Source organism: Anabrus simplex, chromosome X (genome assembly GCF_040414725.1).
Source record: "Anabrus simplex isolate iqAnaSimp1 chromosome X, ASM4041472v1, whole genome shotgun sequence".
Classification (NCBI taxonomy): Eukaryota; Metazoa; Arthropoda; class Insecta; order Orthoptera; family Tettigoniidae; genus Anabrus; species Anabrus simplex.
The window spans coordinates 218,145,447-218,277,836 of record NC_090279.1 but is presented as its reverse complement, the minus strand read 5'-3'; the positions used below and the strand labels follow the sequence as shown (position 1 = coordinate 218,277,836).

Sequence of the window (132,390 nt, the reverse complement as noted above, 5' to 3'; positions counted from 1 at the left end):
TCCATTCCTCCTCACGATTTGCTTTACGTCGCGCCGACACAGATAGGTCTTACCGTGACGATGGTATAGGAGTAGGAAGGAAGTGACCTTGGCCTTAAGTAAGGTACAGTCCCAGCATTCGCCTGGTGTGAAAGTGGGAAACCACGGGAAACCATCTTCAGGGCTGCCGACAGTGGAGTCGAACCCACTATCTCCCGAATGTACAGAATGGTCCACCGGCCCGTATAATTCCCCTATATGGAGGAATGTAATAATTATTGCGCGTTTCTGTGGTGGTTGGCAGTGTGGTGTGTTGTCTGAATATGGAGAGGAAAGTATTGGGACAAACACAAACACCCAGTCCCCGAGCCAAGAGAATTAATCTGGCGTGATTAAAATCCCCGACCCGGCCGGAAATCGAATTCGGGACCGTTAGAACCGAAAGCCTCAACGCTGACCATTCAGCCAAGGAGTCGGACACTTAATATTATGTGCTTAACTTAATTACATTTAAGCCAAGCTAATCTAATATAATTACATTCTCTTTTTACAATTTGCTTTACGTCGCACCGACAGCTATACGTCTTATGGGGACGATGAGATAGGAAAGGCCTAGGAGTAGGAAGGAAATGGCCATTGCCTTAATTTAGATATAGCACCTGCCTGGTGTGAAAATGGGAAACCACGGAACAGGGCTGCCGACAGTGGGGTTCGAACCCACTGTTAATGCTAGCCGTGAATTCTTTTAAAATGCTGTCATGTTTGTATTGAAATTAAGAGCATTATTTTTTCGAGCTTCACTGTTATAGAAATCTGCATAGTCTGGAAGGTGTTGAATTTTGATGAGCAGATGTTCTAACGTTTTTATTTGCAAATGTTAAGTAAAATCTTAAATTTGTGCGTGGCACATGGAAATTCAGGAGGGAAAGGAACGCAGGATTATCAATTTGCTAACTTATTATTTTATAAATGAACTTTACCGCATCTTTCTGCCTTCGATCCTCTAAACTGTCCATTTCTAAATTTAACAAAAGCTCGGTGTACGAAACCATATGTGGATATTGAGATGTTCTTTTAAAATGTAAATATTCTTCTCCTTGGACTAACCCACATTAGAAGAGTGGGTTGTCTTCTAGGTAGGTTCATGATTTCCAGGTAGCGAAGGAGCCTCCCTGAAGTTTGCAAGAAGTGCAATCTGGCTTTCCTCGGGCAACGTTGGCGAGCAGACTCAGCGGCTGATTCTTTAGACGCCAGAATCACGACAAACTACTGCACTAATGTACACTCGCGATGTATTCCAGAGACGAGTACGTTCATATGTACTCATCCCTGGAGAAACAAGACAGAGACAGAAGACAACCGACAACCAATACGTTCCGAATCCATATCGACACACGCCGGGTGAGTTGGCTGTGCGGTTAGGACCGTGCATCTGTGAGCTTGCATCTGAGAGACAATGGGTTCGAACACCACAATCAGCAGCCCTGAAGAAGGTTTTCCGTGGTTTCCCATTTTCACACCAGGCAAATGCTACGGCTATACCTTACTTAAGGCCGTGGCCGCTTCCTTCTGACTCCTAGGCCTTTCCTACCACACCGTCGCCATGAGACCTATTTGTGCCGGTGTGGACGTTACACATTGATAATAATAGGTTGTAACAAAAGATGTAAGTGATCGAGATCCGAACCTGTCTTTGCTCCGACGGGTTACGCAGCCCTGGTGGTGTGTGCTTTCGCTACCCTAGCATTTGTAAGGAGGTTTGCAGTCTTGGCAATATTGTTCATAGTCTTAATGTACTAGCGTAAGATTTACTCGCACCGTTTTTCGTATTCTGCCATTGAAATCCAAATATATCGCTGTACTAATTGTACTAATCTTGTAAAAGAACAAAAACCGATATCTACTACAGGTTGCATAAAATTAAATTATAAAGGGCTGATGGACGGTATTATTTTTAAAGCATATTCACTGTCTTAGAAAGTGAAGCCTTCTATCGCACGCAACAGGTTTCCGTTATTTCTTGCTATTTGTGAAGCCGTCCTCGACGGCCCGGGTCGATTCCCGGTACGGCCAGAAATGTAAGATTGTATGTGGTACTGGAAGTCTGTAGTCCTCCTCGGGATGAGGACACGAGATTACGATTTTGACCGGGAGAAAAGTACTGCGCCGGTCTACTGAAACTTGAATTTATAAATATATTTCTATAAAAATAATCCTCATTTAAAATATAAATTTAGATTATTTCTTTTCCTAATCGCTTTCATGGGAAATGTAAGCTAAAACGTCGAGGTCTGAGCGATTCCTTGTAAGATGAGATACTTTGGTGATATTACCTCGCTCTAGTCAATCCCTCTCCTTCCTGCGCCGCTGAAGCATCCGGCGCCGGTTCTGCCATTTATTAATAATAACCAGCCTGTGTGCTAATATTCTTAAAACTGGTGAAATGATTATAGATTAGTTGCATATTCACAGTATTCATTCATCTTAGACTTTCAGATGTTTACGAATGCACTCATGTCTTCATGGAAGAAATAGTTATGGATCATCTGTCGAAGCATGGTCGAAAGATAGGTTGGCCATGTGATATATTACTGTCAGTTATTTTTTCACAATAAACAATGCTTCTTTTCATATTGATCATAAGTCTGCCATGTTTGAAGTATTATGCTACAACTAGGTGGAGCTTAATTGAGTGGTCTAGCCAGCGAATCTCAATAAACATGAAATCGGAGATAAATGATATAACTATGAAAATCGATTCAAGTATAAGAATACGATTTGACAGAAGTTCATAAACAGTTACCACATTTGGATTAATGAAATAAGTTTGGTGATCCTATCTGAAGTAATTTACTATTTTCTAACCTACAATTTGTGGCATCTCTACCTTACTACATTACTTCCGTTGGGAATTGAAGTGCACACATGTGCATAATATACTGTAGATTATCATAGAAAATTAAATCGTTCAAACTGAGAAAGGACGATGCCAATTTTATATCTGGTTTCAATGTATTTAAAGTTGCGAAGTGTAGGAAGTTTCTTCGGCATAACTGAACGGAACACAAACTTTAATGAGGTACTTACTTACTTACTTACTTACTTACTTACTAAGTTGGCCACACAAACCGTACTCGGTTTTTGGCCTCGCCAATTAGCCTTCTCCACCTTTTTCGATCCGTGCATTCTTCTTAGGTTAGTCCCATTCTGCTCATATCCTCTCTGACCCCATCTATCCATCTCAATCGTGGTCTTCCCTTTGGTCCTTTGCCTCTGATGTTCTTCCACCACCTGCCTGGTTATCTGACCTTCTCGTTAATGAAGTAGCCTACTATATAATTTTATTATTATTATTATTATTATTATTATTATTATTATTATTATTACACATAGGACAATAACATCATTGATATATTTATATTGTTTTTGTTTCCTGTCAACTACCGGTAGTTCTCATACCACGTTTCTTGAAATGTTCGGGTATATTTTCTGTCTATCTGAGAAGTATTCATCCAGGGAAGGCCTAGTCTTGCTTTTAAATCAACTCCTTGTTCGACAGAATTATTGAAAAGTCAACCGAATGGAATAGTTTGTTGATGTGTGCACTACCGTCCATCGCTTGCGTTTTTGTTGAAGAAATGTTTTAATCTTAATCATGTTTAGTTTTACAGTTTTGGTAAATTATATAAAATGCAAGACACTTGTCTGAAGCTTTGAAAAAGCCGTAAGAAACACCATTTTTCACTTTAAAATGCGCGTGTCGGCTCGACACTTCAAGTGATCGCCGACGAGAAAAGGCTCGCTGTGTGCACCTTATATTCAATTCTGGTAAGATATTTACTTCAATGTCTTCAAAACATTTTTTCAGAAGCTCAGCTTACTCAGTTTACTGCCGTTATTATACTGTATAATGAAACGCACACAATCAGTGCAAATGTGTGGGTGGTTTTAAACTTTGCTGTACTGAATTATGGGTATTTTTTTTGAACGGGATAAAATGGTGAATTTCATAGAAAAGGCCCCAAAATTCATTTTACCTGAGGAATAACACGCAAAAGACAATCAAAGCTTGATGCAGCCCTTTCAGCTTTTAATTTTCCTCGGCGTTTGCTGAAGGTAGGTCCATTTTTAGTAAATATAACGAGCTTGCATTGACACATTTTCCGACACAGCAGAAAGTGCAGATTAAGGTAATTTCTATCACTACTTCTTTTCCTGAAACGAAAGAAAATAGTGATAATACATTGTGTTAATTTTTATCTCAAGGTGTAGATCACACCATTCAGAAACATCAAGCTCTTCTCATACTACAGACGTCGTCCATTCTGGAGTCCTGAGTTCAGAATGATTTTCACTTGATAATTCCCACAGATTCCCTGTTTCACCATCAAAGGAAATATAAAATAGATGCTGTTTCCAGTCTGGTAGGGAATATGGAAAAAAGCAAGTCCATACCTTAGAAGAAAAGTAGAAACGCAAAAACATCGAAGTTAACTCACTGCAGGTGGAAGGGCTTATGACATATGACTCAGGTGGATAATGATATAATCTCAAACAATTTCCCAGACATTCTTGTTCCTCTCATGTCAAAATAAGGGGCAAAAATATTTTTCTCTGCCTAGGAAAATAGCTAAATTCGCCCTTGCCTGTATTTATGCTTTTTGGGCTTTCTTCTTTACTGGCCAGAAGCATCGCAAGTATACTGTAGTCTCCTAGAACATTTACATGTAGGAATTTTAAACCACATCAATACTCACACAGTTTTAAAGGTCCTCTACTTACATTGATGAGTACAGCGTGGAGACGTTTCTGTCGCACACATGCGACTGTAACATCCACCGCCTCCGCAGACGGTGACGCCGCTACTACCTCCAGTGTAATTAGTTATCCGTGTAGCCAGGTGACAAGCCAGATAGTTTTTCTTCTTGTACCATATCGGCTGTCATCGGGGCGATCTGGTTCTTGTTCTTAGCAAGTCGGAAAAGCTGTGGGGGTACTGAGTCTATACCATTCTCGTAGATCCCGTAGCCAAGTTATTCTCCTTCCTTCAGTTTCACCTTGTAGGATAAGCTGAGACTGTACTTGTCATTTCGAAGGATATGGCGAAAGTACACTGTTTTGCTCTTTTTGATGTTGTGCATGACCTTAGTTCACGTGTTGTTACGTATTCTATCAACATATGATATTCTGAGCAGGCGCCCGAAGCACTACACTTCGAAAAAGTTTTTTGGTGGTGTTCTCTGTCAGCGCCATTCAGTAAGACAGAGAATACATAACACCGATTTTTTTTCATTCTCTTGAATTCAGTCCTTGCCTACTCAAACTGGGAACTAATTTCAACAACGATTTTGATCATAGCTGAGATACTTAAAGCGCTGGACCTGTTCCAATCAAGTGTCAAGCTTCTGTCAAGTTAACAGGTTGAATGACATGTTTACTTACGCCTGCAAAAGTAAAAGTAAGGAAAGGAAAGTGTTTATGCACTCAGAAATAAAACCACAACACATGCCTTTTGTTATAACTCTTTAATAGGACTAGATTCTATCATAAAACTTAACAATCACTCGTCAATCGGAAACAGTGAAACATCATCAAGTCAGATGCAGTATCTACAAGCATTATGGTCCACACCAGAATTACATTCAGTCAGATTAGGAAAGGTTTGGATTTTTTCCAGTTTTAAAAGTTGAACGAGAATAATGAACTTTGTGAAGATGTTAAAACATGAAATAAAAACCGCGCCCAGTGCAGTGGACTTGTGTACACGCATGCACAGGAATGGTGTCCCGACATAAACAATCAACACTCCCTCACTCCAGTACTGGAAAGAAGGGGAGTGAGTGTAAGGGTTGTGTTGAAGGCACTGTGTGTGTACTTCTACACGTCCACCACTGTGCCCATTTCAGTAACAACAGTCTTGTAGTGGACTGTCCGCCTGCAGCATTGCGACGAGGTGCTTTGTTTATATCATGACATCATTTCTGTGCTTGCCTGTACACACACGAGTTAACGTGTCCGCCGAAAATATTCAAGGTCACGACGAGGAATTAACACACTTCTCGAGGGTGTGTTAACCGATTTAAGAATATAGTGAACAATATCAGACCCGTCTGCAGACTTACAGCGTGGTTACACTATAACGACTGTGAGGGGAAATTACAAAAATTAGTGCAAAAATGTCGAGGCGTATGGAGGAGTTTCAGGACACGACAATTATTAGACTGGAGGAAATGACAGGTCGTCGTGTTACTAGCGCCGAACAGAACAGACTCTGCAGCGAGACAAAGAAACGTAAGTGAAACTGATTAAAACTCCTATTTTATGTGAATTATGCCCATTGTCTCGAAATATACACGTTAAGAAACAATCTAACCCATATTCTTTGCAATAAACATTGTTAAGGGAAACCTAAATGTAAAATTTACAATATTTGCTATCAGTTGTGAGGCTGTATACTCAGTAATTCTTTTTTTATAACTTAATATGAATTTTCTTTCAGATTCATTGTATTATAATTTTGTAAACGCCTTCTGAAATTTTTTTCACATTTTCGATATTCTACTACATCATCTGTAATGCTTATTTAAACAAAATTGTACTCTTTAGAAATGTCAAGCATGGATATAAACACTCTGTCACTGAATTAATTTAAATCTGTGTGTACCATAGAAAGTCCAACAAATGCACAGAAAGAACACTGAAATAAATATAGAACATCTTAGTTCTATTTGCACAAGTGTGTCACAACTCAAAGCAAACTATTTGGAAATAAATATTGTGTTGAACATTTTGAAGCTACGATATTTTTCACTCTCAAGACGGTGAAGTTTGTATTAATGCTGTAAAGAAGAGAGAAAAATTGCAGGCATGGAATACAGGTTATCTCAATATGCTTGGTCGCCGAGTTATAAGTTACAACTAAAGGAGTGTCTTCATATTTTGCACATTATAAAACATGTAGCAAACACATGTTTTGGACGTACACTGCTCCTACTTGCAAGCCATACCCTGAAGTTTTGCCCACTTTTAACATAGATATGTTTTTGGACTGTGGTAAGGATGTAAGTGCCTCCGTAGCTCAGGCGAGTCAGCCTCTCACCGCTGGATACCGTGGTTCAAATCCCGGTGACTCCATGTGAGATTTGTGCTGGACAAAGCGGAGGCGGGACAGGTTTTTCTCCGGGTACTCCGGTTTTCCCTGTCATCTTTCATTCTAGCAACACTCTCCATTCTCATTTCATAGCATCTATCAGTCATTAATAAATCACTTTGGGAGTGGCGACCCCATCGTACTAATAACCTATATCTGCTTCATTCATTCCATCCCTGACTCGGTCAATGACTGGAAAACAGGTTGTAGGTTTTCATTTTCAGTAAGGATATAAAGGAGAGAGCATATTTGTCTCTGGTGAGACCGCAACTAGAGTGCGGTTCCAGTGTACGGGACCCTCACCAGGATTACTTGATTCAGGAACTGGAAAAAAAATCCAAAGAAAAGCAGCTCGATTTTTTCTGGGCGATTTCCGACAAAAGAGTAGCGTTACAAAAATGTTGCAAAGTTTGGGCTGGGAAGACTTGGGAGAAAGGAGACGAGCTGCTCGACTAAGTGGTATGTTTTGAGCTGTCAGTGGATAGATGGCGTGGGAGGACAGCAGTAGACGAATAAGTTTGAGTGATGTCTTTAAAAGTAGGAAAGATCACAATATGAAGATAAAGTTGGAATTCAAGAGGACAAATTGGGGGCAAATATTCGTTTATAGGAAGGGGAGTTAGGGATTGGAATAACTTACCAAGGGAGATGTTCAATAAATTTCTAATTTTTTTGCAATCATTTAAGAAAAGGCTAAGAAAACAACAGATAGGGAATCTGCCACCTGGGCGACTGCCCTAAATGCAGATCAGTAGTGAATGAAAAAAATTGAATTGTCTATCTGCAATAGTGTAAGCAATTTTACGATACAAATTTACTTCCGCTTGAAAGAAGTGGCTGACTTAGCGAAGTTTCACTGTCTCGCAACATTCATTTTGGATATTTACACAATAAATCCCTGCTCTCATATTTAAGGGGCTAAGATTTTGAACTAAAAGTGGCCAGAAAACCAAAACAGATATTTTCCTACTAGAAAACACTCCACCAAACCTTACTGCACATGCTGAGTCCTTTTGACTGCAAGTGCGGAAATATTTAAAGATTCTGTGGAGAACGTCTGTGCGTTCCTTTAATTGGGCTTGAACACTTTACTTGTTCTAGAATTCAAAATGCTCCAGATAAACCAGCTTTAACACGACAAGGTTCAATCGTGTTCATAAATGTCTTTCATAATTTGTAGTTCTTTTAAATTATTAGACAAATTAAGGAATGCCTTCAGTCAATGCATGCAAAAATGAACTGTTTTTAACACGTAATAATAATAATAATAACCGATGGAAGAGTAAACCGGATCTCTATTGGGTGATCCTTTGGCTGAGTTTCAATTTGATGTCACCAGAGGTCCTCTACATGCCGGGGTCGTACGACGTGGAGTGACGAAAGGACTTTTTCCCCCTTCAAAAATCGGCTTTGAACCCGTGATTTTGGGACCCTGAAGCCGACGCTATACCACCGTGCCACAGAGACATCTTAAAAGAGATTATGTCACTTATTAAAAAAATTGTTGTTGAAAATCTTAAGCTTTTAGTAAATAAGAAATATAATGTCAAATTATTTATTTGACCTTGCAAGTTTCAAACCAGAAAACAAAAGAAAAAGCTGGTGCATCTTGAGCTTTTTGATAAAAACGACCACAATTTTCTAAAATATGCCACAATTCCGAAACTAATTGTTCAGTTCTAACCAATTTTAGAAGTTTTCTTTGTTTAAACTATATCTATTGTCTCACGAAAGTAGGTGTAAGTTATACTAAAATTGAGAAGGAAAGAAGTACTTATATCGAACAATACTGTATAATCAACCTGTCATTACATTCAGTTTACATCGCACACTCAGTGGTAGATGTTTCCCTATTAATCGAAAAGGGATCATCATCCTTCCCTGATGATTAGTCACCAACCATCATTAGATTTTAGGTACAGGAGTCAGAATTGTTAATTGAAACCTTTCGTCTAACAAATGTGATATCCAGGCTCTATCTCTAGATAATGGATGACGTCACGGACGGCGCGCGTACCTGTCAGTATTTCCTTGTGTCTTCTAATGACAAAAACACATTCCGCTTCAGCGTCGGAACGTATAGTCAACTTGCCCCACGGCACACATAGCTCTGGCAATGTCGTTTGTAATAATACGTAAAAAAAAAAGAAGAAGGATCTGGACGATATTCAACTCAGTTGAAATTAAACCACACAACAATATGCAGACAAGTATTCAGACGGTCAGAGTTTCAAACTCGTGAATCCAGCTTGGCACGTATGATCCGTGTTAACATGTTTATGTCTGGTGGTCATCGATACAAACACAATGCTACCTAGCAACTGTTGAGGGATGGCCATGACCCAGAGACAAATTTATGTTCATTGAATTTTACACTATTTTTAACTTCTACACCAGTATGTATATTCTTTACTGTTGCTTCTTCAGTATACTGATTTCCAAACTGAATATTTGCTTTGTTATGTCTGAGGTCACATTATGCTAGTTTCTTGTTGGCATTAGTTACATTTGTACAATAGCCAGTAGATCTGAGGTTTTGCCTCAATAATTATGACTGTTAAAATCATAAAACATGTGTCATCTTCTAATATTTAACTGTGATTTAAAATACTGCCGGGCAAGAATGTGAAAAATGAAAAACAATGTTTTACTTCAGAGATTTCATTTCAGTTTTTCACTGCATATAAATTTCGTAGCCCAGGAATCTTATTTATACAAGGCCTGTTCAAAAATTACGATAACCTTGAAAATACTTGGCAAATTCGAAGTCTTGGTGGTTTCTGCTAAGCGATATCCACTGTAAGAAACCAGACATTTTCCACGCATTTCTTAAAGAATTAGTCATGTGTGCGATTGTAGAGATCTGTAGATATTACGAGCACCTTAAAACTGGGGAAAAGATTGGTGAATTTTTAGCGAAGTCAGTTTTTTCTTCTCATCCTCCTTACTCACCTGGCTTACCGCCGACAGATTATTTCATATTCCCCAAACTGAAATTCTCCCTGGAAGGAAGAAGATTTAAGTCAATTGAAGAATTCAGTCTCAAATCTCAGGTGGAACTGTGCGATCCTCCCATTGTTATAAGTGTAAACGACGTTGGGAGAGGAAGAGACACAGATAACGTGGCTGCAGGTCAGCTTCCTAAGGTGTTATTTTCGAATTATTTTATTCCTGACATGATAACGTCTTGTAAGGTTTGTTCCAATAAACAGTTCGGAACCAGTTAAGAATTTTCTTCATGAGGATGTGCGACTGAGAATGATTCCAGAACTGATCCTTGGTAATTTAGTTATTCTTACGGGTTGATCCGTGTTATTGTTTTCTGTACATTCCGTAATCGGTCTTCCAGGCAGCCAACCCGGAGAACTGACAGAACCGCTTCGGAAATGATTTTGAACTTAGTTGGAGCAGTTTGAATTCAGAACTCACAGTTCAGAAGCAGTTCTGGTTTTCTATTGGAACAGCATCTATGCTACTGGGCATGAGCAGGCAGTTCGGTACCATGGTGGACCAAACGTATAAACTGATCTGGTGGCAGGCTAAAAATGCTAGCGTACAAAATTTGGCAGGAGCTTGAAACCTGTGTAGGATAGGAAGCTGTTAATTTAGGTATCAATCTGTGTAACATATTCCCTACTACAGGTCTGGGAGTGCGGGTGGGGTTGGGGGCGGATAGCTATAGTGCACAGACCCCTTGAAGACGCTTGATTAGAAACTCAATTGCAAACAACATTCTTTTGCTAAATAAACCCATTTTCTCGGACGAATAGTGATCATAACTTTCTCTCTGGTTGTTGTGAGCTTGTAAACAAATTTTAGTGTAAAATTGAGCTCATGTCGTGTTACGATGGCCGGTTCACCCGAGTCAGAACTGAGGGAACGTGCTCAGACCGACAGAACGGATCAAGAAACGCAGGGAGAGTGCAGCCGGTGGATCGATGGAAGCTGCCTGTTGTTTGATTTATCATGCCAAGAATCAGCGTTATTTTGAACAGACCTCGTAAGTAGTAGAAGAAAGTTCTTTGCACTATTACACCACTTGCTCTATCCACTCGTGGAAGTACCACGTCACGGTGCTTCAAGACTTCTCGTCTCAACTTTGGCACAGGCTGTCACTGTCTTCAGCGCGGCCGACTAATATTGCACTTGCGGTTTGTCCGGACCTGAATCTCACAGTCGACTGCTCTCCAGCGACGTTCCGTTGGTCATGTTGCCGTTCGCTATCTGCTCTAACGTGAAGCCTCCGTTCTCGTGGCCGACATCCTTGGGGTCCTTCTTCGGAGCAACTGGTCCGTCCATCAGGAACATGGTAAACAGGAACATGACTGAACCTGCAAGAACAGAAACAGCGTATATTCAAAGCAAGGAAAGAGAAAAGGAAGAACTCCTAATAAAATAAATAACTAACTAAACCGCAAACACTACCAGACAGTGATCCACCCGGAGGCTTTATATGCAGCTGAAAGTTGGAACCTGATAAAAGAGGATTGGTCAAGAAGTTGGAACTAATGGAGAGAAAGATTCTAAGGAAGATCCTGGGTCCCCAAAGAACAGAAAGAAAGGAAACCAAGAATTATATCTCAAGATGGAAAAGATCTCAGATACCGTCCAGAAGAGGAGGCCCATGTTCTTCGTACATATCTACAGAATGAAGCCGGGAAAACTGACCAATCAGATAACAAGATTTCTTGAGACCAGGAAAACTACAGTGCGCTGGCATCAGGAGGTGAAGAGGGACCTGGAAGACATGGGAATACAAGGAACGGAAATCAGCAATAGGGAGGGTTACAAGTGGAGGATCAAGGGCACGAAGGGCTTTCAAGAAGAATACCCAAGCGATGTGGACAGAGATTGCAGAGTGAAAGGATGAAGAAGTAGTCGACGAGGAACAGATGAAGCTGAATTCGAATTAACGTGGTAGAAAATCGGAAAAAAGGAAAGAAGAACAAGAAATAAAGCAATCTCAGTTCCGTCGCTCTTCACAGTGGTGTTTGGAAGGCTGAAACTGGCTCCATTTATGTAGTTTACATGAACAATACACTGTTGGCCATCTTATTTGAACTGTTTAGTGGAAACAGAACAATGACATATTACAGGCAAATACTTAAATAATTATTAATGTTATTTGCTTCACGTCCCACTAACTACTTTTACGGTTTTCGGAGACGCTGAGGTGCCGGAATTGTGTTTTGCAGGAGTTCTTTTACGTGCCAAGAAATTCTAGACACGGGACTGATGTATTTGAGCACCTTCGAATACCACAGGACTGAACCAGGATCGAACCTGCCAGAAAGTCAGCGGCTTATCCGTCTGAGTCATCAGTCCGGCATGAACTTCAAACATTGTGTACCAAATTCGCATGGGCCGACCTAAGAACGCTTATATCATAGGCAATTTGTGAGGAGGCTGCCGGTAATTTGAACACGAATACGTTTTCGGGCTGGGGGTGTATCTGGAATTAGTGTTAGCACTACTCATTTACAAACTTAGGAATAGTATGATCTTCTTAAATACAGAAATTAACCTACGGGGATTAACACACTAAATCAGTAGATCACATATCCACCGGTCATGCCTCAGCGTTGTACAACAAACTGGCTAATGAGTTAAGGATGGCTGAAGAAGTCTGTTTTTAGATGTTTCTTACAAAAATGTATAGAAATGTATCAAATATTATTACAGCATTTAAATATAACTTATTGTTAATTATCTCCAGTGTAGTACCAGTATTGCTGTGACTAACATATTTCATTGTAACTATAACATGAATATTAATGATTTTACCATTGGTTGTAAACCCGTCACTGTAAAGGTCAGTTCGTCTCTCGAGCTAATAGCTCATTGGGACAATATAAGGTTCTTTCCAACACGCAGTTTCCTGTCAGTACATGGACGCATCCATATACCGCTCTATACGCATGCGCTGACTTCGTATCGGTTCCGGGATTGATACACGATTGGGTTGTGTTGGAATGGATTCTCGTTCATGAACTCCAAGGAATAAGAGTAACGGCAATTACTGTACTAACCTGGTGTAGTGCCGATATTTTCCCATATTGCCCGTCATATCTTTTATGATGCTCACATCTTTCATATCGATTTGTAATATCTAGAGAACAACTCCTCGGCTAATGCGGAAATGCTCGAAAAACTCATTTTCATTATGCTGAGGAAAAGCTTCTTCCGAAAAATACATCGTATTTCAATTATATTTTGTTTCACCTGGTAGCTTTTGTGCCTTCATAAACTATAGGCCTAACGTAACACAATACATAAATAACTAAAGAAAGATGTTTAATTACCGCCACCTAAATAATTGTCATTTCTTTTTCTTCTTGCGAAAAATAGTACCTCCTCTTCTTCACTGGATGAAGAGTGTAAAAAGTCGTCGTCACTATCCATCCTAACCTCAGTAACCAAACAGCTGATTAATTTATTAATGGGAGAAGAGCGTGCAATGTGCATAAAAACAGCTGATTAAGGAACTCCAAAGAAATCAGCGTACAGCAGGAGGCAACGATACAGTGTTTCTGCGCATGTCACAGAAATGTACGGCTCGGTACATGCTTTAGACTGCGGACTAGTTCCGACCGCCGGGAATCGATGCGGAGAGTTAGTTGGAACGCCTGACTCCAGTACACGGACGAATACATGAACGCAATTTTGACTGTGTTGGGAAGGATTTTTCGTATTGCGCATGCGCAAGGAGACCATGTACTGGTACAGGGACTGTGTTGGAAAGAACCTATAATTTCCAGACACTATTGTTACTATGGCAACCGGCGTTCCTCATCTTTGTATACTAGGCCAGAAGCGTCATCTGTACGTTGCTTAGTTACATGTAGCACGGCCGACTTGATGTGTTGCTCTAGCTAGAGCGCAGAGAAGGATCCAGTCGGCCGTGGATGTTATAACTCTGTGTCTCGTATTCTGAGCCCAAGACTCTATGCCTTCCTGTGTATACGCGAGTTGGCAATCCTAGTAGTCTAATAGAGTACTTACTGAGAAGATAAGCCCCCACGTAGAAGATGTAGAGCGACTCTCTGTAGCCGATCGCTTTGGAGACAGGCTCTACCAGGATGGGAAGGTTACCTCCAATGTTGTTCATCACGAACAAGAAGATTCCTACAGTCGTCGATCGCACAGAGAGGGGCACGATCTCCACCAGGATGGCAAACACAATACCGAACCACATCTCAGCTGAAAAAAAAGAGAGGACACAATGTCAAACACAGTGTCTCCAGGCAACTCGTTGCTAGGAGTTGAAAGAAACATATCGCCGGGGAAAATAGCCAATGTAGTGTGAATGTCTTTCTATAGATAAATACTCTGTGTGAAAATAATGCACAATATCGTGATGACTTCATATTAGTCTGTTGATTGAACATTCTTATTACTGATGAGCGCTCTATTTTTGTCTTCCAAAATACCATAGATTCAATAGAGTTGTACTATTTCATTCGACACTGACCAAATCGCCAAATTAGGTTATATACGTAATCAATCAATCAATCAATCAATCAATCAATCAATCAATCAATCAATCAATCAATCAATCAATCAATCAATCAATCAATAATATACATTTAAGGTTGTCGCCCTGGTGGCATATTCTTTATCAGTTGTTTACCGCGTTTTTTCTTAAACATTTCCAAAGTACTTGGGAATTTATCGAACATTTCCCTTGATAATTTATTCGAAGCCCTTACTCCTCGTATTGTAAATAAGTATTTGTCCTCTTGAATTCCAGCTTTATCTTCATACAGTGGACTCAAACTCATTCGTCAACTTATTTAATTCCACGGCAACTCTCCACTGACAGATGGGAACATACCACTTAGTCGAGCATCTCGTCTCCTTACTCCCAAGTCTTCCCAGCCCAAAGTTTGCAACATTTTCGTACCACTACTCCTTTGCCGGATATCACCCAAAATTCCTTTGATTTTTTCCATTTCCCGTATCAAGTATTCGAGTTACCCCTTCGATTACAATATATTAACTAGTTAATGTGAGGAACGATTTTCTGTCCGGTTGTTCACATGTGTCAGGTCATCACATTGCCCGGCTCCGTGGTCTAACCTTCATCAGTTACTTCAACTCTACAGTATCGATTCACGATGTATTGATCTACGTTGTACTCCATAGACTGGCTGGAAGTGCTCGTACAGCGCTCTTAGCTGAGCAAAGTTCCAACACGTCCGCCATGTTTCCTGGTGGCACTCGTCAGCTGTCAACAAGGGAAGATGCCTAAGTCGTGTTCTGCAATTAATTGCACGAATAGAGGGAATACAAGAAGAAACATGTCGTTTTATATGCGAGTATTTGTTTCCTTCTGCCACCAGAGAACATGGCGGAGCAGCTTCCAACTTTCTTCAAAGATGGCAGGTCTTCCGCCAGTGTATGTACTATCCGCGAAACACTTCACTTTACGGGGTGAGGGGCAAGGAGGAGCTGTCAACCAAGACCGACTCCAATCCTCAGACCGTAATATAAGAAAAACATGGCGGCCGAAGTAGCCGAATTACTGGTATTGGCTAACACGAAAATATCACGTGCATTTCATATAAACGACGGTAATTTAATATGATAAATGTAACATCGTAAGGAAAATCACTTTTACACGTATGAAAACGCTTCGCCAACAAGTACGCACCACATATAATCAACTAGAATCACATATATTCTACTAGAAAAGAGACCAACAAGCTGATTATTTAGACATTTCAACTCGTCAAATAACGTTTTCTTTTAGATTTCACTTCGCTGGATAGATGAACATACGTGATAAAACTGTTAAAATGATATTTCTAGCATCATTTTGAATATTTCAAAATAAATTGAGGTGCAAAATTCCTCGATTTATTCTCTCTCATGAGAACTGTGAAACACAAACATAACTTGTTGTCTTAGTTTTGAAGTGGTAGATAATTTCTTAAATTCACCACCCAATGAATGGGAAGTACACCCGAAATCATAATGTTATTCGTTTTACGTCCTACTAACTACATATTTTACGGGTTTCAGAAACGTCGAAATGCCGAAATTTAGTCCTGCTATAGTTCCTTTACGTGCCAGTAAATCTACCGACACGAGGCTGACGTATTTGAGCACCATCAAATACCGCCGGACTGAGTCAGGATCGAATCCAGCAACTTGGGATCAGAAGGCCAGCGCCTTAACCGTCTGAGTTACTCAGATTATTGCTAGTTTTTTGCTAATTGCTTTACGTCGCACCGACATAGATAGGTCTTATGGCGACGATGGGGCAGGAAAGGTCTAGGAGTGGGAAGGAAGCGGCCGTGGCCTTAATTAAGGTACAACCCCAGCATTTGCCTGGTGTGAAAATCGGAAACCACGGAAAGCCATGTTCAGGGCTGCCGACAGTGGGGTTCGAACCTACTATCTCCTGAATACTGGACACTGGCGCACTTAAGCGACTGCAGCTTTCGAGCTCGGTGTCACTCAGATCAAGTACACCCGAAATGATTATGTTAACATGATGTTAATATAATGTTGACATATGGCATAACAGCACTTCACGCAGTGATAGTAACCTTAATAATGAAACTTTCAGACACTAAAGATATAGCCTAATAGGTTTTTACCCATTAAATAACATAAGTGGAAAAACTCTATTGACTAAACATTGATATTTAACCACATGCACGAGCTTCAGTTCGGCACAGTCTGCTTGATAACTGATAGTCACAGCATGAATTGGAAGGTGTTGGTAGTGTAAAACCCTACGTTACAAACCCAGCTAATCCCTCTAAGACACTATTTCTTTTGTGTAACAGTATGCAGATTGCTCCATCCGTCACACTTATAAGTTTTGTTATACTCCAAGATCCAGCCAAACATTTCCGCAGGCAAAGCATAGATTATTGTAAAATACACTTGCATCTAAATCACTAGACACTCTGAAGCACATAGACACTGACGGAATAACACAATATCCATTATATTCTATCTAAGTTAATATTTTTCGAGGAACACGAATAGTTTGGAAGTAGAGAACTAGATTTCCTAACCTCATACTTATTCTCAAAATGATGTATGCACGCTACGGTTTTGCCATGGACTTCAAAATAATCACGATGTATATTCCTAATCGATTTCTCTTCAAATGTTCTATTTCGTAGGAAACTTAAGAATAGTTGTATGAGAGGCATTGCCATAGTTAGACTAAAAACTGGTCCACCCAGTGCACTCATGTTTTTTAATGAGTAAAAATACGATCAAAACAAGCACATTCTCACATTACTGCGTATAATTACACATCCTATGTACCTACCGACTCATATAAATACACTCGCACACTTATATTCTACAAAGAAACTAACATTTGTCGTCAAATTTAATAAAATTACACTGACTACATACGATAACAACAAACCAAAACAAACCCACATTTCCAGCAATTTCGGCTACTCGATTCGCCATCTTTGAACGATCGAGAGTAGCATTAAGGTCTGAGAATTGAAGTCGGTCTTGTGTCAACTGAATTGAACTGAAATCAGAATTGAATCGATAATATGATCGATATGAATTTTCTAGTTTATTATCTAAAGCCCACCATTGCGTCACACACACACACACACACACACACACACACACACACACACACACACACACACACACACACACACACGTACATGTCTCATTGTGACATTTTTATTTAGCATCCCTAATTATATCAATGTAAATAACATAGACTGGCCTACCAGTTCCTATCACGCGTGCATGGAGATTCGCAAGGGTGAAAAGCAGAAAATATTTTAATCCTCTTAATCGTGAAAATAAATTTTTCCGTATATGCGGTGGCTCATTCAGTCAACTTACTCAGTGGGAAGAGCAGGAGCTGTTTTATTTATTTTCCTACAGTATATCACAAGAATCTGCTACTTTCAACTCTAATTTTTTCTGCCCTTACTGTGTACAACCCGTGATGTTAGTTTCCGATTAGGAGTTCTAAAGTCTTCATGTGATATATTTGGATTTTCCTCCGCCATTGCAGTAGTTTGCAAAAGTTTTTAGATTTCAGTTATATTTCTTTGCTTTTCTGTATAAATAGCATTACTCGAAGTTTTGCGATTACACAACCTCACGGCGAAGCATAATAAATTCTTTTTTGGTGCCAGTCCGTATCTCGATGATAACCAAAGTCTACGGATTCAGCATTACGGAGCCGAAGTATCACTAATAGTTTCGCGGATAGTGGTATAATATAGGTCCCAGTTTGTTGTTCCAAAGCACACAAGAAACAAACTGCTTGTAACCCATTCTGACGTAGTTACTTGAAAAGAGAAGTTACTCACCAAAAAAGTAGGAGATACCCAGCGTGATCATGGCCCCCACAGGATTGCAGTACACACTGCCGAACGCGAAGGGCGTTGAGATGAGCTGCAAACAAACAAATACTGCATTACTTGAGTTGAAGCTGACACCAGCTAAGGCACTGCGATAAGCACGTCCCCTATGTCATTGCTCATAATATGGAAACAGCTAGGGAAAAGTGGGGGTAAACATTTGCCGAGGCAATACTTCACGGAATGTTGGAGGTAGCGACGTAATACTGGCATGACATGGGGTTTCATTGACACGAAAATAAAGTACACAAAACTATCAACAGATGGCGCTTCATACGACACACAAGCAATAATTAGCAAAGACGATGCTCTTTATAACAGCTGCTCAGCATGTCGGCCGTCATTCATCAACAATACCTGTTGACGAGAGACGATGTTGTGAACAGCACTGTACAACATATCCCGCAGGTGTGGTGAGAAATTGCCGTCGAATGTTGTCTTTTAGCATCCCTAATAAGGTCGGACGATCGCGGTAGACTTGCGACTTCAGGTAACTCCACAACCAATAATCACACGGATTGAGGTTGGGGAGGCCAAGCATGACATGCCGCGATTGCAGGCGCATCTGACGCCCTCTCTCATGACAGCTCCTTTTATACCGTACACGAGTCTCATGCTGTATCACTGACGTGTTGCTGTCTAGCGCCACCTGTTAGCCTGTTTGTGCACTCGTTGTTGGTGTTGGTAAAACTCCAGGTCATGCCAAGCATGTGTACCAATATTCCGCGAAGTATTGCCTCGTCAAATGTTAATGGACCTTTGAGTCATCCTGTAGAATTGATTGCAAGTTGCTGAACATTAATTATTATTATAATAATGGTCCTTTCGCGAATGATTCGGGGTCCAGTACATGAAGTTGCCTCTGTGCCAGGAATGTCTCGACAGATGGCCAGATTTCATCTGAAGGAAACTTCGAAGTAAATTAAATATATTGACAAGTAGTATGTAGATATTATATCTAAATCATCAGAGAAACGTTATAAATAACGGTACGATTCACTGTTACACCATTATAAATTACTGTGTTATGCTATACGTCCAACAACATGGCTGCTGTCTGCAGCGAGTGGGATGAAGTCATTGATCTGGGGCTTGTTTCTCAGAACTACTAGTTCGTTACATCACCAGTTACCACTAGTTCTACTAAATGTTTATATTACTAATGTAGTAACTTTTGATAGTTTCACTGCTCCGCTGACATCAATCACTATGCTCATTTCTTTACACTGTAACTGATGTTTACCAAAATGCTAGCCCATAGAACACAAACTGGCTGTTCCTATAAGAATCAAGGGAGATGTATGTTTAAAATGCTTCATAAAACAGGGGCTTCGGCAAAAGTTTTCGAGCTATGTCAAGTAATGGATTTAATCATAAAAGAAACGTTTCCGTTTGCGGAAAGGTAATGGTCATGAATATTTCTTTCAACAAATTAAACTCAGTGTTATATCAAGGATAACTTCAACTACGTCAAATGAACTTAAATGGTAGCCGCACCATCTTTGGCCACCAAGGCCTACGGTAACGACTAATCTGACGTCACTAACGGTACACTTTCTACTTCAACACACACTATTTATACAAATCTACAGCCGCAGCATCTTTGGCTCCGATAACAACTAATGTGACGTCACTTCCGTTACACATTTTGTCGGCTAAACACCGAATGTGTCCCCAGAGATCTTTTACATGCCGACATCGTACGACATGGAGTGTTGAATGGACCGACTACCTCTGCGGGATTTGAACCCGCTATATTATGATCCGTAGCTCGACTGATCTACAGAGAGAGCTAAGTAATGGATTGAAAACTATAAACAGTGATTATGCATGTGAGATACACTTCCAAATTTTTTAGTACTTTACATTGAAACAAACAAAACCCACGGTGCCATCACTGTTCAGATTACGAGGCGCTTAAAACATGCATTATATTGATATAATCATGGCCGCGCTGAGTGGCTCAGACGGTTAAGGCGCTGGCCTTCTAACCCTAGCTTGGCAGGTTCGATCCTCGCTCAGTCCGGTGGTATTTGAAGGTGCTCAAATACGACAGCCCCGTGTGGGCAGATTTACTGGCACGTAAAAGAACTCCTGCGGGACTAAATTCCGGCACCTCGGCGTCTCCGAAGACCGTAAAAGTAGTTAGTGGGACGTAAAGCAAAAAACATTATGATATAATCATGAGTGCATATACCTTGGCTCTTCTTACAACAACTTTGTTCCATTGAAATGCCACATAATAAAATTATTTATCTTCACTACGATACTGACGGTACAGAAACCACAGTAGTCACCAGAGCCTTCTAAAATGCTGGTCTAATTCACTAGAATGCTATTTCGATAACGAGATTCTCTGATGTCCGCCTTTGTGTTGTAGTGGTTAGTGTAGTTGGCTGCCATCCCCAGAGACTCAGGTTCGATTTCCGGTTAATGTGGCACGGTGACTGGAACGGGGTCCACTCATCCTCGGGAGGTCAACTGAGTAGAGGGGGTTCTATTCCAATCTCGAAGTGGTTGTGCGTGGTTTCTCACTTCTCCTCCAGACAAATGCCAGGATGGTACCTAGCTTAAGGCCACGGCCGCTTCCTTCCCTCTTCCTTGTCTATCCCTTCCAATCTTCCCATCCCCCACAAGTCCGCTGTTCAGTATAGCAGGTGAGGCCACCTGGGCGAGGTACTGGTCCTTCTCCCCTACCCTAAGTCTCACGCTCCGGGACAATGCCCTTGAGGCGGTAGAGGTGGGATCCCTCCCTGAGTCCGAGGGAAAAACCAACGGTGGAGGGTAAAGAGATTAAGAAAGAAAGAAAGAAAGAAAGAAATATTCTCTGATGATCTTATGAAAGTGACTGCTATTGCTAGTTTGTACGCCAGTAACAAGTAAAGCAAACTCAAGTTATTCAATTTGCTTTCCATTGCACCGACACAGACAGGACATGGCAACGATAGGATGGAAAAAGGCTAGGAGTGCGAATGAAGCGGTCTTGGCCTGAATTAAGGTGTAAAAATGGGAAACTACAAGAAACCACTTTCAGGACTGCCAACAGTGAAGCTCTAACCCACAAGCCAACTAAAGTTACTAGTGAAGAGAGTAGTGTTAGTTTTGAGAAGCCGGCTTCTGGACACACCAAAGTGTTGAGTTACCTGACTGATGGACAAGACGGCCACTCGAGATCTGATGCCCATCTTGGCCACGAACTTGTCGGACACGACTCCTCCTACCACCACTCCGATACTGCCGACGACGATGGTGACAGCGAACAACCACCAGCCCAGATCATAGTCGGGGAAGTACTGCTGGTAGTAGAGGTCGCAGTTGTAGGCCACACACATACCGCCTGGAACAAGTGAATAGAACAATGGAATTTAAGAAGTAACAAGAAAATATACCAGAACGTAGAACATACGTATAATAGAAACAATAAGAAAATGAAGATTGCTATTTTTTGGACTATCTATAGAATGGATTGAGAAAACAGATTCTCAAGTACGTGTTGGAGAAAAAGTCAACAAGAAGCTGGGTACAAGATGTCAGGAAAGGTTTAGAAAGAAATAAAATAAGACAAGGGGAAAGAAGGAATGTTGAACCGAAATTGACATCTTTTGAAGTTTCCGTTTCCCCCTCATAACTGTTATAATGCATCGATTTTGTGTAATAAATTAAATCAATCAAATGTATTTTGTAATTATTTGAAAAAATCCACAGTTTTAATCCTTTGCACAAGCAACTGAACACTGAAAATGTCACACACATGACAGAATTCATTGAGATTGATCGAGAAGAAATTGTTATCCATGTACTGTTTATACGATGTAATTCTCGTTTTGCTTCTTCACTTTGATATCGTTTGAAGTATTTCAAGGTCGATTATCTTAATAAGTTGTCTTTGTTGATCGCTCTAGCATCACGACAACTTCACCCGAACGACGTTTGTGTGTTGGCGCCATGATGACGTACGACACACTCACGTGATTGATTGTTAAATAACATAACCTCAAACCGGAAACTCATCGGTTGACTAACTCTGCCACTAGTAACGCTATTGTCACATCATACATAACCCACTTCAAACCGAACTGGACGCCTTATTTTTGCGAAATTAAAAAATCTGGCACACACATTTTTAACAAAGGATCAATGTATTTATTGAAATATTTAAAATGAACATCGGATAATATTGTGGAACAAGTTCATTTTTAAAAATTGCCTTTTTTACGATTTTTTGTGAATAACGTTTGTACCTTCAATACTTTAGGCACAAGTGTGCTCACCTGTGTGTCTGATGGAGGCTGCCAGGCACAGCAGGATGACTCGAGGCTGCAGCATAACTCTCCAGGGACGTTCTCCGCCACCGTTTGTGGTGTTCTCCTCCCCTATGGCCTGTCTGGCGGGCTCCCTCAACGTGAAGGCAGTCAGCAGGGCGATGATGATGCCCACAATACCAGCGCCGTAGTAGCACACCCTCCAGCCCTGTAACATGGTCGGAAGAAAACTAAATGTGAAGGCCTACAAAAACTGATCAGCAATAACATTACATTGACCATTGTTTGCTGCGATGTGATTTGTCTCTTCTGCTGCCACTCATCTCACATAGATGCGATTACGGCTGCGTCCCGAGTAAAACAGCCTGCTAGAATATTGGCGGAAAATAACTGGGGAGTGAGAAAACTTTGCACATGAACGACGGGTAATACAGTTCGTTTGAACATAAAGTTGGAATTCAAGAAGACGAATTGAGGAAAATATTATTTTATAGGGAAATGAATAAGGATTGCAATAATTTACCAGGGAGAATGTTTGATAAATTACCAACTTACTTGAAATGAATTAAGAAATGTCTAGGTAAAGAACTGATAACAAACTGCTAAATGCAGATGAGTGGTAACTGATAGAGAAGACTCCAGTGCGGTGGTTATCATCTTGATGTCTTAGACAGGGCGGACAACAACCTGCCACACATGAGGACACTATCTGGGAAAAGAGGCTGATCGAGCGAGGTACGAAGCCTAAAAGAAAAGAGTCTATTCATCCATCCGTATATCTGTATAAAATTTGCCTATGGGAATATCAGATGATCGTAAATATATATTACAATCAAATGTGGGAGGCGATGTTGCCTAGCAACCACACAGGCTGTGATGGGTGGCCATGACATACATATCCATGACCTGTGCAGCTCTCAAGGTACTGTTGCTAGGTTACACCTCCGTCACACATTTTATTATATGAATCTATTTCCTTACACAACTTTTCGGATGCCTTTCAAAGAAATATTTATGTCAAAAATCAGAGCAATAAAACTAAATTCTTAGATGCCTATGTGCAGCGTTCCGCCCAGTGCGTGCCATATGGGAGGGCTGCTTAGCAGTTGCAGACGTGTCAGACAGTCCGATACTGCGAAGCAGCGTCTTGGAAAGGCACGCTCCGGACGCAGACACGGCCTATTGCTGTGGTATTCTGAACTAGGAGATAAGGAGACTCCTTTTCGTAAACTGCCAAAGTCTGTAAAATTATGAAACTTTCTCTTTCCTTGCGTTACTCTTGCATAATAGCAGGGTTTGTCATTTCTTGCGATCAAATGCGTCTTCAGCTTTCTTCATGTCTTCCATAACTACCGTTTCCTGGGTCTTCCACGCGGCCGTCTTCCGACACGGTCCAGCCTGAAAGCCGTGTTAACGACTGCATCCACGGCACTTCGAACAATGTGCCCATACAATCCGCAGCCAGATCCATTCGCAGACATGATCCACATTTCCATCACATGAGACTTGGACTCTACCAGCAGGAAGAAATTTTTGCTTTAGGTCGCACCAACACAGAAAGTTCTTGGCGATCATGGGACAGGAAAGGGAACCAACCGTGATCTTAACGAAAGGTACAACTCCACCACTTGCTTGGTATGGAATTGGGGAACCATGGAAAACCATATGAAGTGCGGTTGGAAGCCAGTGTCTCCCGAATGCAAGCTCACAGCTACGCGCCCACATGCCCAGTTATGCGAGGCTCGAGGCTCGGTGATCAGTCTCCTGACTTCTTAGCACTCCCTGTCAAGGATAGAAAAGGAAAGATCATAGTCACTGTAAAACTTGTTGTTCTTGTAGAATCTGGTGGCGATTTCTTTTTTAATTTTCTTGCATTTGTGCCTTATTCAAAGTGTTATTGCTGCCCTTGAACAGTGCCGGATCAGATGGTACATTCTCGCATTGAGATGACTAGAAGGGGAATCCCCATGGAAGCCCATGGCAGAGTGTGACTTATACAAGAGAAGATAACAAAAGCTACTCACCAGGTCCCAGGCGTTGATCTGCGGCACGTATCTGCCCACGGGGAAGGCGATGCCGTAACCTCCATAGATACCCCAGTTGAAGATGGACATGACGAGACCTCTCTTGTCCTCGGGGAAGATGTCTGACAGGATGCCGGTCGCCAGGGGATTACAGCCTGACTCTCTGCAACACGCGTTACTTTATAGTCGCTTGGAACTGACTGAATGCATTTCAGTTTGAACAGAAAGGAAATATCATAGCTGTACAAGTGATGGGTACAATTAATCAATCAATCAATCAATCAATCAATCAATGATCTGTATTTAAGTCTCTGGCTCAGGTGGCACATTTCCTATCCATTGGTTACCCAGCCTTTTTTCTTAAACATTTTCAGGCTACAATAAGTGGAAGGCATGTTAGCAGTAATAAAATAATCAAACCTTCTGATATTAAGCAAGAATCACATCATATATGCACATTTTGTCTTTCTTTCTTAATCCGTTTTTCCCTCGGAGTTAACGAGAGATCCCACCTCTACCGCCTCAAGGGCACCGTCCTGGAGCGTGACACTTTGGGTAGGAGGAGGACCAGTGTCTCGCCCAGGTGGCGTCACAGCGGCCTTGTAGGGGGACGGGAAGACAAGGAAGAGGAAGGAAGTGGCCGCCCCCTTAAGTTAGGTACCATCCCGTCATTTGCCTGGAGGAGAAGTGGGAATGCACGGAAAAGCACTTCGAGGATGGCTGAGGTGGGACTCAAAACCCATCTACTCAGCTGACCTCCCGAGGCTGAGCGGACTCCGTTCCAGCCCTCGTAACACTTTTCAAATTTCGTGGCAGAGCCGGAAATCGAACCCGGGCCTCCACGAGTGGCAGCTAATCATACTAAGCACTACTCGACATATTTTGTCTGATTTGGAAAATATTTCTTTCGCAGAGTTAGGTGAGACAGGCTCTATTACAAAAAATAATAAAACATGTTGGAACAATTACTGCCGTGGTGTTGACTTCTCAATTAAATGTAATATTTCTGTCCATAGTAATATAATTTATTCTGAGGTAATCAAAGAGCTTTACTCACCCTGCGGCTAGAACCATCCTGAGCAGCACGAGTTGCCAGTACTCCCTGACAGAACCAGTGAGGACCATGGCTATGGCGAACACCAGAGTGCACACCGCCAGACACCGCACCCTGAAAAACAAGTATACAGTGTGTTTTCAAGACATTATTGTAACAAAAGGATCGGGTACGCTCTCTGTAATAATATCACATCGCCGGTGAAGAAACAGAACTTCGTATCCTTCCTGTCCATTATTCTCGTTGAGACTTGTCTCGTCTCCCGGCCAGGTTGAACCGTGTTTTTGTTTTCTGTACATTACGTAGTGTGATTGCTGCCTGGGAGACTGACTACCTCGGATCGAGCAAAGGTATTTCAGTCGCCTTGACAAAGAATACTGCAATGTATTTGAAACGTTGGAAAACTGTACGCAATGTACAGAAACAGGGCTCAACCCGGAAAATAAACTAAATAATTCTACACACCGTGGAAGCTTCACCTCTAAGGTAATTTTCGTTGTGTTCATCTTCCTATGCGAAGGTCTACCGTACTCTAGGGATATGTGATGGAAGATCGAGTCAAAAGTTAAGCACAGTTCTACCTGCTCAAGTATCTCAAACTGCTCCATTTACAGCAAATGTTCGAAATGCCGTCCCCCCGCATGACATCGTCGCACGAAGTTCTGTTCTACCGGTTCGAATATCCGCGGTGTCATTTGAATAGCGAGAATTCTTGCCAAGAGATCCTTTTTAGTCTCGACAGGTGTCTCATATACAAGGCTTTTCGCATGGCCCCACAAGAAGAAATCGTTGAGGTGAGATCAGGTGAACGAGTGGGCCACGAAACAGGACGTCTTTTTCCTATCCACTTTGCAGGCAATGTCTGATTCAGGTGTTCACGAACCCTCAGTCCAAAGTGCCATCATGTTCCGGTAGTACTCTGTACACTGCTGACTCGAGCGTTTCCCTTGTCTCAAATTGATCCTCCACAATCCCTGACAGTTTGTATCATCCTCACAGTACACCCAGTATGTTTGCGTGACGTGTTTAGGCACTGCATATCGATATGCGGCTGCGAGGAGAGACAAGTCTTAAGGGAAATAATGGATAGCTAGAGCATTGTAACATACGAGGTTTTCTTTCCTCAAATACGAAACTCATTGCTTGGGAACACATCGACTGCTAGTTAGTTTTCGACAAAAAAACTTTTTCCTTAAGACATAAAATAAATAAAGGGATTGCGAGTATTGAAAGGATATGATTGGCAAATTCATTGTGTACGAAAAGGCTTACGCTTAGAGTCTGTATTTCAAAGAACAAGTCAAAATGCAAAATTATACTAAGAGTACCAGGAGGCGTCTAGCTGACCATACAGTGACGAAATGAGGCAATGCACACATTTGAGCCGTTGTAAGAGGCCTTGCAAATCGTATTACAGAACTGTAGTTCAGGCTGAGAGAGACTCGCTACTTGTTTAAATAAGTTTGCATCGTAACTTGATGAAAAATTAAAAATCCACAGCGTATTTCCAGTCATTCAAGCAGGCCAGGAATGCAATAAATGAACCCTCACCTAGCGGCGAGGATAGGAATTGTGCCGGCTGCCGAAGCTTGTCGCACTCCTCTGGAGCAGTGACTAATGACTCACAGATGCAATGGAATAATATTGGAAAGTGTTGCTGAAATGAAAGGTGACAGGGAAAACCGGAGTAGCCGGTGAAAAACCTGACCCCCCCCCCCTCCGTTTTGTCCAGCACAAATCTCGCGTAGAGTGACCAGGATTTGAACCACAGAACCATGTTGTGAGAGGCCGGCGCGCTGCCGTCTGAGCCACGGAGGCTTCATCGTACTTAGGATACTAGACATAGAACAGGAATTTAGGAAAGAAACAGTAAATATGACAGAAACGATGTATTTAAACGTTGAAGTACTTATAGTACAGTACTGGACAGCGTGGAATGAAGCTGAGTAAGACAGATAAGCTTATAGAAGTAAAAGAATAAGAACAATACTACTGCAGTTGAGAAGAAGTTGATGTAGAAAATATGGATATTAGGTAATGTTGAGAGAACAGGATGACTGGATCTTGAATTTTAACCAGTTGCATAATTTTTTTTTACATCACTGCGGCAAATTTGCCACTTGTAAACTTTTCTCGTACTCTGTAAATATTTACCTGTTGAACCTGTCGGCCACAAATCCCAGGATCACCCCCACGATGGTGAAGACGGCGATGAAGCAAGGACCAGCAAGCACCTGGTAGTCCAGCCCCAGTCCGTTGTAGTTCCACTCGCAGTACGGAGTGCCGTTTATGTTGAGACTCATGCAGCTGAAACAGGGAAGATGCTGTTACATTTAAACAATAATTAGCCCGATAAAGTAACCTAATCCATTGTACTACAGCATATTGGACTTACAAACCCCCAATCATTCTTGGAAAGTGAACATTACAAACTTTACTGGGATAGAACTATCATCACTGATAAGAATACTACCTGCAATAGACCAGATATAAGTTTTGTAGATAAAAACAAGAAAATCTGCTTCATGATTGGCATACCCTGCCGTAATCCTCACAACCTTCAAACGACACATACAGACAAGACTTCCAGGCATACACAGATCTGGCTATGGAAATAAAAAAAACTATGTGGAAGCTCAACAATGTTATAAAGATTTCTGTAGTGACACATTGAAGCACTCAAGCTCCACCCTCTCACTTACAGAGAATTACAAAAAGCAGCGATCCTCGCCATTTGCCACATAGTTGGCATGAACCATCCACCATATACAGAGGAGTAATGAAAATCGTCTGCTAATAATTTTGACTGTTTATGTAGAGTAAATATTCTGCAAATATCAGTCAAATGCATTTTTCAACATTGTATGTAAGTATACATGTATGGAGCATATGTACGTATGTAGTAAATAGTATTTCTTTCCTGTACATTGTACCGAACAAAGGACATAAACCCAAATGTAAGATTGTGATTATGAATAATAATAATAATAATAATAATAATAATAATAATAATAATAATAATAGTTGTCATAGCAAATTAATTACCTGCACTCCAACGCAAGATAGACAGATTAGTACAGCGCAGTGAAGAGTTTGGCCTGTTTGTCAAAGCTTCCAAAACCAAAGTTGTCGTCTTCCCAAAAAGAAAAATCCAAGCAATCCTGTCAATAAAAGGCAGTAAGATTGAACAAGTATCCTCCTTCAAATAATTGGGCACTGTGCTAGATGAGGAATATGATTCCAAGAGAGAGATAAAATCTAGAATAGAACAGGCCAGGAGACGATTTTTAAGTATGAAACAGCTATTTACAAGATCGGATCTAAGTCTGCAATTGAGAATGCGAATGATTCGGTGCTATGTGTTCCCCATTTTTCTTTTTGGATGTGAAAGCTGGACCCTTGACCAAAATCTAGAAAAAAGAATTGGTGCTTTTGAAATGTATCTATATCGCCGCCTACTCCGAATACCTTGGGTGCTGAAAATTTCAAATGACGAAGTCCTTCATCGCAAGGAGAAACAAGAAGAACTATTACGAGTACTTAATGTAAAAAAAGGAAAACCCAATATCTAGGGCACATTATGAGAGGCGAGAAGTACCAGCTATTACAACTCATCATTGAAGGTAAGATACAGGGGAAAAGGTCTGTAGGCAGGAGGAGGAATTCATGGCTGAAGAACATCCGAAGATGGCACAACTGCACTTCTGAACATGCTTTCTATGCTGCAATATCATGTTCGGAGCGGGCTATGTGGACCGCCAACCTCCGCTAGGAGAAGGCGTCTCAATAATAATAATAATAATAATAATAATAATAATAATAATAATAATAATAATAATAATAATAATAATAATACATCTACAAGTACACAAAACGGAGATCTTACAACACAGTCATCATTATAAAAAAAGAATATATTTTGTGGATCACAAACGCTACTTTCGAACAGGGAAGCAGACATTAAAAGGAGCGTAAAATCATAAGAAAACTTCTAGGGCAAAGCTCGCTGACGGACAACACCAACTCAGAGGCAGACGGGAAATCAAATAATACACAAATATTCACGGTGACATTAGAAAACGCAGGCTGAGATTCTATGGACATATTCCAATATTTCGACCCACACGAAACTAATAGTCGAATTCTATGAAAACGGACACAATGGAATAGATTGGCGAAATCAAAACCGGTCTGAAACAGGCAGGAATTACACGAGGAGATATCCAGAATTCACAGATGGCAAGTTGACCAAGAGGAAAGACCAAACAATAAGACTGAAACAACCCGGTCTGAAGACAGAAAGGAAGCCCACAGTAAAAGTGACGAAATAAATATAGGCACGAAGGAAGGCAAAGACACGGCTTTGAATACTTTGCGTAGTCCTAATGGGCTCATCGCATTTTTGCACCGAGAAAGTTGGTCCCGGCGCTTGCATTTCGCAGATAGTGGGTCCGAATCCCACCAACGACAGCCCTCAAAAATGATTTTCCATTGTTTCCCATTTTCGCACGAGTCAAAGGGTGGTGCTATTTGTAGCTTTGTTAAGCCTATGGAACTTATTTCCCAGTGCTAACCTTGTCCTATCTCATGATCGCGGAAACTATATCTGAGTTGAATCACGAACTCCTTGGTGGCCCTTTGTCTGGTTGAACGCCTGCAAAGTTACATGTAGACTACATGTATACGCTCCTGTGTATGATGGTAAACATAACCGACAGGCGCTACCGACCATGACGGGGACCGACTGTTGCGTAACTTGAGCACAGATTACTACTGTGCGAAAACTATGAACGGAGTGCAAATATCAGGCGCATTATTCAGTGTTCCTTCACTCTCTGCCAGTATCTTTTCATCCTCGTTCTGTATAGGACCTCCCTTTCCCCAGTCTCCTGGAAACCATGGAACTTTCTGACGAGTTGTATAAGTTTATTTCTGTCCATGACGTAATCGTCCGGAACTCCCATCGTCGTCAAGACCAACCTCACTTCTCGAAGCCATTTCAGTTCTGTCTTCCTAGAATTATATCAAAGAACAGAAGGAGTGGTTGGATTGACGAGGAAGAATTCTATGGACACTTGTTGAGGGTGAACAGTAACAGACTAACGAAAAGAATCTTTGAATTCTTCAGATGTCTCTTTTGAAATAAATACATTTAAAAATATGTTATTTTTGGTCGGTATCAATGTCAAGGATGTGGAGTACTTACTAGTCCGAGCTGTTGGCTTCCCCGCACTGTACAGGCAGTTCTGCCAGACTCAGCTCCGTGCTGTTCAACTGACACGCGATATCTCCGTAGTGCATGTCGATGGCCATCACCTTGCTGGTCACCCCTATGAGGTAGTGCCCCAGCTCCCCCACCACGTACCCTATAGACACCACCGCGAGCACGTAGGTGGGGTACAGGAACCGCAACTTCTCTAGCACTGGCAGCATCTGGAACAGAGAGCATTCAGGTTACAGCGGGACGCACTCACGAAACTGTCGACAGAGGGAGGTGAAAAAAAAAAAATGAAATGGCGCATGGCTTTTAGTGGAGGGAGTGTCCGAGGACAAGTCTTTTGATTTGACCTGCGTGTCATGATGAGGATGAAATGATGATGAAGACGACACATATACCCAGCCCCCGTGCCAGCGGAATTAACCAATTAAGGTTAAAATTCCCGACCCTGCCGGGAATCGAACCCGGGACCCCTGTGACCAAAGGCCAGCACGTTAACCTTTTAGCCATGGAGCCGGAGAGAGGGCGGTGAATCACAGCACAACGATCCTTGAGGCCAATTAGTGGGGTAGGCCGTGGATAGTACCGTCATGACTTCCACGTTTCTTTGAATTTCTTTGCTCACTCTCGGAAGCAGAACTTAACATGCCCCGATGAAGGCCAATGCAATTTGGCTGAAACCTGGCCTTCATTAAATAAATATAGTGGCTTTAATCCAGTTTTCGTTTGTTTCTTTACGTTAACACAATGAGCGACGAAAACCTACGTTCATTAACAGAGAACATTCATTATTTACAGTGTGTCACACACCTCACTTGTGCTCAGTGATTACCGTGTCCTCTGTCGACATGTGCAGAACTAGGCACGTAAGGCTATACACTAAATGGCACCCTTTCTTTTAATGGCTAATCACTGCTGCCAACTTGACCACTTACATACTGAAATCAAGAGACATAACAACCAACAAATTAACCTCAATGTAAGTATCAACAATGGTGAATCAAGATATTGGTAATTAAGGCGGTTTTCAAGTTCAATTCATCATCATCATCTGTTTACCCTCCAGGTTCGGTTTTTCCCTCGGACTGAGCGAGGGATCCCACCTCTACCTCCTCAAGGGCAGTGTCCTGGAGCTTCAGACTCTTGGTCGGGGGATACAACTGGGGAGTATGACCAGTACCTCGCCCAGGCGGCCTCACCTGCTATGCTCAACAGGGGCCTTGCGGAGGGATGGGAAGATTGGAAGGCATAGGCAGGGAAGAGGGAAGGAAGGGGCCGTGGCCTTAAGTTAGGTACCATCCCGGCATTCGCCTGGAGGAGAAGTGGGAAATCACGGAAAACCACTTCCAGGATGGCTGAGGTGGGAATCGAACCCACCTCTACTCAGTTGACCTCCCGAGGCTGAGTGGACCCCGTTCCAGCCCTCGTACCACTTTTCAAATTTCGTGGCAGAGCCGGGAATCGAACCCGGGCCTCCGGGGGTGGCAGCTAATCATGCTAACCACTACACCACAGAGGCGGTTCAAGTTCAATTAAGGAAAGAAATACTCTCACTGACCCTCACTCAATTTAATGTTATATATTTCTGTATTTTTTATTTTGATATAGGCTACTATAACTATGTCTTTGGGGTTTACCTGATGTAAATAATTCAGCTCCCTTCTTGAATTTTATAATTACTTGTCGGACTAAAGAGAAACCACGCTGTAATAATACACATAAGCCAATATATTACATGCACATCTGCCGTAAGTCAATAAGAATACACAAAGGCTAAGTCTGCACACCGTACCAAAGTGGAGAGAAGACAAGATTAGGTTAAGTTAGGTAGATAATGACATTTCATTCCATTTCACTTGAACTGATCTTTATAGAGATCTTTCCTTTCGGAAGAGTTCCTGCAGGTATTTCTTGCGCTTCTTATACATCCTAATTTATTCTGTACACACGAATTGGACGAAATATGACCGTATTGATAAAATGCTACGTTTGTCATTTCACACGAACTACGTTATTTAATGCATTTTCAAGCATGCCACAGTTCTACTTACGTAGTATTACGGACATAAGTTTACAATCCGACAGAAAAAAGAAATATGCTTTAATTATACCCGCCAATGTAAATGTAGTGATTTTCACCATACGACAGTGGCAATACGTATAATCTCTCAAGACAGGAAAAAACCCATGACTATGTAGTGCCAACCTGACAGATTAACAGTGACTTAATGACGTCGTATCGGCGAGTAGGGTCCCGAAACTGTGTGGTTAGCGACACTCGATCGAACCCAATAGTCAGAAAATAACTATAAATCACTATCCTCAGTATTAACAGGGGAGAAACAGTAAGGTTGTGAGGCAGTGATATATCTTGGTTGGCCGGTTTTCCTTTCGACTCTACCGACGGTTGGGTTCGAGCTCACCGTCCCCCGAATGCAAGCTCAGAGCCACGTGTCAAGTTCTGTCTCGATTTTTTCCTTTGTGTTGGTAGCGATCTGTTGCCGTTTCAGTGTGGGTGAACTTGGGTGGTGGATGTCTTTCTCACACGATCCTTGTTGCAATTTGTCGCCTTCTGTCAGACCCGCCACGCTCCGCCGCCCAAGAGGGCCATGCTTGCATTCTTGGCAACGAATGACTGGTTTCGAGATAAGATCTAGCTAGCATATTCTTTACTGTTTAATTTATAACGTAAAATTACATGGTGAAAGAACATTTGTGTGGCCTTCGCTGTAGAACTCACAAAAATAACAGGAATGAAAGGTTATAGCTGATTGAAAAAATCTATGAAGGTTATAACTGGCTTTAGAACAATGTTCGAGAACGCATCCATCAGTTCTATGCATTAAATTTAATGGCATAAACTTTAAGGTCAAAAGCTTGCAAGGAAGAGGATAAGTGAACACTCTGTTGTCCCGTGTACTGGATGTTTTCGCCTTATATTGCTTAAATATTGAGGATGAATGTAGGAGCGCTGTCTGTATTTCGGATGACGTCTAGTTACATTTGGACAGGTCAACACACACGTTAAGTGAAAATAACTTGCAGATAATATTACACAAATTATCATCATCATCATCATCATTTTCATTTCCCCTTGTCGAGCTCCTGTCAGGTTGGGGTGTTGCCTCTCCTTCCACCACTCCTCTTCAGTAGTTGCATTCCAGTAGAATCTTCTTTTTTTAATACTATTCTGGACAGACTCCCTTTTGCCTCTTTCCTTCTATCTTAACCTCCAACACTTGTTTACGTATCCTTCCCTCCTATATCCTTATAACGTGTCCAAACCATCTCAATTTATTCTTCTCCATCCGATCACTCAGTTTTTCTACCCCTAACTCTTTTATGACCTCAACATTTCTTACTCTGTCTCTCCTTGTCTTCCCTACCGTACTCCTCAGGAACTTCATCTCACTGGCCTGAATTTTACTCTCAGTCCAAGTCTCTGATCCATATGTTAATATATGGGCATATAGAAGGTCTCTGGTGACGAGTTTGAAGACCGCTGGCGGCGCTGTTGTCAACTCGAGCACGTCAAAACGGGGAGTGATGGTTCACGTCAGCGTGTGACGTTCGCTGCACTACGGGAGCTTACCTTACAACTACATTCACTGTGGAACACAGGAACACATTACAGAAAGAAATATATATATAAGTTCATTTGGCTAGGATTTGAATCAAAAATTAAACGAGTAAAGAAACAAGCAATTTTCGAAATTTGTGTTTTTAGTTTGATAGAGCCATTTAAAACCGTTCCGGGCCCTTTGCGCCATCAACTTTTGCCACAGTTGAGGTAGATGGGCACCCCTACTTTGTCTGCTAAGGCATGTTTTCAACTTTAAAACCTGCCGTTTCCGCTTTGTCGAGCACAAATCTCACGTTCAGTGATCGGAATTTGAACCACGGAACCCAGCAGTGAGAGGACGGTTGAGCCTCGGAGGCTCACAATGTTACATTTCTCATATTAAATTACTACCATTGGTGTAACTGTTAGCCAATACCAGCGGTCGGACTTTAGGGCCGCCATGTTTTTTCTATGGTGCGGTCAGAGGATTGGAGTTGGTCTTGCTGCAGCCCAAAGAAACAACTTCTCTTCATTTGTTCCTGTCCTTCATGTGACGTAATACTGGGCAAAAAACCGAGAAGGAACTTCGAAGCTCACTTTCAATTGAATGGCGCTTGTTCCGTCGTTGGCAGCTTCTAACTTGTCTTCTCTCAGACGGCCTTGTTCCTTGACGATGAAAAACGGGCCTCTCACTTCGTCACTTCCAGCGGATATCGGCCGAGGCCATTACATTTCTGATAAAGATCTTATTGTCAATGCTTGTATGGAACAGGAAATCAAAGTCTGTGATATTAGTATTTTATTTATGCCTTTATTGACATGGCATGACTCAGGCAATGGAGTCTGCTATTCTTCAAGACCATGTTTTATAATGTACATATAGTTAAACAATATATTACACATGCACTATAATTCTACAGTAATAGTTATAAAAACACATTAAAGGAAAGAAAAAGAAACGTATATAAAAGAGTCCAGCAATAAATAAGAATTGCTCTAATGCATCAATAAAACAAATTCAGTAAAACCTAGCGACACACGGAATTAAATAACAAAACACGAAAACAGAATTCGTGTATTACATTCAACTTGATCCGCAAGTATCGTTGCCAAATTTGTTTTTAAATACCGATTGAGATAGGGCGTCCCTTAGGTCACTGGGTAACGAATTCCGTGTTCGAATTGCACTGACAAAAATAATTATTTTAGAGGGTGGAGCTGATATTCGGTATTTTGAGGGTTAGTGTAGCTGCAGCTCTGGTCGGGATGTTATGAAGGGTTAGGAGCAACTGGAAAGAATCTGTTAGATAAGAGACTGTGTGCTCTTATATTAGTTTGTGGACTGGAAGCACAACTGATAACTACGGCGCTGGTTTAGTTTAAGCCAATTTAGCTCATGGAATGCAGTTTGTAAAAAGATCTGGAGAAATTGGTAAATGACATGGACACAATCTTGGAGATGGAGTACAAGACAGCAAACGTAAAGGAGTGCAGTGGAAGTCAGAAGGAGACGCACAGGTTGATAAATTGGCTAATGAAGCAGCGAGAATATCAATTAGCGATACCACATTCGTCCGCCTCTGTGGCGTAGTAGTTAGTGTGATAAGGCCTGGGTTCGATTCCCGGCCGTGCCACGGAATTTGGAAAGAGGTACGAGGACTGGAATGGGGTCCAGTCAGCCGCGGAAGTAGAGAGGGATTCGATTCCGACCTCAGCTATTATTTTCCGTGGTTTCCCACTTCTCGTCGAGTGAGATGCCGGGATGGTACCAAACTTAAGGCCAGGGCCGCTTCCTTTCCTCTTCCTTGTCTGTTCCTTGGAATCTTGCCAACCCCCTACAAGGCCCCTGTTCATCTTAGCAGGTGAGGCCGCCTGGGCCTCCTCCGACACAAAGTCTCACGCTCCAGGACACTGCCCTTGAGGTAGAGGTGGGATCCCTCGCTGAGTCCGAGGGAAAAATCGACCCTGGAGGGTAAACAGATTAAGAAAGGAACAAAAAAGACAAGTCAGTTTCAGTCACGAAGGGCGGTAAAGGCGTGCTCAGTTCAGTCGAAAGGACGTGGCTTCAATTCCCGCCAGGAAGTCGTACAATTTAAGAAACGAGATTTCCAATTTCGGAGGTGCATATGGTCCTGAGGTTAACTCAGTCTACAGCCAAGGCGGCGGGGCGTGCAGCTGACCACTCTACCCCATCAAGTCCCGAGGTTATGGACAGAGTGGAAGGCTTTATCTTCCACCCCTCCAAGGAGCTTCATGGCCTTTTTTGTTTCATTCACGGTCCAAAGCAGATACTTTATTCATTTTTTGAAATAAACAAAATCCAGCTACTCTTTTATTTAAAAAATCTGTTTCATGTAACGCAGAATGGTACGACAACACTTGGTGAATCGGTGATTTCGTAGTTTCGAATCGAAAACATGATTCCCCTGAGAAAATTAATTTCTTGACTTATCTTGAAATTCTCTGACAAGTGAGATGAACTAGAATCCGCGTGTTTTGGTTATGTAACCCGCTGTTCTGTCATGTAACAAGAGTAACATAACTTCTAGGTCTCCCCCCTAATGTACAACTGTGCATCAGTAAGTCATTTATGTGTCTGTAATCATTAATTTATGTAAGGTTGTTCTTATGAGTACCATACAAACACACGTTTACACTTCCTGCTAAAACTTTCTGTAAATACGATAGTGCTGCTTGATTTCTTCTTGGCCTGTACCGGAGCTACAAGAAATGTAATTATATTCGTACTGGGAAATTTGAACCTCTGTCACGCTGTATTTGTAATCGATTCTTGCGTATTCCCAGTACGAACGTGAAAACCACCTTCACCTTGTTACGGCTTGTTGAAGAGTCATCAATGTTTCATCGCGAATAACGAGATACCGGTTTACATGTAACAGCACCCCCCTCCCCCACTTTCTGGACAAAGCATTATATTTTTATTCTATTTCAGTCGGCTGAAGCTAGGAATTATTAAAAACATAAAGCAATTTATATAAGTATTGTTGTCTTATCAGCGAATTCTTTCCTTATTTTCTTTCATTACTAACAAAATTATTCGTGGGAATACGCACAAAATGTTGTTCATTGCAGCTAGCTGATTTGTACAGCGCCAAATTAAGTAGTGGAGACTTTGCAGGTGCTGTGAGGAAGGGTAGCAGGGGTATATGTATTTTTGCCAACGTCATGGACTCTGAGGTATGATTTACCCGGTTGGCGCGCGTATTCCTCAGTCTGGCAGTCTGTTCAGTGTCTGTTACTTTCTTAGTGCGTCGTCAAACACTAAATGGTTTTTAATAGTAATACTTGTGTAATATTGTTCCTTTGGTGAGAGTTTTATTCTTTGGTATTGAATAAAATCTCAAAAACTAAGCTCACCGGACAAAAAGTCCTCTGCTCAACCGCACGCGTACTGCCTCTACATTCTTACATCTACCCATGTTTCAAGCGGACAGTGTGCGTCAACATGGGTAGATGTAAGAATGTGACAGAGTGTCAAAAATGAGCGATCGTGTTTGGCTGTGCCCATGGCCATACGGTGTGTGAAGTTGCTGGATTTGTTGGTGTTTGCCAGCGGACTGCTCAACGTGTCTACAAGCAGTAGTGTACTACGCATGGCAACGAAACACGACGTCAGAATTGTGCTCGGAAAACAATATGACTGAGAGATGCGTTTCACTGCTTGTGAATCAAAATCGCTTCCAAGCCCGACAGGAATTGCTGCAGACATTGAACACTTGGGGGTGGTCACCTCGCAACAGGTCACTGCTCGCACAGGCACACAAAGCTGCGCAAATTCAATGGACTAGAAATCATCGAACGTGCACAGTAGCTGACTGTGGTCTGAAGAATCACGTTTTTCTCTGTATTCCAATGACGCACGACGAAGAAGTGCACCAAAGGCCAAATGAAGCATTTCATCCTTGATGTGTACAATGTCAGGTTCTGTGATGTTTTGGAGCTGCTTTTCGGATCATGGATTGGGGCCACTTACGGAGGTGACCACTAACATGAACCAGCAAGTTTATTTAAACGTTCTGGATGATCAGGTGTTGCCTTTCATCTGCATGATCAGTATGCTGTTGATACCAGATGTTTCAAGTTGACAACAGCAACGTTCATTGGGATGGACGCATGTGTGACTGGTTTTAGGAACACTCCTTCACCCTGCTACACGTAGATTGGCCTGCAAAGTCACCTGACTTGAACCCCATTGAATATCAATGGGAGGTGTTGGAACAGCGGGTAAAAACCTGACATCAGCATCCCCGCAATTTGGTGCAATTGCGCGATCAAATTCTCATCGAATGGCTTAACCTGGATGTGACGTTCCAAGCGAGTTATCAACTCCAGAGGCGGATTTACAGTATTAAGTGATGCCTTCTCGAAGGGTGATTAATTTTTTGTCTGGTGAGCTTATTATTACCGCACTCATGTTGGAAAACAGTCAGCCTTTACCTCTTTGTCGAAATTCGCTCAGAAACCATCAAATAACTTACCAGGCTCCAAGTTCTTTGAACTGATTTAAGAAAGGACGAGGTAAACAACTCATAGCGAAGCTGCCACTTAGGCGACAGCAGTTTTGATTGACTGATTCGTTAATACATGTTCTCTTTGTTCACCGTGGATTGCAGGAAGTAATCAGTTAATGACAAACAATTTATTCAAATATTTTTATCTAAACCAAAGTTCGTCTGAATGTCAAACTCATTACTTCCTTGCATAATTGTGTGAGCACATGCGCTTTAGCTCAAGGTGAGTCTTGTTGAGACTAACAAAAAATACTTACGTTTACGAGTAGCATAGCGGGTTACCTTGATGTGTGCAAAACAGTAAAAAGAAATTAATGAAACTGCGATGTATGATTAACATTATATCCTTGAGGAGGTGCCACCAAGAAACCGACAGATGTGGGGTACCCGCATGTTGCTGGCTTGACTCAGAGATATTGCAGAGTAAGTACAGGATAGCGGCTAGCGGGACTGACCTGACTCTGCCGCTCTAAGGCGAATGCCGGGAGAGTTCCTGTACTCCACCTAAATGCATTGCTATCGTAGCCATTATGCACTCCGTTCCGGTAACATATGAGGACTTTAACGGTCCCTAAACAAATATATTTAAAATAACTGTTTCAGAGTAAGTAGTTTGCAAGTGTAAAATCAATTAAAGGTGCAAAATTCCTCAATTTTTTCACTCTCGTGAGGACTGTGGAATATAACGTGTTGCCTTAGTTTCGAAATGGTGGACAATTTCTAATGTTCAGCACCCAATTAAAGAGAAGTACACTCGAAGTGATAATGCTAACCCAATAAACTTTCCTGCTGATGCTAAGCTTTCCTTTCTGGAAACTCTTAAAACGTATGCTGACATATGCACAGCAGCACCTCACACAATGACGGTAAACTTAGTAATAAAACGTTCAGAGTCTAAACATATTTACCCATTGAAGAACATAAGTGCAAAGACTCTATTGATTCTAAACATTGATGTCTTTAACCCACATGGACAAGCTTCAATTTGGTGTAGTTTCCTTGCCAACAGATAACCGCAGCATGAATACAGTGTACAGATTGCTCCACCTCTCACACTTCTAAGATAGACCAAACTTTTCCGCAGGCAAAGACAGATTCTTGTAAAATATACTTGATCTAAATCACTCGACACTCTGACGCACATAAACACTGAAGGAACATCACCATATCAATTATCATCTATCTAAATGAATAGTTTTTTCGAGGGATACGACTAGGTTCACCATTTGGAATTAGAAAACCTCAGACTTATTTTGAAAATGACGTATGCACACTACTGTTTTGTCATCGACTCGGAAATAATTACGATATATACTCCTAATCCACTTCTGTCTTTAATGGTGTACTGTTTTCTTTAGAATACTTAATAATACGAGAGGTATTTCCGTAGTTCGACTTTAACTCGGCTCACAACACGATCAAAACAAGCATATTCTCACATTACTGCATATAATTACAAATTCTAAGTGTCCACTGACTCATATAAATGCACTCACACACTTATAGTTTACAAATAAACGAATATTTATTGTCATCTTTCATGAAATTACACCGACTGCATACGAAAACAACAAACCCACGTTTCCAACATATCCGGCTACACGATTCGACATCGAGAATAGCATTGCGGTTTGAGAATTGGAGTCGGTCTTGATTTCATCAAGCTGGTTGCGCCTCCTGTGCGTATTTTCCAGACTTTCCCATTAAAAGCAACCACGACCACCAGTGTAACGTTATATTGAAGGTTGTCTAAACTGATATCCACAACACTTTTAACATTGTGCACACGAATTGAAGTTTGTTTTTCTGTACCGAGAAAGGCATGAGTCACTGTTACCAACGGGACTCCGCCCAGTCTGTTGCAGATAGTATCAACTCCGATAACGTTAAGAACTACCAATTTAATAAACACATCAAGAGAACTGCATCTATTATCTTCTTATATAAACCTGAACCACTTTTTTGTTGTGTCTGTAAGGCTTTGGAATTCACTGCCACACAGATCCTTTCACGTAACCAAAGTCAAGATCTCCTATGAATAGTGCATTAGTACAATTGGGATGGCCGCTGCTGTAGAAAAAGAAGAAGAATGCAGCGTTGCCACTAAATGTTTTACTGCACGCCAGAGGGGATTCATGAGCGATGCCAGAGAAGACGTGGCCATTGTTGTTTGTTATCGGGTTTACAGCTTGTAGTTTCCAGTCAGGAATAAGAAGTATTTTAGACGAAGGAACCGATATGACCTTCTGATCATATCATTCACAAAGAGAATACATTTAAATGTGCCCAACTGTGTGATCTTCTCGCTCAGTAATTGTTTATAGAGGTCCGTCGTTTGGTGTGAGGAAAACCTTTTTGGTAAGAAGTCTCACAAACCATCCAGTCAATTGTGATCTGACAACGTCTCTGTTCAGGATCATGTAAAAAGTTTTGAATATTACCGATGAAGTGGTATAATAATAATAATAATAATTCAACTACCCAAAATCCGATTTAATTCCTCAAAGAAATTGCGGAAAAATTCCGCCTTCAGATATCTTTTGAAAAGACAGAAAACATGACCTGCAACAAACAATAAGAATATCTCGATTTAAATACACTGACTGTCAGAGCAAATGCAACAACTTTATGCCAATTGCAGGGTAGACTGACGTCACTGAGGTATGCTCATGATGTGAAATGCGCCGCTGTGCTGCGCACGTAGCGAACGATAAATGGGACACGGCGTTGGCGAATGGCCCACTTCGTACCGTGATTTCTCAGCCGACAGTCATTGTAGAACGTGTTGTCGTGTGCCACAGGACACGTGTATAGCTAAGAATGCCAGGCCGCCGTCAACGGAGGCATTTCCAGCAGACAGACGACTTTACGAGGGGTATGGTGATCGGGCTGAGAAGAGCAGGTTGGTCGCTTCGTCAAATCGCAGCCGATACCCATAGGGATGTGTCCACGGTGCAGCGCCTGTGGCGAAGATGGTTGGCGCAGGGACATGTGGCACGTGCGAGGGGTCCAGGCGCAGCCCGAGTGACGTCAGCACGCGAGGATCGGCGCATCCGCCGCCAAGCGGTGGCAGCCCCGCACGCCACGTCAACCGCCATTCTTCAGCATGTGCAAGACACCCTGGCTGTTCCAATATCGACCAGAACAATTTCCCGTCGATTGGTTGAAGGAGGCCTGCACTCCCGGCGTCCGCTCAGAAGACTACCATTGACTCCATAGCATAGACGTGCACGCCTGGCATGGTGCCGGGCTAGAGCGACTTGGATGAGGGAATGGCGGAACGTCGTGTTCTCCGATGAGTCACGCTTCTGTTCTGTCAGTGATAGTCACCGCAGACGAGTGTGGCGTCGGCGTGGAGAAAGGTCAAATCCGGCAGTAACTGTGGAGCGCCCTACCGCTAGACAACGCGGTATCATGGTTTGGGGCGCTATTGCGTATGATTCCACGTCACCTCTAGTGCGTATTCAAGGCACGTTAAATGCCCACCGCTACGTGCAGCATGTGCTGCGGCCGGTGGCACTCCCGTACCTTCAGGGGCTGCCCAATGCTCTGTTTCAGCAGGATAATACCCGCCCACACACTGCTCGCATCTCCCAACAGGCTCTACGAGGTGTACAGATGCTTCCGTGGCCAGCGTACTCTCCGGATCTCTCACCAATCGAACACGTGTGGGATCTCATTGGACGCTGTTGGCAAACTCTGCCCCAGCCTCGTACGGACGACCAACTGTGGCAAATGGTTGACAGAGAATGGAGAACCATCCCTCAGGACACCATCCGCACTCTTATTGACTCTGTACCTCGACGTGTTTCTGCGTGCATCGCCGCTCGCGGTGGTCCTACATCCTACTGAGTCGATGCCGTGCGCATTGTGTAACCTGCATATCGGTTTGAAATAAACATCAATTATTCGTCCGTGCCGTCTCTGTTTTTTCCCCAACTTTCACCCCTTTCGAACCACTCCTTCTTGGTGTTGCATTTGCTCTGTCAGTCAGTGTATATTGGTGAAACAATTCAAGAAAATGCGTTCGACACAAAAGCCAATGAAATTAGATGCCAAAAGATGAGAAACTGCATACCGATCTAGCCGAAATGTCTACAATAAAATAATGTATCTCCAAGCACACAAAAGTAAGGCATTACCATAGAGCCGTTAAACCAGAATGCCTTAGTGGTTCAGAGACACTAATAACAGGAAATGAGACATTTAAAACACTGAGAAAAACGAACGCAAAATCATAAGAAAACCTCTAGGCCTAGAACTCGCCGTCGGACAACACCGTCGTAGAGGCAGACAGGAAATCAGATAATACAGAAATATTCACAGTGATATTAGAAAACGCAGGCTAAGATTCTATGATCATATTAAAAGAATGCATCCAGAAAGACTTAGAAAACAAATACAGGAATTCTATGAAAACAGGAGTGAAGCTAACAGAGACACAATGAAACGGATTGTCGAAATGAAAACCGATTTGAAACAGACAGGAATTACACCAGCGGATGTTCAAAATACGGTAATCTCCAGATCCAAAATTCAGAGATGACAAGTTGACCAAGAGGAAAGACCAAAGAAGAAGACTGGAACAGAATACAGAAAGGAAGCCCACAGTAAAAGAATGAAAGAAGTAAGGGGACAGAGGAAGGCATATGCACGCCTCTAGGTACTGTGCGAAGTCTTATTCGCAAATAATGAAAATAACGGAGCTGGCTAAGACGAGGAGACACAATGGACAGGGATCTATTTACGCAACTAGTCAGGTTTCTAGGAGACGGAGGAGGAGCCACTCCGAAGAACAGAACGAGAGAAAGAAATTCACTGGTAGAGACGATGAAAACTAATGCAAAGACTGACAAGCGTGGTCCATGCATGGCGAAAAAGAAAAAAATCCCATTCTTTTACGTCTCACTAACCACCTGTACGGTTTTCGAAGATGCCGAGGTCGCGGGTTCCATTCTATCTCAAGCTGTTGAAATACCCTCACCTTTGTCGGCAGAGTGTTTTTTACTGATTATCGTTTTAAAAGTACAAATGGACTCGCATCTTTCTTCAACCTGATAAAAAAATAATTTCAGGGCGAAATTCCAGCACTTTAGCGTCTCCCAACACAGTAATGGGACGTAAAACTATTATTATTGCGTGGAGGCTCATAACCTGCTTTCAGTCACGGTGACGGAACCGAGTCTGGCATCATTCTAGACTTTCATCTTTCCTATCCCTTTTCTCGCTTTTCAAGACCCCCATGTATTTCTAGCCAGTACTCTTAATACCTCAATCAGAAGTATAGACCAAATAACGCTATCTGACTGGTCCGTTATACACGATGCTCGATAATGAATGACGTGGGTTCAGGCTGGCAGGTTTTTCCGTTCTGTGTTCCGTTGCCAAGGAGACGCGTACTTTGTGGAACACTCCGCCTGGTTAGCAGGCTAGCGCCACTGCCGTGCTGTCGTACCAGCTTGCATACCCCGGAGGCGACGTCCGTGTTTCCCGAACTTTTCACACCTTGTGTCAGGCTCTATGGCTGAACTCCTTGGCCTTTGGTCCTCTAGGCTCCGGGTTCGATTCTCGGACTTTTTCATCATCAACAGTTAATTTATTGTCTCGGGGACCGGGTTTTTGCTCTACCCAGCACTCCTGCTACTCATACACGAGACAGAACAGTTTCCTACACACGGCAGGCGGGTTCACCCTTACCGGAGGGTCTGCATAATAATAATAATAATAATAATAATAATAATAATAATAATAATAATTTCTCTTTTTCTTAATCCGTTAACCGTCCAGGGTTGGTTTTTCCCTCGGACTCAGCGAGGGAACCCACCTCTACCACCTCAAGGGCAGTGTCCTGGAGCGTGAGACATTCTGTTGGGGATACAACTGGGAAGGAGGACCAGTACCTCGTCCAGGCTGCCTCACCTGCTATGCTAAACAGGGGCCTTGTAGTGGGATTGAAAGATCGGAAGGGTAGACAAGGAAGAGGGAAGGAAGAGACTGTGTCCTTAAGTTAGGTACCATCCCAGCATTTGCGTGGTCGACAAGTTGGTTGACCGTTCCGAGAAATGTTTACAGTCTGTTGGGGACTATGAGGAAAAGTGAACTTACATTGTCTGTTGTCATAGCCGCGTTGCTTCTGTGCAGGTGGTTTCAAAAATGGCCATAAGTTGGAAGTGTAACTTACTTTTTGATCCTCCCTCGTAATAATAATAATAATAATAATAATAATAATAATAATAATAATAGTTGCGCCCTCTCATTGATATTGCTGAGAAGACGGTACTAAGCCGTATGGTCAGCGTATTTCGAACCGCTGCTATCAAGAATTCTACGCACCGGTGTTTTCAACACTGAACCTGCCTTCGCAGTGCTTAGTGTGGAATTTCTTTAGCAAGAACACGAGCCCACGTGTGAGCAGAAGTGAGAAGTATTGAGCAATTACTCGACGAGATCCAGCGCTAAAACGATTGGCTCAGCCGTTAAATTATGGATCCAGTACGATTTGGTAATAGAAGCCAGGGTCGGAACAGTATGGCGTCCTTGTTGGAGGAGACGTCTTAATAACCTGTTTTGATTCTCTAATCTGCTGTGTTAATGGAACGAAAGTGACAGGAGATCCTTAAAAAAACAGTCACCATTGAGCAACTCAATTGAGGTTTGAACCTGGAAGAAGTTGTATTGCAGGTTTTACTCATGGCCGCTTCTGTTGGCGTCATTGATCTTGTCGATTATTATGACCACGACGAACACGTGCCAATTAGGTCAGCTCAACCAAGAAATGTGCGTGAATTAATGATTTCGTAGATATCATTGACCTTTCCGATGACGGTTATGGATCTGATCAAACTGAAATCATGTACCCCAAATTACTTGTAGTGGAAATGTAAAAATTGTGTTGTTCCAGGATGTATGAACATCATCATCATCATCATCATCGCGTCATCATCATCATCATAATCTTATTCTTCTTAAAGAACTTGTTTAGCTGATGTTGATTTTTTCTTCTCTCAAAATCTCTTCATCTGAACACTTCGTCCTTCAGTCCTTGATTTATTGGTCCTGGTATTCAATTTCTCAGCAACATGATGGTTATTGATTGATTTTTCTGAACTGGAGGCGATTTTGAACAATTTCCTGTGGGATGCCAATTTCCTGACTGTCTATTTCTATTCTAGTAAGCCAGTTGTTCTTGACTTTTATTGAGAGAGCAAGGTTGAGGATCCTGCCATTTTCCATTCTGAGAATGTGGCCATAGAACTTTAATCACCTTTTTCTGGCGGTGTTGGTGATCTTTTCAGAATGCTGATAAAGCTTCAGAGATTTCCGTTTCCTCCAGAATACCTCTGAGTAAACTGCACCAAAATGTTTCCTCAATATTTTCTTCACCTGTTTCTCTATGTCTTTAATAAGTGGTCTTCCTCCAACGATCAAGTTTTCCGAGGCGTATAGTAATTCAGATTTGATGACTGAGTTGTAATGACTTAATTTTGCGTTCCGTGATATTGATTTCGTGTTATATCTGTTCCAGATCAGTCTATAGGCCTTTTGCAATTGTTATATTATTATTATTATTATTATTATTATTATTATTATTATTATTATTATTATTATTATTATTATTATTATTATTATCAATTTTAACCAACAATCACACATTACTGGAAGTCGTTTTTGCAGCCCAAAATCTTTCCATTTTCTCTCTCGCAGCCTGTCCTTTTTCCTCTGTCCATCCCCTATTCAATTTCTGTTCGCCATGGAAGCCTCTGAAGTTCTAGATCACTGAACTATATCTCGTTCGGTTTAGGGTCTCTTCCCGATTTAATCCAGACTGTTGAAGATCCTTTCTTACCTCCCTGAACCATTTATCGTAAACTTTAGGTCCACTGTCAAGTGTTTTAAAAATCTGTTTTGTCAGCCTTTTCTCGTCCATTCTAAACAGATGTCCATAAACTTTGAGTCTTCTTTTCTTCAATGACTCAATCAATCTTTCACTTTATTGGTATATTTCTCCCCTTCCTGGTAACCTAGACTAGCCATCCACGGTTTCTGGACGCTTTACCTTGCAGAGGATCTTTCACTCAGATTTCTCGGCTTCTCTTACTTCTGACATTCCTGTCACCAAGAGGCATTCACTAGCATACAGACACACTGTGTTGGGATGGCTTTCCTCTTGTACAGAGCATTTGTCCTACGAAAAGCAGCGGCCATCTTCTCTCTGGCGAGTTTTCAGCTGTACCATTTCTGCGAGCAACTTGAAGCTGTCAACTCTTGCTCTGCCTTCAAGTGATGTTGGTCATATACTTATTTTTTTCAAAGGAAATTTGGAGTTCTGCTTTAGTGTATCTGCTCTGTAGCTGTGTCAGTGTTTCTAGACAGGATCGCGAGGTCATCTACGAATGCAAGGCAGTTGACCTTGATGCCATATTTTGATTCTCCAATATATATATGGTTCATATTTCTCACAACACACAGGACCTCAATCGAAAGGAAGAATTTGCTGAAAATCAGTCTAGCCAACCCCTGTATGTCGTGACAGGAGATCCCTATAAAAAGAGTCACCACTGTGTAGTTCAACCGAGGTAGATAGTCGCAGAAAACATGCGTTTCGGGTGGAAGAGATCTGGTGAGGAAATACGAGAGAAAGTCACTTGGCTTTATCAGTAGCAGTCACCTTGACGTCACGTGACTTGGCGCGTTGTCGTTCTCCACTTGTCTGTTTCCAAACTCTCCCGGTTGTCATGCTAATGTGTGGTCCAGTTACATCTGTCATGGCCTGCTGAAGGGTTTTAAAATGTCTCACGGCGATGAAGCAAGGAATAATTAATTATTTTAAAAGGTATTAATGGATGACACGACCTAGAAAAGGAATGTTCATGCTGACGACGAACAATTATTGCATATATCCAGGCAAAGCAACAACAGACTTTACCATAGCAGTAAGATTCAGCCCCACGACAAAAGCTGTGACAACCGCGTCTGTAATCCTGTAGATTGGAAATGAATATGGTTGTGGGCCATCGAGACAAAATGCGTCACGGTAGTGACGTCACATTAGTCGTTACCGTAGGCCTTGGTCACCAAAGATGCTGCGACTACAAGTTGAGTTCCTTTGACGCAGAGTTGCTGTTCTTCTCGATATAACATTATCAGGTGTAGATGATAGTCTCGTATAATCTCTGTCAAATGATGGAAATAAATCGTTCATTATTAATATTTGAGTTTTATTTATTAAGACATATTCATGAACATTAGCTTTTAGCAAAGTGAAATGTTTATTTTTTTAATATTTATTATCGTTACTGTCATTCAACTGTATAGTAGTAGTAGTATTCAGCTGTGGTTCTGTAACGATATACCCTGATCCGTACCCCAAGTCATATTTAGTAATATTTTCTGCCTACTGTTACAATATTTAACTTTAAATGATAGGTAAGAGAATCAATCAATCAATCAATCAATCAATCAATCAATCAATCAATCAATCAATCAATCAATCAATCCTGATCTGCATTTAGGGCAGTCGCCCAGTTGGTAGATTTCCTTTCTGTTGTTTCGTAAATGATTTTAAATAATTTGGGTAAATTATTTCAATCCCTGACTCCCCTTCCTATAAACGAATATTTGACCCAATGTGTTGTCTTGAATTCCAGCTTTATCTTCATGTTGTGATCTTTCCTACTTTTAAAGACACCACTCAAACTTCTGCGTCTACTGATGTCATCTCTCCACTGACAACTGGGAACATACCACTTAGTCGAGCAGCTCGTCTCCTTACTCACAAGTATTCTCAGCCCAAAGTTTGCGATATTATGTATCGAACCCTACTCCTTTCTCGGAAATGTCCCAGAGCAAATTGAGCTGCTTTTCTTTACGTACGTTATTGTAGGTTATAATCCTTATCTACCTTCAAATTACCTTAGTTTCTTCACGACGATAGGATAGTGAGAGGGAAGCAGCCGTGGCCTTAATTAAAATACAGCCTTGTGTGAAAATGGGAAACCACGGAAAAGCATCTTCAAGGCTGTCGATGCAAGCTTACATATCACTCCATCACCCGTTGTAATTTGCCGTATTTATGTCTTTCGAAAATAAATATAAGCCACCGTTTTCTTGGTTTGACAATTCTATCGCATTATCATTCTTAGTAGAATATTTATAGCTTTTACTCGTCAACTTCTCTTGTCCAGTAATAATATTATTATTTATACGTCGGATACGCAGAGATACCAGAAGATTGTCCCTCAGAATTACTAACACTTGGATGACGTATTTGAACACCTTCAAATACCACCGGACTGAGCCAGGATCGAACATGCCAAGTTAGGGTCAGAAGGCCAGCGCCTCAACCGTCTGAGCCACTCAGCCGGGCCTTTCCTTGTCTTAAAGTGGACACACATTATATTATTTCTCTCTAAACTAAAAAAAAAAATCGTAGAAAATATATTTTATATTTAACTGGAAAAGTCAACAGTTCCTTGAATGTGTTCCGATAGAGAGGCTCAGCTTTAAGGCAAACGATAAAATAAGCCTAGTCGATGAATGTAAATTAAGGGAGATATATCGATAATAAGATGAGCCTCCGTGGCTCAGGCGGCAGCGCGCCGGCCTGTCACCGCTGGGAGGCGGGACAGGTTCTTCTCCCGGTACTCCGGTTTGGCCTGTCATGTTTAATTCCAGCAACACTTTCCCATATCATTTCATTCCATCTGTCATTCATTAATCACCGCCCCAGAGGAGTGCGACAGGCCTATTCTCGCCGCTAGATGGGGCTTCATTCATTCCATTCCTGACACGGTCGAATGACTGGAAACAGGCTGTGGATTTTCATTTCGATAACAAGCACCCAGCAGCGAGATGTGCTCCCTGAGCGCTGAGAGAACAGAATAGTGCTCTGGAGTTTGATCCAATATGGCGAAATGAGCATAGTCTCAAGAATTAAAGCAAAAACAAATACGCACATGCGGTTTGGGTAAAACCAAACCACACGTGCAGTTACAGTATTTAGTTATTTTTTATTTTTGATCTGTGCAGTTACACAAATAACTTCTCTCTGCCAAAAATAAAAATAATAAAATATATTTGAACAGTGTCACATTCAATAGCTGATATCCAGTTGCTACTTTGCGTTTTTGTTTCTTCCTATAAGTCTGGATCTGAGGGACATGTTTGGTTTTGCCTGGACACTCCTAAAATGTAATTTCTGGCGTGTGTGGTGCGTTGAAGGATTTCATGGAAGTAAAAGAATGCTTATGCGAGCCAGGCGCTGGCATGGACTTCAGGATCAGGCAGAGTCTTTCAGCATATTCTTTTGGTCGACAGAAAGCAACAAATTAACAGCTGGTGTAGCTGCTTTTATCGCACGTTGTTAATTATGAGTACCACCTCATTCCGGAAGCGGAAATGAACGTCTCCCGCATAAGATGTGCCGTTGTCCTGGAGAGCAGCCGCAGTCTTGGGCTCATCGAGTTGACAATCTCGCCGCTAGACGACGCTAACTGAGATGTTGTTCGGCAAATTTAGAACATTAGTATACTCACTGCAATGTAAGCTATATACTAAGGGTACAACGTTACTCTTTCTCCCCTGTTAATACTGAAGGTAGTGTACTGTAGTTATATTCCAACTGTTGGATTCGATTCAGTGCCGCTAACCACACAGTTCATGGACCCTACTTGCCGATAAGACGTCTTACTGTTACTGTTAATCCTGCAGGTTGGCACTATGTTGTCATGACTTTTTTCGTGACATTCCAGATTATACCTACGATACGTACTGGCACTGCCGTATTGCGAAACTCTCTAGTGTTACATTTGCGGCAGTAAAGTAAAGCATATTTTCTTCTTCTGGTTAAATGACTAATGCAGCATTTTATTAATACGGTCTTATTTTGTCCAGTACTTTCATATAGAATTCAATTAGGATGTATATGAAGCAAGAAAAATCTGCAAGAACTCCTTCGAAACGGAAAGAAACGGTTCCTCCTCTATAAAGATCAGTTCAATTGAAATGGAAGAAAATTTCGTTATCAAGCTAACCTAACTTTGTCTTGTCACAACTATTAAATCTAAAGCCTACCCGGCGTTCTGCAGGTTTATTATTAAATACCGCACCTCACAACCTTTTAATTTTAAGACTTCAATGTAACTTTTATTTCATGTCTGTGAGATTGCAAAACAATGAAGCATTAGCTATAGTAGAGTTGAGATGTCAAGGAATATGTATAGGTCTACTTAGATGGCAGAGCCCTCTTCAGTAATCCTACAACAACTATCGTACGGTCTACATAGTTAGCCTTTGTGTATTCTTATCGACTTAATGTAATATATACAGCGTGGTTTCTCTTTAGCCCGACAAGTAACAGGAAATTTCAAGAAGAGAGCTGAATTATTATTTACACCAGACAGACGTGGAAAGAATATGGTTTAGTAATGCATATATAAAAATAAAGGCATAAATATATAACATTAAATTGAGTGAGGATGAGAGAGAGTGTTTATTTCCTTAATTCCTCATTGTGTTTGAAAAGCAACTTAATTATAAATTTTTTGGTTGATCATTTACTGGGACAAGGGAACCTCCATTATTGATACTTATTTGAGGTTAATTTGTTGATGATTATGTCTCGTGATTTCAGTATGTAACTAGTCAAGTTGGCAGCAGTGATGAGCCATTAAAGAAGAGAATACGGCGGTGATGTTTGCTTTCGAGTGCACAGCCTTACATGACCAGTACTATGTTCTTGTCAGTGGTGCCAAGTGAGCAGAAACCAGCTATAATACATCCAATGTGCAAAGACAGACAGTATTCACCAAAGAGGATGCTATGCTAACTTCTCCGAAGGGTCCATTTCTGCTACTTTTTTCTCACGGAAACTTCTCGCGCCTGTGGATGAGTGGTGGTGAAAACTCGATAATCAACCGCAAGACATTACAGGTGAATGCAACAGAATGAATAAGTTCCAAACGAAACGTCTCAACCGCAAGCTACGATATATAAATTTTGAAGAAGTCATACTGCAAGCATTACCATCGAAGAAGAAAGAAAACGTTAGTAGGCTTACTAATAATTTTATTATTTTCCCGATAATGCAACTTCCACTAAGTTTCAGTATTGTTCACTTTTTGCTGGGCCGATGACCTTCCATGTTAGGCCCCTTAAAACAACAAGAATTATCATCATCATCATCATTTTCTGCAATAAAATATACCTAAATACTTCTTCCCTTACGTGTAAATATCATAGAATTGTTGACTTTCACAATGTAAACAATCCACAGCTCTTCAGGCAAGCAACTCAATGTGAAATCATCCCAGGGATATTAGCTACGAATTTTACGCAAATAAAATGTTATAAAGTATGAGAATATGTTCTTTATGTATTCTTGAAAATTACAATCATTTCCTTAATCATAGTTATCCGGTCGATTACATTAGCAGTTAGGCTTTTTTCTATCATTACGAGCGCTAACGTGAGTCAATGCAGAGTTTCATGTAAGACCTTATTAACTACATTCCGTGTGGACATTTCTTTAAAAAAAGCTTGAGGGTATTGAACCAAGGAACACATTATAGAAATAACTAGCTGATGTACCCGTGCTTCGCTACGGAATTCTACATTGTGTACATAATTCTAGGTTAGGTAGTGTACATGTTGTGAGCAAGATTGTCTTAAATTGTATAGCTCTTAACGTTACCCTAGAAACGCGACGGGAGGACACCAAACATCTTTTCTCATATGAAGACTGAGGGAATTTTCACTGTAATGGCAGACCCAATTTCATACCATCAGTCACAATCAGGTTCGGATGTTTTCATTATAATGCCTTTTTACATCCTCAAAAAGACTGTGCTAGTGGTTTTCCCAACTGAAATGAACATGCAATGGCGCAATTAAAAGCAATGCTTTCATATTACGAAATACTCGTTCAAATGAAAAACCACACATTTTCTCACTTTTAACGAACAGGACTACGCTGCCTATCTAACAGTCCAAAGTTCCAGACCTGGAATGACCAAACCACAGACAGCCGTGATCTGTGAACACTCTTCGGCTTTCTTCGGCGGGGAGAGGGTCGAATAGTGGAGACTCCCAGGGCAAAAACTATGCCCAATTACTATTCTGTTTCCTAGGAGTACCCGATGAGTCGGAAAATATCAATTCACTACACTGGCGGCGGAAAAATCTATCTGACTTGAAGGCAAATTTTTCCTCCAAGCCAGAAGAGAAACCCCCTCTTCACTGCTAGTTTGGAATAAACTGAATGTAGAAGTTAATTAAAAGTGAAGAGAAAGAAGCTTTTCTCAAGAAATGGCTCTTTTCAGAGTTGAATTTTGAGTTATTTAGTGAATATTGTGGTGTTATAATTCGGAAAATGCCTAAATTGTTATTCTAGACCAGGCCCTACAACTACTACTACTACTACTACTACTACTACTAAGTTAGGCTCTGCCTTAAGTATGCACACTGCTCAAAGAAACAGCGCGTCAGAGTAGCGATCGAATATCTGAAATACTATGATGAACCAGTGTGTTACGTACCAGCTGTATCAGAAAATGTATGGACCAGAGGAATGGCATGCTAAAGAAGAAAGTTTTCTAACTCCTCTCGGCTATTTCCCGCCAATATTCAGTCAGGCTGTTATACTTGGAGTTGAGAGGCAGGATAAGAGACAATGGTCAATGTAATGTTATTGTTGATCAATGTTATGCACTTTCGATATTATACGCCTTCACATTTCGTTTTCTTCCGACTCTGAAACACCACTCTTATCATAGTCGGTACGGTAAAACTGAATAAAAGATAAATGATAGGAAATTTTATTCTCTATAACTTTTTTATATAGTACTTTTCGATAGGACCAATAATATTTGTAATTAAAAATTACACTTTAGGCACCTTCTCCTAAACTACAATTTCATCCAGGATGAATAAAATTGTTTAGAGCTTAGACTGTAGTTTCTTATTCCCCGACTCTATATACCGACTTTCATTAAATTCTGTTAACCCATTTTCTCATGGCTCGGCGTTGATATGGACTTAGCAATTGAATAACAAATTCATGAATATCTTTGTTATCATAGCCGGTACGGTAAAAATGTATAAGACATAAATGGTCGGAACTTTAATTCTCTATAAATTTGGTTATGTAGTATTTATCGATACGATAACTAATAATATAAATATTTGAGAATTACCTTTAGGCCTTCCCCTAAACTACCATTTCACTCAGCGTGAATAAAATTATTCATAAGCTATACTGTAGTGACGTATTCTTCGACTTTGCATACCAATTTTATGAAGATAGGACTACTAAAAACATAAATATTTGAAAATTAAATTTTACGCCTTCCCCTAAACTACCATTTCTATCAGCGTGGATAAAATTATTTATGGCCTAGATTGTAGCGACTTATTCCCCGATATTGCATACCGATTTTCATTAAATTCTCTTTGGCCGTTTGCTAGTGATGCGTGTACAGACAGACAGACAGACAGACAGACAGACAGACAGACAGACAGACAGACAGACAGACAGACAGACAGACAGACAGACAGACAGACATTACGGAGAAGTAAAAAGTGCATTTTCTGGTTACTGCGGACATGACCGATACAGAAATACCATTCTTTTCAAATTCTGAGCAATGTACAGACAAAACGTTATTTTATATATATATAGATTATGTAAATAAGTTAATTTGGCTAGGATAAGAATCAGAAAGAAAACCAGTAAAGAAACAAGTGATTTTACGCAGTTTTTCCGGAACTGCATTTAGGGCGGGAGTGATTTTCGAAATTTGATTTTTTAGTTTGATGGAGCTATCCAAGATTCAAAATTTGAAACCTTTCCGAGCCCTTTAGCCCTTCAACTTCCGGCATAACTGAGGAAATTGCTTAATTTCACGTTTTTCTTAGTATGGGGACCCTATTTTGTCTGCTAAGTAATGTGTTCAACATTAATATATTGTTTACAAGTAATGAAACAAATTACGAGCTGATTCTTGCATATCTCAGGAAAGAGTGCTCTGGCGCGCTTTGTCCCTTCTTTGAAACGTGTTCCTGTTATCAATGACTGTGCGGACGGCGGCCATGCTTACCGCTCTTTACTCTTGGTCAAGGCCTATTTAGTTTTGTTAAACAAGGCTGATAGCAGCCAGCGCCACGTGCGCTGCACGCCACCTATCGTAATCTCAGCTGCGCGATTTTCTTCTGTTCCATCGCAGACGTGACTTTCCATTATCGCGCTCTGCGTGAAGCGCAACTCTTCCACAACAGGTGTGGAGCTTAGAGCTATTGTCATTATTTCTGTAGACGTCTTTTTCGCAGGCCAGTATCGTCGTATTCTCTGTCTCCTTTCTGCTGTTCTTCTTCTGGTCTCTGTACTTGGTTCTGTTAACATTGTCTTCACGATTTAGTCCTTCCTCACCTCCCTGAACCACTGATCACATGTGTTAGGTCTACTATCGAGTATGGTGAAAGTGTTCTTAGTCAGCTGCTTGTCGTCCATTCCAGATATGAGGCCATAGAACTCGAGTCGTCGCTTCTTGATCGATTCTATCAGCCGTTCGTTTTTCTCATATAATTCCTCTCGTCCTTGTAACCTTTATGGTTTAGCCACGGTCTTGGGGCCCATTATCTTTCGAAGGATCGTCCTCTTAAACTCCTCATCTGGGGATCTGGAATTCTTGTTTGAGTCATAAGTCCATAGACTGGTTTGATGTAGCTCTCCACGACACCCTATCATGTGCTCACCTTTTCATTTCTACATAACTGCTGCATCCTACATCTGCTCTAATCTGCTTGTCATATTCATACCTTGGTGTACCCCTACCGTTCTTACCCCCTGCACTTCCCTCAAAAACCAACTGCACAGGTCCTGGGAAGATGTGTCTTATCATTATTCCCTTCTTCTCGTCAAATTTAGCTACAACGATCTCCTCTCACCAATCCGATTCAGTATCTCTTCATTCGTAATTCGATCTATCCATCTCACCTTCGGCATTCTTCTGTAACACCACATTTCAAAAGCTTCTATTCTCTTTCTTTCTGAGCGAATTATCGTCCATGTTTCATTACCACGCAATGCCACGCTCCAGACGAAAGTAAGCAATTTCGCGTGGACAAAAATCGGACATCGTAACCAGGCAACAGTGTACGCCATATGGATAGAAGAACGACGCCATTTTGGTGGACGGAAAGACGTGTTTATGTTCGACGTATTATACCTGTAAACAAAGCAATGGCGAATAATTTTAACGGGAAAATATTAATTAAAATTATCATCGTCCGCTCTGTGGTGTAGTGGTTAGTGTGATTAGCTGCCACCCCCTGAGGCCCGGGTTCGATTCCCGGCTCTGCCACGAAATTTGAAAAGTGGTATGAGGGCTGGAACGGGATCCACTCAGCCTCGCGAGGTCAACTGAGTTGAGGTGGATTCGATTCCCACCTCAGCCATCCTGGAAGTGGTTTTCCGTGGTTTCTCACTTCTCCTCTAGGCAAATGCCGGGATGGTACTTAACTTAAGGCCACGGCCGCTTCCTTCCCTCTTCCTTGTCTATCCCTTCCAATCTTCCCATCCCCGACCAAGGCCGCTTTTCAGCATAGCAGGTGAGGCCACCTGGGCGAGGTACTGGTCATCCTCCCCAGTTGTATACCCCGACCCAATGTCTCACGCTCCAGGATACTGCCCTTGAGGCGGTAGAGGTGGGATCCCTAGCTGAGTCCGAGGGAAAAGCCAACCCTGGAGGGTAAACAGATTAAGAAAGAAAGAAAGAAAGAAAGAAAGAAAGAAAGAAAGAAAGAAAGAAAGAAAGAAAAATTCTGATCACTGGGGAAGTAAGAGAAAAGTATTTCCTTCGATTTATCGGAACTCTTTATCTCCCCTGTGGGTGGAGTGAACGGTTTCATTCATTATCTGTCCCCCTGCATGTCGTAAGAGACTACTAAGACGAGAACAACCAAGGAATCTGTATTCGCTCTCGTCTTGCAGTTCCCAAAACATATCCATGATTCTATGTTTTTCCTTATGGAGAAACTTACATATTATTATTATTATTATTATTATTATTATTATTATTATTATTATTATTATTATTATTATTATTATTATTATTATTATCATCGTCATCACCATAACACTCAATATCTGGTACTGTTATGCTTTAGAAGATGTGAGGTATTGTCCTGGCAGTAGTTCGGAGTGAGGCTGGGAATCACAGCTCCGCACACTAGCATGAACTCTTCAACTCCTGATATGCAAATCCGTTGCGACAGAATACGGAGAGACAGAAGAAAGACGGAAAGTTCGATTGTTTTTGTAACAGAGAATTTTATCACTTTCCTGTGCTGACATAAATTCTAAGTGCCTACTCTGAGTAATGGTTGTTGGAGAAACTCTTTGATGATAAGTGACGTCAGCAGGGAATCAGCTGTTCCGCAGTACGCACGCATTTTTACTCTGTGCTTGGCATCACGACAATTGACGTTCTCATTATTACTTGGCCTTCTTGCTGCAATTCCTCAATAGCCGAGACCCGCCTGTCCCCATTCCATTGTCTTAAAGAACATTTTAATTGCGTGTTTGATGGACATCTTCCCAGATCTGACCTCGACATATTCGTCATGCCTCACGATAGCCGAAGATTATAGACATCGTACGATGATCAACATCACATTTCCTAGCGCCACTCAGATTACGAATGTTTAAACGCATAACATTAGTTTCACGTGTTAAATTCGTACCTTACGCCGGTATTCATGGTCGTATTAAGCAATTACCTACTTATGTCCAAGTCGAACTTGAATATCGACTTCATTCCAGATTCCGGCGCTATAATTCGTGTAAGTCTAACTGAACTTGCAGTTCGTAGTTTTTTAAGTGTTTATTATCCAATGAAATATGTAGAACTGTATCAAATTCATAGAACCCTTCAAATAATTCAGGTTTGACCACGTCTTAACTTATAAAATGGAGGACAATTTTGAGAAAACGGCAGAAGAAATTTGCGTTCCAGTGACGCATTTTCGAAATATTATGGATCACTTTCAATTCTATAATGAAAATGAATTCAAAATGAGGCTTCGATTTCATGAAAACACCGGTTTGGAGGTAATTCTTCTGAGAACTGGAACCAGTTGTAGCAAAACAAAACCAAGGAGGATCGCCTCTTCCTCCAGTAACGTAGCTTATTGCCTGCCTGTCACAGGAAACTGCCAGGTAAGTTCCATGGCAGTTCAGTGTAACATACTGATGTATGGACGACATGCACCACACACCGAGTGTGTTCGCTACGCGGTTTGAGGGAGATAGTGGGTTTGAATCCTACTGTGACAAGCCCTGCAGATGGTTTTCCGTGGTTTTACATTTTCTCACGAGGCAAAGGCTGGGGATTGTAAATTAATTATAACTGTGGTCACTTCCCAGTCCTATCCCATCGTAACCGTAAGACCTGTGTAAGTCGATGGAAGTAAGAGAAATATGTATCGCAAATATACATTTCTCAGTCATTTAATTGACATTAGCTATCAATTTAAAATTAATAGAAAATGGAAACTGTTTATTTAGTGTCTGGCTCTTAATGCTGCGAGTGATCAGGACAACTTCGGCTTATTTCGTACGGGTCTTTCTATTTGATGCCCATGGGCAACCTGCGCGGCTCGGTGTGAGATAAGGATGATGGCAGTGAGGTAGGGAGAGCGTGAAATCCTGTATCGTCACATAACATAATAGTGATCTGCTCAAGGCTTAACGTCTCCATCCAACGGACGAATCACCATCAACAGCGCCATATGAGCACTGCGGAGAGATTTGGAACTGAGTCCAGGCTTTTGGCACGCAATCTAGTGACTAGAAATGGTCTACCACCTCGCCTACATTCCGATGGTGAAATTGTTTCAACCAACCACGCCTTAAGCATCGCGGCCACCAGGTGGGCAATATTCTCTTGTTGGTGTTGATCAAAATATCAACAGACTTCCTTTTTGTCAAGAAAATACCGTATTCTTCTTGTCTTTGATTTTGGAATTCCCTGCAAGTGTCTTTTAAAAACCTCCCTTTCAGCAGTAGTGAGATGTGTAGTTTTTTCAGCTCCATTTCAGCAAACCATCAAGTTTAAAGCACAGAAATATTTAAACGCATAAACACCAGGAATACAAGATGGAAGAAAGACTTCCATATGAAACTGTGGTGACAATGGTTTTTCAGTTCCTCTAGTTCAGAACTGCAAGTCTGACTTAACAAAGAGAACATGCGAGACGTGTAAGTCGACTTTACGGATCAAGTCACCTTTCTTAAGGCGTTCTTATTAGACAAATAAGTAGCCGCCTGTGAATACTGGCCTGAGTGGGGTTCATTTCCAGGTTCTCCCGTATTTTAGCCTTATTTTCTCAGGCCTCACATGATTCATGGCTATTTTCTTCTAGCAAGTTTTCCCAACGCACACACTCCCAAAAGTACTTTTCCCCCAGGCCGTTTTTCCTTACAACCATCTGATCCAAGTTTCCCCTCAATACACACTTTCCCTGCAGCCCCGTCATCCAATAACAATCAGTTACGCTATTTTAAGTGAAAATGATTGCCAAATATAAAATGTTTTAACATGTAGCATAGATATCTTTCATAGTGTGGAATGATACCCACCCTTAAATATTATAAAATCGTTTACGCCACTTTATAAGTAGAGTAAGAGAGAACTGTGGAACATGCTCTTATACTCTTAGGCGTGGAGGGGGTTGGTACGTGCCAGTAAATCTACCGACACGAGGCTGACATCGGACTGAGCCAAGTTGGGGTCAGAAGGCCAGCGCCACCTCCGTCCGAGCCACTCAGCCCGGTTGTGTTAGAGCTAGAAGTACGATGTGTCCTGAGAACTGTTCGAAACCTGTTACGTCACACTTCACAAACATTACTGATCCAATGTTGACTCGGCGGGAAATTTGACACTTATTTCCTTTTCCTCGCGCTGATAAGAAATCTCGCTTAACTTAATTTCTCATACAATTGCTGAATGACGTTAGATGCACGGGCCGTACGTTATTACTGTATGAAGGCCCTCTGCTCACTGTCCTTATCCTTGACGTGTTTAATTAATTAAGTACAGAAATTCTTTGGTGGCCGGGATATTATTTTCAAGGTGTTGTCAAGGTTCAGGAATTGACACAGGGAGGAACGAAGGGCTTCCAACACCGGAAGGGAAGAGGAATATCAACTACTTGAAATTGGTGCCGTAGCGAAATGAATCCGCGGCGTGAAGAAGCGAAATTATACAGCGCTGTGACGTCAAGGAAAGGTCTACCGTATCACATCGCGATGCAACTGCAATGGCGAAATATCAGCTGCTGAGGAGGCCTTGGTATTTGTATATGAAGATGGCAGGCGATAACCTCTTTACATTATAATAATACACTAGAATGTATTTATGGATCAGAAACTAATAAGAAACATTGAGAAAATGAACTCAAAATCATTAGGAAAATTCAAGGCCTAAAACTCACAAGGCAACAATAGGCCTACATAGACATTCCCAGTGACAGCAGGAACGCACATTAACATTCCACGGACACATCAAAAGAATTATGTTATCAAAACAAATAACTTAGTCGAGTTCTATGAAAACAGGAGCAAAACAAAAAAAACCAACACTACGAAATGAGTCGACGAAATCCAAAACGACTTTAAAGTGGCAGGAATCGCAGAGAAAGACATTCAAAGTAGGCAGATGTTTAATTCCAACATTCCCGAGTGGATAGCCTCCGTGGCTCAGACGCCAGCGCGTCGGCCTCTCACCGCTGGACACCGTGGTTCAAATCCCGGTCACTCCATGTGAGATTTGTGCCGGACAAAGCGAAGGCGGGGCAGGTTTTTCTCCAGGTACTCCGGTTTTCCCTACCATCTTTCATTCCAGCAACACTCTCCATTCTCATTTCATAGCACTAATCAGTCATTAATATCATCTTGGGACTGGCGACCCCATTGTAATAATAGTCTATTGACATCAGAAAAGTTGGATGGCGCAGCCACGCGGTAGAATGTTGAAGCTGCAACATAGTGACTGGTGAGGTTTATTTTCATGGCGAAGCATTGACGTCGTGATGGAAACAGAAAGAAAGTTGTCAAATTTGAGGAGGTACTGCTCTGTATGAGGTTGAAAATCGCATAAAACAGGTGCGAAATCTCTTTACTACTTTCCTGTACAAAAAATTCAGAGAGAAAGATGGGCTTCCGCGCTGTCAATTGGAAAACGCGTTACGCGATACATGACAGTGTGCAGTCTGCATTCTCGTGAAGACGACTTCTTTCCACAGCGTAGGTACCGGTACTGTTTATTGTGCTCATTGATAGTTATTGTCTCTAATTTATATACACAAAGATTTAGCTACATCAAAAATACTGATAAACTTGTAGCCTAATACTTCTGTGCCGCACATAGAATGTAATCCGCTCTTTGTAAACGTCTTCATATATATAACAGCAGACAGTAAATTAACCATCTACATGTGAGTAATTAACTGGTAGTAATTAAGCACTGCATTTAAATTGCTTATAAAATACTTCTATCAATGAAAGAAAATATGTAGTATTTTGACATCACAAATTAGCTTTTATTGCTATTTGTTTTACGTCGCAACGACATAGATAGGTCTTATGACGACGATGGGACAGGAACGGTCTAGGAATGGGAAGGAATCGGCCGTGGCCTTAATTAAGGTACAGCCAGAGCATTTTCCTGGTGTGAAAATGGGAAACATCGGAAAACCATCTTCATGGCTGCCGACAGCGGGGTTCGAACCCACTATCTCCCGGATGCGAGCTCACAGCTGCACGCTCCTAACCGCACGGCCAACTCGCCCGGTCATCATAAATTAGAAGCCATAACCTAATTAGTTGGTAGAACTGGACAAACCAAGTATTCTTCAACCCCAAACAGCTGTGACTGTAGAGGTCATAGTACTCTTAAATTATAATTTTCAAACTTTGCTCTGCATATTCTGTAGGTAGTTATAATTTTTATACTTACTATTGTCGGTTCTTAAGTTCTAACTTTTGTGCTGATGGTAAAAATGGAAGAACATTAAGATTATGTGGGCTGATCCAACACAAGCCTGTATAAAACCTAGGATTTATTTGCTTTATAACATTTACTTAGTAGAATTATAATTTTATTTCTTCCCCAAGATTACAGTTTACAAAACAGGTAACTCCCCCGTCACCTGACTAAGGCATTGGCATGGACCAAATCAACAAGAAATTACTCCATAACCTCTAATAGTGGAAAATTACAGTAGCTTAACTGTTAAGGTGAATTAGCGTGTCAACGGTGATATTTCTCTGACAAACCCGCTTTACATGTAGAGTTGCACTTCACATTTTCACCCCCTTTGTTCAAGACAACATTAACTTTGTGGGGTTTTGAATCGATGTAGGATGATTGTAAACACAACGCTGCAACACCAGTTTCATTTTCTGTTTCAAACTTTTTACCTACACATATCAAGTAATTACGCTTGAATATTTCTTCCCCTTCCACTAATGGACGCGTGAGATCTCCGACAACTCTGAACAGTTGCGAATACGACAACAAAGACATTCTGAACACTTAATAAATCCTACAAACGCACACTCGATCACTGTCGTGTTTACTTCCCGTCACTATCTCGCCGCCATATTGGAAACAGCTGACCGTAAGCTCCTCTCCCGTTTCGGACGTCAATATGGTTCATTTATTACATCCCTGACCCGGTCAAAGAATGGAAAACAGGTTGTAGGTTTTCATTTTCATTCCCAAGTGGCGAGCTATCCAGGAGAACAACCGCAACAACTTAGCTTCCAGCGAAGTTCCGATCTCTTTTATGGTTGTGACAGTATGGAAGCTGCTGACTACGGCTGGTGCGTCTGCCATACTGTAATAACACAGTCAGCAAAGTTATGGCAAACTACTTAACTTAAGATTGCCAAATTTCTCCACACTTGTGGCATAGTTTTCCCCTTTTAGATCAAAGACAAATATTTCCCGGCTTTTTTTCCTTTACGAGGACAAAGTGCATAAATTGACACAGAATACATAGAGCAGTTGGGAGTTTTAATTTGTCACAACATAATTATGGCTACTTCGTTGGAACACTCTATTCTACGTCATAACTTCCTAGACTAGTTGAGTGGCTTGCACGCTAACATCTGTGAGATGGCCGCCAAGCTTTCCCATTCTTATTATTTGTTAAATAGTAGCGTACTCTGTGTGTGCACTCTAACCAACATCAAAATGTACATTACTCCTGTCGAAAAGTACGAAGGTGTCCGCTCAAGGTTCCCCTATGGATGGGAGCGGTAGAATAACACCCACGGTATCCCCTGCCTGTCGTAAAGGCGACTGAAATGGGTCCAGGACTCTAAACTTGGGAGCGTTGGTTGGCGACCACGGGGCTCTTGCTTCCAATTACTTCCATGTTCTTTGTTTTCATCTATCCTATTTGACCTCCCTTGGTCAGTTCTTGTTCTTTTCCGACACTGACGCTATTAGAGTATTCGGGGACTAGGGAGTCTTTCATTTTCACGCCCTTCGTGGGCCTTGTCTTTCTTTGGCCGATACCTTAATTTTTCGTTTTTTCACAGTGTCGGATCCCTTCCATGTTTTCTCTCTGATTAGTGTTTGTAGAGGATGGTTGGCCAGTAGTACTACCTCTTAAAACAATAATCACCACCACCACTAACAAGGAAACTTTTCCGTCTGTAAATCTCTGATCTGTTTGAGATTTGGTAGGACGACTTCAGTAGGAAGTGCCATATCAACATTTGATGCCCAGCCGTATATTTAGCACTTGCCCTTACTCCATATGAACATAACCGAAAGGTTTCCAAGTCAGTCTTTGTACCATAACCTCTCCTACCCTGCCGGCGAAAGTTCTGTTGGGACGCCACCAGGCGGTCTACACTTATCGTTCTTGCGGGCACTTCAATGGAACACGCCTTCTAAAGAGACTTGTCGCGGTAATGATGGCCAGTAAGGAAGGCGGTGGACGTGACTGTGACCTTGATCAGTTGCTATCGGTTCAATTAATGGCTGTGAGAGCAATAATTAATGGAAATAGCTGAAGTTCGCAGTCAGATCATGACACAACACTTCACTCACTTAGCCTTGACGCGGTGACACTTTTAACGAAGTCATTACTGACGTTTGCCCTTCACATTCTTGGAATTATTCGAGACTCTGGGAATCAACTAAAACTAATAATAATACTAATGCTATTTGCTTTACGTCCCACTAACTACTTTTACGGTCTTCGGAGACGTCGAGGTGCCGGAATTTAGTCCGGCAGGAGTTCTTTTACGTGCCGGTAAAATCTACTAAAACTGAAGAAGACTCACTTTGACATAGTTTCGAAATCGCAATAAAAACATGGAAGTTTCTAGTGTTCAGTATCTTAAAAATTATATAGGAACAAGAATCGGATGAGGTTATGCAATAGTGCCGCCGTTCCGCGGGTGAAGCTCCGGACTCCGGTAGAGTGACGCCATTTCATTTGTGTCAACTAGATAGAAGTGCGGCGCAAAGAAGTACCAACAATTTCTTTCTTTCTTTCTTTCGCTATAGGTCGCGATATATGAACAGTAAATGCCTCCATAATTAATGAAAAAGCGTTCAAAACGACAATAATAATAATAATAATTGTACCGGGCGGTACACCTCCACGCCGCTAAGTTAAAATTTGCGCCAGTTGAAACTCCTCTGCTGGAGGAAGTCCGAACTTTATCGACGGTATTAATTTTCAAGTTTCTCAGAAGATGTCACTACTTGGAAATTTTGGAGTTTTTGAACTGTGTCACTTTTGATGTATTTTTGTTTTACCGGTAGTAAGAAGTGTGAACTTTCTCTTCTAGAGGACACTACTGAAAAACTACTATGGTGCACCCTAGTGCCATGTGAAAGAACTGCTTTTTGGAGAAATTTTTATTTCAAAAGTTTGTTTCTTGTTAAATTTCTGCCTGTTATTGTTTAAGTTGGCTGTATACCCCTCTCTTTCCCCTTGTTTTGTATTTAGCCAATCCCGAATTTCTTTAATTAATTTCTGACCAATCTGATGTATCTTCCCCCAACTTGAATATGCTGCTTATCCCTAACCAATAAAGTGATTGTGGGCGGGTGTTTTCTTCCCTGAAACGCCTCGAACTTTCCGCGAGAGTATATAAACTGCTGATTTTAGGGTCTCAATGCCACTTCTGTTCCAACTTTTAGTGTGTAAAGTACATAGCAGGGGGCGGGAAGCGCCTCTTTCTTCGGGCAGCAGCTCAATAACCAGGTAATGGCCTTTTAATATCTTCTTTTCTTGCTAGCTCAGCAGTTTAACTCTCGGGGCGGGTCGGAAGAATTTCGACCATGTAACCTTTCCTAAAATGTAAGTACTCTTAGCGTTTATTCTCTTTTAAAGCTACATATTGGGATAGAGAGTGCTTAACCCTCTCGAGCTCCCACTCATATTGCTTTGAGGTGAACTTATTTCTCACAACCGATTCTTCCTTAATGTAATGTAAATTGTTCTTTTCTAAAGTCACCTCTGTAGTATGGGATTAGCCCTTGCATCAGTGGCCTAGAGCCAAATTAGGTTTTGAAACAAATACATTAGGAGTGCAGATCGCCTCCTCTCAAATTGTTATTTTAGAGGTCATGTAATTAACCTTTTTCATTTAATAGATCTCAGTAGGTTGGGTATGTTACCCCTGTGTCTATGTCCTGAGAGGACAACTTGAAGGTGGAGTTTGGTGTGGCCTTTGAGAGGCTTAAAGTTTGAGAGCGTGTGGCTCTTTCTTGAAAATTGAGTGTTGTATGCCTCGAGGAGGCTTTTCTGTGTAATTTGGAGCAAGTGCTCCTGAACATGAATGGGGTTTTCTGCCCCTCTGGTAAACTTATTTTGGAGTAAGGTCGGGCTAATTGCCCCAGAAGTGTGAATTCGGGGCTCGAAGCCCAAATACTGTAATTACTGTAACTGCACCTTTTGTTGGTTTGCTACTCTGTACCTGCCGTACTTGTTATTTCTTAATTTTGAAAAGAAAATATAACCTTGTTAAATTTTACATTAACTTTGATTCCGTAGTTTGAGACCCGTTCAAGCCCGCACCTTCTTTCACCTCTACCTACCGCAAAACACGGTAACAACAACAATAATAATAATAATAATAATAATAATAATAACTAGAGGACCCTGCAGTACCGCAGCATTCGTTATAAATAGGTCAGATAACTCGTCTTGATATGACTGTCGTAGTCATATTGTTTTGCTGCCCTTTCCAATGGTTTTATGAACATTTAACAAGAAGTGCTTTATGATATGCCGCACTTCGTAGTCACAATTGATGTATTCTGACGTCATCATGCCGTCTGTTTGGTAAAAATCTATTCATATATTCGCAGTACTTGGTGTAAAGCTTGGAATTGTGTGGAAGAAGGCAATGGTATTTTTAAGCGTACCTCTTCTATATAGAATGGTCGTCTTATGAGCTCATAGGTTAGTCTCGAAGGAGCGTTTTTGCCAGTCAGAGAACTTTTTAAAGATGCATGGCCTTGACTCTTTCTAGTGCAGCCAGGTTATTCTTCGATAAGTGTTCCCAGGCGTATGTCATGATAGGTTCTGTTTTTACGTTTTCTGTTTTTTGTTAGCACCATGTAAGTTATCAGGAACGCTGATCTGTTCAATACATTTAGAAGGCGCGAAAGGTTAGAGAATCTAAGAGTATTTAGCAGGGAATAGTATTCTTCCATCATCAAGGGAAGTGTAAACCCTCTGGCTTGACAGGTAGTAATCAAACATGGCTTCATGCAATGACGTTACTAAGGATGAAAATCACATATATCAAAATATTAATGAAAGTGTTAGTCACTTAGAATGTATTGCGGGTTAGGGTAAGCCTTCCCCTGCAATTATTGAAGTGATCATTTAATGACTTGATCTTATGATTACTCGAAGTTGGCTGAACTCATAGACCTATCAATGTCTCATGATTCACCAGCAGATAATTTCGGAGAGAATAAAACAAAAATGAAGCAGATCGGTCCTGTGGAACAGACGGACGGATTTTCCAAAGCTGTTTTAGTAAACTATTTTAATATGTAGATAATAATAATAATAATAATAATAATAATAATAATAATAATAATAATAATAATAATAATAATAATAATAATAATAATCAGCATCAAATGAGCAGCGTGGCATAAGAAATTCGAAGCAATTCCAGACTGAGATAGGCGCCTTATGGTCACCAGCGCTCTCGGTGCAATAGGCAGGGTATACTGTGAGTTTTTAATCCAGAGAGAGACGGATTTTTGATGCTTATAAAAGAGATTCATGACGTGCAAAGAAACCAACGTAAACATGTAACTCTTCACTGAATAGTGACAACAGAGGTTTCAGCGATGACTTCCCTGGTAAGAAACTCAAAAGCTAGTCCTTTACGGAGCTGAGATCGTTGCGCTATTCTAATTTCTTCGCTTACGTCAGTGTTTATATACTTCTCAACTTCAGTAAATATTCTAACTGTATTCTTTTTTACATCATGCAAGGTCATCTGAATTGCACTGACATTTGTCATAATAAAGATTGACAATAGTCTGAGAAGCAGATAACGGATTTTCCACCATTATGAATGCTGCATTCTTCGAACAAAAGCAACACCTGACTTGTTAGCGTGTCGAAGCGTGGTAATTGTATGCAGCGCTTGAAAAGTGATAGTGTGTTTGTACAATTACAATGTCGCACAGACCACGATCACTAAAATAAGGCGTTGGCTATCAATGTCAATGCAGCAACCTTTCTCTCAGATAATGGCTTGCATGGAATGTAATAACGTATTGTGTTATACCCGATATGAAATGCCTCCTGTTAACAGGTTCAGAAGGCTGTGGAGAAGGTAACAAATGAATCATTACATCCGTCTCCTTCACCGGAAATAAAGCGTGGCCACCTTGCCCTAATAAAATGAGATTCAAAGATTAATAACAATTAGGTACCCGAGGCTTCACCCTTTTGTTAATTCAACAGTTTGGTGTTTTAAACCATGTATTTAAAAGCAAAATTAAAACATTATTTATTAACACACATCGTTCTTACATACATTGCATGAATAATATTATTTTCATCGCTTAAGACACCGGATTGTTAACTGCAGCAATAAAACGATTAATTTAAGAATACAGCTTTGTTAACAATTTCGGATCTGTGCTTGCCATAGATTAGGCTGCCCATCGCAAACGATGAAAATAATAAAATAATTAATGAAGGAAGATTCATATAAGAATACAGACAGCTCTGTTAACAATTTCATATGTCTGCTTGCCATAGATTTGGCTGGGCATCGCACACATACACACATACCAACAATTTCGGATATTACGGACTGGATATGGCTCCTCGTGCCAGGGACCGAAAATGGCTTCCTATGCCATGGACTCAAAATGGCTCCTCGACTTGTATTGTCTATCTTATGTACGTTGCCTAGCGACAGTGAATCTATGTAGCCTATTTAATCCTGGTGACAGCACGTTGGATTGTCATATCCCAACACACGTTTTCCACCGGTTTTTCGTTCATAGCTCACGAACAAAAGCGAAAATTAAAAATCTGGCTTCGAGGTGCATTTGGATCCCGTTCCATCTATTTATGTTTAAAATTTCAGATCTCTGCGTGGTGTAGATTTGGCTGGGCATCGCGCACAGACAGACACTTCTTTTTATTATTAGTATTATTATTATAGATTTTTGTTTTCATCCGTGCCAGGGAGGGGGGATGGTTAGCTCAGTGGCTTAGCTGCTGGATTCCTACCCGGAAGACTAGGGTTCGAAACTAGGTCGATTCTGGGTTGAGATTTCATCTCAAAAATATCGTGGCGTCAGGAAGGGGAATCCCCGGCCAAAATCGAAATGAGACTGGATGGCTCCAGTGAGCCTATAGCTGGGATAAGCAGAAGACATTTCGTCAAACTGTGGATTAGTAGCAGTGTGTCCGGTTCCGAATCCTTAACACAGGAAAGGTAACCGGATTTTTGTCACTTCTTGGCATGTAAAAGATCTGTGGTGTTTACCTGACAAAAATAATTAAAAGTCAGCCGTAGGTCTGTTCCTCTGTCATATCGGCGAGACAAACGGAACGCAACTCACAGATTCCTCTGCTTGTGGTAATAGGGGACTAAAAGGGGCTCTCAACTTGGGGGGGGTCTCCTAGTTGAGTCTGACTCCTTACTTTCATATCTAGGAAGTTTTTCACTTTCACGCCCTTCGTGATTCTTTCTTTCTTTCTTTCTTTAGCCGATATCTTCATTTTTCGAACGGTCGGAACTCTAACTAGTGTTAGTTGTAGTTTCTCTTAAAACAGCGATCACCATATCGTATTCACAAAGACGCTATCAATTGTGTGGACTGTTTATTACACACACATTAATGAACCGCCATCTTGAACTCGATTGCCACACAACATAACCACTTGAGCAAGATGAGTTCATATACTTAGCTCGACTAACGACTCAACTGCCAAGACTGTCCTTTATATACCTTGCCTCGCCAGGCTTCCAGAAAAGCTTGACACAACATGCTTTCTCGTATCTTCTCGAGTCTCCAGTAACTTATATGCAAATGAATAGAACATTCTGTAAAACTCGAGTGACAAAAGTGCGTTGTTCTAGACTATTTTCCTGTGTTGGACAACATTAGCCCACATCGGATATATACATCATATTTACAGGTATTAATAAATGATACATTATTAGTTACGTGTTCTTACATTAAATAAAGTCGTATTAATAAACATACAGCAGAAGTATCGTGACATAACCTAACATGTTCTGTTGCACAAGGCAGATCATACAACACACAAATAATAAATAATACGATCGCAATTTTTACCAAATAAAGTCCGTGCATAACTACGTAGATAATAATAATAATAATAATAATAATAATAATAATAATAATAATAATAATAATAATAATAATAATAATAATAATAATAACACCTACTGATCTAGCTCGATATTTTCTCTATTTATCCAGGGTTTTAGAGAATCGTTTCCAAGTTATACTAGTCCAATACACACTACCAGGCACACATCAAGTGTATCACATTTCTTGGTACTGGTGACGCTCTTTGACCTTGGATATTGGATGCAGCCTGGTCATGTTACTTGTTCCGCGCGCGGAACAGTCACCTACTGTATGTTTTTCTCGGAGTACCACGTGCTGTTCCAGGCAGTTCCGCTTTCAGTGAGCTCACTTACATTCTCTTGTCCAAGGCTGTCCACACCTCATAGGTTACTACCGTCAGGAAACGAGACAAGCTTACATTACCTTCTGGTTTCGGTAGTAATAATAATGATAATAATATGAGAGAACATTGTTGAGTTTGTTTTGGAAGCCACTCAAGTTAATTTAGGAACTCTTTCAGCATTAAAATGCGTATTAGTTCTGCATTAATCCAAACCTCTTCATCCTACCCTCAGCATCAAGAAATGGACAATAACATCATATCTCAATGACTCATAGTAATATACGACCAGATTCAGAATCATTTCAGGATGTCATGCAATCAGAACCACCTAAATCTTGCATTGTACACCTCTTTATTCTTAGATGTATTTATAGATCGATATTTCTTATATATCATTTCGCATGCAATGAAAAACAATGGAAGAAAAGGAAAATAAAAAAGAAAAATGCGAAAAAATAAAAATGAAGAAAAATAGAATAAATGTATGCAAATATTTTTCAAAAGATCAACATTAATATCATAAAAGAAAACAGAAATCTTCTTTTATTATCGTGTGAATGTATGTAAAATTATCTCATATTGTAAAGTAATATTTACGTTATATTTATTAATTCTGCTCTGTAAGTTTTGGAAATGCACATTCAATAAAACTTAGTAAAAAGGCCCAACCCCGTATCACCTCCATTTTCCACATCCTTCTACCCACCTCCATCATCCATCAAACCTCCCGAACCCGCCCGCATATCTTGGTCAGAGAGAGGGCGTAACCCTCCAGGTGGCCTGCCCCGCCCCTTCAGGGTGAGGAATGAAAACTGGTCAGTAAGTACATTATTATTTCAAAATAACTGTTTGAATACATTATTATGTCGGGGGATGCAGAATGGGTCTCGGCTGGTCCGTGGTCTGACAGCTCTGCACTCCGACCGACCATTCGACCACGACTCCGGAGACGGAGAGGGGCTGGGTCCTACCGTCGGCGGACCTGGTTTTCCATTCCCATGCACTGAGGTCAATGTAGGGACAGTTCCTGGTATTCACGTAGGATATAGGATTGGACTTGGTCCCGATTGAGCCAGATACACGGAGTTCTCCTATATTTGAATGGTTATTTTGTAGATAATAGAGTAGATCTTCTCATGAAGAATAGAAAGGAAAATACATTTCAAGTTACAAGATTTAGGCTCTCCCATTCAGGATGTTGGTCATAGCGACCTTTCTCCCCGGAGCGCTCTTGATAACCTTCCTATGGAACTTGTTGTCAGGTCAATTAAACTATCACATAAATACCTTGGCCTTGTCTTCGCTTCCTAGGCGGGGTCTGGCTGACCTGTACACACTGACCGATCGTTGCGAAATTGAGCTTCGTGACAAGTATTATATATATATAATTCGCTGGGGCCATCAAGGACCACGTTAAGTCTTGTTGCATTTGACACTGAACTTGGCCTTCTTTAGAGCCCAAATTTCCCTCATTCTTTGTGAGTGGGCCTGCTTACGCTCCTCTGTCCAAGGGGCACAGTGTCTTCTCTTCGGTTGCTCGTCTCGGTTTAGCCCGTTCGTCAATATTTTCTTGCGGAAGAGATCTCTGTTAAGGGCGTCTTCAGCTGAGATATGTAGCATTTGCAGGTCTTCTTTGGTATTTCTAAACCAGGGAATTGTGGTTTTGGGGTTTGAATAAAAAAAGTGAAAGATTTCTTTGGTTAACTTTCTTCCGTCCATTCTTTTCAGATGACCGTAAAACCGTGCCCGTCTTTTTCTGATTGTGTCGGTAATTTTCTCTATTTTGCTGTAGACTTCCTCGTTGGATCTCTTTTGATGGATTCCATTTATGCACTTTGATCCCAAGATTCCTCTCACAATTTTGCGTTCTCTTTTCTCCAGTTCTTCAAGGAGTCCTTTGTTGGCATTTAGAGACAGGGTTTCGGCTGCATATAGAACTACTGGCTTCAGAACTGTCTCATAGTGACATATCTTGGTGTTTTGGGAAAGTCATTTTTTGTCGTAGATTGTGCGGGATGTTTGGTAGGCTATTTCCAGTTTGCGTACTCGCTCCTGAAGCGCTTCTTTGTCCAGTCCATTTTTCATGATCATCTCACCCAGGTATTTGAATTTGTCTACTCGAGTGATGTCCCCGTATTTCGTATGGAGTTTTGGTGGAGCCTCTTTGATGTTAGTCATTACTTCCGTTTTCTCAAACGATATCTGCAAACCAGTTTGTTCCTTTAAAATTTCAACTTGAGCTCTAGCGGTTTCTATGTCGTTTGAGAGAACAGCAATATCATCGGCAAATGCTAAGCAGTCTGTTGCGATCCACTTGGATTTGGTTCCTATTCTCAATGTACTGTAGTTGGTTTCCTGTAATCTCACCCGCCAGGTTCTGATGATCTTTTCAAGAACACAGTTGAAGAGTATCGGGGATAGCCCATCACCTTGTCGGACTCCTGTTTTGATGTCAAAGGAATGCGAGAGACATCCGTGGAACTTCACCGTGGATTTTGTATCGGTCAGGGTGGCTCTAATTAATGCCAGCAGTTTCAAATCAACTCCAAATTCATTTAAGATGTTTAGCAGGACTTCCCGGTCAATGGAGTCGTACGCTTTCTTAAAGTCCACAAAGACAGACACATACTGCTTGGACCTTAGTGTACAATATCTGATGATCGTTTTGAGATTTTGGATCTGTTCGGCTGTTGAGCGACCTTTTCTGAACCCTCCTTGGTATTCACCTATATGATGTTCGACTTGTGCTTCCAAACGCTCCAGGATGGCAAGTGATAGAATTTTGTAAGTCACGGGTAGCAAAGATATTTCTCTGTAGTTGTTGATGTTCTTCATGCTGCCTTTTTTGTGTAATGGATGGATCAAAGCTATTTTCCAATCTTCGGGTAGGGTTTCCTTGTTCCAAATTTCTTCTATTTGCTTTTGCAAGATATCAAGTGATTCCTCTGGGGCATATTTCCATAGTTCTGCTACTACTGAGTCTTCCCCCGGCGCTTTGTTATTTTTGAGACGGGCAATGTGGCGCTTGGTTTTATCTCTGTCGGGTGGTCTGGAATCTGGGTACCTGAGTAAGGGTTCCTTGGTCTCAATGGGGCTTTGCGGTTTAGAGCAATTAAGTAAATTCTTGAAGTAGTCTGCCAGAATGCTGCAGTTTTCTTCATTTGACGTCGCCAGAGTGCCGTCCTTTCGCTCAAAGCATAGAGATGGTGGTTTATAGCCAGTGAGTTTGCGTTTGAAGGCCCTGTAGTACTCTCTGCTTTCATTCTTCCTAAAGTTTTGTTCTATATTTTCAATGAGAGATTTTTCGTATTTACGTTTCTCAGTTCTGAACACCCTAGCTGCTTGGGCACGTTGGGTTTTGTACGTTTCCCAATCATTTTCTGATTTCGTAGAGTAGTACTGTTTCCACGCATTGAGTCTTTCTTGGAGGACTGATTCGTAGGTACCATTCCACCAGGCATGCTTTTTGCTTCTCTTGATTTCTGCAACGTCTTTGGCGGCCTCAACAAGGAGATTTTTGGCGTTGTTAAAGTCACAGTCATTTGGTCTAGCCTTCTCCTGGAACTCCTCGACCCTTTGCCGAAGTTTATCATTGTCGAAGCGTGTGATCTGTTTGGTTGTCTTCCTTGTGTTTGAGGGAATTGGTTTGAATTTGATAAGAGACATATAGTGATCTGAGGCCACATTGATGCCTTTCTTTACCTTGACATTCATAATCTCAGGGCTGTTTCTCCTGGAGATTGCAACATGATCAATTTGGAACTCTCCGAGAGCTTGGACGGGAGAACGCCAAGTCATTTGCTTTCTGGGTAGATGGCGAAAGTGGGTCGACATGACCTGCAGGTTGTGATTTTCGCAAATGGACACCAGTCTTTTGCCATTGGGATTGGTTCTTTTGTGAGCAGGGTAATTTCCTATAACTTTCTTGTACTTCTGTTCACGACCTAGTTGGGCATTGAAGTCACCCAAAAGAAGCTTGACATGGTGTTTGGGGATTTCGTTTAATTTTTCATCCAGTAAGTCCCAGAAATTATCAACTTCATCTGGATCAGACTTGTTCTTATCGTTTGTAGGAGCATGTACGTTAACTAGGGCGTAGGTTTTGTTCGCGCATTTAATTGTGAGTATAGACAATCTGTCATTCACAGGTTCGAAATTTGCAACCGATTTAAGGATCTTGGTTCTAACAGTAAACGCGGTTCCAAGCATCACAGCTCCATTGAGGATTCCTCTTCGCGCTTTGCACTTGAAAAATCGGTAGCCTTCGGATTCAAAAATCTCTTCATCCGGGTACCTTGTTTCCTGTAGGGCCATTATGGATATCTGATTTTCGTGAAGAGCTTTGGTGAGGGTTTTCAGCTTGCCAGTTTGTGTAAGTGAATTTATGTTGAAAGTTGCTAGAAAGGTTTTAGATTTTGGCCTGAGTTTTTGACTCTTCGGGGTACACCGAGACGCTCCGACTCGTCTCTTGCATGATGTTGAGTCTCCCCCAGAATCCGAATGAGACTTGTGCGCCGTGGCGTTCACGACGAGGGATTTATCCGAAGATTTACGCCCTGGGGTATGTTTCTTGAAATGTTGTGCCATCATGCTTTTTGACTTGACTTTGCTTTGGACGGGTACCCATCCTTTTACAACTAGGGTTGTTAGCCCTAGAGGTTGCCTCAAGATGTTTTCTGGCTTCTGGTCATTTACCAGTGTTCGCCGTAACCCAGGCAAGGGACCAGTTATTTTTTGACGGTGGTATTTTATTTCCCTACTACCCTCTGACTCTGCTGGCGGCAGAGCCAGCGAGCTTCCCCAATTCCAATGGGACGCGCCCGATGGAGGTAACTGGTAAATCCCCATTATTATTATTATTATTATTATTATTATTATTATTATTATTATTATTATTATTATTATTATTATTATTATTATTATTATTGTTGTTGTTGTTGTTGTATGGAATTAAGTGTAAGTTATTACAGGCAGTCAAAGATACTTCTGTTGACAACCAGACAGCAGTGCCGCAGGGGCTGTTACCTTGAGAGCGTGAGCTGGCGACCACGGTGCCCTTACCTGATTCCTGACATTGCTTGCACCGGGCGAGTTAGCCGTGCGGTTAGGGGCGCTCAGCTCTGAGTTCGCATTCGGGAGAGAGTGAGTTGAAATCCCACTGTCGGGAGCACTGAAGATGGTTTTCCGTGGTTTCCCATTTTCACCCCAGCCAAATGTTGGGGTTGACCTTGATTAAGGCCACGGCCGCTTCCTTCGCACTTCTAGGCCTTTCCTATCTCATTGTCAGCATAAGACCTATCTGTGTCGGTGCGACGTAAAGCAGAAAGGCATTGCTTGTACTTACTTGTGCCAGGCTGCTGTCTGACGTCCCTTGTTCGACTCTTGTTCTTTTCCGATCCCGACAGTATTAGAGCATTTAGGGAGTCTTTTATTATTATTATTATTATTATTATTTTTTTTGCAATTGGCTCTTCGTTGCACCGACATAGATAGGTCTTATGCCGACGATGAGATAGGAAAGGGCTGGGAGTGGAAAGGAAGCGGCCGTGGCCTTAATTAAAGTACAACCCCAACATTTGGCTGGGGTGAAATGGGAAACCACGGAAAATCATTTTCAGGGCTGCCGACAGTGGGGCTCGAACCCACTATCTCCCGGATGCAAGCTCACGGCTGCGCACCCCTAACCGCACGGCCAACTCGCCCGGTGTTTTTTATTTTGATGCCCTTCGTGGCCCTTGTCTTTCTTTGTCAAATATCTGCATTTTCCGAAGTGTAGGATCCCTTCAATGTTTTCTCTGTAGTTAGTGTTGTAGAGAGGTAGGAAACAAGGTGATATGAGCTGCTGAAGTTAGCGGGACTGTAGGTGCATAAGAATGAAACTGGCAGGGAAGGGGCTCGAATATAGACCTCCAAGCTGACAGGACAGCGCCAAAGCTACTTCGTTACGGTGACACTGCGATAACTTGAGAAGCTGTATCAGTGTGGCCAACCCTCCAACGCACATACACGCGGTTCTCGTTGTATATAGAGGACTTCCTCTTAAAACAATAATCACCACCACCAGGCCGCAGTGAGAATTGATGGTAGAACGAGTGTATAATGGAGTGACACACTGCAGTCCAAAATAGCAGCAGTGAGCATTAGCATTTCCACGACAAAATTGATGTTTCTCTGGGAGAAGCAGAACGGAATTGCATGTCAGAGACAACTGGAACAGGAAGATCATTTCAAGTATTTAAGATGTGTATTCTCCCAGGATAGTGCTTTAGTAAGTTCCAGCCAAGTTAATGCATTGATAGAGGCATGCTTTTTTTCACATTAATCTTTGTACGATTTCGCGAAACAGGTCTTGAGCCATTCCTTGAATTTCGCTGTTATCATTTTAGAAAATTGTTCATGTAAAGTCTCATTCTTGTGATTTGTGAATTATTTATGTGAAATGCAATATTGATAATCATCCGTTAATCCTTATGTATTCTTTATGAGGACTAGATTACATAACAAATTACTCTTTCACCCTACATCGTCATGTCCTAAAACATTAAAGCGTGCAGGTATTTCTCTTCAAACAAGTAATACTGAAATACAATTTCAAGCTTGTTATTTTCCATGAATTTCGCTGCGTTGTCACACTTATCGCAAAATAAGTACATTTATTTATTTATTTATTTATTTATTTATTTATTTATTTATTTATTTATTTATTCACGAAGCACAAGGTACAGCTACACTCAGCAAATTTCACTTGCACTGTCAACAGACTAAGTAACAAATGTAAACTTTCATAATAAAATATAACAAACATAACAAAATATAACAAGATGAAGCACACACCTTTTAATAACAACTGTCCAAATCGAAAACCATAAAAATGTCCATATTCATAGCCAAGTCGTCGTGGGTCAAGATGACAGTATAATCCCTTCACATCAACTTATCGAGACTATTTACACCCCTCTCGAATATGCTTTTATTTGATGCTATATCAAGCTCTTGTCTCCTATGAATATTGTTAGAGTGTTGGAAGGCTGATTAGTCCTGAGTGTGCATAATGTGGAGAAGGTCTTTGGTTCTGGTGGAGCGGGAAGGAATACGGAGAGAGAAGAGTGAGACAAGATGTTCCCATCGGTAACTCACATTTAAGATCCCATGGAGGAAACTCAGGTCAGCTACCTGTCGCCTGATGTGTAGCGGTGACACATTTTTTGCCCTTAAAACCTGCTGCGTAGACAGATTTCTGAGCTTGGGGTTTCTACTCCTTACAATTGCAGCAAAGAAGGACACTGCTCTGTCTAACTGGTTGATATTGGAGGGGGAGGCTGTTGTCCAAATCGGAGAGCAGTAGTTCAAGAGAGGCTGAATAATCGTGAGGAAGAAGTAACAAAGAGCAATGGGGTCAGAAATTTCTGCGAAGCGATAGAATATCTAGTAATTTCATAGCCTTGGTTGTATATGTTTCTATGTGGTTCTTAAATTCTAATTTTGTATCGAATAATACACCTAGGTCACGCTGTTGCGTAACCACGGTGATGGGCTTGTCGAGTAGGTAATATGATGTCGGTAGTGGAGATTTACGTACTGTCATGGTCATGTGGCTGCATTTTTGTGGATCGGGAATAAGTTTCCAAGTACGGCACCAGTTCGAGAGCACATTCAGTGAGAACTGTAGCAGAGCTGCTTTTGCTGGATTCCTGATCTCCCTACATATCTCGCAGTCGTCAGCAAAAAGTAGGGTATTCGCTGTTTCGTTGAGTTCGGACGGCAGATCGTCCATAAACAAAGAAAACAGCAAGGGGCCAAGAGTACTGCCTTGTGGGACACCGGAGGTGACTGGTAACCATGAGGATGAAGTGCCTGATATTACCACTCTCTGCCAACGGTTTTTAAACTGGCCTTATCGCTTTAATTCGCTGTAATTCGTGAAAACGAAATCACTAATTCCTTAATGATAATCATATGATTCTTTAAGACATCTCAAATATTTTTGTCCCGTGTATCGTTAATGCGAAAATATCATGCCTCTATGCATTGAGTTCGCAGTATTCTGTAGGAAAGAAATCAGCTGTCGAACACCGGTCTGCTGTATGGGAGTGAAAGCTGGGTAGACTCAGGATATATTATTCGTAAGTTGTAAGTAAGAGATAGGAAAGTAGCGAGAATGATTTCTTGCACAAACAGATGAGAAGAATGACAGGAAGGTACTCGAAATGACGAACTACGTGCTAAGTTAGGAGTGAACTCAGTGAACAAAACTGTTGGAAAAAACCGGCTTCGGTAGTGAGGTCATGCGAGGCGATTGGAAGATGTTGGGTTAGGTTAGGGACCCCCTAGACCGCAAGGCCGCCTGGAAACATACATTGCGTAACAACGAAGAGTTACATTAAAACAAGGTATACGAAATTACACGATAACGAAAGTAGAAGAAGAAGAAGAAGAATGACTGAATCGTCAGTTCAGAGAACCCCGGGCGGATGGGGATTGTAACTATGTATTGTTAATTTCTGTAGCTCGGGGACTGAGTGTTTGTGTTCGTCTCACACTGCCATACAACCACGAAATAGTCAATTCTTCTCTGCCACGTGGGGTTGGCGTCAGGAGGGCCGCAAAACAGAAAGAAAGCGAGGAAGAAGAAGTGTGTATTATCCATCGAACTTACATGTCTTAATGGCAAGTTGCTTTACGTCGCACCGACATAGATAGGTCGTATGGCTAGGAATGAGAAGGAAGCGGCCTTAGCCTTAATTAAGGTACAGCCCCAGCATTTGCCTGGTGTGAAAATAGGAAACCACTGAAAACCATCTTCAGGGCTGCCGACAGTGGGGCTCGAACTCACTATCTCCCGAATACTGGATACTGGCCGCATTAAGTGACTGCAGCTACCGAGCTCGGTTGTCTTAATGGAAGATAATCATTGCTTAGAGTCTAATTCGGCGACGCTTAATAAATATTATTATCAAAACAGAAATATGAGTGTACATTGCGCTTCATCGTGTCGTCTTTTGTTACTAGTCTCTTGTCTGTCTTTGTTCATCATGAGTACAGTTTATGAATTTCATATTCTTATTGCTCCGTATTGAGTGTATATATCACATATTAATTCCCATGAAAAAAGCAAAAATTAAAAACACCTATCTTAGTCAATATAAATCATATCTATTAAACTTTAAAATATTATGATAAAAACTGGTACATGTTTCGCTCTTCTTGGCCTATAAATTAAAATACAGTAAACAGATCAATCGTGAAAAAGACAAATGAGGTAAAGAAAATTGCTTTAAAATTGTATATCTTGATAAAAAATGGATTTTGTCGCATTAAGATAAACAGTTTATTTAAACTTTTGTAAGCAATGTTCATTATTTGTATGTTTCACCATTTTATCTGTTCACTTCATTTTAATTCGTCGCTGATGAAGAAACAAGAAGCAATTGCTATGATAATCTTTCCAAGTTCAATGGATACGATTTATATTGATCAAGGTAGGTGTTTTTAATTTTCCTTTCTACAAGAGAATTTTGATGTGATATAGCGCGGAGAGTTTGAAGCGAAAAAATGGAGATGAAAAGTGTCGAGGATATAATAAATAACCTTCATTAGCGACGACAATGAGCATATTATAATAAAACAGCAAGCCCTAAGACTAATTGATGTATATCATTTAAAAAACATGACTCGTGGACGAATAATTATATTAATTAATGAATTACGGGCAAAAGTCAAGAGACCGGGAAAGATCGAAAACATTTTCAAAAGAATAATCAATTGCGGATAGACTTCACAGAGGAAAGATAAAAGAAATGCTGAAGCGCAGTGACGTAGTAAATTGCAATAGATTCTCTAATGTACGTATGTATATATTTCTGTCTTAATAGACCGAATTTTATTGTTGATTTATCCTAAATCAATTATTATCTTCCGTTTAAGGCATACCATAAATAATCATTAAATTCGATGGATACTATTCGTTCATGTAACAGAAGAAGAAGAAGAAGAAGAAACGAATATGAAGAAGAAACACATTAAAGTAAGAATACTTACGAATAGTGTAACATGACGCTTATAAGAATCGCCTAGGAATTGGGTATTTTTTATGAGTAATATGAAGGTAAGACGTACAGAGCTAGAGGTTGGGAAAGGTACGTTATCTGAGTGCATCGAGGCTGCGGACAACATGACATCAGACTCTGTATTTAAAATTTCGCCATCTGTGAGCGTCTTACCGGGTAGAGCGTTGTCTCGCTCTGTTTCCGCCAACTTACAACACTGCCTTATATGAGTATTGTGTTAAATTGATTTTTGATCAGTCAGGCGTTAACATACACGACAAAGTCATAAAACTGAATGACCCTGTCTTCTGGATGTCTGAATTACTCTTACCACCGGCTAAGTCTGGAACTACTCGCCGAGCCATTGTTGTTCCTCTCCGTTCATCACACACTTTTCATATTGTTCTTTTAATAACGTTATTGGTTTTTACGTCCCTCTAACTACATTTACGGGTTTCGGAGAAGCCTCAGTAAATGTAGCGACACGAGGCTGCCAAGTTGGGGTCAGAAGGCCAGCGCCACTCAGTTCAGCAATATTGTTCTTTCAGTGAAATGTGAATTGAAATAACATTTTAACCTCCTTCGTAAGACGAGCTTATTACACAACAGTTAACAATTCCAGCCCGCCACCGCGGTCCCCCTGTGAGTGGGGACGGTAGAACAACACCCACGGTAACACCTGCATGTAGTAAGAGGCGAATAAAATGGGCCCCAGGGGGTCTCAACTTGGCGACCACGGGGCTCTTAGCTGAGTTACTTGTGCCAGGCTCCTCACTTTCATCAATCTTATCTGACCTCCCTCGGTCAACTCTTGTTCTTTTCCGATCCCGACGATATTAAAGCACTCGAGGTCTAGGAAGTCTTTCATTTTCACGCCCTTTGTGGTCCTTGTCTTCCTTTGGCCGATACCTTCATTTTACGAAGTGTCGGACCCCTTCCATTTTTCTCTCTGATTAGTGTATAATAGACGATGGTTGCCTAGTTGTACTTCCTCTTAAAACAAGAATCACCAACACCGCCTCTCATTAACTGCTCTGATGAGTTTTACGTCAGGAAGGGTATGCAGTCATAAAACTCACTACGAAGACCTGTACAGGGACAGGGCAAGGGTTCGATATATATGCTTGATTGTATCATCTCGTTGTGAAACCTATGTATGGTATTTCCATGACATCTTCTTAAATGTTTGTGTTCATTTAATTTCCTTGCCACAATGCTGTGAGAATTCATTGCCACGAGGAAATCTCCCAATTGTAAAGCTTTCGTTACTAGGCCTCCTACTACTAATAATAATGAAAATGAATTCCATATATTTATTCTTTAAATAACAATCAGTCCGCCTCTGTGGTGTAGTGGTTAGTGTGATTAGCTGCCACCCCCGGAGGCTCGGGTTTGATTCCCGGCTCTGCCACGACATTTGAAAAAGTGGTACGAGGGCTGGAACGGGGTCCACTCAGCCTCCGGAGGTCAACTGAGTAGAGGGGGTTCGATTCCCACCTCAGCCATTCCGGAAGTGGTTTTCCGTGGTTTCCCACTTCTCCTCCAGGCAAATGCCGGGATGGTACCTAGCTCAAGGCCACGGCCGCTTCCTTCCCTCTTCCTTGCCTGTCCCTTCCAATCTTCCCATCCCCCACCGTGGCCCCTGTTCATCATAGCAGGTGAGGCCGCCTGGGCGAGCTAGTGGTCATACTCCCCAGATGTATCCCCCGACCCGAAGTCTGGTGCTCCAGGACACTGCCCTTGAGGCGGTAGAGGTGGGATCCCTCACTGAGTCCGAGGGAAAAAACAACCCTGGAGGGTAAACGGATTAAGAAGAATAAGAATAAGAAATGACAATCAACACCGCTATTATTTTCTCTACCGCCATGTAACCAGGCTTTAACTAGACTATCACTTAACTTTTTTTCGTATTTGGCGGTTTCTGATCGTTTTCAGTTTCGTAATCAGCTGCTGAATGGTTAAAACGAGTGATCTGCAGCCTTTAAAGGAAGAGTAAGCAGTTCTAAATAAGATGTTACTGCGATATGCCCATTAAGACTTCACTATGACAGTTTGATTGAGTCTCACTATTGTTTTTCGCTCTCTGCCTCTTTTTTGTCCACGGAGAATTTAATTTCCACTGCCGCTGATTGATGTGACGAGAGCGCTCTGGTGTCAAGCTTATTACAATAGCATTCATTTGTTTTACCAAGAGGCTTTATATATAAAAAGAGAGAAAGGGACTTGAATGTAGTTGTTCTGCTGTTTCCATAATAACACAGCGGCGCGCTAAATGCTGATTACAGTTTGTTTTATTGTCCTACGACATCGGAGTACACTCTATGTCAATTAACACTGACAATAGGAGGTAAATTGAACCTATAAACGGGCTTCGAAAGTTCACTCTCAGGTAAGCTCGTCTTACCAAGACCGACTCCAATCCTCAGACATTAATGCTACCCTCGATCGTTCAAAGATGGCGAATCGAGTAGCCGGAATGGTTGAAATGTGGGTTTGTTTCGGTTTGTTGTTATCGTATGTAGTCGGTGTAATTTTATGAAAGTTGACGATAGATGTTAGTTCCTTTGTAGAATATAAGTATGCGAGTGTATTTACATGAGTCAGTGGACACATAGGATCTGTAATTATACGCAGTAATGTGAGACTGTGCTTGTTTTGATCGTGTTCTTACCCAGTAAAAAACACGAGTTCACTAGGTGGACCAGTTTTTAGTCTAACTATAGCAATGCCTCTCATACAACTATTCTTAAGTTTCCTACGGAATATAACGTTAGGGGAGAAATCGATTAGGAATATACATCGTGATTATTTTGAAGTCCATGGTAAAACCGTGCGTGCATACATCATTTTGAGAATAAGTCTGAGGTTAGGGAAGCCAGTTCTCTACTTCCAAACTATTCGTGTTCCTAGAAAAATATTAACTTAGATATAATATAACTGATATTGTGTTATTCCGTCAGTGTCTATGTGCTTCAAAGTGCCGAGTGATTTAGATCCAAGTGTATTTTACAATAATCTGTGCTTTGCCTGCGGAAATGTTTGGCTGTATCTTTGAGTATAACAAAACTTATAAGTGTGACAGATGGAGCAATCTGTATATTGTTACACAAAATAAATACTGACTTAGAGGGATAAGCTGGGTTTGTAACGTAGGGTTTTACACTACCAATACATTCCGATTGATGCTGTGACTATCTGTTATCAAGCAGACTGCGCCGAACTGAAGCTCGTCCCTGTGGTTAAATGTCAATGTTTAGTCGATAGAGTTTTTGCACTCATGTTCTTTAATAGGTAAAAACCTATTATATCTTTAGTGTCTGAACGTTTCATTACTAAGGTTATTATCATTGTGTGAAGTGCTGTTATGCCGTATGCCAACATTGTATTAATATTACCAGAGCCGTCCATTGGGTTAACATAATCATTTCGGGTGTACTTGATCTGGGTGACTCAGACAGTTAAGGCGCTGGCCTTCTGATCGCAAGTTGGTAGATTCGATCCTGACTCAGTCCGGTGGTATTTGAAGGGCTCAAATACGTCAGCCTCATGTCGGTAGATTTACTGGCACGTAAAAGAACTACTGCAGGACTAAATTTCGGCACTTCGACGTTTCCGAAACCCGTAAAAAATGTAGTTAGTGGGACGTAAAGCCAATAACATAATTATTTCGAGTGTACTTCCCATTCATTGGGTGCTGAATTTAAGAAACTGTCCACCACTTCAAAACTAAGGCAATAAATTGTTTCACAGTTCTCATGAGAGCGAATATATTGAGGAATTTCGCACCTTAATTATTTTGAAACATTCAAAATGACGTTAAAAATATCATTTTAACAGTTTTATCATGTATATATTTATCATCTATCCAGCGAAGTGAAATCTAAGAGAAAGCGTTATTTGACGAATTGATATTTCTAAATAATCAGCTTGTTGGGCTCTTTTCTAGTAGAATACATGTGATTTAATTGGTTATTTGTGGGGCTTACTTGTTGGTGAAGCGTTATCATACGTGTAAAAGTGATTTTCCCTATGATGTTAGATTTGTCATGTTAATTTACCGCCGTTTATATAATATGTACGTGATATTTTCGTGTTAGCCAATACCAGCAATCCGGCTACTTCGGCCGCCATGTTTTTTTATATTACGGTCTGAGGATTGGAGTCGGTCTTGGTCTAACAAAAGAAGCAAATCTTTTCGCAGTGACGTGAGAGTAAGTCTGCTCTGGACAGCGTAAACATGGAGACAAAAGAAACTGCGTGGGCGTATCTCGTCCCGCGTTACGTAATAGAATATTAATTTAATATACATTTGTCTAGCAATCTTGCGTAGTGCTATCGTGTTAAAATCAATGAGTCACCACTGATCTGCATGTAGCCAGATTCCCTATCGTTTGTTTAACTAGTTTTTTAAAAATATATATCAAAGATTTGGGAAATTTATTGAACATCTTCTTTGGTAAATTATTTTACTCCCAAACTCCTCTTCCTATAAACCAGTATTTGCAACACCTGGCGAGTTGGCCGTGCGGTTAGGAGCGTGCAGCTGTGAGCTCGCATTCGGGATATAGTGGGTTCGAACCCCACTGTTGGCAGCCCTGAAGATGGTTTTCCGTAGTTTCCCCATTTTCACACAAGGCAAATGCTGGGAATGTACCTTAATTAAGGCCACGGCCGCTTCCTTCCTATTCCTAGGCCTTTCATGTCCCATCGTCACCATAAGACCTGTCTGTGTCGGTGCGACGTAAAGCAACTAGCAAAAAAAAAAAAGTATTTGCAACAATTTGTCCTCTTGAATTCCAACTTTTCTTCTCATTCTGATATTTCCTACCTATTAAAACTCAACTCAAGCTAATTCGTCCACTACTGTCTACGCCATCTCTCCACTGACAGCTCGAAACATGTCACTTAGTCGAGCAGCTGAACTCCTTACTCCCAATTTTTTGTTATTTATTTTATTTATTTACCTGAGCCGAGGCTTTTACGGCGCAATACAAGATTAAATATTGGTAGACTTTACAAAATATTTACAATACAATAATAGCTTATTTCTAAATACGTTACAGTCTTAGAGAAGAGGAAACCCTTACAAATATATAATTCCACTGTACATTACTTGGTTTTTTAAGACTTACTGCTCATTTTCTTTCATTGATTATTTATTTTTTTGTTTAAATTTTGAAATTGTTGTTACCTGTTGTGTATGTTTTGGGAGAGCATTGTACACCTTCACAGAGTAGTGCCATAAGGAGTTACAACCATACTTACTAGTTTTTACAAATTCGGTATGGACTCTCTTTGCTCCTCGAGTGTTATATGAGTGTATGTCAGAATTTATAATACAGATAGTGTTTTTAAGAACCAAATTATGTTTAAATTTATATACCATCATAGCTGAAGCTCTGTCACGTAACATGTGGAGTGGTAGAAGTCTGCATTTCTTGTACAAATAATCTGTAAGTGTTAAGGGCGGTAAAATAAAAAGTATTTTTAGTGCTCTTTTTTGTAAAATGGCAACTTTCTCAAAGAGTTCCTTATTGCAACATCCCCAAACATGAATCATATAAGTCAAGTGAATTTCAAAGTTCCTTGGCCACATTTTAAGGCGAGACGGAGAGAACTTGGAAAAGGTAATTTTACAAGGCAAAATTGAAGGCAGTAGACCACGAGAAAGAACAGCAAGCAGATGGATAGATCACTGGGCTACCACTTCAGGTCACATTAACGAAATGTGAAAACCGCTCGGGATGGAGACATCTTGTCAAGGTTGCAACACAGAAAAGATGGAGTTATGAGGTCACGACGCTCAGTAATGAGCACAACGACTAATGATGATGATGATTTCCTGTAAGAAATATATTGTATTTGTAATTGGACTAATCCTTTTTTGCTAAACTGTGTTTTGTATCCATAAGATTCAAGCGGGGTCAATAGTGATTGGGTGCATAGTGTGTGAACAAAATAAACATTCATACTGATTATAGTCTCAAACAGTCGCTCACTTCACAATGTATGCTCAGTTTGGTACTCTGGTGTATGAGGCGTATAAGAATAAACAGTTGTAAGAAAATGAAGCAGTTAGTAGTCTCACTGTTTCACTCTAACTCTCCTCAACTATTTTCACTTTCTTCATTGCCATTTTCTTGAGAAATATGTCACAGTTTGTAAAATAAATTCAGATCTGTTGATGCAATGCACTTTGTTGCCAGTTTCATGTGTCATCATATTTAGCTTTCTTCAGAGGTAAGTTTTGTTCCTCCGGAATGGCAAGATCAGCACTTGTTTTCGTTTTTCAGAGGATCAAACTCACACATAACGGTTGCCTGTTGATTCTTACTGACCTAAACGTGTATTTCTCGTCAGAACTCTACTGAAACACTTTGTACTGAGAAATTTTAAAAGTCTTATTCTGTCTTATCTTCATGTTAGCTTTAAACATCGGTTTGATAAGTCCATACAAGTCTAATTCATGCACCAAAACATGCACATCATCATACATTATATTATGCATATTCTACCTCGTTTATCACCAAAAAAGGACTTACCTGGATTTTGCACCAATGCCCTCGATTGAACCATTCATTTAGTGACTGTTTTATCCAGTCCAGTCGCCCTTAGTTTTATCAGTAGTATCCGAAGATATGCCCTAACAAAAGCCTTGCATAGGTGATTAGCGATACATTATCACCACCATTCCTCCTCTTTGTTCCATGAACTATTTGCTGATTTTCAAGCAGCAACAAATCGAAAACTTAGAAAGATCCTTCAAGTATTGTTATCAATTTGCTGGGGTCTGGACTGAAGCCAGAGCAGCTCACCTAACCTGACATGGTGAGGTAACACATAACAGTAAACAGCTGACCTGCATCTCAGCCACCCCGGCCTTCAGCTCGCTGCATCTGTCTTATGTAACAGGCCGTTGGTATTTTGTGCGTGAGCTCGGGTCCTTCAACCTACCTAACAGCAACTAACGTGAAACTTCAAGTCGACTGCAGAATTTTAATGTAGACTTATGTTCCTCCACAACAGGTAGATGGAAAGAAAACATTTAAAACGCTTTTAGGGCGGTATTCATAGTCGCAATAAGTACCGGTAATACTTATGTTCAATTCGAACTTAATTCTCGACTTTATGAACCTGAACTTATTGTAATAAATAGTCATTTAAATGCTACTTATGTGATGAAATAAGTTGAACTTCATCAAGTCAAGGGGACCCTTGCTTATTTCGCATATTACCTATAAAATGGATGACGATTTTGAGGAAGTGGTAGGAGAAATCAGTGCTCCAAAGCGATACATGCGAAATGTTATGGACACTTTTGAATTATGCAGTGAAGTGGAATTCAAAAGGAGGTTCCGCTTTCATAAAAAAACACCGTTTTGTAGATTATACTCCTAAAGGTAGAACCAGTTCTGGCGAAAAGAAACCAACGAGGCTGTTTCTCCATTACTTGAGCTTGTTGTTTGGCTGCGGTTATACCGTTATAAGAACATTACTTACATTTTATACAGTATGTATTGAGGAATTGAATTCTTTAGCAATACTTAACCAAGCATCTTCCTTTTGGTTAGAAGATACTGCGCCCGTCTTCTTATTCTCTATCATCTGAGAAGGTTTCAATAAAATGTCCTTAAAAACCTCCTTTTCAACGGCAATAAAATGCTTTCGTCTGCTTTTCGTATCCTTTTAAGAAAAAGGTACTACAATTTCATCCGCAGAGGAGGTTATAACAGGAATAGGTAAAAGGACAAATGAATAAACAAATAAACTCGGAATAAGGAACGCAGCGTAGATCCAGCTGGCCGTGTCTGAAGGATCACTCGCATATTCAGCTGTTGCGATGATGGCTTTGCTATGTGTCATACTATAAAGTTCAGAGCGTCTGCATATAAGTATCTAACCATTTATCAAGCCCGGCTTAACGAAGTAGAACTTGACCAGCGGCTATGAATGTCAACTTCACGAATAAGTACAACTTGTTAGAGAACGACCATGTTTTGTTAGAACGCGTGTCTCACCGAGAGAATTTAATTTACGATTGTGTTTTATGACTCAACTGACAGATATAAAAGGGGGCTCCCTGTTGCGAAAAACAAAATGAAAATATGAAAAGTAATTTTCTTGAAATGACGCTTCAAATTAATGAAAAATTGTGCTAAATATGTGACGTCACATGCATGCTCCATTATAAGATGGCGCTGTGTTGACTCGCGCGCTCAGTTGGAGGTTAGCTGTCGTGGTGAATACATCTCAAACATCACTTTAATGTTGTGCCCAGCACATTTGGGCAATTTATTTATTGATGTTACTTTTACTCTAATATTACTCCCAAACTTATTTCTCACATCACAGCCCCACATTCTATTGAATTATCCACATAATATTCGTCTTTTATTTCTAATAAGTAAGTCTACGAGAACCTCAAAACGCTGTGACAGCGTACTGCAATTATTTATAATAATAATAATAATAATAATAATAATAATAAAATGAAATGTCGTATGGCTTTTAGTGCCGGGATATCCCAGGACGGGTTCGGCTCGCCAGATGCAGGTCTTTCTATTTGACCCCCGTAGGCGACCTACGCGTCGTGATGAGGATGAAATGATGATGAAGACAACACAGACACCCAGCCCCCGTGCCATTGGAATTAACCAATTAAGGTTAAAATCCCCGACCCGGCCGGGAATCGAACCCGGGACCCTTTGAACCGAAGGCCAGGACGCTGACCGTCCAGCCAACTAGTCGAACATAATAATAATAATAATGATAACCGTATAGCCTCAGCTACCGTGTGCAGCCATCTGGCCGTTTTAATCTAGGACCACTAAATGGCAGACAGAAAACTTCTTTGATGACTCATATATCTGACCTTCAGTTCTGAGTGGTTTCGAAACTGTCCTGCATTTGCTAGGTTTCGAACAAGTGTCATATTCCTGAGGAACTAGTCGCATGGCAGTCGGCTATCACTTCCCTGCTGACCAGGTTTGCCATCTTCTAACCGTCAAAACCTGGGGTTTGCAATCACAACACTATCTCTTCCGTTCCCCCTTGTCTCTTTAGTGTCAACACAACATTCTACTAGCTCTTTGGATCAGTGGTAGAGTGTCCGCCTACGGAGAGCGGCAGTGGTAGTGAGTCCATTCCACACTCCATGTCGTAAGACGTCGACAAGTAAAACATCTCTGGTGACACACTTGGGGTGGCGTGCACCAACCAAGAGTAAGTTCTACTTCCGTAGTAAAGTACTCTTGAAGTCAGCATTCGGCGACTTCCATACGAGAGTAAATTACTTCCGAAGTATTTTAGTCCTCTCAGATACTCCTGGAGTAAATTACTACAAGAGTAAAATGTTGAAGAGCACCATCTTGTAGTATATTACTAAAGAAGTAAATAACGTACGAATATAGGTTAGAATTTACTCTCACGTCGTGCATGGAGTAAGCTAAGTTTAGACTTGTTGACTAATGATAATATCGTGCCGTGTATGAGAGGAAAGACGTTTCAAACGTGTTTATGGATTACTTAGATTATATTGACGATCTCGACGCAGTAAACGATGGGAAATGTAATAGTGCGTAGGCCTACAGTGCGTGAAAGGCGAGAGCCGTGTAGGCCTAATGTGAACACGGCGAGTTTCAGGAACGTTTTTGGTCTTAGGAAGGAATCCTTTACTTTCCTTCTAAATCTACTTGGAGATCACTTACAGCTGAATTCTTGTCTTAATTTTGTTGTATCTGTTAAATTAGAGTTGCTGTGTGCCCTACGAGTGTTTCGTGCCGGAACATTTCAGTACCGGTACGGTACAGTTGCCGGTGATCTAATTAACGTTTACCGCACAACTGCTAGCCGTATCTTTCATCGCGTGGTTAAAGCACTAGTTGACGCTAAGAGGGAGGTACGCCTGCAAATGATGATGATCGTTCGGAAAATAAAAGGATACTTTTCACGTTGGCAGGTTTCCACACGTCGTGGGTGCAATTGACTGTGACTGCGCGCATATTCCCATTTATTGCCCTCTCGGTGACAACGGTGAACTTTTCAGAAATCGGAAGAGGTTTTTTTTTTTCTTTTTCAATTTGCTTAACGTCGCACTGGCACAGATAGGTCTTATGGCAACGATAGGGCAGGAAAGGCCTCGGGATTGGGAAGCGACCGTGGCCTTAAGGTAGGGCCTACAGACCCAGCATTTGCCTGGTGTGAAAATGGGAAAATTTCGCTGTGGATGTAGGCCATCTGTATGAAGAAACCGCCATCAGTTTTAATTTTTCCCGCGTGTCCATGACTTTCTGCTTTGCTTTTAAGTCCTTCTACAGAATCTTAACTTGCTTTTCACTGCGTTTTCCGTCACTCGAAGCATTGAATTCTTTCGCCACGACTTTCCATGAATTTCCTTTCTTATCCAGCATCTTTATGTCGTGTTTCTTACACCTTATATCCTTTGCATAGATCGTCATTATCTCTATTAACAAGCATTTATCTTTTTCGCTTACGTTTTTCCCCCGTTTCCTATCGCACATAACCTTATCTATTTGGATTTCTTTAAAGAAGATGCACGAACACAGCACTACTCCGCGAGTAACGAACGCTACTTCTGTAGTAGTAACTAAAAGAGTAAATTGTACTTCAACTCTCCGACGTTACTTCCGGAGTAAATAACTCCCGTAGTAATTTACTTCTGTAGTATGGACTTCTTTAGTAAACGCTACTTCCGTAGTAATTTACTCCAAGATGGTGCACGCCACCCTTGGTGTTTACTGACAACATTCATTGTAACTCAGCCGTAGACTCTGCCTCTAGTAGACCTAGAGTAAAGCGGCCACATGCCTGCACAAGGTAGCTGAGGCCATACGATTGTTTTATTATTACCAGTTCTGCCAGAGTTTTATTTTATTGTTCACTTGCTTTCTGCTTTACAAAATAACCATACCTGGAAGGGGAAAGACAGGTTTGAAGTGGAATGTGGCGTGGCTCGGATGACGCCACAGTGTACTAAACGAGACTAGTGCCTCCTGAATTAGTTCGTTCTTGCCATCTCCGTTGAAGAGGGAGATTGGCCTAGTATCGATCATTTCGTATACAAACCGAAATCAGCACAATCCGCGTTTCGAAACACACTTGTCTGGGACACGGGAATTTTTTTCTGAGATTCAGGAAAGTCCCGAAAAACTTAGATGAGTGGTAACCCAACTTGCGATAAACCAGATAATACTGAAGAACCTGCAATTTGTATACTACATATGTTAGGAAATCTTGTTAAGTTGCATTCCTAAATACACACGTCACTTGGGGTGTATAGAACTGGATTGTTGAGAATTCTCACAAGCACCATCCTCCATAGGAGCAATGATTGGCACGATAACTTTGTCACAGCACGATGAGGTAGCTTGGTGCTACAAGCAGGACAGAAAGCATAGCGTACGCATAAAACAGCACGCCTTCTGTTTAATTCCAAGACATACGAGAACTCACATACTTCAGGTAACAATCCGTTCATGATAGTGGCCAGTAACCAATACAGTGGTTCGAGAAACTTAAAGCTGTCTCCTACAGTCAAATACTGCAGTACCGCTATCCTGGTAATGTTCGTCTCATTTGTGTACCGATCTGTTTTGGTATAGTGTGGATATTTTGAAATAACACATTAGTTCTTTCGTCCCTGCGCAAATTATTTTCGAATGAATACGTATCTTCAAGTGACAGTTCTTTAATTAGCCTACCCGGTGCTCCCTGCTTTTGGCCTCCAAATATCCGCTTTCATGTCCAAATTCGTTTATCCAGTGATTTGATAACTTTCTTCACCACTTGCGAATATTCTATTTTAATTGTAACTTTCTTAATTCATGAATCATTTCTCCACGAAGAAGTCCCAGTTCATGCATCTGCAGGAGATCTTTTCCATCGACTGAGAAGGCTCTTGGGGCAATAAACTCTTCCACCATCCGTTACCTCAGAGATAGAGTGGTTAGCTTCACATCCGGACATCTTTGCCCTAGGAATTTAGCCGGTGTAGGCTGACTGAATCTCACGGACATGTGGGTCTTCCAAAGTGGAAGACTAGACTTCCCCACTTTGTGACAGGGAATGGCAAGCCTTAGCCAGCACGGCTACGAAGCCATTAATGGCGCTCTTGCACCAAATGAGCTTATTACGTTGAACGACGGTGTTCGGTGCGCGCCAACTCAACAGGTGTTGTCCCGCATATCAGCTCCAACTCTGTTTCGCGCCATTTGGTTCGCGCTGAAGATGCGACCAAGCTCAACAGGTCTGCGTCAGCGCTCAGAAATCCGTCACGTCATTCCGTGCGCACGTTGTATACATCGTTCTCATTAAGACAGACTGCTCAAGATGAAAAGCTCTAAAATATGATCGTTGATCTCTGTGCATTAATGATCTCTCTACCGAATCAACTGTTATTACGGCTTCAGAAGATGGCACACTGCAGGGAGTAAAATGGTACATTTCCGTTCAGAGAATTGATTATTAAGCTATTTGTGACATAAATATGGCTGAGGGTGATATGGAAATTTGTGTAACGCGACGCGACAGAATGTGTAACCATAGCACCCGTGCTGGCTATGTCTTATGGCTGGTTGCCATTTGAAATTAGCAGCCGTTGATGGATGGCCATGACCGGGCGACATATTTATGTTCATTCGATTTTCGCAAACGGGAAAGTGGTTAGTTTTTTCAATCTAGTGCTATCGTTATGTAACCGTATGCTAGAAATAGCAGGCAGTGAAACAATGACCCTCCAGGTTATAGCGAACGGTTCGTAATAATTCTTCACATAGCAGGCTTCACACATCTCAGTTATACCCATGAACATTTACATTTAAAGAAATGTTGCTGTTCTCTGCGGAGGTGCATGATCGATTGTGCTTTTCGGCCAATAATAATAATAATAATAATAATAATAATAATAATAATAATAATAATAATGTTAACTTATTTGTTCTTACGTCTCACTCGGCCAATCTCAACTTTTCTTCCACTAAACGAATTATTGCACATTACAACCATAATTAATAACGAATAAAGCACAGTTACTGTTAAAACCCAACCAAAATGTTGTATAACTGAAATACCATTCGACCCCAGTGAGACAAACATAAGTACACGATTGTAAAGTTAATAACGATATTGTAATAACACAATCTATTTAAAATAGGCTTGTCCTGCTGTGATGGGGGTGGTAGAATAACACCCACGGTATCCCCTGCCTGTCGTAAGAGGCGACTAAAACAGGCCTCAAGTGTTCTTAACTGTAGAGCGTGGGTTGGCGACCATGAGACCCTTAGCTGAGCCTATCCTATCCGACCTCCGACCCGAGCTGTATTACATAGGGAGTTTCATTTTCACGCTCTTCGTGGCCCTTGTCTTCCTTTCGCTGTTACCTTCATTTTTCGAAGTGTCGGAACCTTTCAATTTTTGTCTGCACTATGTCTTCTGGTATGGGCTAGAACAAATTTGTTACTTTCATTGACCGTTTGACAATATGAAAGTGACCGAGGTATGAGCTATGCTAGTAATGTCATTCCTTATGCAGCCAGTCCCTGCTATGAATGGTGTGAAAATGTCACTTATAGGGTCGGTTGGTGCAGGCATTTCAGTGGGCTTGGCAGACTGATATGTAATAGCAAACGTCTAGCTCAGTGAGGAAAGCAACGGGAAACTACCTCACTCCTCATTTCCCTACTATGCCTCTTCAGTGACGCCTAGGCTATCTATGACAGCTGATGGCGGAGCTGTTGAGGATCCAACCAGCCTTCGGGCTGAATACCCAACATACATTAGTGTCCAGTTGTACTTCCTGTTAAAACAATGATCTCCATCACCACCACAAACTAGGGGTGTTTCTTGTAGAAATAAATTATTTGTTAGCTTTTATGAAAGTAAACATGAGTAAAACGAGAATTCTCTAGACTTATTACAAATGATAATTATTATACTGTTTTTTGGTTACTTGGTGATTAAAGTGTGGTGTACGTACGGTACACAAGAACATTTATTTACGTTTAGCTATTTACTACTTTATACGATAAAAATACTCAGTATAATCATACCACCGCGTATGTCCCATGACATCACTCAGCTGTATCTACTCTCTGATATCTGATCACTGGTAATGAAGCTATCGAACGTCCGCATACAGCACGTGGCGCAGGAGGACTTGTTTTAACTTCCTAGTAATTGTATTATCTATGGAATGCGATTCGCGATTGTCATGACTAGATATGTTTCAGTGATCGACAATGAAAGTGTAATACGTGTTATCTACAGAGAGGTGCATTCAGAGAAGAAGACATCATTTTAATTACGTTTGAACAAGAATGACATAACATCGTTTGCGACGCTTGACGAATACAACACTAAGACGAAATATAATTCGTATTACAGGAAAAGCGACACAATTAACCAATTAATTTTGTCTCACTATTAAAATGGATTTTAAACATTGTTATTATTATATTATTATTGTTGTTGCTGTCGTTGTTCTTAATTTTCTGAGCCAAGTACCGTGAAAATTAATCAAATTCTTGAGAGCTTTCGTCCTTGCCCACCTTTACGGACAGAGTAATCTACATCGTGCCGTTTTCTTTCATTCTTTGGCTTTGTTGATGTTTAGCTTCTTCTGATTTCTTTCGCTTCAATCCTTTTTTAAATTCTATTTGTGAGTTTTCAAGAAATATTTTTGGAAAGGTTTTCTCTCATGTATTAGTGTTTTAAAAATACTGTAGATGTGTACGTTCCAATGTCCTATGCGAACTGTTCGATGTATTATCACGCCGAGTTGGTTCTGTGTTCAGTAGTTTAGATTCCTCCATCGTCTCTGCTTGTCCATATTTTCTTCTTCTTCTTGTTATTATTATTATTATTTGGAATATGAGTACAGTTCAGTTCTCACATTGATTGGATGCAGCTTTGCATGTCAATGATTTCCTCCGCACAATAACTAAGTTACTCTTTTAGCTTACATGATACTCAAACTATTTGTCATATATCTTATCGCCATGTTTGATACACAAATCCACATCTCTGATCAGAACTATCAGTTTTACCTTCGGCATATTTTTGTAACACTACATTTCAAAGTTTTCCCTCTCTGTTTCTAACTGCACTAGCTAACACATACAGTAATACCATACTATTAATTACCACAAAAATAACCTAATTTTTAAAGCTTATATCGACATTTAAGATGATAAAATTTGCATTTTTTTTTTTCTGAAAGGCTTCATCACTCCACTACACGGTTGAGTGAGATGAGCCCGCGAATGGCCTACAAACGGAGGTAGAAGGGGCAAATGTCTTATAGCTTCCCTCGGCAACAATACAAACGCTGCGACAATGTGGGAATGACTTTAATATTCGCCAAGCTGTTGCTTCTAGAGTCTTATCATTTTGTCTGCAGAGTTACGAAGTATCAATCTGCAGGCGTGTATTCGTGGTTCGCAAATCGTACTCACACGTTTAGTAGGGCGTGCCTTTCATTTATTATGTACTAGCTAATGTACCCGTGCTTCGCTACGGAATTCTCAGAAAGACTGACTTTGTGGTTTTCCTAACTGAAGTCAACATAGGCCATTGCAAAAACGTCAGTAGGAATGTAGCAATTAAAAGCAATGCTATCATATAAAATACTCGATCAAATGATAAACTGCATATTTTCTCACTTTTAACGAACAGTACTACGATACCGATCTAACAGTCCAAAGTCCCAGTGCTGGAATGACAGCCGTGAACATCCTCTGCCATTATTCCGTTAAATACGCGCACTGCTCATTCCAATCAGTGCCTCAGAGTAGGCTGAATAGCTCGAATGCTATGATGAATCAGTGTATTACGTACCAGAAGTATCAGAAAATTTATGAACCAGAGGAATGGCATGCTAAAGAAGAAAGTTATGTAACTTCCCAGCTACGACCACCAATATTCAGGTAGGGTGTTACACTTAGTACGACCGGGCAACTTGGCTGTGTGGTTAGGGGCGTTGTTACTGTGGACACGACCGATACAGAAATACCATTCTAGCTGCGAGTGTAGCGGAACACGCGTTTCTCTCCGTGATTATTGGGATCAATGCGGTGATTTGAAAGGACCTATGGCAATGAATTTGCGTTCTCTTTCCACACAGCTCTCGCGATTTATTTCGAGAGCTATGAATCAACTCGCTGGACGACCATGAAGTTGCCCCGAGTGATACAGACCATAATTCTGAGAGTGAAAAGTCGACGCGTGTAGGGGATGTGACTGAAGGTGAACTGCATCAAACATACGTATATTCGGAAGGACAGACCAACCTGAAATCAACTGGAGCAAGTACTGAGTACGGCCGCCAACGAGGCCTGGAGTCGAATCGACCCGAGCACGGTGTAAATTCTGCGATCGGAAGAAAACCAGACCAATAAGGTTCCAGAAAAACACAGTGCAAATTATGTTCAAGGTGGAGTCAGACAATGATGAGTGAAGTCTGAATCAGTCGGATTGGCTTGTGAAATGTATCGTATCGGTCGTCATAATTTATAACTAACATTTCTGTGTTCACGTTTGACTTATATAATAGGAATCAGTCGAGACATTATATAAAGTGTTGAATGGTGGAACATTCTTCGACTGATTCCTATCATTTATCGTATCGATCAATCAATCAATCAATCAATCAATCAATCAATCAATACTGATCTGCATTTACAGCAGTCGCCCATGTGGCAGATTTCCTATCTGTAATTTCCCTGGTCTTTTCTTAAATGATTTTAAAGAATTTGCGTAAATTATTCCAATCCCCAACTCCTTTTCCTGTAAACGAATATTTGCCCCAATTTGTCCTCTTGAATTCCAACTTTATCTTCATATTGTGATCTTTCCTACTTTTATAAACGCCATTCAAACTTATTCGTCTACTAATGTCATTCCACGCCATCTCTCCGCTTAAATTTAAATTTCAGTTAAATTACATTCTACGTTAACTTTAAATTATATTAATTTTAATTAGCTATAATGCTCAGTATATTATGTTTGTGCAGGTGTATAATTACGTAGCCTGAGCTCCGCCATGTACAGAAAGTCATTATCAAATAAATAAATAAATAAATAAATAAATAAATAAATAAATAAATAAATAAATAAATAAATAAATAAATAAATAAATAAATAAATAAATAAATAGGAGAATAAATAAAAGAGGGAAGTCAAAGTAAAGGGGGCTTACAAACAGTTGCAGACAGTCATTCGTGTATTGGAGGGTTAACACAGCCTATTTCTGGATAATTTTTAAATGGTTTTCTGTTCTTACAGTTTTTTAAATAGATATTCTTCGGAATATGCTAGTTGTTTAACGTGACAAGGTAGGTTTTTGGCGATGCAAACATGAGGAAATGGGTAGGGGATTTGGAAGGTAGCGGCCGTGGACTTAATTGAGGTCAGCCTCAGCATTTACCTGGTGCGAAAACGGGAAACCGTTGCCGGAGGTCGGATTCGAACCCACTATCATCCAAATGCAAGCTGGCAGCTACGCGACCCGAACCACAAAGCCAGCTTGTTCAGTACTGCGCTAATATACTGGATGTAGAAGTATGGGCTTTGCTGACTGATTACATAATTAGCAAAGATCATCACTTGAACTGATGTTTGGTATTTTATTTCACTTTCTGACACCCCACGTATTACGCCAAGTCCCATAGTTTATTTTTCCTTAAAAAATACATCTCACACTTGAGAAAAGAATTGTTGGTAAATCTCATAGCTATGATTATTTAAGTAAACTCGACCCCTCAAAATTTGGCCGGCGAAGAAATATTTAATACTCGTAAATTGTGGATATTCGGAGGCTGCATAGTATGTTCATCATATTTCAGACAGAATGATTTTAAAAGAAAGTCATTTTCTGCCACGGCCAGTTGTTTGTGCGGTTAGTGTAGATTTCTGATGTTTGAAAACACATAAAAATATGCTCTTGCACATACAACGGCTGGGTTGTATTTTGGTACCAAATTACCAGCTCTGGAATAATAACTTCTATAGAATTACGTTTCCATCCCAAATTCAGTAGCCGGTCCTGGCTCAGTCCGGTGGTATTTGAAGGTGCCTCTTGTCGGTAGATTTACTGACACGTAAAAGAACTCCTGTGGCACTAAATTCCGTCACCTCGGCGTCTTCGAAAAGCGTACAAGTAGTCAGTGGGACATAAAGCAAATATTATTATTATTATTATTATTATTATTATTATTATTATTATTATTATTGTTTTCGAATGGGTCTACTATGGACCACGTTAAGCATCATTCATTTACGGTTCTTCCTCTTTCGATCGGCCCAGTACTTCTTCATTCTTTCGGAGTGGGCTTCTTTACGTTCTCGTGACCAGTTGTTGCCGGTCCGTTTTTTGCTACTTTGATCTTGGAATCCCTTAATTTTGTTGATGATTTTTCTGTATTCCTGTCTGTTGTAAACTACCTGCTGTGATATATTATTTTCCTCCATATTATTATTATTATTTTTATTATTATTATTATTATTATTATTATTATTATTATTATTATTATTATTATTATTACCAAGTTCAGAAGCAAACCACAACCTATAAAGTCCAGTTTACTATCTAATCAGCACGAATTTTAACGAAATGTCAGTCATATTTTAGGCTATAGACCTATCTTAAGAAAAAATTCTCTCTGAATATCGGGAATAACGAGTTTGAAATGAGAAGAGATCACAAAATCCTTCCTCTACTTTAGGCATTTACAATATATTCCTTAGATATCGAAGGAATATCTGTGCAGAGCTATAAACCTATGAGGAAGTGCGGTGCCCTCTAGCGAACACTGAGCAGGAAAATATTGTAAGAATTGGCTCAAAGAACTGTAAGAAGCCCGAGGCCCTTTACATGACCACTGTTCCATTTTCGAAACATTATCGTAATCTTAGTAAGTCTACTTCCACGACGGAAATTTATATAATTACTGCATTAAGTTGATGTTCAAGAAGTTGACAAATAGGAAAATTACATTAAGTTTCTTATCGCTTCGATCTTTGATAGGGCAATCAATCAAAAATACCGAGGTACATGTAGGCACGGACACGAGAAGATATACCTTGTGCATTACACTCGGTTTTCGTGTTGAACAGGAATTATCTTTTTTTATATGAAATGAATTTTCAACCTATTAGGCCGTGTTTAGTAAATACAGTCCATACTGAAGAGCAGTTGAGTACAGAACAAAAATGACCGACCTCTTGCATAGATCCTTTCCAACAGAACAAATGAGACCTAGGACACCACAGATAAATTCCGTACGCCATCCGACCTGAAATGGGAAGGTTGTGACAATTTTGTCTACATATAGAGTACAACGTTAATCGAAAGGTTTTTCCTTTCACTATTCAAAAGTGCTGAAAGAAACTCTTGAATTTTTTTGACAGTATGCTGTTGTTTGCATGAGCACTTGTAAATCGTCAAGATAAAGAAATAAAAATAATGACACCACAGTTATTGCAAGTATCTTGGCGACCTCCATTTTCCTATGACACTCGCTACACTCAGTCCAGAGCAAATGTTTTTAAAATTAGAATTTCTCCTAATAAATTGCACAATTAATAATTCTGAAATCTGATCAAAATCCTAAACTGAAAACATCTTGTGTTAAAACGAAACTCATTCTGCTCATGGAAGCAAGAATACTGTCTTCCGGTAGGAACTGGTCCTAGTTCCTGGACCGGCTCTGACGGGTTATCCAACGACGTGCCAATATTAAGTTAGAACGTAATTTTTCCCATTATGGAGCGTCGCCTAGCCCGCCCTTCCGTACTGTAGCGAGAGTAGCATCATTGCTAGGGGTTTCTAATCGGCCGTACCCCTGATGTTTATGCAAATCTCATAGCAGAACTGCTGTGCAGGCTGGAGTATTAAAGCCCAAGCATCAGGACTCTACTGACTAGACACTCCTCGTGTGGACCACGGCCACCACCATTGCCGGTTAGTTCGTTACTATGGCGACTGAACAGCGATGTTTGCCGTTGGCTGTGACCTTGCATCCGGGGCATAGTGGGTTCGAATCCCACTGTCGACAGCCCTGAATATGGCTTTCCGTGGTTTCTCATTTTCACACCAGGCAAATGCTGGGTCTGTACCTTAATTAAGGCCACGGCCGCTTCCTTCCAACTCCTAGGTCTTTCCTATCCCATCGTCGCCATAAGACCTATCTGTGTCGGTGCGACGTAAAGCCAATAGCAAAACAAACAAAAAAAAACAAAAACAAAAAAACTTCCTTACCTTAGCTCATACCGTAAAATGTAAACTGTAGGAAAATATTCATATGCACACTTCTTACATAGAACTAACATCTCCGGAGATGTAACAATCGCGTATCTCCATTACCATTTCTCGTCGCAACAACGCATGAAACACCTCTTATCACGTACACCTGATATTAATGGAGAAATGTTGACATACTCTCATTCGGACCCCCTTAATACCGTCTTGCTACGTTACTGCATCTAATCAAACAATACATAACTCAGATCAGCTATCAGTGAACTTAAATACCGGGTTTTGACAAATTCTGTCAAGCCGTTCGTAACAAACAAACAAACAAACAAACAAACAAACAAACAAACATTAAACTTAAATTATTTTCGACTTTGTATACCTAATCGTAGAAGCCAAAAGTATGAAAGAAAAAGTTTGAAGTGTGCAGACAATACTATAATTTCATCTGTTCAGGTAAGGACTGATCACTTAATACCAAGAACTTAAATACCAAACCAGTGTATTTCATATCGACTTTCCTTCAATTTCCGAGCTAAAGACGCTATTGGAAACTAAAAATTTCACAAATCTTGGAACTCACTCGTTAAAAGTAGGTAGGCCTATGTAAACGCTTTGCACTGTTTGAAAAATGGAACGGTGTTCTAAGCCCGAGTATTTTTTTTGCAATTCGTCATAAAAACTTAATCATCAAACAATATTAACAAGAATATCCCCAACCAAGTTGACGTACCTCCCTACAGGCTAGAAAAGACAGGTTCAAGTCATTCTAATGTTCAGTTAACATGTTTAATAAATTGACACCACACCTAAATGAACTACCTTGCAGTATACAGTCGTGAATCATGCGACGCATTTACTAAGTGCAGAAATGCAAATGAATCAATTTACTATAAATTGAAATTGTATATTATTCTGAGTATGTGTGATTTTTTAATTTCCTTTGCAATACTTAATGACCGAATACATTCTACTCTGTTCTATGAATATGTGGGTTTAAAATGTTCTCTCACAGTCCTAGTAGTTTGAACACTTTGTAACAACAAATAACTGTTTCCAAGAACACTAGACAAAGTACCTATAAAATGGGTTCAAAAATATTCTCTCAACGCTGTAGAATGTTCGCACTTTGAAATGTCACCTCTTTCGAACAATATAACAAAGAATACATAAATATACAAAAAATTATCTCAAAGCCGAAGTATTTTTGACATTTTGTGATAAAAATTAATTAATTTCAACTGTTTATAAGAATATTCCAAAATTAAAACATTCTGTGGAAGTCGTAGTTTTGGTGTATTTATTTCTAGGAATATTTAAAAGACAGTATATAAGAGTTGGTTTAAAAATTCTCTCATAATGGTGTTTTTGTGGCACTGTGTAATAAATAACGGTTTCTTCTCTTACAATATAAAACAGGAAGGGGCTTACCTTGGCAGGTCTCCTGTATAACTTGTCACTATAGGAACCACACTTGCTGCGAACAGTGCGAGCGGTCCAAGACGGAGACGCGCGATACACTGGGGAACAGAGGGCCGCGCTGACCAGAGAAAACTAACCTCACCTTGTGTCTCCCCTCCAGAACTACTTTCTCTCTTCCCGAGTGAATGAAGTGCGGGGTTAACCTTCACGGCGGAGGAAATATTTCGACTACTGTTGACGGTCAAGATCTACTCACTACTTACATAGCCTCATACTCATTATGAACGAAATAAGCCATTCTTTGTTTTTTTCTTCAACCGCTGGTACGCGTGCAGTACTGTAGTTAGGGAATATTTTAACACAAAACTTAGACTCATCCGCGTTCAGACCTCACTTAACAGTCTTTACTTCTTATCTTGCCTCGTCTATGCCTTCATTTTCTCCTACATCTTTCTGGGATCCTTTCTTCTTTATTGGTTCCTCCAATGTGACTTCCTCTTACACCCCCAAGTCCATTCTCGCTCTCATAAACCATTTTCAGCCAGTTGGAAGAACTCATCCGGTTCTCTTTAAGAACCTGTACCATTTCAACCCATCCTTATACAAGTATCTTCTCTTACGTCTGAGTCTTGTCTCCTCAATTTTCATCCTCTCGACGACTTGGTCCAATTTTAACAAAACGTGACTAAAATCCCCGAACCCGGCCAGAAATCGAGCCCGTGACCCTCTGAACAGAACACCATTACGCTGACCATTCATCAAGGAGTCGGATATTATTATTATTATTATTATTATTATTATTATTATTATTATTATTATTAAAATTCTACGAGAGAAGTAAATCTAGAGGAGGCATGTGTCAGAGTAACGAGGGAAACTATGTTACTCTTATGAGGGATTATTGGATAACAGGTAGGTTATTACAGGCAACCAAAGCCATTTATGTGACCAATTCAGAAGTCATGGTAGAATGAGTTCTTGGTTCGAAATAGTTACAGGGGCTCCACAAGGAAGTAATCTTTGTCCTTTCTTTTTCATGGAATACATTGATCATTTATTGAAAGGTGTAATATTTTCAGGGAAGGATTCACTTGGATGAAAATATAGTAAGAATTTGGCCAATGCCGAGAACTTGGTCTTAATAGCAGATTGTGCTGAAAGCCTGTAATCTAATATCTTGGAGCAGAGTATGATATGAAAGGCAACTTCTCCAAGAATAAAGTGGTGTCGGTAGGGAAGAAATCTATGAAGACTGAATGCCAGGTAGGGAATATTAGGGATGTGTGTTTGCCTAAGATTACATTGATATTTTATGGGAAGACTAGGGTCATTTGGCTTTCTCTTCCATCTAATCAGATGTTCAAATTACAATGCATAGGCCTATACAATAATAATAATAATAATAATAATAATAATAATAATAATAATAATAATAATAATAATAATAATAATAATAAATCAACATCCTTATAACTATTTACCGATAGCGAAATTGAATCAAGGTGGAGAAAAGCTAATGTATTGTGCTGATCAAAGCCTCACACCGCGCTTAGATACATCGAAAACAATATTTTAGAAAGGTGCCCCAATAGGAAGTAGAGAATTCGTACGGAAATTCCCATCCGTTCGCCAAACAAAACTACTGTGTTAGTAATTTCAAATCAAATGCTTCGCAGAAGTTATGCAGGACGACAATTCTCGGTTCTGAAGTGAACCGTGACTGAAATTCCATGTAATTATCGACAACGGTCCCATAATGTCTCATTCCAAGCCTTAAGGCAACTTAGTCAGTACCAAGCTAAGCATACATTCTCAACACATTTTGCATTGTTATTGAACGATCTGCACAATTTTACACACACACACACACACACACACACACACACACACACACGCAAAATACATATTTAGCAAACAGAATAAGAAGACTGAAAATTAAACTACCAACAAGTATGAATGTACAAATAAACGCATGTCTTAAATCAAGAAAACAGAAAATAGAAAAATCGTTGCATTAAATATTTTATCTAATCCGTTTGCCCTGAAAGGTTGGCTTTTCCTCCGGATTCAGCGAGGAATCCTCTCTCTACCACCTCAAGGACAGTGTCCTCGAGCGTGAGTGGGACCAGTACCGGCGCCCGCCCCCTACCCAATGGATCTGCGGCGATCTGTTATCTGGGTTAATCAAATCAAGTGGGCATCATAAATATATATGAGTAACTTAGCGGCATAAAGGGTAGAAGAATACGGGTGTCATACAACTAAAATCGAATGAGAGCAATATTTAAAAATATTAAAATCAAAGGGTTTATTATCATCCTGGAGATTCTGGAAACATGCAAAATAACCATATTGAATATACATGAATAATTACAAATTTCGCAGCCAACATGTTGAAGATTGTTTCAATTTGTTTTGACGACGAGACTAAGTGCCGGCCCCGTTGTATAGGGGTAGCGTGCCTGCCTCTTACCTGGAGGCCCAGGATTCGATTCCTGGCCAGGTCAGGTATTTTTACCTGGACCTGAGGGCTGGTTCGAGGTCCACTCAGCCTACGTGATTATAATTGAGGAGCCACCTGACTGTGAGATAGCGGAGTCGGTCTCGAAAGCCAAGAATAACGGCCGAGAAGATTCGTCGTGCTGACCACACGGCACCTCGTAATCTGCAGGCCTTCGGGCTGAACACCGGTCGCTTGGTAGGCCAAGGCCCTTCAAGGGCATAAAATTTGATCATGATGTCGTATTTACGGAATATTAAGGAAATTAATTCACTCAAACTATCCCCATTAACACTGGGGTATATTTACACACAAGTCTGAGTGAAGCCTAATCTAGACCTAACTTGATAAACAAAATTATAAACACATTTAAAAGAACACGTACCATTTCAACACGAAATGCCCTGGTTCGGAAATCGAACCTAGCATACACACAATCAACCCGTGTTGACTAATCAACATAAAATGCACTCACCACAATGAAACATAATACAAATGAACACGGATCTCGACGGTCCGAGGTTCGCACAAGTGATCACTGGACTCCGCAGATGGGCACTGCATTACACCAGCTCAGTGAGTCTATCTCTGATCAAAGTACTTTAAAGAAAAGGACAATCTTGTTAATGACTCACATACATGCATAAATCGCATGTCATGGAAACAAGACCCAACTGTCGACAACCCTGACTATGTTTCGTTCACTCTTCATTCGTCAGCGGACCCTCTTGTGGGCGTGTCCCTGCCACACAAATATATGATTCCTCAAGTCGGACAGCCAACACACATCTTCAAATCTCTCCATGAGCACCTCTGCCGCTCACCAACGACTTGTGCTGGGGATAACTTCTCCCTTCTTTCCATCCAGGAATTCCCTAGCTCTACATGGTCGGAGGATATTTCCTAGCCACGCCCGAGGCATTCCACGCTTCGAGATCCCGCGAACTCTCTCCCAGACAAAGAAATGCGCGTCCACTTGATCCCTAGTCCTTGGTTCATGTCCCTGTCGGGTACACTATGCAAAACAGGGGCCCTGTGGGAAGATTGGAAGGGATAGACAAGGAAGAGGGAAGGAAGCGGCTGTGGCCTTAAGTTAGATACCATCCCGCCATTTGCCTGGAGGAGAAGTGGGGAAACCACGAAAAACCATTTCGAGGATGACTGAGGAGGGTATAGACCACCCCCCCCCCCCACTCCCGAGGCTGAGTGGACCCCGTTCTTGTCCTCGTACCAAGTTACAAATTTCGTGGCAGAACCGCGAATCTAATGCGGACTTCCGGGGGTGGCAGCTAACCACACTATTACACCACAGAGGTGGAAGTGCATCAACTTAATACCATTAAAAGAACGAGTTCGATAGCTGCGGCCAGCATCCAGTAATCGAGAGATAGAGGGTTCGAACCCCACTGTCTGCAGCCCTCAAGATGGTTTTCCGTGGTTTCCCATTTTCACACCAGGCAAATGGCGGGGCTGTATCTTAATTAAGGCCACGGCCAATTCCTAGGCCTTTCCTATCCCATCGTCGCCATAAGACCTATCTGTGCCGGTGCGACGTAAAGCAAATAGCGATGACGGGATAATACCATGAAAAGAATGATCATATATCTTACAATAAGTATCAAGCTTCTGATTTATTTGTATTTTCCGAAAATGCACATGTAATTAAAACCTGAGCTCTGCACTGTATCTTTTTGGAAATACCAGGACATGATCAAATGACAGTAATCTGCAGCTTTAGTATGACTTACAGACCATCAGATAAAACATATCTTGTCTGTCACTCAGCAATCCTCAGTATGTATTTACAAACACCTGTGCTGATAGCAAGAACCTTGAATATCGACAAAAAGAAGACCTGTTACAAAATATTTTATTAATGAAAAATATATCTAGCATATCTTTCCCATTTCGTCCGTGATATGAACAGTATGATTCACACCAGGAAGAAGATACAAGGAGAACACTCTGTCGTGTAGAGGTTAGTGTGAATAGCTGTCACTCCCGGATTTGTTTCTCGGCTATGCCACAAAATTTGAAAAGTGGTACAAGGACTGGAACGGCGTCCACTCAGCCTCGGGATCTCAACTGAATAGATGGTGGGGGGGGGGGGTCGATTCGCACCTTAGCCATCCTGGAAATTGTTTCCTTGGTTTCTCACTTCTCCAGTCAAATGGCGGGATGGTTTGTAACTTAAGGCCACGGCCGCTTCCTTCCCTCCGCAAGGCCCCTCTTCAGCATAGCAAGTGTGAGGTTCTGGTGCTCCTCCCCAGTTGTATAGAAATGTTTCACGCTCCAGCCGTGAGGCGGTAGAGATGGGATCCCTCGTTGAATTCGAAGGAAAAACCAACCCTGGAGGGTAATCAGATTAAGAAAGATGAATGCCATTGTTAAGCAGGTATTGTGTTACTTCCAGCAAAGAAGGAGTCACACCGGGCGAGTTGGCCGTGCAGTTAGGGGGGCGCATCCGGGAAATAGTGGGTTCGAACCCCACTGTCGGCAGCCCTGAAAATGGTTTTCCGTGCTCTCCCATTTTCACACGAAGCAAATTCCGGGCCCGTATCTTAATTAAAGCCACGGCCGCTTCCTTCCCATTTCTAGGCCTTTCCTATCACATCGTCGCGATGAGACCTATCTGTGTCGGAGCGAAGTAAAGCCAATCGTAATAAATAATAATAATAATAATAATAATAATAATAATAATAATAATAATAGAAGGCTTGTAATGAGCTTTGCATGCCCTAAGGCCAAGTAGCAATTTTCTGGAATAGCGTATTTAACAGTCATCAACCGATACACTGGTTTGATGCAGCTATCCATGCCAGCCTATCCTCTGCTAACCTTTTAATTTCTTCGTGACTCCTACATCTACTTGTGATATTCATACCTTGATCTACCTCTACCGTTCTTACCACCCACACTTCCTGGGTGTCTTGAGATGTGTCCTATCATTCTGTCTCTTCATTCGTGATTCGATCTACCCACCTCACCTTCAGCATTCTTCTCTAACACCAAATTTCAAAAACTTCCATTATCTTCCTTCCTGAGCTGGTTATTGTCAGTGTGAAAAGTCAAGCCAAGTTGTGAGTTTCACAAATAGGAAAAGTCCTCTCAGTTTTAATTACTGCACTGATGGCGTGAAAGTTCCTTTTGGGGATCATTGTAAGTATCTAGGTGTTAATATAAGAAAATACCTTCATTGGGGTAATCACACAAATGGAACTGTAAATAAAGGGTACAGATCTCTGGACATGATTATGGGGCTGTTTAGGGGTTGTAGTAATGAAGTAAAGGGGAGGGCATTAAGACCCTAATTAGAGTAACTTATGGTTCCTGTGTATGGGACCCTCACCAGCATTACTTGATACAAGAACTGGAAAAAATCCAAAGAAAAGCAGCTCGATTTGTTCTGGGTGACTTCCGACAAAAGAGTAGCGTTACAAAAATGTTGCAAAGCTTGGGCTGGGAAGACTTGGGAGAAAGGAGACGAGCTGCGCGACTAAGTGGTATGTTCAGAGTCGTCAGTGGAGAGATGGCGTGGAATGACATTAGTAGGCGGATAAGTTTGAGTGGTGTCTCTAAAAGTAAGAAAGAACACAATGTAAAGATTATTTAATTCAAGAGGACAAGTTGGGGAAAATTTTCATTAATAGGAAGGGGAGTTAGTGATTGGAATAACTTACCAAGGGAGATGTTCAATAAATTTACAATTTCTTTGCAATCATTTAAGGAAAGGCTAGGAGAACAACAGCCACCCGGGCGACTGCCCTAAAACAGATCAGTATTGATTGATTGATTGATTGATTGATTGATTGATTGATTGATTGATTGATTGATTGATTGATTGATTGTGCTTTCAAACGTTAGTTCGTTCCACATCTTAAAGTGACTGTGGCGAGAAGTTTAACCATGTTTTTAATATTTCATTGACGTTTTGGAAATCGCTCACAGTGCTGTAAGTCTTGGGGAAATGTATTCTGTTTTCACACCCAGTAATTACTTAAACACGTTTTTCGACATTCTTACTCAGGGAGTTGATTAGGACATCAATATCTTTGATTTCTAATATCTCTGGATGTGCTATAATTCTCATGGGTGTATTGCAATAATTATTTGTAGTTTGCGTGTCTGTGTACTACGCTACCTTTCTGTATATCCTAAGATGTGCATAAAGAATGGCTGTTAGCTGTGGAAGTACATTTGCTGTGTTCAGGAGGCCGTGACTCGCCCTGTTGCAGTCGAATGCTGCCGGGAGCAAACAAATGAAGCACGGTGTGCGTGTGGTGCTTGTCTTTGAGATTGTAACATCGTACAATCACTGGAAGTGAAACAGAAAGACACTTCATTCAATGGCTTGCGGAATCATCTTACCGGATCTTTCGACTCACAATGCAACTGTTACACTTCAGGTTAGTTGCGCCCTTTTAAATTTGATATGTTTAGTCTTGATTGTCTTCCCTACGAGTTCATGGCTACGTTGTGTGATTGATACAGAGCAGATGGTAATGTGACTATTGTCAAGGACACCTTGTTTCTTATATGAGCGGAAGCGCTAGGGGTTGATTGGGGTGAAGGGAAACGAATAGGTCTGCCCTTTATCTACTTGTTTATCTATTCACAAACCACAATGGACAAACATACAAACAACTGTCCAAATTGAAAACAATGTCGATTTCAACGTTCATAACAAGTCGTCGTAGGCTTCACGTTAATTTACAGTGTTTTAAAGACGAATAATTAAAGTTTGGTTGTTTCCGTCCAAAATATAGATTTTTTTCAGTTTTAGGCCTAAATCATTCTTTAATCCTTCTTCTTGCAGAAAATGTAATTACTTTTACCCTGCCGTCATTTTTAAAAGGAGACTGTCATGTGATGACTTTTAGGACATGTTCCAGTATGTTTAAGGATTAAAAGTTATTAGGTAAGGATTTTAGCCTTAAAGTAAAAATGCATTTCTTTCTTTCTTTCTTTCTTTCTTTCTTTCTTTCTTTCTTTCTCCGTTTACACTCCAGGGTTGGTTTTCCCCTCGAACTCATCGAGGGATCCCACCTCTACCGCCTCAGGGGCAGTGTCCTGGAGCGTGAGACTTTGGGTCGGGGGATACAACTCGGGGAGGACCAATACCTCGCCCAGGTGGCCTCACCTGCTATGCTCAACAGAAGCCTTGTGGGGGGATGGGAAGATTGGAAGGGATAGACAAGGAAGAGAGAAGGAAGCGGCCGTGGTCTTAAGTTAGTTACCATCGTGACATTTGCCTGGAGGAGAAGTGGGGAACCGCGGAAAACCACTTCCAGGATGGATGGAAGGGACTCAGTTGACCTCACGAGGCTGGGTGGACCCCGTTCGAGCCCTCGCACCACTTTTCAAATTTCATGGCAGAGGCGGCAATCGAATGTAGGACTACGACGTGGCAGCTAATCGGGCTAAGCACTACACCACGGAGGTGGACATAATAATGAACTAATTTTGTAAGGAAGGTAAAATTAAAACACTTCTATTGCTCAACAACAAAGCACAGAAGCACCGTTAATGATGTATGTGTTCAGGATCAGAAGTCCGAAGTTCAACTTCAAAACCAGAACATTGTGACGCAAAGAGCATTTCCATGTAACGTAACAAAACCATCTACAGGGTCCTCCGCAGCTCAGGTGGCAGCGCGCCGGCCTCTCGCCGCTGGGTGTCCTGGTTCAAATCGCGGTCATTTCATGTGACACTCGTGCTGGACAAAGCGGAGGGCGGGACAGGTTTTTCTCCGGGTATCGCCCTCTGGGTGCGGTTTGTACAATAACACCCACGATATCCCCTGCGTGTCGTAAGAGGCGACTGAAAGGGGACATGGGCTCTCAAGTTGGGAGCGTACGTTGGCGTCCACAGGGCCGTTAGCTTAGATCTGGCATTGCTTGTGCCAGGCTCCTCCTATCCGACCTCCCTTGGTCAACTCTTGTTCTTTTACGACTCCGACGCTATTAGTTATCAAGGCCAGGGGTGTCTTTCATTTTCACGCCCTTCGAAGTGCGGGATCCCTTCCTTTATTTTCAGGATGGTTGCGTAGGTGTACTTCCTCTTAAAATAATAATTACCACCACCACATCTTCCGGCACTCCAGTTCTCCATGTCTACTTTCATTCCAGCAACATTGTCCAGTATAATTTCATTTCATTTGTTAGTCATCAATGATTGCCCCAGAGAAGTGCGACAGGCACAGTTCTTATCCTCCTCGCTAGACGGGAGCTTTATTCATTGCATTCGTGACCCCAGGCTGTGATGATCATTTCTCCACGAGTAAATCAACTGATTGACCGACATTTGTGTGATGGTTTCTCACAAGGCGTTGTGTTCGTGGTTCCAATTTAGTTAGAAAATTGTAGAAGTTCAAAATTTCAGCTACGACTCACGTTAAGCGGTTGTATGCCCTGCTCTGGAACATACCAGTAATTTGAAGATAGCTCGTCAATTAGCGCTGGGGTAAAGATTTCGAAGGATCTTTGGATTATTGCGTGCTGAGTGTCGGAAATACAGTGAGTCAAAATGAAACTCATACACTAGACGAAAGCTTGTTTATTTGGAGTCAACAGAAAAATATAACCATTACTTTATTTTAGTCTTGGTTCTGGTGTAACAAATGCACGTTTCTCTACCAAGGTTCAAAGTAAATCAACTCCTATTTCTTATACTTAGAAAGAAATATACATGAAACAGGTCAAAGTAAAACTCATACACCTTCAAGTAGTTCCTGAGCGACCTTTAATATTTTTAACAGTCAATACTTTGTAGGATATCCTTTAGCACTTTACATGGCTCTTAAACAGTTAGGCATAGACTGAACCAACTTTTCGCAATAAGATGGATCTATTTTCTTCCATTCTTCACATAAAGCCATTTTCAGACCATCTTTGTTCGAAATCTGGCGTTTTCTTAACACTACTTCCAAGTAATGCCATAGATTTTCCATCACATTTAAGTCTGGTGACTGTGCAGGTGTGTCGAATAGCTTTGGGCAATATAAAGCTGCCACATCCCTACTTAAATCGATCAAGTAATCCAACGTTCTTTCTGTGTATTTAGATACACATGTTGATCAATAAAAGTCAACTCTCCTGGTCCACTAGCTGACTTGCACCCCCAGACAGTTGCACTACCTCCACCACGTTCGACACTTGGACGTAGATTGCTAGGTTTTAACTCCTCATATGGTTTCCTCCAGACTTTAAACTTTTCATCTAATCCGAAGGGATTGTATTTGCTTTCATCTGCAAAAATAACGGTCTTTCAGAAGTCAAACTCTTTTACTATACACTCCTTTACGAAGCTCAACCTTTTCTTCCTATTAATCTTGCTAACCAATATTTTTTTCCTATCTATTCGTCCATGCCTGCTATTTTGCTTAAGATAAGTCGAATAGTTTCTGGATGTGCTCTCTTGTTGTTATGTTCCTCAGCCATCACAGGCAGTCTTGGAGCACTAATCGATGGATTTTTCTTCACTTGTCTTACTATCCAACGTTCCTCACTGAGGTTGAAAATTTTTCTCCCACTCACTTTGTCTTCATTTTCAATACTGCGGGTACTTTTATACATATTTATAACGCACTGCACAGTTCCATGTCTCCTGTTTACCAATTTCTCGAAGTGATTTTCCTCTCTTATGGTGAAAAATCATCAGTGCTTTCTTCTTTCGAAAATTGTCCTATTTGACGCCCCATGATAGCACCGGAACGTGTCTGTACTTCACAACTCTCCATAACAAACTGAATGTGCTATAGAAACACAAACATAGAACATTTGTACTGCCCTATTATTTGCCCATGTAGTACTGTATGAGTTTCATTTTGACGTGCCCCAGCATCATATAGACAAAGAATCTGTTATAAGGGATACGCTGACTAGCCTGTGATGACTTAATAATTCAGGACATACCTTTATTGTTCCACACATAAAATGCGAACATAAATTATTGTCCACATTTCTATTCATAAACACATACAAGTTACATGGGTGTATGAGTTTCACTTCGACTCACTGTATATTTTAATCTGGTGGAGCGGGAAGACAACAGAGAAACTATGTAGATATTCCAACCGGAAATATCGACTTAGAGTCCTATGGGGGGAAACTCCTAACGCCCAGGTGTCACACATGTATCGCCTTCAATATCTGGTGCAGATATTGCTTTCTGATTCTCAGGGACCAAGGGAATACAGATGTTCGGCCAAGGTCAGAGGGGTTGTAAATCTTCAGTTTTCTTAACAGGAAAGTAAGACATTATTCTATCTAACTGGTTGATACCGGGGAGGTCGTTGTCCAAACCGGGAGCAGAGTTTGAAGGGAAGTTGAATAATCGTAAAGGAAAAAGAAGCGAAGAGCAATGGAATCAGAGGTTTGTGTGAAGCAGTAGAGATTATGTGGCTGTTGAATTGTGATTTGGTATCCAGTATAACACCTAAGTCTCGCTCTTGTGTAACCATAGTGATAGACTTGTCGAGTGCGAAATGCTCTTCCCATTTCAACTGAAGTACGAGGTCACCAAGTAGTGTTGTCAAGGCAACGGGACGACCGCTTCTTTTATCGCAAGTTCTAGCCGCATTGAACGGGCCAAAGTGACATTCACATTTCCAGACAGTAGGTAGAAATTGGGTACTGAGTTCGCAATACTTCTGTGAATAATAATAATAATAATAATAATAATAATAATAATAATAATAATAATAATCGGTGCGACGTAAAACCAATAGCAAAAAATATATATGAAATATCTGCATCCTTGACATCTTAACGGTATTCAAATATAGTGGCAACTAAAGAATTCCTGTGTGAAGTTAAAAAATCTCTCGCTGACTCCGCAGTATAGGAATTCTGCCTTGAAGAGGGATTAATTAACGTGCTTATAAGTGCGTCACACAAGTGCTAATCGGGAATCGATCCAGCAACCTTGACTATTTGAGGTTAGCTCTAAAAAGTGTTAATATCGTTCGCTTGTCTTATATAACTGCGCAGTTTCTGTGCTTGAGTAGTTTCTCCCGTTTAACTTTAAATCTTTTAAATTCTGAGCAATGTACAGACAACAATCTTATTTTATATATATGTACTGAAATGAAATGGCGTATGGCTTCTAGTGCCATTTAGCCATGGAGCCGGACATATCTATGTACTGTAGACAGAAGGTACATGGTCTTGATAGAACCTGCAAGACAGTTCACAGAGCGTTACCGCCGTTAACATCATTCAGGGGGCCTTGCCTGCGAGGCAGTGAACTTACCAGGAATGCACCACATTAAGATCAGCCGGGCTGAGTGGCCCAGTCCAGTGGTATTTGGAGGTGCTAAAATACGTCGGTCTCGTGTCGATATATTTACTGGCACGTAAAAGGACTCTTGCGGGGCTACATTCCGGCAGGTGGTCGTCTTCGAAGACGTAATAATACTTAGTGGGACGTAAAGCCAATGTAATTATTTCTATTTTTTAAATTGGCTTTACGTCACACCGAAATAGATAGGTCGTATGGCGATGATGGGATACGAAAGGGCTAGGAGTGGGAAGGAAGTGGCCGTGGCCGTGAAAATGGGAAACCACAGAAAACCATCTTCGGGGCTGCAGACAGTGGAGTTGGAACCCACTATCTCCAGAATGCAAGGTCACGGCTGCGTGTCCCTAACCGCAAAGAGGTGTCCTCTGCTCGTAACTTGGACCCTAAAGGCCACGATACGCAGAAACCTAACCTAAGCAACGCCAACACAAATTTTAGAGATAGAGAAGGCGATGTTTGATGCGAACAGTTGTTTTCCCGACGTCTATCAGACAGTCGCGCCGTTTGTCTGATTCAAGAGACACAGACATATCCTTGTGTGTATGATACACCGTCATATTATTAGACACATGGCCATGAAAGACAACGGCTGGCAACAAATAAGTGAAACTCAGGAAAGTGATTGCTTCTACATTAGTTACTTACGCAACAGTCACGATAGAAATGTTTGATCGCCGCATTGTCGTTTTCTTGTTTGTGTCTTCCTATAGAAGGTATAAGAGGTGTGTACATGGAGTTATGTTGTAGTAAAACATAAACATTAATGTCATTTGAAGCAGCCAACTGTTCTCTAAGATACCAGAGTCGTAAACATGGCCCCGTTGTCCTGGATTAGTTCGCCCCTGTGGTGTAGTGGTTAGTGTCATTAGCTGCCACTCCCGCAGGCACGGGTTCGATTCCCGGCTCTGCCACAAAATTTGAAAAGTGTTACGCGGACTGGAACGGGGTCTACTCAGCCTCGGGAGGTCATCTGAGTAGAGAGGGGTTCGATTCCCGCCTCAGCCATCCTCGAAGTGGTTTTCTGTGTTTTCTCATTTCTTCCCCAGGCAAATGCCGAGATGATACCTAATTTAAGAAGACGGCCGCTTCCTTCCATCTTTCTTGTATGTCTATCCTTTCAGATCCCCCCCCCCCATCCCCCACAAAACATAGCACGTGAGGCCGGTTGGGCCTCCCCTCCCCAGTTGTATCCACCCGACCCAAATTCTCACGCTTGAGGACACTGCCCTTGAGGCGATAGAGGTGGGATCCCTTGCTGAGTCCGAGGGAAAAACCGACCCTGTACGGTAAACGGATTGAAAAAAGAAAGCATACGCAATAATAGAGTGAACTTCATGAAACTGTTAATAATTTAGACGAAGTTTAAGTTCATCACTTTCGTACAAAGCTTGAATCAAATTATGCAATTGAGCATGTATCTTCTAATTTCTCATAATTAGAATGATCTTCTCTTTCTTGATCGTCCTCTTCAATTAAAGTAGCTATCTTTTTTAGCATAGTTCAGCTTACCATTTTATTCTTGTGATAACACGACATAAGCACAGCGTAGCTTTCTCTGTGTGGTGGCCTTCAGTTATTAGGTTTTTCAGATGAGATGTCAAAGCGAAGAACGTTGTGAAGCAGTTGACCCTGGGCCGCCCCCAGACTGGACATTCCGGACTTAGGAACTTTCGGCTCCCGGCTATCACCTGCTGTGATGTGGCTTTAGTGGTTCCATTTCCGGTATGTTAATTGGGACGGAGTGGCCACCGCTAAGCCCCACCACTACGAATTAACCTTGTGCTCATTCCCGGCGTATGGCATGCGCTAATAAAGAAGTGAATAAATAAGGTTGCTTCTATCACCAACAGATGCGCGATCAACTGTCATAGATGGCCTAGGTGCCGCTGAAGAGACATCGTAGGGAAATGAGCAGTGAGGCAGTTTCCCGTTGCTTTCCTCAACGAGTTAGTAGTTGATATGGCATACAGTCCGCTAAGCTCAATGAAATGCACTTTGTGAGCCACAATTTCATACCATTGATAACAGGGACTGGTTTTAAACGAAGTGGCATTACTAGCACCGCTCATACTTGAGTCACTTTCAAATTGTCAAAGCCAAAGGATGAGGCCGAAACACGCCAATGTTCACTGTAAACCAGCGAAGGGTTGTCAAGACTAGACTAATGCCTGGGGACCATCTGACAGTACGAGTGATGGAAGTGTAACTTAGCAACCGTGTAAGGTAATGTTACCTAGCAACAGTGGTCGTGGTACTGATTATTGTTTTAAGAGGAAGTACAACAATCCTCTATATAACATTAATCAGAGAGAAAAATGAAAGGGATCCGACACTTCGAAACATGAAGGTATCGGCCAAAGAAAGACAAGGGCCACGAAAGGCGTGAAAATGAAAAATTGCCTAGGACTCGAGTGCTCTTAACACCGTCGGGGTTGGAAAATAATGGGTGTCCAGTGGGATCGTTCGCATTCTGCTCTAAAGATAGTTGAAAGATACAACGACAATGTCGAAGAATGTCTTAACGCGATCATGACAATAATCAAACATTTGATCTTAGGAAGAAAGCAATGATGAGCGCTTTAGAGCTCCCTGTAGGTCGGGGTGGTAGAATAACGCCCACGGTATCACCTGCCTGTCGTAAGAGGCGACTAAAAGGGGCGACCAAGGGATGATTGAATTAGAACCATGAAACTACTTGTGATTAGTATACCATCACGCGGGGAATACAATGCGTCGGTTTTACTTGCGCGTAGTACCACTATGTTAGGTACCAAATAGGTTTGTGATTAGTAACAACAGAGTGCGTTGCCGGCTTTTACAGTACCTGGGATTAGTACCACTTTAGGAGCGACACCATGGTTCTGGCTTGCCTATGACTCTAAGTACCCACTATATGAGGAACACCACGGGATAGCGCGAGTCCCTGTGGTTAGTACACTTATGTGATGAACACCATAGGTTTGCGTTGCCTGTAAATGGCGCCGCAATGTGCGAAACAACATAGGTCTGTGTTATATGTGCGTATTACATTACCTATGAGTAGTACCATAATGTGTGGAATACCGCGAGTCTACGCCACTTTTGATTAGTACCGCAACATGATAAATACCATGGTTCTACTTCCCTAGCGATAAGTACCATTATGAGGGGCCGATGGTTTGGATTTTGGACTACAAGCATCATCGACTCAGTATTGTGCTTTAGAAGCGGTCCCTTGGTCAGTAGTACTATTGTTTAACGTTAGAATCTGGGAATGTGGGGTATTGCGGGTCGGATCCACCGATTGTTTTAAATTCATATCCATCCATTCATTCTTCGTCCTCACGTTTTGAATTCTGGTCAGTGGAGGATTTTGGGCTTTTAATTAGTCATTCCATTTTGTCTCATTTCGTACCATTAGGAGCCGATGACCTAGATGCTAGGCCCCTTTAAACAACAATCATCATAATAATCATCACCACCACCATCATCATCAAATAATTAAGATGCCTTAATTTACAGAATGCTGGAGTCTATTCTTGAAGCATCTTACATTTTTGGGGAAAGGCTCTAAGACTGCTGCAGGTAGTGCATTCCAATCATCAATACGCTTCAGAATGTCCTAAAATGATTTAAAAAACGGCCTGATTGAGGAAGTGGAGGCCAAAGAAAGGGACATTTTGGGAAATTTCTTCGACCCCGTCAAAGACAATGGGGAGTACAGAAGACGGCATAACGACGAACTCGTAGAGAAGATTACCGATACCATCCGGAAAAGAAGAATTACCTTTTATGGGCATGTGACACGATTGCACCCAACAAGACTGACCAACCGCGTCATTACCTTCGTTCAGCAGAAGAAAACCAAAGGGATTGGGTTCATAGAGGTGGATAGAGACGTTGAAGAAGTGGGTATCAATCGTTCAATCGTTCCAGGAAAGGCATGGACGCAGGAGAGGAAAGAACGACACAGAACGCATGCGGAAATACTGGGCAGACATCAAAGTCATAAGCAGCCAGTTGAAATGACGTGGTCCAAAGTTCAGCGGTACGTCATGAATGAATAAATGAATGAATGAATATATAACATCATCTACAGTTTCTTGAGCCAGCGTACCTTTACCGAACGCATAAACTCCATGATTTTAATACCTCGGCCCCATCAAAGTCGGAGTTCCTCAAGGTTCGTTTCTTGGTCCACACTCTTCAACATTTATACATACGATATTCCATCGCCTCCATTGATCGACATCGCTTTGTACACAGATAATACCGCTGTTTTCACATCACACGATGACATCCTAACTGCCACTCGCCTCCTTCAAGATTCCCAACCGGGTGAGTTTGCCGTGCGGTTAGGGGCGCGCGACTGTGAGCTTGCATCCGGGAGATAGTGGTTTCGAATTCTACTGTCGGCAGACATGAAGATGGTTTTCCGTGGTTTCCCATTTTCACACCAGGAAAATGCTGAGGCTGCACCTTAATTAAGGCCACGGCCGCTTCCTTCCCATTCCCAGGCCTTTTCTATCCCGTCGTCGCCATATGACCTATGTGTAAAGAGAATAGCAAACCATATGATTGGTTAGATGACTGGAGAATGTCACTGAATGTACCTATATGTGAAACCATGATATTTACGTCCACTACCTCGACCACCAATAATTCTAAATGGAACAGCCGTACCTGGGAGTCATGGAAATGCCACATAAATTGGAAATTAAACCTAAGTTATGCAAGGCTAACAAAACTATACCTGCTGCAAAACAGGAAATCGTCCCTCAAATTTGAATGTGGATTACTTCTCTACCGCATTTATTCACCTACGCCTGCCCAGTCTGAGGAGAGGCGGCTCGAACCACTGTCAGACGACTACAATAATTCCGAAATAAAATTGTCTGTATAATTACCAATGCATTACATCGTGAACTTCGATTAGACACTCTGGAACACGTGATCTCAACGGAAGCAAAGACCTTCTTCAACAAGCTACAAATAGTGCCTGGTGCTGTGTTCTTCGCCCTTGGAAAACACCCGTCAATTCCACGTCGTCTTCCTCAAGGTATGTTACTTCCGCCAAGAGAAGGATCTGAAGATACTCAGTGAATAATAATAATAATAATAATAATAATAATAATAATAATAATAATAATAATAATAATAATAATAATAATAATAATAATAATAATCGCATGGCCTAAGCTACCGTGTGCAAACATTTTAATTTGACGCCATCTGTCAGTCTGTTTGTCAATTTCGACGTTCTGTTTTAATCCAGGCCCACCAGAGGGCAGAGTAAACCGAATCTCCAAAATGTGTCACCAGAAATCTTTTACATGCCAACATCGTATGACATGGAGTGTCGAATGGACTTTTTCCATTCTTCAAAAATGTTATTTTAACTCAGTTTATCCATTTTAACTCGTGTGCTATTGCTCACTGATTGTTTTTTAATCAACTGCCACGTTAATTATTATTAATAATGTATTAAATATAACAAGTATTGCACGAAAATCAGGTTCCGAAAGGAACTGGCTTAGGGCCGAATCAATTGCTGAGGTGGTCTGTGACGGAGAAGGAGGGTAATACCCTCTCGTAACAAGAAGTGATATTTGGATATTATCATTTTATGGTCTGTATTTGTGAACTATTGATTTTTCTCTCTTTCAACAGTTTCCTGTTATAAAACTGTGCTCTCTTGTAAAGTTACAGAAGGTTCTATAGGAGGTCGACTCTTTTCACGTCACTAGAAAGAAGTTATTTTTTTACTTGTATTTTTATGTAAGGAGATCTTCACTTTTGATTTTCTTGTTAACAGTATTCTGAGATAGCATGTGCCTATACTGAACGATTAAATAGTACATTAAAAAGAACTTCCTCTTAAGAGAATAATCACGAACACCAAATATGATTTTTGAAAATTAGAACCTTAGACAATTCCGTAATCACGTAGAGTGGCCTCTGAAAAGCTGTCCGCTACGCTATGGAATCTCTTGTCAATAACCCTAGTTTTAGTCCTCATTCTAGAATTAAAATCCCTGGACCGGCCGGGAATAGATATCTGGAGCTACAGACACGCTACTCCCTACAACATGGTATGTCATCTTAGTTCCATGTTTGACTCACTGTGCGAGCCCTCGCTAAATCCCCTCCCATTACGACGGTGTCTTTCATTTCAGAAGTGTTCAGAATAAGTCTTTACTTTTCTTTCACCGAGGTGTTTGTTTATCCGCTTGTCACGCGAGGGTATTACCCTCCTCCTGCGTCATCGACCAGCTCTGGAATTGCGTAGGCCCCAACCCAGTTCCTTGCGGAACCCGCGTCACTGATACCAGTTTCTTTCGGCAGTATTCCAACACAGTGCGTCATCGGTGATGTAACAAACAATATTAACAGGCCGTCTTTTAAACCGTGGAAGGAACTGACCGCTGGCTGAAGAAGGAACCTGTTCTGCGGAGCAAAGTGTGTCGCCATGAGGGATTTGAACTTTCTGCGGAACGGGTTATTTATTGCCTTCTTTCTCTTCAAAGAACAGGTCTCTGGTTCGAACCTCGTAGAGTTTCTAAAAGTGCCGCCATTGATTCTCCCTCGAGCCTTTCAACTGAGAGAGAGAGTGAAAACCAGTCTGAGCTGAACAGATCGTTTGGACTCTGCCAAGTGTGGACGTTTTCTTAGCATTTTCTCAGATGTTTGAGGGGTTCTTGTCTAAAGTGGGGGCCCTGTTGAAATTTTGGAACAGAAATGTCCAAAATATAAAAACAAAAACCTTTGGGAAGATTAAATGATCACACATAAGTCTGTCAAAACATGTGACGCGATGTTACCTAGCAACCGTGCAGGCTGTGATGTGAAGTATTGATGGATGGCCATGATATGACGGATACCTTTGAAGATACTGTTGCTAGGTAATGCTATTTCGCCACAAAAATGTCCGGATGATCCCCAACTCTCATATATATTCATATCAAAATAATTTTGCACTAGGAGATAGTTAGTTTTCATGTGGTAACAGTTTCCTTTTCCATGTGGAGCAATTTGTGCAGGACCTGTTGTGACATTTAAAACGCACCTGCACGTCACCTTAAGTGGACACGCCCACGCCAACTTCACCAGTAACATGTTCTAGACTTCAAAATGCTCCACACAAACCAGTTTTAACCTAAACTTTGTTCATACTTTATAGCATGCATGTTAAAAAATGTTAAAAAATCAATGTAATCTGAGCTGCACCGATCGACTGAACTCTGCCAAGTGTGGATTATTTTATATGAAATGTTTTTGAAAAGCATTTTGACAGGTGTCTTTGAAGGGTTCTTGTCTTATCCGGCGACCCTGTTGAGATTTTGGAACAAAAATTTCCACCAAAAAAAAAAAAAAAAAAAAAAAAAAAAAAGGAGAACAAAACTTATTAAAGTTCTCTTTTTGAAAGATCAAATTATCATAAATCACTCTGATTCATTTCGAGCAGCTGCGATCTTACTGTGAAATTAATTACACACAGGAGGCCCGTCGGGCAATGAAAAAAATTCACATCAAACTTTTGCTTCGTCATCTGTTGACCAGCATTTAATTCAATATCTGCTTCATCAAGCAAATTCTTCCTACTCTCAGCTATTGTAATGCGTAGGTGCGATGCCACTGAACAAACATTTTGTTGAAAATATAAACATATTACAAACCTCGGTCTAGGTCACATAAAAGGTTACATACCTCTTCATAGTTACGAGGGCATTTAGGGGTTGTTTTATGAAGTAAAAGAGAGGGGTATAAGTCTCTGGTAAGACCCCAACTAGAGAATGGTTCCAGTGTATGGGACCCTCACTAGGATTGATTCTTTTTTTCTTGCTACTTGCTTTACGTCGCACCGACACAGACAGGTCTTATGGCGACGATAGGACAGGAAAGGGCTAGGAGTGGGAAGGAAGCGGCCGTGGCCTCAATTAAGGTACAGCCCCAGCATTTGCCTAGTGTGAAAATGGGGAACCACGGAATACCATCTTCAGAGCTGCCGACAGTGGGGTTCGAACCCACTATCTCGCGAATACTCGATACTGGCCGCAATTAAGCGTCTGCAGCTATCGAGCTCGGTATTACTTGATTCAAGAACTGGAAAAGATACAAAGAGCAGCGTTACAAAAATGTCGCAAACTTTGGGCTGGGAAGACTTGGGAGAAAGGAGACGAGCTGCTCGACTAAGAGGTATGTTCCGAGCTGTCGGTGGTGACATGGCGTGGAATGACATCGGTACACGAATAAGTTTGAGTAGTGTCTTTAAAAGTAGGAAAGATCACAATATGAAGATAAAGTTAGAATTCAAGAAGACAAATTGGGGCAAATATTCGTTTAAAGGAAGGGGAGTTAGGGATTGTAATAATTTTCCAAGCTAGATGTTCAATAACTTTCCAAATTTTTTGAATTTATTGAAGAAAAGGCTAGGAAAACAACATAGGGAATAAGCCACGTGGAAGACTGCCCTAAATGCAGATCACTGTTGATTGATTGATTGATTGATTGATTGATTGATTGATTGATTGATTGATTGATTGATTGATTGATTGATTGATTGATTGATTGATTGATTGATTGATTGATTGACTAAAGGTTACATTAGGGCACAAGAAGATACATCCACTGCCAGTTTATAAGACGGTCACAAAGTACATTAAGTAATGACACATGTAAGAGTTGCTTCTTATGGAGTTCCCATTTTACCACCCCAAATAAAATAACTAAGAAACAAGAGGATATACAAATAACCTAGAATAAGTTACTATTGTAAAATGTCACTGTGAAGGTCGGAATATATTTTTATTTCGCTAATCAGCTATCTTTTTTTAAATTAAATCAGAGAAAAATGCAGAATAGCATCAAAGACTGAGATTTTCTTACAGTAATATTCTCCGTTCAATCTTGCGAACTAATATAAAACACTTGTCATTGAATAAGATTACATAATTATTATTCCATAGTATAGTAATTTAGGGATATCTCGACACTCTAAGCAAAAACCTGTAATTTTGATCATGCTTTATTTGTAAAATATTTCAATTATTTCCCAGGTGATTTTGTACACAGTCAGTTTTTGTTTTCTATTATTTATGGAAAAAAATTACATTTCATATCATGTTAAATTATCAAATAAATACAGGGTGCAATAATGTCCACTTCTCCCGCACTTAGGGAGAACCTGACACTAGGTAGGACCTACGAATAGTTACGCAACTATTGTACACAATGGGTACATATAAACTGCTCATCGTTTCCATTTTCCACAGACATCTCGTGGAACCGTTTCCTGCATTCCCCACTACATTGGACCCATGCCTCATTACGGTTGTCGTCACATACTGCGCAGTAATTCTCAGAGCAAAGAAGACTGCTTGAGAAACTAGCTTCCCCGTTGCGCATGCCGAGTTCTCGTTGTTGTCCTTCGATTTGAAGGATTCTTTTCATTTTCGCGTTTCCTATTCTTTCAATTTTCCCGATAATCCTGCGAAGTCACCGGGGCGGTTGGCGGGGGGTGGGGGGTGGGGGGAACAAAACATCCCTATTCATACAGCTTATGCCTTATCAAACACATCCGGATCTTTGCAGTGCGTTGAGTGTCCGTCGATTATGAACCGAATCCTGCCCTGAGGTTTGTAACGGTTTAGGAGATCAAGGAATGATTCGGACATTTTAACAACTGATCCACTGGGCATTCATTTAGAGTGTATCTCTTCCTTACCCTTTTCATTATAACAAATGGTGGGATAGCATATCCAATAGCATTACCACACACCATTACTGTTACCGTAGATCCCTTTTCTGCCGTGGTGCTGTGAAACACGTTTTTCTTTCCTTTTTCACTGATAACCTTCCCTGCCTTAAATATGAGTTGACCACCAGTTTCATTGACATTCAAAATATACCAGGCTCTTGAAAAACCCAGCCATATCCAACCATTCCCTTTTGGTTTTTAAATATGCTTCTTAACACCATTCCTCTGAGTGAACCTAAAAGCCACTTCTCGTAAGTCGGTCACTGTTCCCCCAAACCCTTTAGAATCGAGATGAAAAAGATGGTTGACTAACTGGTCCTCCATAGCTTTGTCAATTGTTGCTCCTTTTCTCAGTAGATATACCAGATGGTATTCTGGATCTGAGTGTATTCCTTGGAATACTGAAATACTTCGCAGCTGTTGATAACGTAGTTCCATTTTCTGTCACGTCATTAATAGCAGTAGCCATATATTCTGCAGTCCATCGTCCAAGCAGACCTTTGTACACATATTTCCGTGGCATCCTCCACCTATAACCATTTGGATGCAAAACTATTAATGCGAAACTCTACCGTATCTTCAGTCTCGAACTTTCGTAATTTGAGTTTAATTTAACACTACAAACATTATTATAAAAATATCGCATTACAAAAATTTTATACATATCCTAATACACTACATTGTCATCATTTATTACTCCTATTAAACTGTAGAATTAACGCACCATTAAACCATGTCCCCAAAAATGTACCCCGGTTTAGAGATTCAGGGATATCTCGACAGTGTCGAGATCTCCCAGCTTGTCGTGTCTAGATCTCCCCGAGTTTCATTGGCAGGCAAGAGTTCGCAACACTTACCAAGCTGAAGGTTTGTCGATTTAGAAATGACATCACCGCTTCTCCGAAACTTGCTTTGTGCGCCTAAACTAAAACATTATCTTAAAAGTATCGCATATCTACCTATTTCGTTACACAACCTACTCATCATATTATAGCAAGTTACTTTTAAATCATATATCACTTACTTACTCACCTTCAATTGTTCATATGCCTTGTATTTATAGTGATAATCTTCAGCTAACAGGGTGATCATGAGCACAAAAGCATACAGCTCCAGTAAATGTAGTTGCAAGTTTGACCTGTGCAGTACTGTGGTTACCAGAGGCGCTAAGCTTAAAAGTGTCCAGTTCTCCCTTATGTCGGGATCTCTCTAAGTTACCTTACATCGGAGTAATGTTTTGCTGTGATTCATTTTGAGCAAGTGCGATGTTCATGGGAAATTAATTACATCCACGTGGCACGTACGGCAATGAAAAACAACAGATCAAACTTTTGCTTCGTCATGGATTTCTGTTGGCATTCGCTAAGTAACACATTGGTTCAATATCTGCTTCAAAAAGCAACTTCTTCCTTCTTTGAGCCAATGCAATGGCGTTTATAATTGTCTTGAATCAAATAAATGCAAGCAGTAATTTTGTGATGTTTTCAGAAATGGCAGTTACGTTTAAATTCAAGATAGAGCTAAAGCATGAAGAGTACATTGAGAAATCGCCCTGACCATAATCTTGTACCATGACCCAGAAATGATTTAATAATTTTCTTACTAAATTAATGTCTTATTTGTTATGAATCTCTTTCGTGAATCATAATATCCTTTCCTCTTGACTCGGTCAGAATTACTCCATTACTGAATTAATTCACTGCTTTCGTAATGTCCAGGTGGTACTGTACATCTGATGACGTCACGCTTTGGGGGGTACTTGAAGGCGGTCGCATACGCTCCCCTTGAGTAACACACTCGTTAAAATTACTTAAAGAACTGTTAACACCTTATGAAACCAAAACCTATCGTCAAATATTTGTTAATTCTGACATACAATGCATATTCTTCTCCGTAACATTCTATTTCTCGCGTATATAGTACGTTCGTTTGCGTGAGTACAGCCTAACACTTTGAGACATATTCTTGCGATTTTATCCATTTTTTGGTCAACTGGAACATTCAAATCATACACACTGACAGAAAACATGCAGCCAATTACCATTACTATTTATTACAAATATAAATTATTTCTGTACCTCACTGTTTCCACTCCATGAACACTGCAGCTTTCCTGGACCTCTTACAGGAAGTTACACCAGTATGGAGTAGGTCTGCTCTCTTTGAAGCACTTTGTTGAATACACAAGTCGGTGTGAATTTTGGAAAAGTTATTTAAAAATATATTCACCCATATATATATATATATATATATATATATATATATATATATACACACACACACTGTCCGGCCAGGTTTTCCAATTTCTTCCCGTAGTCACAAATGACTAGGGAATCTGCCAACTGCATTGACTCCAAAGCCAAGGATTTTGTGACAAACTTAGGATTGTCTGAATTTAGAAATACCATCTTATATGTATATGACACTAACACACAAAATACTTTGTACGCCTCAATTCCAAGTTCTGTTGACATGTCTGATGGATACTTTAAGCCCCCTCGATTTAAGAAATTCATATATCTTACTTCTGGAGGTAATTCATAAATAAGATCTGAATCGGTCAGAAGATAAGATTTACATAAATCACGCTGCTGTTTGATATTCATATATATATATATATTGCTATTTGCTTTTCGTCGCACCGACACAGATAGGTCTTACGGCGACGATGGGACAAGAAAGGTCTAGGAATGGGAAGGAAGCGGCCGTGGCCTTAATTAAGGTACAGCCCCAGCATTTTCCTGGCGTGAAAATGGGAAACCAGGGAAAACCATCTTCAGGGCTGCCGATAGTGTGGTTCGAACCCACTGTCTCCCGAATACTGGATAGTGCCCGAACTTAAGCGACTGCAGCTATCGAGCTCGGTGATACTCATAAATAAGACTTGCATTTTCAAATACACCGAATTCAGATAAGCCATAGCTCTGATTACATAAAAATATAGGACCTACCTAATGTTACCCATGTTTATGACATAATAAAAAATGTAACTCACCATCTGGACGAGCACTCTTATTTCTCTCAGGATGTGATTTTCAGGGAAGTGCTTGATACACACAACTGTGTTGTGATTAACTATTACATTCTCCCTGGGAATAGCCTTCTTCGATAACTTAACTCGTTCTTCATCAGAAGGAAACACAAATGCCGGAGTGTACTCTCCTTGTTTATGATTGCCTTTGCAGCCAGGCACACAGCAACTCTTAGGCATGGTGATTTCCCTCACTGATCATCTTAATTCGAGTATATACAATTCGTGGTTAATAATAAAACACACAATGCACAAACTCAATTAATTTTACACTATAAATATAACTTTACACAAATAAACTACAAAATTAAAATACTGAAGAATGATCTTCTTAACCTATAGCTTCACATAAATACACGCTCACACTAAGTTTTCTTCACTAATTAACGACTTTCCACTCAATAATGCAGTCGATGACGACTCATATATCTGAGTGAACATGCAGCCATCGTTAAAAATTTCAATAAAACTGCGAAAATCTATGTTTAACTCTACTAACTCCTGTGCTAAACTTCCCGCGCTAGTTACAGTACGGCCTAGACATCACGAAGGCCGTGATAATTGTAATGAAACTTGTGTATTTCCAAAACCGCCTGACATAGAAGGCTGTGGGCGGCGGTAACAAATATGGCTGCTTATGATGAGATGAAGAGTCTTTGATAAAACAGCCTTCTGTATTCCTCTCAGTCATGGCCACCTATCTATACTTCAAAGGGAAGCCTGCAAAAATACAAAGCTCATAATATTAAAATGTTTAGAGAAGTTATAAAACAATAAAAGAAAATCATAATTATAAGCTCTTTGTTACTTCTTGCATTAGATATACTTACACTTCATAAATACACACATCAAAAATGGTTATACATCACCTTGGTGCTAGGAGGTCCTGAACCTTTACATACAAATGGAACAGAGATTTACACAAACATTTCTGCTATCTTTATTGCACATGAAAACCACACATTGCAAGTTGTACAATCATACAGCTGGCCTTTCTGAAATCGTGGTGCAGATGGCAGCCTTCACCAGTATCTCTAATATTCGGTAGCACGTCCTTCTGCATATAAATGATATGAGTAAAGGAGTGGAATCAGACGTAAGGCTTTTTGCGAATGATGTTATTCTGTACAGAGTAGACTAATAAATAAGTTACACGATTGTGAGCAACTGCAAAATGACCTCAATAGTGTTGTGAGATGGACGGTGGGCAATGGTATGATGACAAACGCGGTTAAAAGTCAGGTTGTGAGTTTCACAAATAGGAAAAGTCCTCTCACTTTTAATTACTGCGTTGATGGAGTGAAAGTTCCTTTTGGGGATCATTGCAAGTATCTAGGTGTTAATATAAGGAAAGATCTTCATTGAGATAATATTAAGTGGGATTGTAAATAAAGGGTACAGATCTCTGCACATGGTTATGAGAGTGTTTAAGGGTTGTAGTAAGGATATAACAGAGAGGGCATATAAGTCTTTGGTAAGACCTTAACTAGAGTATGGTTCCAGTGTATGGCACCCACACCAGAATTACTTGATTCAAGAACTGGAAAAATCCAAAGAAAAGCAGCTCGATTTGTTCTGGGTGATTTCCGACAAAAGAGTAGCGTTACAAAAATGTTGCAAAGTTTGGGCTGGGAAGACTTGGGAGAACGGAGACGAGCTGCTCGACTAAGTGGTATGTTCCGAGCTGTCAGCGGAGAAAAGGCGTGGAATAACATCAGTAGACGAATAAGTTTGCGTCTTTAAAAGTAGGAAAGATCACAATATGAAGGTAATGTTGGAATTCAAGAGGACAAATTGGGGCAAATATTCATTTATAGGAAGGGGAGTTAGGAATTGGAATAACTTACCAAGGGAGATGTTCAATAAATTTTCAATGTCATTGAAATCATTTAATAAAAGGCTAGGAAAACAACTGATAGGGAATCTGTCACCTGGGTGACTGCCCTAAATGCAGATCAGTATTGATTGATTTGATTGTATTTGTCGTGGAATACTGTCCACTAGTTCATCAAGGCACTGTTGGTCCAGATTGTCCCACTCCTCAACGGCAATTCGGCGTAAATATCTCAGATTGATTGGTGGATCATCTCGCTCTAAAACAGCCCATTTTAATGTATCCCAGGCATGTTCCATAGGGTTCATGTCTGGAGAACATGGTGGTCACTCTAGTCGAGGGATGTCGTTATCATGAAGGAACTCATTCACAAGATGTACACGATGAGAGCGAGAATGGTCGTCCATGAAGACAAATGCCTCTCCGAAATGCTGCCGATATGGTTGCACTATAGGTCGGAGGATGCCATTTTTGTATCGCATAGCCGTTTCGGCGCCTTGCATGACCACTAGTGGCGCACGTCGGCCCCACATGATACCACCCTAAAACATCAGGGAACCACCACCTTGCTGCACTTTGGACTGTTAGATCGGCTTCATAGTACTGTTCGTTAAAAGCGAAAAAAGTCTTTGTGAGAATCCCGTAGCGAAGCACGGGTACGTTGGCTGCTCGGTTTCAGTCACGTAGCAGTCAGTTTCCATTCGACAGATAGTAAGTTCGAACCTGAATGTCCGCAGCGTTGAAAATGGTTTTCCATGGTTTCTCATTTTCACCTTCATTAAGGCCACAGACATTTGCTTCTCACTCTTGTGTTTTCCCATCGTCACCATGAGACCTATGTGAAAACAAATTGTATACAAAACATTTTACATTCATTTTTGTGTTACTTGTTGCTCGATTTATCCGACTTTTCTTGAGTACCGACCGTTTCCAGATTCCGCTGTATTTATAGTGCACGGTCCCTGAAATATGGTGTCAGATTTCTCTGTGGGAAAAATCAAATGAAAATTAATATGGCTTTCAATAAACGAAAAAGAAATTGACAACGATTGGTTTATTTGCATATAAGGAATCGTTTCCGAAAGACGTTTAGAGTCTAGAAGTGTGGGATTCAGGGCATCGAAAAGGGGAAGCCCGACCCAGGGGCTACGAAAGTTCTACGAATGAAATAATCTAATGAGCCACTTTTTTCCTTATGCTTCAGACATCCTGTGGCGAATAGCTGATGTTCCCAAAGTGTTTGTTACGGAGGAGAATCTGATTGAAACTGTGCCCGAAACTCAGCACGAAGTTCTGGAATTGTATTTCCTGTTTGATTTCTCGCATGCACCCAACACCACCTTCTTCAGTACTGTAATCGGATGTTTAGTTCACACAATCTAAAGCAACTTACATTAACATTTATGACGGGGGAACGGCACTACATGTAGTAAACGACTAGTGTATTTTCCTGTTCGAGAATAGACCACTGGTTCTTTCCTCTTCCGCCAACCTTCAATTTATGCTTTTTTTTTTTTTTTTTTTTTTTTTTTTTTTTTTTTTTTTATAACGTGGGGAATCTCAGGGAACTAGTTGTTTCAACACGAGCAGGTTAATGGAGAGAGAGAGAGTTTCTGAATGAAGACCGCCGGGGAGGACATCGTTAACAGAAGGAAAACAGAATATACTTATTCCCAATAAAACTTATCCATGTTCTCGGAAACGAAAGTTAAAGAGCAGTTGCTCTTGAGGGTTCAGCCGACGGCCATTTCATATTTCAGTTGACGAGCGGACTGGAATCTCTGTAGTCCACCAAAATAACACGCAGTCTCACATATATGGCAACTTACACACCCTCTTGTCGCAATATTCTAATAATAATAATAATAATAATAATAATAATAATAATAATAATAATAATAATAATAATAATAATAATAATAATACGATACATTTCAACAGCCCAAAATCAGATTGAACTTCTGAAGGAAATTGCTGAAAAAGTCGGCTTTCAGATATCTTTTGAAGAGACAGAATACATGACCTGCAACAAACAAAAACCAAAATTCATGGGGACAAAATATGGCAAAAATTAAACAAGTAGGCCTGTTTTGGCGAAATAATTCAGGAAAATGGACTCGAAACAAAAGCCAATGAAATTAGATGCCAAAAGATGAAAAGTGTACATCGACTAACCCAAAATATATAACAAAAAATGTATCTCCAAGCGTACAAACCTGAGACACTGCAATACAGTCATTAAACCAGAATGTCTTTGGTTCAGAGATGCTAATTTTGAACAGGAAAGCAGACAATGAAGATATTGAGGAAAAAGGAACGGAACATTATAAGAAAAATTCTAGGCCCAAAACTCGCCGGCGGACAAACCGACTCAGAGGCAGACAGGAAATCAAACAACACAGAAATATTCACAGTGACATTAGAAAGCTCACATTAAAAGAATGCATCCAGACAGACTTACCAAACAGTTGAATTCTATGAAAACAGGAGTGAGGCTAAAACAGACACAATGAAATCATGGGCGCCCTTGAATGAAATGGATTGGCGAAATAAAACTGATTTGAAACAGGCAGGAATTACACCAGCAGATGTTCGAAACACGGTAATCTTCAGGTCCACAATTCACAAATGGCAAGTTGACCAAAAGGACAGACCAAAGATGAAGACTGGAACAGAAGACAGAAAGGAAGCCCACAGTAAAAAAAGAATGAAAGAAGTATAGGGACAGAGGAAGGCAAATGCGTAGTCCTAATGGACTTTTTGGCATATAATGATGATACTAGTAATATTGTATAGTACCGATTCAACATTTCCAAGAAGAAGAAAAAAATAACAGTATTACCGCACTTAAGTTGGTAAACTGTCAATCTTTACTTCTGTCGAAATTCGCTCAGAGAACATAAAAAGTTACCGTTTCACAGCTTTTTCTTTTTCAGTTCAGTTTTGTTTTGTGACTTCCCCTGTTTTCTATAACGACGATGGTATAGCATGTGTCAGTGTCGGGAGTTGCTTGTCGCTCTTGTTCTTATAGGGTCATCAACTGAAGGAGCCATCGTAGAGCATGCACACGCCATGACGTCAGCTCGTCGCCTAGCTACGCTACCTGTGGTCCGGGATACGTCCAGTAAACTCGTGAGTCAAGGCCATGGTCAAGCGTTCTTGGAAGAGCGCTGATGGGATTTCTCAAGGCTGCACGAGAGCAGTTCTCTATCAGCTATCTGCCGCTTGAATGTCTCACTTAACTGCAGTATTGCGACTCGCTAACTTGTTAGTAACAGAAAAGAAATGATCAGAAGAAACAACAATGACATTCGTGAATAAATAAAAGTTAATAACTTATTTTATCGTCGTAGAAGACATCTCTCTCTTAGTGCCTACAGGTGAGTTAACTCAGGTGGAGAGCCACTTCTAGGGAAAGATATCCAGCAGGTGTATCAAGTGAAAGAACTGGGTAATATGCTTCTGGATCAATCAATCAATCAATCAATCAATCAATCAATCAATCAATCAATCAATCAATCACCATTGATCTGGATTAGGGCAGTAGCTCAGGTGGCAGATTCCCTATCTGTTGTTTTCCTACCCTAGTCTTTTCTTAAATAATTGCAAATAATTTGGAAATTTATTGAACAGCTCGCTTGATAAGTTATTCCAATCACTAACTCATCTTCCTATAAAGGAATATTTGCCCCAATTTGTCCTCTTGAATTCCAACTTTATGTTCATATTGTGATCTTTCCTATTTTTAAAGATACCACTCAGATTTATTCGTCTACTGATGTCATTCCACGCCATGTCTCCACTGACAGCTCGGAACATACCACTTAGTCGAGCAGCTCGTCTCCTTTCTCCCAAGTCTTCCC

The 132,390-nt window shown here is 41.0% G+C and overlaps 1 protein-coding gene across 1 annotated transcript; it reads right to left on the bottom strand.

The window, feature by feature from the left end:
* Positions 1-10,856: 10,856 nt before the first annotated feature.
* LOC136886473 (probable sulfoacetate transporter SauU) lies at positions 10,857-102,272 on the bottom strand. The gene is made up of 10 exons (XM_067159266.2): positions 102,136-102,272; positions 31,045-31,271; positions 27,993-28,145; positions 25,842-25,952; positions 24,785-24,947; positions 22,770-22,968; positions 21,642-21,835; positions 18,448-18,532; positions 14,132-14,329; positions 10,857-11,460 (listed from the first exon to the last, which is right to left on the bottom strand). Exons 2-10 carry the CDS (start codon positions 31,269-31,271, stop codon positions 11,300-11,302), a joined length of 1,491 nt encoding a protein of 496 aa, XP_067015367.1. The 5' UTR covers positions 102,136-102,272; the 3' UTR covers positions 10,857-11,299.
* Between the last annotated feature and the right edge of the window lie 30,118 nt (positions 102,273-132,390).

Bases quoted from the DNA above. Each gene is read 5' to 3' on its own strand.
- LOC136886473 (XM_067159266.2), bottom strand. From the start codon at position 31,271: ATGCTGCCAGTGCTAGAGAAGTTGCGGTTCCTGTACCCCACCTACGTG. The intron at 24,948-25,841 runs GTGAGTAAAGCT...CGCGTGTTGCAG, and splicing joins AGGATGGTTCTAGCCGCAGG to AGAGTCAGGCTGTAATCCCC. The intron at 11,461-14,131 runs GTAAGTACTCTA...CTGTTCTTGCAG, and splicing joins CGTGGGGGCTTATCTTCTCA to GTTCAGTCATGTTCCTGTTT.